Consider the following 121126-nt stretch of genomic DNA (forward strand, 5'->3'; position numbering starts at 1 on the left):
ACCTTTGTCCCTTTGGCAGGATGGTTGGGGCATTTCTGCTCTAGAAAAGCCCTTCCGTCAGCATCCTGCCATGGGCACCAGCATCCATCCTCCAGAGAGCAGCCTGCAGTGGGCACCAGCACCCATCTCCATTAGCTCCCCTTGCAGATTCCCAGTGCAAGGTGATGGGGCTGGGCTGACTGCCCAGTGCTGGGAAGAGTAGACTTGCCCTTGCCTCACTCACCGGCCATCTTCAGGCAGAAATATGTCCCCATGAAGCACCTCGGGAAGCTGTGGGACAGGCAGAGGTCATGGACCCTCAAACCTGGAAGGCTGGAGAGTGATGGGGAGATGCTACTGCTTCATGCTGGGAGGCACTGGAGGGGTGTCCTGCTCACCCAGGGGAAGCCACGCGGGAGAAGAAGGGTGCTGGGTAGTGCCGCCCTCTCCTCCCGGCGGGGCCGGTGGGCTGTGGGCACCGTCGCTTTCATTTCTCTTCTCTTGCTCAGGCGGTAAATCTCGCCTGACGGGGCAGGAAGAGGCACCGGGAGGGGGAGGAGGCACCGAGGCGGCGGCGCTGCCGGTTGGTAACCTCAGCGCTTCCTCCCGGCAGGGTGCCTTTCCCGCGGCGCCCAAGGATGCTGCCCTGACACCCGCATACCCGGGCAGGTGACCCCGTGGTACCAATCATGGCTGCGTCCCCGGGAGGGATCCCTGCTGAGCTGCAAGGTAAGCATCGCCCGCCGCCGCGCTGCCGGGGCATCGCTGCCACATGGAAAGCACCCGTACGGGGCCTGCTTGGCCCCAATTTGCCTCGCTGGGGTTGGCAGAGCTGCTTTTGGCTCCCTCAGCAGCAGCAGCTGAGGTTCAGGGGGGTCCAAGCAGTGTCTGGGGTTTCTTCTTGTCCACAAAATTCATTTGCCTGAGGATGGAGCTTGGACCAAGAGCATCCCCAGACAACCTGGCTCCTCAAGGATGGGATTCTGCACAGCTCAAGCTGCCAGGTTTGTGGGTGCAGCTTGGTGCTGCTCAGTCCCATGGGCTGGGGTTGCTCTGGCCATCTGGGGGGTCCCCGGCAGCTCCCCTGGAAGGCACAGCCTGCAGCTCAGCATGGGGGGCTGTGAAGTACCACTGCTCATAGCCGCCTCTTGGCTGATTGAAAAAGCAGAAGGCCACAGACATCTCGGGGTCCTTCAGCCTCATCAGCCCCACCGAGGCTTGCAGTGAGGTGGGAAGGAGCTGAGTCGCCGTGTCCCCACAGCCTCAGGTCCTGGCTCTACCAGGATGGGACCCTGGAGACACGTGGCTCAAGCCCCTGGACCCGCAGGGCTCGGTGTCATTGTGAGAGCCTGGTTTGCTCTGCACAGTGATGGACAGTTGTGGTTTTGGTTCTGTTTCTCCCAGTGAGAGGCATGAATCAGGCAGGCAGGGAGGTGGTGCTCAAGGCAGGAGCAATGCTCACAGTGGCCCAGTGACCGTGGGAGTGACCCGTCTGTGAACTTGGGGAGGTTGGCACATGTGACCACCCTGGCTGCTCTGTGGAGAGGATGGACTTGTGACCAGTTGCTCCCCAGTGGTAAATTTGGACAGGAAGTAAGAGAAATCAGGACTCTCTTGTCACTTAGTGCCACCTCCCAGTGGGTGAGGCAGCACAGGCAGTGTGAACCAGAGACCCTAAAGCCCTGTGCTTGGTTTGAGGCTGTGGCAGAATTTGGGGAGGTGGGTGCATCACCTGAGCATCACCTGAGCAGCAAAGAGGACTCACAGCTGGTGAAGCGTGTGGTTTGTCAGAGAGCAACCAGGGTCTGACTGTCAGGTGTGGAGGGAGAGATGGTTCAGGTGGGGACAGTATCCCCGAGGGCAGCAGGGCATGTGGGAGAGGACCAAGGTGACTTCAGCCACCTCATTTGATGCGGACATTGGTCTTTTCAGAGGGCATCACCGCCTTCCTGGGGACCAAGAAGGTGCTCCTGGTGCTGAGCATCCAGCTGCAGGTGAAATCCAAGTATGACGACTTTATCTTGGTATGTGCAGAGTCCAGCCTGGTTCCCACTTTCCTGGTTTCCCCGGGAAGCTGTTTCACAGCTGCAGTGAGGGACAGGGGTGACTCCCATGTCACCATGGTCCCTTGTCACACCTTGCCTAGGTCCTGACACCCTGGCGAGCCTATGTGCTGCTTGTGATGCTGCCAGTGAGGGTAAGTGTGGGGACCCTGTGCCATGGGGCAGCCCTGTGGTTCCTGGCGGGGCTTGGGGCACCGAGGTGAGTGACCCACGAGTCACCTGGGCCACTGGGTCTGGGAAGCCCTCAAGAGCAGGATGAGGAAAGGAATGGGGGGAAGGGGAGGGGGTCTTGTTTGGAGGGTGGTGGAGGGTGGGGCCAAGGCCAAGCACTATTTGAGGCATGGGGAAGTGTGGGAGTTGATGTTAACCCTTGGGTTTCCTTTCTCCATCAGCACTTGGGCTGATCCTACTCCTCTGACCCACAGGTTCACAGCAGCTTCAGCTTCCTGGAGGTGAGGGAGATGATGGTCCAAGAGCCCAGTGTGGTGAGTGGCACCAGCAACTGGGACAAACACAACCTGGGCATTACCTCACCTTCTTCCCGCTGCCCCATGGCAAACCCTGGTCCGGAGCCCACCACAGGGTCTGGGGGTGTTCTGGTCCCCCACTGCACATTGAGGGTCACCTCAGGGTTGATCCCTGAGAGCTCCACAGGGAACTTGTCCCTGTTCCTCCTCTAAAGAAATCCTCTTACGGCCTCATGAGAGGTTCTGCTCCGGAGCTGGATGTGCAGGGAGGCACCCAGGGGTGCTGGGTGGGTGCCTGCACTTGTTCCCCTCTGGCATCCACAGACAGTGCCTGGGCATGGCACCTCCCACTCCGCAGGGACAAGGTGACAAACGGCTGCAGGCTTACCAAGGTGAAGACAAATTTAGCAGGAGGGTGTTTTAAACCCCGTTAATCCTCTTAGAGAGAGGCAGGCACCTAGGGCAGATGTGGCAGTGGGAACCGTGGAAGAGAGGATCTGGATATCAAGGCTTGGACATATTGACCAAAACAAGGCTGTGGTCCTTGCTAACCTCTTGTCTGGTCCTTGCTAACCCCCTGTCTGGCTTTTTCTTGTTAAAGCATCATCAGCCACCATGGCCTCAGCCTCCACACGGGGTTTCTGCTGCTCAGCAGGCTGCGTGGCTGAGCTCCGGGAGAGAACTGAAGGAGCTGGGCAGAGACAGAAGGGTGCAGGGGGTTGAAACCTCAGGGTGGAGGAGGGCAAGACATCTGACCGCGGTGTGGAAAGCCCAGGGATTGTTAATGTGCAGGCAGTCCCACGCTCTCCTGCCTCCACAGCCCTGGGCACTGGCGGAAGCACCATCCTCGCGCGATGCCAGCAGATAATTGTCATCTTGCTCCCACGCCTCAATCAGTGTGTAATTAAATCAGGGAGCATGTTGCCATGGGATTTTTTTTTTTCCTGGTAGGAACCATAAGCTAAAAAAGCCCCAAACCTCGATTAAAAAAATTTAGGGAGGAAACCTCCATCCTCCAGCTGCAGCAGGCAGAGACAAGGCTGTTCTCACCCCACTGCATTGGGCTGCCTCTGCATCAGCTTAAGCTGAATTTTCAGGAGGTTTATGCCTTATTCTGGCACACAAATGTATTTTATCCTAAATTCCTGGTGCTCACAGCATTCCCTGCACTTATGGTGCTCCAACTGGGTTGGCAGTGAGGAGTTGATGGCTGTCACCATCATGTCTCGGGGCTTGGGGACGCTGTGTGCTGCCAGCTCACTCAGGCATCTCTTGTCCTTTGGACCCTGCAGGTTGTCATAGAAACAGATGCAGCGTCTTATGCCTTCCGGTTCATGTCCTTGGATGATTTGGAGCAAGTTGTTATCCATGTCACCATGTCACTTAAGAAAGTTTTTCCAGACTCATCCCTTGGGTAAGGGTCTTCTGCTCCCCAGGGGTGGTTGTGTAGGTACCAGAGCAACCCCTTTGCCCAGAAAAGCCCCAAATCATAGAATCCTGGAAGGGTTTGGGTTGGAACAAACCGTAAGCATCATCTAGTTCCAACCCACCTGCCATGAACCAGGGCACCTGCAGCTAGAAAATCCCAAATATAAGATGGGTGCACAACAGTGCTTTTAGCAGGAGTAAAACACATGGATGGAGGTGAGACCCTGCTCCCTGATTGAATATTTTTACCCACCCTACACACAAGGGTTGTAGCTGAGCATAAAGTGGTGGGGATGCTCTCCTGGCCCATCCTGACACACCCCTCTGCTCCCTCCCCAGGACGCTGCTCAAGAACTGCCCCCCCAGCCTGTATGAGAGGATCCAGCAGATCACAGACTCACTGGAGGAAATGCTGCAGAGCAACCCTGGGCCTTGTGGTAAGTCCTGCCATAACCTCCCTCAGGCAGGACCAGGAGGGCTGGAGCACCCTGGGGACTATTCCAGCCCTGCATCCATCAACACCAGCTCTGCTGACTGCCCCCACTCTGCTGGCAGGGCACCCGTGGTGGCTTTGGTCAGATGGAGCCCTGCTACTGGGGTCTGCTGTCCACCAGCCCACCCCATCCCACGGGGCAGGAGCAGGTTTGAGGGGAGGTAGCTCCCCAGAAAGGAGCAGGACAGTGGGCAATGATGCTCCATATCTACCTGTGAGAACCTGTAGCTGTAGATGCTTCTACCCACCTCATATGGCACCACTGCAGAGCCAGGAGCTTTTCCTGTGGCCTGGTCTGGAGCAGGATACCTCCATTATCACCACAGCAATGTGCCTGGCCTGGTACCCACACAGATCAAGCAAAGCAAGCCAAAGCCCCCATTTTGGGGCTGACAGTAGATCTCTCTCCCCTTTGAGGAGGGAAGGGGGAGCCCTCAGCATCCCTTCTGAGTCCCTGTCATCCCTCTCCTGTTTCCCACTCTCCCCAAGTTCTCCTCCGTGTTCCCATGGGAAGGTCTGCCCCCAAGACTGCCTTCTCTTCGCAGGGGGGTTTTCAGAGACCTATGCTGCTCTGTGTGACTACAATGGCTTTGCCTTCCGTGAGGAGATCCAGTGGGTAAGCTGGTCCATCCCCTGCGTGCAGGCAGTGGCAGTGTGTCACTTGGTGTGCAGGGAACCAGGATGCTCGTGGGTGCCTCATGGAGCTGCTGTGGCTGGGGCAGCCCAGGTCTGGGAACTGCAGCTTCGCCTGGCTTGAGTGCCCCCTGCTCCTTGGTGGGCTGGAATCAAAGTGCAGGTGGGAGAGGGGTGTCTTGGGCCAGGTTGTTTCCCAGACTGTGACCTAAGGAGAGCCCCTGGAAATCTTGCTGGGTGTCCTAGTAGAGGAGAATCCTGCTGGGACCCAGCCATAGCAGGACCTGCTGTCCCCCCTTCCTCTGGACACTGATCCCAGCCCCCTCTCCCCACACCTCGCTCCCACCAGCCTGGGGTGCGTTGCCTTCTGACCATTCCCTGCAGAAGTTGTCCAAGACCCACCAATCTGTCCCACCAAGCTGGGACATGTCCCCTGCCAGCCAGAGCACTGGGGAAGGTTTTGGACTTGGGGTTTAGGCAAGGGATTCCCCAGAAGGGAGGCCCCATGGGCTCAGCTCCCTCCAGCAGCACCAGGCACCTGAGCCCTCCCCAGGACTCAGTGCTGAGCCTGATCCACATATCCATCCTTCTGGGAAGGATGTGGACAACATTTATCACAGCCAGGACTGCCGGGAGTTCAACCTGCTGGACTTCAGCCACCTGGAGAGCCGGTGAGTCCCCCAGCCATGCTGCCTGCAGTGTCCCATGCCACTCCAGCACTCACCCTCATTCTCCCTGTCCCTACTAGGGGGCCCAACACGCTCTTCTGTCCATGTTGGAAACCTTTATAGCTTACATGCTCCAGGGGTGCCACATCTGCAGCCTGACACTCGCCCACACCAAACATGCTGTGCCCTGTCCCATGGGGCAGCAGCTGAGAGTCCAGGCAGCCTCTCTGTTCATTTTTAACTCTTAGATCAGCCTGGGAGCTGTTTATGGGGCTGAAAACCCAACGTCACGGCCGCTTCTCGCAGCTCGTGGCTGTCAGGTGTTTCCCTATGCAAAGCAGCCGCTGCCGCTCTCCACCCCGAAACTTGCACTGCTCCTCACCAGCCCCCCCAGAGATCTGTTATAGCCTTGTTATCACCTGATTATAATCTGACAGTGGGGCCCTGAGCTCCAGCTGTGCCTGGCATTCTCCCTGTGGGGCTCAGCCATGTCTCCATCCCAAGAAAGATGGAGCAAGGGCTCAGCTGTCAGGGGAGGCAACAGCCAGGCTGGGCTGCAGCAAGTCAAAGTTCTGGGTTGAGTGTTTTGGGGAACAGGGGATCTGTGTTCAGCTGGCCAAAAAGGAGACGGTTTTAGAGATTTCTTTGGATGAGGAAGTAAAAAAGAAACTTGTTTCCATTCAAGCAAAACCTGTGGTGTTGCTCACATGAGAGCCCAGAGTTAAAAAGAGTTTAAAACCCTGAGGTTTAGATAGAAGCATGCAAATATTTTGATTCATTTTATTTTCCCCAAGGGAATAATCTGGGGAAGATGATCGGTACCTGTGGGTTGCTTTAAAGCCACAGTCCCCAGTCCCGTTCTGTTGAACGTTGTGTTGGGGCACATTGAGGGTGGGTGTCTTGGAGCATCCCAGGGTTCGGTCAGTTGGAACACCTCGGGTTTGGATGTGTTGGGCCACCACGGGATGGGTGTGCTCTGGCATCCTGGGTGTCTTGGGGCACTCCAGATATCTTGGGGCACCCTGGGGCTGGATGTCTTGGGATAGCCCCCAGCTGGGTGTTTTGGGTCACCCATTTGGGACCAGCCTTGGCTCATCCTGGCCCTTGACTCTCTCATCCCTCTCATGCTGCAGGGATGTGGCGCTGAGTGTCGCTGCTTTGTCCTTCAACCTGTGGTTCACCAAGCTCTCCTGCAAGGACTTCAGGCTGGTGAGTGCCGGTGCCGTGGCTCTGGGTGCACCGGAGGTGGCCGGGTTCCTAGAAAGGCTTTCTTCTTCCCTGCCAGAATCAGGAGATTTCAGAGCAGCTGCTCTACATGCTCAGCAAATCGGTGACATTGGAGGAGCTGGTGCTGGAGAACAGTGGGTTGAAAGCGTAAGTGAAGGTGTTGTAAGGCAGCAATGAGCTGGGTCTTGGCAGCCTGGTGGCATGGTCTGTAAGGCTACAGGGTTGGTGGCTGTGTTTCCTGGAGGTGTCCAAATCTTGCTCAGATGGGTGACCCTTCTCCCCACAGTGACTTTGTGCAGAGGATGGCCCAGGTGCTCAGCAGCCATCCCGACTCCGTCCTGCACACCATCAACCTTGCTGGCAACCAGCTGGAAGACAGAGGTACTCAAATCCTGGGCTGGGATGAGTTTACACCCACAAAAACTGATGTTCAGATCCCACCAGCAGCTGCCTCCTGTCCTGGAGGCTGCAGCTCAGGGTGGGATGGGCACCCAGCTGTGCCTGCACAGCCATTCAGGGCTCTCTGCTCTCATCAGGGGTCATTGCCTTCAGCCGGCACGTGGAGAAGAGTCCCAAGGGTTTGCAGAGCCTCAGCTTGGCCACGACAATGCTCACAGCCAAAGGTACAGCCCAGGTGCCCTTGCCCCCCTCCACAAAAGGAGTGACTGGAGGGGCTGCAAGGACACCCTGGAAAAGGCATCTTTGTGGATGCGATGTCCTGCTGCCCCAGCTGGAGGGAAGTTCCTTTGCTCTGCTCCACGGCTCTCCCCAGGGCAGGGGGCCTGTAGCCGTCCCTCTCTCCCACTCTCTTCGAGCAGGGATGAGCACGTTATGCAAGGCCCTCACAGATAACAAAGCCATTGGATTCTCCCTCCGGCACTTGGACCTCTCTGGAAACCCTGGCACGCTGGCTGGGGATGACATCAGTGTGAGTTCACGTGCTGTTATGGGGTGACGTCACTCAGACTCCGTCCCCAGTGTGGTTTGGATGGCTTGGGTCTCCTCTGGCCTGTGCCCTGCCCTGCAGCACCCCAGGGATGGGGACATCATGGCTGCAACTCCCCCCTGCCTGCCTGGGAGCAGATGGGGACACCCTGGGGACTTCCCCTTGTGGGAGTGTGGGAGATGCCATCTGGAGCAAGGATGTATCCCATGAGAGAGTGGGTTCCTGTGTGCAGGATTCACCCTGTGCTCAGCAGGAGGGAGGAGACAGGCTGGAGCTGGGATTCCAGGGCTGCAGGGTGCTGGGTGGGATTCAGGGGCAAAGCTGCTGAGCACCCTCTGCTCACAGAACCTGCAGAGCCTCCTCCGCCACTGCCACTCGCTCTCCCACCTCAGCCTGGCTGGCACAGACTGTCCTTTGGATGCTGTGAGTACCATGCAGTGAGCCCTGCCCTCAGTCCCCCTCCATCCTCGGGCTTTGTGAGGGGCTGCAGCACCTCTGGGTCCCCCTCCACATGGCTCACATCCCCACCCTGGCAGCTCTTTGGAGCCCTGCTCCACGGATCCCACACCAGCCTCATCCACCTGGATCTCTCCAAAAACGTGTACTCCCACAAGTAAGCCCTGGGATGGCGTGAGGGGGGTGTGGCACCCAGGGGTGGCTGGTCCTGGGTGGCAGATGATCCATGTTGTGCCCATCCTTCTCAGGAGGGTGAAAACCATCTCCCCTGACATCAAGGAGTTTTTCAGCCAGGCCTGCTCCCTCAGGCACATCTCCCTGGCAGGTACCAAGCTGCCAGCCGATGTCGTAAGGTGAGGTTGGGCTGAGGGGAATGGATTAGGGGTGAGCATAGCCTGGGGAGGCCAGCCCAGGGGAGGATGGATGGAAGGGGCTGTGAGAGGCAGAGCTCTGGGAAGGATACCTTCTCTAGCATCCCACTTCCACTGCCTGGAGCGCTGGGGGTGCCCCATGGCAGGTGCTGGTGCCCTCATTTCTCACACTGATGGGGGGGGCTTTGGTGACTTTTCCAGGGCATTGCTGCAAGGGCTGGCAGACAACAGTCACATCAGTGACCTGCACCTGGATCTTAGCAGCTGTGAGGTGAGGGTCCAGCAGCCATGGGCACCACCCCTCTGGCCATGCCACCACCCCTGGCACTGTGGCAGTGCGGGCAGGTCCATGCCCTGTCTGACCTCCCCAAGAGCAGGATCTCGTTTGCAGGGCTCGCTGCCTCCTCTTGTACTGATGTCTTGCTGTTTCTTCCAAGCTGAGGTCAGCAGGGGCCCAAGTCATCCAGGATCTCATCCCCGATGCCAGCTCCATCAGTGACCTGGACTTGTCTGACAATGGTAGGTTGCTTTTTCCCAGCCTGGAGAAGATCTCCTCCATCTCTTGGACCATCATGTCCACTCACCCAGCACAGGGAGTCAGGTGATTTCTTTATGCCCTCCTGCCTCAGGACTTGCCAAAATCTCTTATTTCACACCTTTGTTGGTACAGTCCTCTTCAGTTCACTGAATCTGAAGTGGTCTCATGTCGCTGGCTCAGGGTTTGAAGCACTGAAAGGGGTTCCCTGGGCAGAAACTCTTCCCACCACTCTGCAGGTGTTTGCAGCCTCTGCTGCCAACCTGGTCCTGCTGTGGCCTCCAAAGCCATGGGCAAGTGATCCTAATCATGACAAACATCACCTCTGCCAGTTGTTAATTTCACCTAGAAATTTCACTTCCCAGGGACCCCAGATCTGCACAGGTCTTCTGTCTCCTTGGGGAAGCCAGGAAGGGAGGAAGATGCTCAGGATCTTCCCTGAGCATCTCCAACATCCCACTGTGGCAGCTTGGTGGCTCTGCAGGTCTCCTGCGAGGGGCCACCTTGGTGCCAGCTCTGTGGATTTGTTGGAGCATCTTGGTGGGAGTCTCCCATCTCCTGCAGGCTTTGACCCCGACATGGTGACACTGGTGCTCTCCATTGGCAGAAGCAAATCCATCAGGCACGTCTCCCTGGGGAAGAACTTCAATATCAAATCCAAGTGAGTGCAAAGCAGCAGCACCCAGGCTGGGAGCCATCCTGGAATGGTGCACCCACCGTGACTCTCTCTCCCCATCAAAAGCCCATGGGCTGGTAGGGATTGCCTGCCCACCCTGGCTGCTCCAACACAACAGGAAGGGGCACCATTGCCAGCACCTGGTGCAGAGTCAGAGACGGGTCATAGCCCAGGCAAGAGTGGGAGGGAGGACAGAGCTCTGCCAGCTGCATCTGTGGCCCCAGGGCATGCACAAGTAACCCCTACACACGCCATCTCTCCCACAGGGAAGGTCTACTGGATGTCCTGCACCGCATTGTCCAGCTCACCCAGGAGGAGGATTGTGTGAGTCCAGCTTGCCGTCGGCCACCCCAACCATCCCATCCGTGCTCCTGGTCACCCTCTGCCACCTCTGTGCAGTCTTCATGCCGGGGTGCCATCCGGATCCCTCTCGCACAGCCTGGGAGCAATCCTCCCTCTCTCCCACTGCCATTCAAGTCCTTCTGCTTTTATTTTCCTCAGTCTGAAGCAGATGCTCAGACAGAGAAGTGGGAGCTGTTCCCATTCATCTGGGAAAACGGGAACCTGTGTCTGGCTAAAGGCATGGAGGAGACACTTGGTGTAACCTGGATTCAGCACAGCTTTCCCAAAAACCTCTCTTTTCTCCTCGCTGCCTGCCAGGCATCTGAGCTAAATCCAGCCTGTTGCCTAAGCACTCATTGCCTTCCTGTTTCTTGGGGTTCAGCATCACTTGGTCTCTCCAAAACCAGCACCATCCCAGAGGCTGCTGGACAGGGATGGAGGCTGTATCTGAAGGGTGACATGTACCTTGACATGTGTCCTGGCCACCTGGCCCCCTCCTTGTCCTTTTTCTAGCCTCTCCAGTCACTGTCTGTGGCTGAATCACGCCTCAAACTGGGAACCAATGTCCTGCTGAGTGCCCTGGGCAGTAACACCAGCCTCATCTCCCTGGACATCAGCGGCAACGCCATGGGGGACACGGGGGCCAAGATGCTCGCCAAGGCCCTGCAGATCAACACCAAGCTCAGGTAGCAGCAGCTCTGTAATATGCTGTGGGTGACCCTGTGCCAGGTGGCCCTGATATGATGGTTGTGATGCTGGTGCCATCAAAGGAGGCTTGTCAAGGCTCCTGGCAGCCATGGATGTGCTCCTGGACCACTCCTCGTACATGGTTGGATGCTATGACTGTATTGTGCACCCATGGCAGTCATCTGGCAGTGCTGGCAGGGGACACGTGAAGGGCAAGAGAGCAGTTCAATGCCTGCCCTGGTGCTTACCAGCTCTTTTCCAGGCTCATGCACAGCCCAGCATGCTGCAGACAGACCTTTGCAGTCACTGCCCTTGCCTCATGCTCTGCCATCAGTTCCTAAAATGCCATTTTGGACCACACTGTGTACACAAAGCCAAAGCAGTGGTGTCTGCAGAGGACAGGGAATGGTGTTCAGCCAGGGCTGTTCCTCTGGGAGACATCTGTCCCTGCCTGCAGAATGGTGCCTGAATGTCCTTCCAGTCCTTCACTCCCTCCAGGCACCCACCTAATTTACAGCTCCCTGCAAAGTCCAAGTTTAGATTTTGGATACTGAAAATCATAATTTTTAACCCCATTTTTAGGCTCTCTGGTGCCTGGGGTCAGCCTTGGGCTGACTCTTGCCAGCACCCACCTCAGGGCAGTGTGGGTGTGGGCAGGGCTCACCCACGTCCTTCTTTTTGCAGAACCGTGGTTTGGGACAGGAACAACACAACTGCTCACGGGCTGCTGGAGGTGGCTCAAGCTTTGGAGAGGTAAGGAAGGAGCCTCTTGATCCTCCTGGCTTGCTACTGCCATGCAAAAGAGCCTCTGTCATCAGCTTGTCACTGTCCCCAGGACCTTTTTTACCCTTGAACAGCAAGGCCATCACACAGTTTCATGCATGTCCCAAGGGAGTTGGTCCACAACTCTGGTCTTGCAGCCAGCAAAGCAACCTGACACCCATCTGGTGATGGCACCTCCATTACCAACCTCAGGGACTCCCCTGGGCTCTGCATCCCAACCAGCACGGCCTCATGTCACCCAAGGAGCCCCCAGTGAGCACAGGGGGAGCTGCTGGTGGCAGTGATGTGATGTTCCTCTCCTCCCTGCCCATGACAGATGGGTAGAGGCTGTTCACCTGCTGAGCACACCCACCTCCAGGTCTGGTGTTTGGTTGTGCAGATCTCCGGAGGTCTGAAGAAGGAGGGACACATGGAAAGCCTGGGCAGGTGGTCACTGCCATCCCATCAGGGTTTGCTATGCCCAGAGTTTGGCCATCCCTATCTCCAGGGCTGGACCTCGGGACAATGTCCAGGCTGCCGTTGGGTGGGCTCTGAACCTGTGTCATGTCTGCAGGGACATGAAGAGGGGGGATGAACCCTGGGTGCAGCAGCACCTGCTCACCCCACTGTGCCTCACAGGAATTACACGCTCAAGTCGATGCCGCTGCCGATGAGCGACGTGGCACAGGCCTATCGCAGCAACCCCGAGAGGACGGAGGAGGCCGTGCACAAGGTGGGGAGATGTGGGTTGGGGGATGCAGGGCCAGGTGCCACCATCACTGCTCATGGCCTCTTGCCTTTGCAGCTCCAATCCTGTCTGACAAGAAACCAGCTGCGGCAGACGCTGCCGGCGCAGACCTTCCGGCTGCAGCAGGGCATCCTCACCACCTCTTCCGAACAGGTTTGATGGACAAATTACTGCATGGGGCTGCTCCTCCCCTGCCCCAAACGACCCTGGCGTGCTCATGTGAGCTCTTCCAAGCAGCAAAACACCCTTTTAACCTTTCCTGAGTAGGCAGAGCAGATTGGAGGGATGGAACAGGTTGCTCAGAGAAATTGTAGACGCCAAATCTCTGAAAGTTCAAGTGTTCAAGGTTGAGCTTGGAGCAACCTGGTCTAGTGGAAGGTGTCCCTGACCATGGCAGGGGGGTTGGAATGGGAGGATGTTTAAGATCCCTTCCAACCCACACCATTTCATGGTTCTGTGGTGAGGGTGGGGGCGGATGGAAAGCAGATCTCCTGGAATCCTGCTAACTGCATCCATGCATTTCATGCATATGCACTGCTGAGATAACTTGCTGCTATGCTAACCTATACAGTGTGTTCCTACCCCCTGTGCACTCTTGCCAGCAAATCCCAGCCATGTGGCATCCCTGATTATTAGGCAGGGATGCTCTGGGAGGCTGGAACCTGCCTGTTCCCCCTCTGAGCACACTCTTCTCTGGGAAAGTCACAGCAAGGAGGGGAACTGGCAGTGCTGCTCCAGCGTCGGCACATGACGCAGCCTCTCTGTGCTCCAGATGGTGAATGAGATCTGCCTGAGTGTGCAGAAGCACGTCGACATCCTGAGCACCTGCACGGGGAGGGAGGTGGAGACCGACATCCTCTGCGCTGAGGAGGCCATCAGGAATGCCAACCTCTCTGTCAGCGTGAGTCCACTTCGTGGGAAACCCCCTCAGCTCACCCGGAGTCCATTCGGGATCGAAGCGGGGCATTGATTAGTTAATGACATCATTAACCAGCAGCCAGGGAATTCCAGAATGTCGATGCAACGGATGCACACCACTGAGCACTTGCAAATGTTAAAGAACAGCTGAGAATTTCTGAATTCCCTTCTAGAACAAAGATCAAAGTGTTCTTAGTCCCCTTGTCCCAGAGACACACAGCTGTGCACACCCCCCACAGGGGTTACAACCCCCTTTTCCTCTGGCATCCCATGCTCACACGTCCCTCCTTGGGAGAGATGGGTGCTCCAGCTGTGAGCACACCCTGCAACCCACAGATGCCCACACTGGTGAGAAACCTCCCTGAATCCCTGAGGGTCCCTCCCTGCAGCACCTTCATCCTGCCCCAGCAATGAGAATGCTCCATCAGCCCATGACAAAATCCACTGTGTTGGCTTGGCAGCTCCTGGCTCTGTCAGACCTGGTTTGATCTTCTTGGCCTTGGTTCTCTCTCCCCACTGCACTTTTTCCACCTCCTCCTCTACTTATCTTCAAACCATCTCCTTTCCCCTTTTCCCCAACTCTCTGGCACCCGCCTGGTTACTTAATCTGGCAGAGACAGGATTTAAGAAGACAGTACTAACGTTGGAAAGGTGGTGAAAGGGTTGGGTAAGGATCTCCCCGATGCAGGTAGCAACGTAGTGGGGTGCAAGAGGGGAAGGAGAGTCAGTGGGTGGTGGGGAGAAATTGAGGGGACACAGGGATTCTGAGGGATGAGGATGCCCAAACCTGGCCCAGCAAAGCCAAAAGATGGCCAAACCTGGCCCAGCTGATGCAGGTGATGCTCTTCCATGGGGCAGCCATGGGCGCAGGGTGTGCATGGAAGTATGGGAAGGGAAGATGAGGTGACATGGGATGATCCACACCGTCTCTCTTCCAGATCCTGCCGCTCTTGTATGAGGCAGGAAACACCCCGTACCAGAACGGCAAGCTGCAGCACAAGCTGGAGTGTCTCATGGAGGAAGCATCACAGACCTGCAGCCGGGAAATCCAGGTGGGCACCCATGGACAGCACGGGGTGTTCATCAGCCTTGCCCATAAGGATAAGGGGGATGGTGTCTACTGAAAATCATGTGAATCCTGATAGAAAAGACACTGAAACTTCCACTTTCCTCCCCAAACCTCAGGCAATCATGCAGGCGGTGCTGGACACAGCGCACGGCCTGTGCCCAGCTGTGGTGCAGAAGAGCGGGGTCAGGGACCAGCTGGTCAATGCCATGTCGGAGAGGATCTGCCTCCAGGACCACCTCAGCCTCAGCGCTGTCCTGGACCAGATGGTCACTGATGTCTTCAGCAAGCTGAAGTGGGTGATGTGCTGTTCTTCCTTCTCACTCAGCCACTGGCACTGACCCATGAGGCCAGAGGAGCATTCTGGGGGCTCCCTACCAACTTCTCCTCTCCCCACACTGTGGTGATAGTGGTGTGCTGGGCCCTGCTGCTGTGTTTTTCCAGCTGTGGCTTTGCTTCCTGCACGAGCTTGGATCCAGTTTGGATCTGTCCCTGGGGTGCTAGGGAGACCCATGGGGTGATGTTCCTGTGGGCACATCCCTTTGGCTGGCAGAGGGAGTGCTGACCATCAGCAAGGGGATGCATTTGGCGTTCTCCATCCCAGCCAGTGCCTATCCCATTCCTGCTCCGGCAGCACAGACCCAGCGAGCTGCAGCACATGGGCATGTCCCAGGTGCCTCTCTGGGTGCCACAGCCAAGCATCCACCTCCTCAGCAAGGCTCTCCCTTGGGAGGTGGCCCCATGGCTTGCAGGGCTGGTGGGTGCTGGCCCTGAGAGCCGTCTTTCTGCTCCCAGTGAAATCAAGCTGTCCGTCACAGCCGCTGTGGCTGATTGCATTGTGGATGCCGTGCTGGGAGACCTGACCATCGCCCAGTACAAACTGGTGAGTGCTGGGGGCTGCCAGCACCTGTGGGAGGGGGATGTGGGGCTGGGATGCAGAATGGGGAGTCTGGGTACCCCAGCATTTTCCAGGTACCTGGGTGCCTATGCTGTGACCATGGATTTGCAGTCTGGGAAGCAGGGCAATTCCCACGCAGGCTGGTTTTCCTCCCAGGCAATCCTCTTCCCGTGCGGTCACAGCAACATCTGAGCAAAGTCCCAGTGCTGCTGCCGTGTGGTGGGGGCTGCTGGGGTGACGCCAGGCACCGGCCACTCCTGCAACAGGGCAGCTGCGCTGGGCTGGACGCAGGCTAATCAGGCCTAAATCCGCTCACAAATCCCAGCCGTGGGTAGGGAGCAGAGCAGCACAGAGCACAGAGGGCAGCCAAGCACGCTTCAGCCCCTGGGATAATTTAAGTGCTTCCTAATGGTTTTAGGCAGAGAGCCTCTCCAAGCAGGGGCTCGACCTCCTGGTGCTGCTGCCGGAGTCGGCTGAGGACGATGCCACCGCGCTGGCGAGGGGCAGGAATCCTCCGGACCTTGCTGCAGAGGAGGTAGGGTCCAGACCCACTGCGGCCGCGTGATGCCTGCGGTATAACTGCCCTTTATCCGCCTTACCGGATGATGCCGGGCTTAACGCCGCGGCCTCTCCAGTGCACGCACCCCCCCGCACCCCCCAGAGCAGTGCTAAGGCAATTAGCGCTGGGAAATGGGACCATTAGCCTGCCAGGGACGCTGCTGGCACCGGGAGCGTGTCCTTCTGGCGGCCCAGCTGCTTGTACCTTGTCCTACTGTTGCTGCTTTGGGACCTGGGATCCAGTGCCATGCATGGTCCTGGATGGGGAACTATCCAATCCAGCACCATGGGTAGTTTTGGAGCTGGGACAAGATGAGGAGGTGCAGCCCTGGGAGCCTAGGGGTGAAGGAGGGATTGCACCCATCACTGGGCAAAGCCTGCTGCCGTGGGATACCTCTTGGCACAGCCAGCTTGTCCATGCTGGAGCTGCCACCGTGCCTCTCTCCCTGCAGTACAAGATGGCCCTGCGGAGGAGAAACAAGCATTTCAGGAGCATTCGGCCCACAGCAACTGTGAGAAGTAAGGTCACCGTGGAACTGTCCCTCTGCTGCGGCTCACTGTGGGCTGCGCTGCCTCCACGGGGCATGGCAGGGGCGGGGGGCTCGCAGCAGCCAGCTGGGGACCTCGCGGTCAGAGCCCCCCATGTTGATGCCACGGGCTGAGGGCAGCAGGATCTGGACTCTTCAGAGAGCCTCTCCCAGTGCTGTGATTGGGGTCTGTGGGGGATGCTCACCTTGACCTTGCTCTTGTGCTGGTTTTGGGTCTCAGCTGGCTCAGTGCCCTCGGGCAGAAGGGTAAATGCCCTGAACTCCCTCCCCACACAGCCAGGCAGGGGTGGGAGGTTTGTCTGTGACTGTGGGTGCCGTGACATCTCCCACAGCCATCCCAGGGTTCACCCTGGGCATAGACATCACCCACTCACCCACCAGCCTCGGGGAGAAGATGTTGCCCGTGGGTTTCCCTTGCTGCTGGTGCTGCCCCCAGAGCCCTGCATGCCTGGGAGGGGGGTGAATCTCGGTGGGGGGCACAGACAATGAGCTGCTGATGGGTGGCTGTGCTTTGGCTAAAGCAGAGCTCGTGCAGACCAGCACCCAGCACCCCTGTGTCCCCAGGGGACCCCGATGTCCCTGAGCCCCGCAGCACCCTGCCGCCCATCCAGAGGGTACGTGGCGGGGTGAGGAGCTGCCTGCAGAGCAAAACGAGTGTGTTTGTGAGTGCTGCTGGCCGGGCCAGCGCTGGCAGGGCTCCTGCCGTACCACTGCTGCCTGCTGCAGGTCTCGGGGCTGGCTGCGGGGCTCGGTTCGGCCCCCGCCTGAGCATCCCCCCGCAATCCCCCCACAGCATCCCCTGCACGCAACCCTCCGGCGGCGGTGGCAGGATCCATCCCGGGCTGCGCCGCAAAGCCGCCACGCACGCTCCTGGCGGGCACGGCCGCGCTCTCCTCCCCGCGGCGGAGCCAGCGCCCCGCTGACCCTCCACGCGTGGGCGAAGGTGACGGCGTCGGTGATGATGATGGTGATGATGATGATGATGATGATGGGGAGGCCTGGCGAGGCCGGGTGTCAACAGGGACACTCTCGCCTCTCGTAGGTGTCTCGGAGCTGGAGCCGGCAGCGGGTCGAGACGCCAGCGGGCTCCGAGCTCACCGGGCGCCGCCGTCACTCAGCCCCGCCGCGCCGCCGGCACGCCCTGCCTCCACAAAGGATGCTGAGCCTGCGAGCGGCTCGCTCCCCGCCACGCAGCCTGCCACCGCCACCGGATTCCTTATGGACCTGCCGACCGCCGGCGAGAAGCTGGAGCATTGCACCAAAGCCAGGCCCCGGCCCAACCGCCGGCACAAGCAGCCGCCCAGCAAGCCGAATGTAAGGGGGGCACGGCTGCCGGGGGAGGTGGGGTGTATTCGGTGTGGTTTTCCCTTTTTTTTTCCCACTTGGGTGAATTATTGCGGTCAGTATTTGTTGCGAGGCAGGAAAATGAGATGCGCAAAGACGCGGCGGGTTTATTATTCTGCATTTCAGCTGCTGCCGGAGCCTCCTCCTCGGAGGGGGGCAGCCTGAAAGGATGGGCAAGGGGGCTGGGGGGGGGGGGGGACGAGGGGAATCATCCATCCTCTTTTCTGCTCCCCACTGGGAGATGCTGAGCGGTGGGAGCCAGGGGAGGAATGAAAAAACCTGCAGAGTTTGGGTGCAGAGGACCAGCGATGTGTTCGGCAATGGCTCCAGCTGCCTCCCTCCTCCTGAGCTCCATTTGCTCCCCTGTATCCAAAATCCATCATCCCTGAAGCACTGGCGGCCACCACAGCTCCCGGTGATGCTGGTGGGGCTCTGCCAGCCGTGATGAGGTGGGTCGTGCTCCCCCCATCCAACAGGCGACTGGATGGGGATCCTGCCTTTGCAACCCCCTTCCCAAAGGAAAAGTAACTTTTGGGTGCAGTCAGTGGCGAGTCCAGCTCCGTCACTGTCCCTGGGGCTGGATCCTGCTGGCATCACCTCATCCCCATGCCACCGTGATGCAGCTGGATCCTCTCACTTGCTGGAAAGCCCTGTCTTGAACGGCTGTGGTGATGCTTGCTTGGATCATGGTGGGATCAGGGCTGGCATGGGGCCGGAGGGGAGGCAGGAGCTGTGTCCCATGGGCAGGGTGGGTGCTGGAGGTTGGCAGGGCCAGGGGACCATCACCCTGCAGTGGGACAGGCACTCCTGGCACCCAGGGTGGGCCAAGGCTTGAGCAAGGACAGGCTTTGATGGATATGATGTGACAGGGAGAGCAGATCTCAGCTGGCTGGAACGGCTCCTGAGCAGCATCAATCCAGCCGTAATGAAAAGTCATTATGGATTGAAATGCCACCGATGGGGAAGCGCCTCCCTCTCATCGATAGGAAGCCACTGATGCGGTGCCACATGCCAGGGAGAGGAAGGTGCCATGGAGGAAGGCTTGGCTGTGGCATGGGCCACTTTGTTATGGGGATAGAGCAGGTGGCTCTCATTCAGGCCGTGCTGGCACTCCAAGGTTGGACTTGAAGCATCTGAAGGATGCAGATGTGGGTCCCTGCAGGTCACCTGCTCCATCACCACCAGCAGCACAGGGGTCTGTTTCTTGGAGCTCAGGTGGAGGAAGCATCCCTGCCAAAGGCTTCTCCCACAGTTTGAGTGCCATACCTCAGCCACTGTGCTGGGCAAGGGGTTGGAAGGAGCCTGGGGCTGCCTGGAGCTCCCAGTGCTCAAGGGAGGGAGCAGGATCAGAGCTGGGATGCAGCTGATAGCACCATGGTTTGGCTTTAATGCTGGGAATGAGATGGAAGGTGCCAGCACCCATCCTGCAGGAGCACCCATCCTGCAGGGGCACCCACTTGTTCATGCCCAGGGGTGGGTGACACATCTTCGTGCCTGGGGGCACCTTTGCCCCGTGCTGGGCTGACAGCAACTGCCACTCACAGGTGCAGCCCGTGGCCTGCGAGAACAGCGAGGACAGGAGCATCACCCGCGTGGACGAGGGGCTGGAGGACTTCTTTGCCAAGAGGCTCATCACAGAAACACTGCCGTAAGCCTGGGGGAGCTCAGGGCCCCTCACCTGCCCAGCACACACCTGTCCCCAGGGTTTCAGCAGCCTCCCTGCAAACGCTGCTGGTCCCAGTGTGAAAGGGATGCTGGGGAAAGCAGCACACCCAGGGATATCACCAAGGGCAAAGCTGGGGGAAGAGGAATGGGATGGCAGCCATGGTGTGCAGGATGTGGCCATGTAGTCTGTTCTGCAGCAGGGAGGCAATGATGCAGCACCCATGGGAGCCATGCTGGGAATGGGTGCCCTGGCCAGGACACTGCCATCTCAGGTGGTGTGTCCAGGGTCTGGATTCATCCCTTTCAGGTGGGCAGGGAGAAAAAACTGATCCCTTACCTCTTGGCAACCTGGAGCTCACCTTTTCCAATGCTTCATCTCTCCCCAGCCCCACGACTCCAGAGATCTGCCCGGGATCAGCCCCTATGGCTCCCTCTGGCTCCCGCACCCTCAAGAAGAAAATCGGGAATTTTTTTGCCTTCAAGAAACCCAAATCCAGCCGGGGCTCGAGGTGTGAGAAGGAGCCCGAGGGTGGTCCCACCGCTCCCAGGAGCAGGCGCTCGATGCTCAGTGACATTTTACGAGCCCCCAGCAAGGCGGGCGAGTCAGGGAAGCCCCTGAGTAAATCGGAGGAGGGGGGGCTCTCTGCTGAGCCCCACACAGAGCCTGAGCACTGCCAGACCCCTGACTCTGCCCGAAGGATCCGCCCCAAGTACTCTCGGGAGGGCAAATCCCAGTCGCTCATCTTGCTGTCTGGGGAGGACGAGGATGCGCTGGGGGTCAGGCACGACAAGGTAAGCACTGTCACAGTCACCAAGCCACCTCTGCTGTTCAGCTCGCCTGGTGGGTGCTGTTCCTACCCTGGATGCTGGTGGGGTTACCAGGGGGTGCAGGGACACTGGAGTGATGTCTGGGGATATCCCCACTGGGTCGTGTCCATGTCACCATCTCCTGGCAGCATGCCTGGGGTTGGGAATGTGGGTGCCCTGCAGGCAGGAGTGTGGGTGCCCTAGGTGCTGTGGTGGGTCCATGTTCCTGGCAGGGCTGTGTCTCTCCTGCAGAAGAGGCACCTGGAGAAGAGCGAGGGGGAGTTGTCCAGCTCCTTCGAGCAGCGCGTGCAGGTCATGCTCCATCGCATCGGCGTCACCAAGGGCCCGGCCGCTGAGAGCAAGAAGCAGCAGGTGGGGACTGGCTCCATTTTTGGGATGGACCCCGCACCTCCAGGGTGGTAGGAGATGGTGGTCCAAAGAGTGGGGGACATCTCCCTGCTGTGACTGGCAGCACCCGGCTCTGTGCTGCCACTGCCCATGGCCTCTGCCCTGTCACCTAACCCTCTGCAAGGGGTGGATTCCTGTGCACTGCACGGTGTCTGTCAGTCTGTCCCTCCTTTCCTCGCATGCACCCATCCCCTGCAGCCACCTCAGAGCCTGGCAGAAGCACTCTGCCCTCTGCACCCATCATCTCTGTGGGCACTGCCTCCCTGACACCCCCTCACCAGTTTTTTTTCCCCTTGCAGAGCAAAGACAGCGAGATCAAGAAAGCCGGCTCAGATGGTGAGGGGCTGCGCCCTCCCCACCGTGACCCCTGCCCAGCTGGGCACCCATGGGTGGCCATGGGCAGGCCCCCATGGACTCCCAGCTGTGGGTCCCACTACATCTTCTCCCTGCTGGGTGCTGGTGGCACTGGGCAGACCCCAGCTCACTGATGCTGACCAGTGGCTTGTGCTTGCAGGAGACATCGTGGACAGCTCTGCAGACTCGCCTCCCTCCCTGAAGGCCCGCACACACTCTGTGTCCACAGGTAGGTCAGCAGTGCATGCTGGGGGTCACAGCAGCCCCTGGGACAGAGGGCTTTATCCCCTCTCCTAGCACCAAGCATGTGGAATGGAGCTAACAGGGACTGGTGGGCGCACGCACATGGGCAGAATTCCACCCTCAAGAGGGTGCCCATCCCTGGTGATGGCGGATGGACACCCAGCCCATTGCCCAGTCCCTGGACTGGCTGCAGGCTGGTTCCCAGCACCAAGAACCATTCCCTGGGGCTGTCACTTCTGGACACCCACAGCTCCATCCTGCCTGCCCCACAGACGCACCCTTCCGCAGCCTGGCCGCCACGATGGAGCCCAGCACTGAGTCCCGGCCAGCCTGGAAAGCCCTGGGAAGGCCGCTGCCCACTGAGCCACCGGCCACCAGCTCCGACCAGCCCCGGCGCTCCTTCACCCTAGCAGAGCCCAGTGGGCTGCCGGAGCCCGGGGGCCGGGAGGGCTGGAGCAGCAGCCTGCCACGGCTGGGCAGGAACGTGCCGGCGGCGCTGCCGCAGAGGGTCAGCCATGGTGGGGAGGTGGGTGCTGGCACCCTGCCCACACCACCCAATAATGAAGGTAGGGATGCTGCCCATGGGTGCCTCATTCCACTGCTGGCCTGTTCTTGGAGCCCTTGGGAATGGAGGGCAGCAAGGAGCCAAGCATACGGTGCCGGGTGCTGATGGGGCCTGCCAAGGGGGGTGCTGTGGGCTCCCCTCCAATGGCACCTCCCCATTGCTTTTCCAGACAACCGGCCGATGGCACGGCTGACAGCGCCACGGGGGACCGGCCGCCGAGCGTTGTCCGTCCATGAGGAGCAGCTCAGGGAGCCCGAGTGCCCGGCAGAGCTGGGAAGTAAGTTGGGTCTGAAGTGGGACCCCACCCCCTCCTTGCACCCAACACCAGCAGAGGTGGGTGGTGGCGTTCCATGTGCGTGGTGATGGTCCCTGTCCCAGCTGGTGGGTGATAGACAATGGCACTGCTGCACTGAGAAGTTCCCAAAGGGAATTTGGCATTGGGATCAGTTCCAGCAGGAGCCAGGCCACTATGCCCCACCCTAACATGGAGCTGGGCTGTGTTTCCCCCAGTGGGCACTGTTCCCCTGCGCCTGCGGCGTTCGCCTGTGCTCAGGCACAGGACCAAGCACGAGTCCCTCTCAGAGATGGAGGGTGAGCCCGGACCAACCTCGGATGCTAAAGGTGAGATGGTCCCCTCCCTGCTAAAGCAGGTATTGGGGTACCAAGGGTCCCCCCATGTTTACACCAGCACCTGTGACCTCTGTAGGTGCCACGCCGCAGGACTGGCCCCGTGCCGGGCTGGAGGAGCCGCAGGCTGGCACAGGCACTGAGGGTGAGCAGCCACAAGCCCTGGCACAAACTGTTGCGAATGCACAAGACTCAGCTGCCCTAGACCAAAGACGCCCAGTGCCGGGCCGGGAGGAGCCAGCCCTGGGACAGTGAAGCCCCTGCATGTCACCACGCTGTTCCCAATAAAACCCTGCAAGCAAGTGCACCGTGCCGGGGTGCTTGGCAGCTGGGGTGCGGAGAGGGTACACGGGGCACCGGGCTGGCGTGGATGTGCCAATGATGGCATCGCCCAATTCTCGCCATGGAGACAGCCGGGCCACCAGCATCGCCCAGGATGCCCAGGGACTGTCAGAGCCTGCAGGATGCATCCAGTGGTGTTGTGGTCCCCAATGCCCTCTGTCGCTGTGGGCTGCAGCGGGGGAGCCGGTGATTTTAGGCAGCCAGCTATTTTTAGGAAGCGTTCCCAAGGCATTTTCACCACTCCAGCTCCTGACCCCATGGGGTATCGCTCTCTCCAGCCCCCGCCAGACGCAGGCTTCCATCAGCGGGACCACGACCCACCGCCTTCCAGCACGCAGCTCCATCCCCGCAGCTCCCTGACAGCACCAGCGTGATCCTGACACCCCAGTGGCTTTCTCCTGTGCTGCCCTCTGCTCCGGACCAAACGCATTCCTTACACGGATGTTTACGACAAACCAAGATGCTTGTTTTGTTTTGTTTTTTTTTTTTTTCTTTTTTTTTTTTTAATACAAGAGCTGTGTATTTAAAAAATATACAACTTTTATTTTTAATTTCTACAGCATAACCCTGCAGGATTATTTTTTGTAACAAACAGTGCAGGACCCTACCTAAACTATTCAATAAACCATCCAAGCTCCTGGGGTACCTTTGGAGCAGGATCAGATCATGGGGCCTCTGCCATCGCTACTATGGTGGCACTGGATCACCTCTTGTCCCCACCTGCTGGGCCAAGGCATTTGGAAAGGATGAAGAGGTGGGAGAGGGATGCTGGCTCACATACAGGCATTCCTGAATGAATGCTTTTCTCCCCTCTTGGCACTGAGGGTATTGGCTTTCAACAGGTTATGTGCCACCACCCCTGGAACCAGGGTTTCTGCAGCCAGGCCAGCCCACTCAGCAGTCCCCTGGGGCACAGAGGTTCTGGTATCTCCACATCCCTCCCCCAACCACTCTTCCCAGTGTTTTGACAGACCCATTGAAGAAACAAAGGAATGAAAGATGAGCTGGGCTCAGGAATCCTCCTCCTCAGTCAGTATCCAGCATGCCCACTTCAGCATTGCCTCTGAGATCCTGAGAAACCAGACAGGAGGAGCCAGGGTGAGAAGAGACCCAGCTGTGGACACACCACTGGGGCAGCTGGTGACAAGGGGTAAGGCAGAGGTTGGGGACTCACTGTAGGGATGTGAGTTCCACTGCAGGGACAAGGGACAGCCAGAGTGCATGGCTGATATGGCACTGACCTGATAGATTGTATCTGCTGGCAGAGCTCAGGGCTCGGTGCCTCATATTGGTACTGAGGTGGTCTCTCCACGTACTGCAAAAGCAAAGGGGTGAGACGGGTCTGCCCCAGCCACAGCACCCAGAGTGCTGCCCCACATAGCCTGAGAGCCCAACAACCCCAGGAAAATCCCTAGGATTGACGTGTCTCTCCCCCTGTTCTTTTGATCTTCCTTTACCCAGATAGCTTGGAAGATGCTCCCGCAATTGTTTGCTCCCACCCAGCTCAGGCTAAACCACATCTTCACCATCCCTGGAGGGATTTAATGGCGCGTGGATGTGGCAGTTCGGGCTACGGTTCAGTGGTGGGCTTGGCAGTGCTGGGGAATGGTTGGACTTCCATCTCATGAGGTCTTTTCCAGCCTAAGTGATTACATGATTGCCTCATGACTCCCTCAGTGCTCCCAGATCCTCCACCATCTACACTGACACCTGCATTCAACTTCCCATCCCCACCAGCTTGGTGAGGAAAGATCCTGAGGATGGACACCAGCAGTGTGGGCACAGAGAGCCTCCCCAGGCACCCCCCAGCCCTCAGGGGACCTCACCAGCTGCTTCACATTTACCGGCTCTGGAGCTCTGTGCTGCTCCAGCCTGGAGCTGGGCCCAGCTCTCGCAGGGGATGCTTGCTCTTCCTCCTCCTCCTCCGCTTCCTCCTCCTCCTCAAGCTCCTTTCTACGTCTCTGCGGCCCGGTCTCCTTTCTGCTCTTCTTTGCACCCTGCGGGCTCGTGAGCTCCGATCTGCTGCCTGTGCCTCTCCCCCTGCCCTTAGAGGTGCTTGGGCGATGCTGCTGCCCACTGGAGGCCTGCTCATCTTCCTCCATCAGCTTCCTCTTGGCACCCACAGACTCTCCTCCTTTTGTCCTGGCGTGAGCCAGTCCAGGCTTCAACGCATGTGGAGAGGAAGCTGTGCCACTGGAGCAGGCCTGCTCCCTGCGAGGCATCCTGTCAGGTGGGGACTGCAGGCTGCTGCTGGGCAAGACTGGGAAAACTGGAGAAAGAGTGGGCAGGGTGGCCTGAGAGCCCCTCGATCCTTGCACGCCTTGGTCAGTGCACAGGGTATCCCAGGCTGCCTCTGCAGCTGGTACCGCCTCACTGGTGCTGATCTCCACCAGACTGGGATTGCTGTAGGGGCAGAGCAGGGAGGGAGAGGAGGTCTGCACTGGCTCTCCCTGAGGCAAGTGCTCAGGAGAGCCCTGGCTACACACTTCCAACAGGTCAGTGGTGTTGCTGTCAGCAGCCACATCTTTCTGGGTCTTCATGGGAGGGTCAGATTGAAAGGTCTTGTCTAGTAAGAGGAAAAGCACTGTTAGTTTGAGCAGGCAGCTGGTGGTGGGACCTGCCCTGGCACACAGGAAGAGTGTCAGGAATGTAATGATGCAGGTACAGGGCAATGGGAACACCACAGCACTGCTTTATGGCCAGGGAAAATCAAGCCAGCATCCAGGATGAGCTACACCCAATGAGAAGAGAGGAGCTGTCTCCTGCCAGGAAGACAGGCTGGATGCCCTGAGACATGGGGACTCACCATCTGAAGAGCTTGGGGTCAAAGACAATGAGGGCATCCTGTTCCAGGGGTTGTCCAGGGATCCCTCCAAGCTATCCGACAAGGTTGGTGATGCTGCACCTGCAGTGAAGAAGCCCGAGGGTTGATTTTGGCAAAGAAAGTAGCTGCCCATTCTCTGTGGCTCCTCTGTACACAAGGTCTCAGAGGAAGACAGCTCCTGAGGGGAGCTCTGCAGCCCTTTCCAGCCCAAAATGTGGTGTGTTCCAGTCAGACCCTTTCCAAGATCTCATTCAGCAGGCCATGGACAGGCAGACACTGCCCAGAGAGGGCATACCAGGCAGGTATGAAGGCGGCCTTCTCCTGCACCCTGCACTATCCAGGACAGCTCCTCCCTTCAGCTCCTCCTCTACACGGAGCTTCTGCAGGTACTTCTGCAGCAAAGCTTGGTGACACCAAGCCCTGTAAGGAGACACAAACCCATCCTGGTGCTGAGCCAGAGCCAGTGAGGAGCCCACGCTAGGGCAGGAGACTGATGCTCAGTGATGGCATCAAAATGACTTCTTGTGCTCCCAGCACAACGAACCAGAGCCTAAGGAAGCTGCAGGAATGGGATCATTCCCTGCCTGCTCTAGGTCTCCCAAAGACCTGGCCATGCCAGTACCTCCTCCACTCAATCCAAGGAGATGGGCTGAGCCAACTGTAGAGGAAACTAAAGGCTGGATGGGATCTGGAGCATTCATAGGAGGCCATGAGGACGATCCAAGGGCTGGAGTACCTCTGCTATGGAGACAGGCTGAGAGAGTTGGGGTTATTAATCTTGGAGAATAGAAAGCTCCAGAGAGACCTTACAGAACCTTCCATCTAAAGAGGCTCCAAGAGGGCTGGAGAAGGACTTTGGAAATGGGCATGGAGTGCCGGGACAAAGGGGAATGGCTCCACACTGCCAGAGAGCAGGGTTAGATTAGATATTTGGAGGAAATTCTTCCCTCTGAGGGTGGGGAGGCCTCAGGTTGACCAGTGAAGCTGTGGCTGCCCCAGCCCTGGAAATGTTCCAGGCTAAGTTGGACAGGGCTTGGAGCAACCTGATCTAGTGGAAGGTGTCCCTGCTCATGGCAGGGATTAGAGCTAGATAGTCTTTAAGGTCCCTGCCAACACAAATTATTCTAGGATCTGGAGGTCCCACTACTCACAGCTGGTTTGGGATACAACACTTGGGTCTCCTGGCACTGTCCTGTCATCCCTGTTCTTTCCAGGAGCTGTTTGGCTTGTATCTGCAATGAAAAGGGCACTGTTGGTCATAGCCCCAGCATGAGGCACACCCAGAGCAAAGGAAATATTCTCCCCACCCTAGGGAGCCCCTCATTTCACATGCCTGGGTGCTGCACTGCCCACCTGTGTACCCTGCAGATGCTGCCTCAGAAGAATCACAAACAACTGCCTCCTCCTCAGGAGGGATCACCAGGGCTCTGACTGGGACCATGAAAACATCTTCACCGCGCTGAAATGAGACACGGGACAGGGCTTTGCTGCGCAGTCCCTCTCCAGACGCAGGAGCCCACCTGTACCTGCCAGCCCAGCACCATCTCCCTCCCCAGCAAACCTCCAGCTCTGCCCACCGTCCTTCCCCTTTCTTCTCCCATCCCCCCAGAGCACCCCAAGCTGTCACAGCCCCGGCTCAGCTGGTCCCAGCAGACAGAACTGACCTCCTTCCTGCGCTCTGCCTCCCACTGGGTGATGGGAACCTCATCCTCCACTGTCACTGGCTTCTCCTTGGATTTCCATAAATCCAAGCATTCCTCGGCATTTTCCTTTAAAATCTCCAGCTGGTTCTGTCCTATGGCATCAATCAGCTGAGAGACGGAGGGCTCTGGAGCAAGAACACACAGACATCAGTGGAGGAGACAGGTGAACTCAGGCAAGCCTCACTTGCAAACACTTTTACTCTGCTGCATGACTTGGTGACTGTCGTGACACTGAAACCTGTGGGAATACCCGAAGTTCTGCATTTCCTTTGCTTCTAGAAACTATCTTTCCTTTCTCCACACCCTAACACGGACCAGGCTGAGGAAACCCAGGGCCCCCCCCCCCACGCTGCCAGACCATGGCATGCCCCCCCACAACCCTTTACCTGAGCTGGGAGCATTCCTCACAGCGAGATTCCTCCTGTAATGACCAAAGAGAAGACAAAGCCAGGTTAGGGCTGGGGCATACGCAGCTCTTGGTTGCGGATCAAGCACCCTGGCTTGGAAGAAGCAGCTTGTGAAAGGAGTGGACCCCCCACTGGGTGCTGATCTGGCCACTGGCCTATGCTCAGTATCCCACGAATAGCCATCAGGGAGCCTCACTCCTGGAGATGGACTGATGAAAGGCCCTGAGGATCTCCAAACCTGGATCTCCAAGGGTGAAGAATGAGCTGTGCAGGTCTCACCCATGCAGCCGTGCTGCCCACCGCTGGCAGCAACAAGCTCCTCACAGGTGTTTCCTCCTAGCTCAGAGGAAGAGACTGCGGATGTGTCACCACAATCTCATTTTTCATGGTCTACTCAACTCTGTCATGTTCTGGGGCAGGGAGTCACACAGGTTAACCAGGAGCTGCTATAACCTGTGCCAACCCTTGCCAGCCTGCTCTAATTCCAGTCTGAGGTTGCACACTCTCATCAGGATGTCTGGATACATCCCTCAGCCCCACACTTACAGCCAGAGCTCCTTTATCTTCTTCACCACAGCGGGGTCCTGGTTCCTGCAGCAAGAGAGAAGCCAGTTACTGATTCCCTCCAAATCCCCACCTTCCTTCTCCCTTGCCATGGAGACAATCCCTCTTTCAAAAGGTCCCCGCCACAAGCAGGTCACATCAGGACTCCCAGGGTCAGCGCTGCTGTGGGAAGATGAGGAAGCGCCCTGAGCAGAGCCCCCACCCACCCATCCCAGGGGCCATACCCGTCAGATGACTCCATCCTCTGCCTCTGCATGGGCAGCACGATGAACTGCTGGGCCGTGAGGTAAAACTCGCAGTCTTCCTGTGGGGAGGACAGAGCCCGTAAGGCACCTCTGAGTCCCACCTCTGCCCCACCTTCCCTGGGGCCAGCCAGCACTCCCACACTCACCCCAGCTCTGCCACCAACCCTCCAGTCTAAGAGAAGGTCCCCTCAAAAAGGAAAACCCCCCTTCAAAGGGGAGTTTGTATCTTCCTGTGTCAGCTGATGGCTCTGCCAGGGTGGGGCAGCCCAGGGGAGTCTGTGGGGACACCTCTTGACCCCTGCAAGGGGACAGTGGGCAGCTCTGCCACCAGCCCAAGCAAGCCTTCTGCAGCTGCCCAACACGCAGTGGTGACAGCCAGGTGACCCTGGAGATGCACCCCATCCCCAGCAAGGGCTCACCCTTGCCCAGGTCAGCTGCCACAGACCCCACAGGAGCTGCAGATGAAGATGAAAGGCCACCCATTACCTCCCTTCAGCTCCTGGCAGCAGCTGGAAGCAGGCAAGAGTGCAGGAAGCACAGCAAGGTGAAGAAACAGGCTGCTTCCACTCCTCAGAGCACTTACCAGCCTGGCCTCGTCCTGAAAACACACCGTGTACTTCTGCAGGACGATAATTCTGCAATTAAGGCTGGAAAGCCTGAGCTGCAGGTGGGCGCTGGAAAAGGAGCAGAGCAGGAATGCCTTGAAGAGCGGAGCCGGACCCCTCCCAACACACAGTGGGGCTCCCACAACAGCTCTGCCAACCACACCAGGCCATTCTGGAACATGTCTCAGCCTGAGCAGCGGGGGCCAAGGGCTCCTTATTCCTCAGTAATTCCTGCCTAAGAGCAGCTTCTTCCTGCTGCTGCTACCAGCACCCCACCAGTTTAAGGGTGTCCAAATGGGGAAATGGAGGAGAGCACTGAAGGAGCAGCCCAGGCTCCCATGGTTAATGCTCTGGCTCCTTTCACAAAACCCAAGGGCTCTACAGTCCTTTTTAATGGCATCACAGCTTCTGCCATGGATCCCTGCCCATCCCAACCAGCGGACACCAGAACAAGGGCATTCCAGCTTTCCTCTCTTAGCAGCTCTTTCCCACCAACTTCCCACCCTGAGGTTGCTTTAGCTTAACACAACCTGAAACAAGACCAGGCAGGAGCCCCAGCTCCTCACAGCAGCTGTGGAGAACTGCTGTCCCAGCCATGCCAAGCCACGGTGGAACCCACTTTTCCTCTGCCTGCAGAGCTTCAGGTGTAATGACCACACGGATGTAGCAGGATCCATCAGAGACCTGCACGACAGCATCCTGGAGGACCCCAGGCTGGTCAGGAGCAGTTGTGTCACTCAAGACCTGTCAAGAGATTGGAGAGGGGAAAAAAAGAACTCTTATTTGTAGACCTGGAACAAGCCTCACCGAAAAAGTGGTCAAGACACCAAGCTCTTCCTTCTCAAAAAAAAATTAGAAGCAGAGACATTGAGGAGGAAGAGTTGCACATCCACAGCCACCGAACTGTGGATTCCCAGAATTTAGATTTCAAAGGCTGCCAGAGCACTTTGGGACAGTCCCTCTGGGTACCTACCCGCACCACCTGCCCAGCCAGGAAATTCTCACGCTCATCCAGTTGCTCGTAATTCACCAAGAGGTCAGCAATCCACGGCTCCAGGACGTAGAGTTTGGGAGAAGCCACATTCTTGTCCACACACACAAGACTACATGAGAAGAGACAAGACACCAAGCCATAAGCAGTGCTCCACTATCCTGGGGAGGGTTTTGCACCCCAAGCACAGCCACAAACCCAGGAGATTGCTCAAATCCACCCAAAGCACCCACTTCTCTGCAAGGACCCATCCTAAGGGCATTGTGTTGAGGAAGCCACGCTGCTGGGGGCACACAGGTCCTGCTGCATCCTGCTCGGACAGTGGAGGGGGACACTCGCAGCTCTGGAGTGTGTTCGGCCTTCTGCAAGTCTCCCACACAGGACAGGACATTTATTTCTACCTCTTTCCATATGGTTTATTATCACCCAATAACTATTTTCCTGGGACCAAATCTTAACTATAAGTCTCTAAACTGTGAAAGGAGGAAGAACTGGGGGCAGGCAGGGGCTGGAACAGGTTGGGGATGGGGACAGACGGGGGATGAGGACAGGCAGGGGATGGGGACAGGCAGGGGATGGGGACAGGCAGAGGCGGGGCCAGGCGGGGGATGAGGACAGGCGGGCCTGGGCCAGGCGGGGGCTGAGAGCAGGCAGGGCTGACCCCCCTCCCGGCCCCCCTCACCGCTCCCCCGCCGCCAGCCCCGGGCTCGCCCCGCCGGGCGGAGCGGCCGCCGCCGCCATGGCCGCGGGGCCCGGAACAGGAAGCGGGGCCCGGCAGCGCCACTTCCGGGGCGGGGCGGGCTGAGGGCCCCGCCGGGCCCGGCACCGCCGGCGCGGGGCTCGGTCCCAGCTCCCGACGCTCCCCATCCCCATCCCCATCCTTACGCCCCGCCCTATCCGTGTGCCCAACCCCGGCATAGGCGCTTTTCCTGAGCGTACACGTGCCCTTCTAGAAGAGAAGGATCCGGGGAGTCCTTGGAGCTATTTCCGGTACCTAAGGGGCCTACAGGAGAGCTGGAGAGGGACTTGGGACAGCGGCGCGGAGTGGTAGCATGAGGGGGAATGGCTTCAAACTGAAAAAAGGCAGGTTTAGATTAGATATGAGGAGGAAATTCTTCCCTGATAGTGGGGTGAGGCACTGGCACAGGTTGCCCGGAGAAGCTGAGGCTGCCCGATCCCTGGAAATGTTCAAGGCCAGCTTGGATGGGGCTCTGAGCCTAGGGGAAGGTGACCCTCCCCATGGCGCGGTGTTGGAACAACAGGTACCTTCCAACCCCAGTCATTCCAGGGTTCCCCATATTTTGGCCGACTCTCTAGTGCATTTTCCCATTCAGTGGTTCACACGTGATGCCAAACCATCCCTGGAACTCTACCTTGTTTTTACATTCTTTCCTTTAGTTTTGGCCCCAATAAATCTAGGTAGTCCCAGGGTCTCCCCAGATGGTTGCCCATGGGAAGAAACATCCTGCCACAACAGCCTTGCCCATCCTTTGTCTCATCTTAAGGTATTAAAGCCACTCAGTCAAATCTGTCAAGCAATCTGGGAAGTGTTCTGGCTGAAGGGATGGCAAATTGCTCCTCTCACCCGGTTCAGTTGTGACTCAGGGCGGTCAGTGCCTTTGCATCCCTGCGCCAGAGGCTGTGGTTCCGTCAGTGGACTGGTGTTGAGGGCAGCGAAATGGCACAACCAGACGGATATAAGGATATAAGTGTCACACTGTATTGGGTTTGCATGGCCAGGTTTTGGGGGGGGGGGGGGGGGGCAGGCTTCAGGGGTGGCTTCTGTGGGAAGCTGCCAGAAGCTTCCTCCATGTCCAGCAGAGTCAGTGCCAGCCAGCTTCAGGATGGATGTGTTGCTGGCCAAGGCCAAATCCTTCAGCCGCGGTGGTAACGCTTCTGTGATAACATAATTAAGAACAAAACAAAAAAGTTACTGTGTAGATGTAATTGCAGCCAGAGAAGAGTGGAGTGAGAACATGTGAGAGGAATAGCTCTGCAGACACCAAGGTCAGTCAGAAGGAGGGGGAGGAGATGCTCCAGGCGCTGGGATTCTCTTGCAGCCCATGGTGCAGACCATGGTGAGGCAGCTGTGCCCCTGAAGCCTGCGGAGGGCACAGGGATGCAGAGATCCACCTGAGGCCCTGGAGGACCCATGTTGGAGCAGGCTGTGCCTGAAGGACTGCACCCTATGGAAGAGTGATCCATGTTGCAGCAGGCTGTGCCTGAAGGACTGCACCCTATGGAAGAGTGATCCATGTTGCAGCAGGCTGTGCCTGAAGGACTGCACCCTATGGAAGAGTGATCCATGTTGCAGCAGTCTGTGGAGAACAGTTGCCCATGGGATGGACTCACGTTGGAGAAGTTCATGGAGAACTGTCTCCTGTGGGAGGGACCCCATCCTGGAGCAGGGGAAGGACTCCAATTCTTCTCCCTGAGTAGCAGCAGGGAACACATGTGATGAACTGAGCATAACCCCCATTCCCTGCCTCCCTGCACTGCTGAGGGGGAGGAGGTAGAGCTGGGGGGGAGGGAGTGGTGGAGGGAAGGTGTTTTTTAAGATTTATCTTACTTCTCATTATCCTGCTCTGATTTTGTTAGTAACAAATTCAGTTAATATCCCAAATTTGAGTCTGTTTTGCCTGTGACGGTATTTGGTGAGTGATCTCTCCTGGACCTTATCTCTACTCATGAACCTTTGTTATACTTTTTCTCTCCCCTGTCCAGTTGCAGAGGGAAGTGATAGAGCGGCTTTGGTGGATGCCAGGCATCCAGCCAGGGTCAACTCACCACGCACACAGAAGCAGGGTTTGCTCTTACAGACAAAAGCTGATTTATTTGGAATGGTTGCATTGGGATGGAGGATCAGATCTTCTGAGCATGACAGCTCATCATTGTCAGTTGCAAAAGTCCTTGGACCAGCATCTCCAGCTGGAGCAGGAGAGGTTCCACAAGCTTATGCCCCCTAATCCTGCCCAATCACATCCTGGATAAGTGGTTATTAATTACCTTAAGCTACCTACTTAACATCTCTAAACTGTATTAAATATATACATTCCACTGTTGCAAATGGTCTGTGTAGTTTGGGTGATGCTGCAGAAGGAACCAACTGGGGAGGCCATGGGATCATAGAACCAGAGAATCATTTAGATTGGAAAAGACCCCTAAGATCACCAAGTTCATCCATCATCCATCGGATGCCCAGACCCTCCCTGCAAGGTGGGGACACATGGAAACATGCAGGTCATGGTTCTCCATTGACTTTAGATGCAGCAGGAACTCCTGGGGGATGATTGTGTGATTCGGTGATCCTCAGGCCTGTCCCAAAGCTCCTGAATCCACTAGTCAGATGCTTCCCTGAGAGTTCAGTCCATCAGTTGGTTCAGTCTCTGCCGCAGGAAAGAGTTGGGGAGTACCTGGGCCACCCTGGGGCTGGATGTCCACCTGCAGTGCGTGTGCCTGGGCACAGCCCTGGCTTCCAGCCACAGCAAAGTCACACCCGGGGGCAAAACTGAATTTTATCGTAGGATCACAGAGCCATAGTTTGGGCTGGAAGGGATGTTAAAGACCATCTAGTTCCAACCCCCCTGCACAAGTAGGGACACCTTACACTAGACCAGGTTGCTCAGAAGCCCGTGCAGCCTGTCCTTGAACACTTCCAGGGATGGGGCAGGGATTATCCTTCTATCACACTTAAATATTGTAGGTGCTGTTAGAGTAGACTCTGAGGAAAGGGATCACTCTGGTCGGCCCTGGAGGGTTTTTCCCAGCGGTCCTGGAGGGTTTCTAGGTTTCTCAGTCTGTTCTTGTGGCCAAGGAACACTTGCTTGTCCTGGCTGCTCCATCCTCAAGGACCTTCACCTGTTCTGACAGCTCCATCCCCAACCCTGGCTTTGGCATTGTACAAACTAAGGCCAACAAACTGCACTGTGCAGTCAGCAAGTCCAGCCTCGCCTGCCTGACCTTGGGTGAGGGGAGGGACAGGCCTGGGATCCCAAGAGGGAGGGAGGTGGTGGGAGAGAGTGTCTTGGTGCAAGGACAGGGATAGTGCTGGCCCTGAAAACCAAACGGCTCAGGTTTGGTAGAGCAGGGAAGGCACACAAAGCAGCACTCCAGACACCTAGCTCAGGGCATTCCCTGCCTGGGCAGGACACTCGGCTCCCTTTACGTCATTCCACAGCCACCGGGAAAAGTGGATCATGGATATGGACCAGAGCCAAGAGATTAAAGTGCAGGCAGAGAATTTCCGAGAACCACGAGCTGGTGCAAGTCCTCATGGGAACATGCGAGATAACCAAGTAGCAAAAGGCACCGGCAGAGTCCAGGCGAGAGCAGTGCAACCACAGCTGGGGCAGCATGGCAGGGCTCCACGTCCGCTCCCTTCTGGTGACTGGGGCCAACCGGGGCATCGGCCTGGGGCTCGTCCAGCATTTCCTGAGGATGCCAAATCCTCCACAGTGGATCTTTGCAGGCTGTCGGAGCCCCAAGGGACAGAGAGCGCAGGTGAGCCTGGGCAGGGGGAGATTGGATCAGGGATGTTGTTTGCAAGGGGCTGGAGCTGCAGTCAGGCACCTGCAGCACAGGTCAGCTGGGCTGGGACACCACAGGACCAGTGGGGCATGGGATTTGTGGAGGGAAGAATGGCACATGGCATGTATAGAAGGCACAGAGCCCTATGTGATGTGGCAGCTGGAGCAGGGTGTTGGGCACAAAGTGGTGCAGGGACAGAGATGGAGTGGTATGGGCTTTGACTGGGAAAGGCTGAGCCTTTGCACGGCCCCTCCAGCCTCTCCGTGCCTACACAGTGCCCTCTGTTACAGGAGTTACAGAATTTGGCCTCCAAGCACCCCAACGTCATCATCATCCCGCTCGGTAGGTGCCTCGAGGTGGGGATCCTTTGCCCCAGTTCCTCTGGCGGGTGCCCAAGCTGGGCACACCCTGCGAGTCCTGTGCTGGGAGGGAGCTGTGCCAACGGGCTGCTGCCTGTGGGGCCATCGGGCACTGCTGCCTCTGGGGAACAGAGGGGACTCCACCATGGGGACGCGGGCTCTGACCTCCCCTGTGTCGGCTCTGCAGAAGTCACCAACCCCGCCAGCATCAAGGCGGCTGCAGCCAAGGTTGGGGAGCACCTGGGGGGCTCTGGGCTGAACCTCCTCATCAACAACGCTGGAATAATCAAGCCTAAGACACTTGATTCTGAAACATTGGAGGACATGACCGAGATTTACACCACCAACACGGCTGGACCCCTGCTGATGGGCCAGGTGAGTCCCCAGCACTACAGCACAGCTCCAGAAGGATCCCTTCCCACGTCCACAAGCTGGACATCATAGAGGGTGTGAAGGGCCAGTGGGAGGGGCTCCTGTCACTGCTCTGGAGCCCGATGGACTCTCAGTTGATGAGAAGCTCATGGAGCCAAGGGCTGGAGCTCAGGAGCTGGAGCTTGGCAGGCTGGGACAGTGGGAAGAGGAGGGAGGGTGACCCAGTCCTGGTGTCAGTGTTGCCCGCTGTGGAAGGAGCTGCTCCCCTGCCCTGTGCCATGTCCGTGTGTGCTCCTGTCCCCTCTGTCTCCTTGCAGGCGTTCCTGCCCTTGCTGAAGAAGGCTGCCCAGGGGAGCCCGGGCTCAGGGCTGAGCTGCAGCAAGGCTGCCATCATCAACATTTCCAGCATTGGTGGCTCCTTTTCTTCTTTCTTTACTTGGGACGTGATACAAGCCACCTCATACCGCTGCAGCAAGGTACTGTCACACCTTTGCTTCCCCTGCCCTCCCCAGCTGTGGGTCCCCTGGCAGCTCCTCTTCCTCTCCCACCACCGTCCCCTCCCTGTCTCCCCACAGGCTGCTCTGAACATGCTGAGCAAGTGCCAGTCCCTGGCGTACCGGGAGCACGGCGTCCTCTGCGTCGCTCTCCACCCCGGCTGGGTGCAAACCGACATGGGCAGCTCTGCTGGACACACGGTAGGAACTCCCCCAGGGCAGGTCCATCAGAGCTCCTGCACTGACTTTCCATGGGTGGGAATTGCTGTCCTGAGCCCCTGGCCATGACTTACCTGCTACTGGGGCAGCTCCTCCTATCCTGGTCCTGGGTGCTGGGTGCCCCCAATCCCTCGGTTCTCTGTTCAGCCCCTCTCCCTGGGGTTGTCAGCTTTCCCTTTGCCCTGGAGCAGCTCTTTCCCCTGGCTGCAGCTGCTCCAGGGACCTCAGCCAGGCCGTGGGCATGGGCTGCATCTCCCCCTCTGCCCCACAGCCCCCTGTGACAGTGGATGACAGCGTGCAAGGGATGCTGAAGGTCCTCTCCTCCCTCTCTGAGAAGGAGACCGGCACCTTCCTGGACTGGGAAGGGAATGTCATACCCTGGTGAGACACCAGTTCAGGATCCTGGCAGCAGGACTCTGTGCCACTGCTCCCCCCGTCCCACATCCTCAATAAACTCCTGCTGAGAACCACCAGCTCTGTTGTGCATTGCCAACTCCTGGGATGGCCCCTTCCCAGATATCCCACTCCTCATCCTGGGATGCAGTGGTGCCCACAGCTGCCCTCGAGCCACGGCTGTCACTGGCATCCCCATGAGTGACAACCTGCAGGTCCCATGGCACCGTGGCTGCCCTCTGGAGACCTCCCCTCCAGGAGGCAGAGGAGAAGCTGGAGCAGGGCTCCTCTGCTGAGAGGAGAGGGATCTTCCGAGCCCCTGCAGGACTGGCTTTCCCCTGCCCAGGCTGGGCTGTCCGAGGGGCTGGGGGTCACAGGGATCAGCTGCCCTCTCCCCTCAGCTGGGGGATGGCTGGTCACAGGTGGGACAGAGGGACACACAGCACTCAGGCAGAGCACAGTGATCCTGCCCCAGGCTTGGATGGGAGGTTTGAGACTGGGTGTGGAGATGGAGCAGAGAGGCATCAGCTGCCAGAGTTTACAGAGATGGGGGGCACAGGGGGACCACAGGGGCACATGTGGGGTAGGGAAGGAGAGAGAGGCTATTTCCCAAGGCAATTCCCTCTCTCCGGCAGTGTGGGAAGGGCTGAGGGTGAGTGGGGTGACCATGCAGAGTGGTGAGCCAACGAGCAGAGGCTGCAGCATGGGCAAGAGGCGCCGTCCATCTGTCCATCACCAGGGCACGCTGTTCCCGTCCCAGTCGAGGAAGGCTCCAGAGGCGTCCTGTGAGAGGCTGGCCAGCACGGTCAGGATGCCCCTCACGCTGTGCTCCACTGTCAGCGGTGCCTGCAGAAAAGGACAATGGGCTGTCACAGAGAGCAGCTCTTGGGGAGGTGCATGCCCAGGAGCAGCACCCACAGTGCTCATGGAGATATTTTTCCTTACTGCCACACCTCTGTTCTCCAGGCTGGGTTGGGGAGACAGGGCTGGCTATCTCATGTACTCAGAATGTTGCAGCTTGCTGCCTGCTCCCTGCCTGCTCTGCCTCAGGAGATGGTCCTGGCAGCCCACAGCATCACACAACATCCCCCAAGTGCCCCTGCCCTCCCCAAGACATGGGGATACAGTGGGGGTCCTGCCGACCCTCCCCTGCATAGCCCAGTACCTTCTCTGTGCCCATGTCAGTCTTCACCCAGCCAGGATGGATGGCCACACACAAGATCCCCTTGTCCTGAAGCTCCACAGCCAAGCACCTCGTCACCATGTTCTGGGCAGCCTGGAAGAGGCACAGCCCTGCCAGCACAACCCGGGGAGTGGGTGGGCAGGAGAGGGGACACTTCCCAGCCAAAAAATGGCTGTGGAGGTGGGAAATGGGACTTGGTCCTGGGACAAACCATCAGTATGACCTGCCAGAAGGGCTCAGTCCCGGCTGCTGCTGTCCTGGTCTCTGTGCTTCTGCCTGGGAGAACCAGGCAGGGGTGGGTGGCTGGGGCAGGGGGTGTCCCATGGGCTCCCTCCCCTCCATGGGCACCATGCCTGGCACAGCATCCTCAACACCTCCCCTGGCACCTCACCTTGCTGGCCCGGTACGGGTACATGGGGGCCTCTGGCAGCCCGAGGCACAGCCCAATGGAGCCCAGTTTGCTGGAGACATTGATGACAGCGGCCCTGCTGCAGCTCAGACCCTCCTTCCCCACGCCCTTCGCTGCCTGCTCCAGGAGTGGCAGAAATTCCTGATGCAAAGACACCAACACTCCATTAACATGTGACAGACCCACTACTTGAGGACCATCCTGGAGGGCTCTGTTACAGACTGTCGACAAGCAGCTGGACAGACACCCCTGGCAGAAGCTCAGGGGATGGGGAAGATGCCCCAAGGAGGGGCCTTTCCCCTCCCTGGGGAAGAAGTGAGCCAGTACAGCAAGCCTGGTGCAGCCTGGTGCAGGCAGGAGCTCCAGGTGGGGAAGACAAAGCACGGGGGATGCTGGGCTGGGCTAAACTGCTGAGCTCCTCTGGGTGGGCACGGGAGATCCATGGAGGTGACATTATTCCCATTGGGAAATATCTTCCCAAGCAGGAGAAACCCAAAAGGTCCAGAAATACCTTGACAACCTGGAGTGGCCCAACCACGTTGGTGGCAAACACGTCGAGCATCTCCTGCGAGTCCAGGGAGTGCAGTGTGGCGTGGGAGCTGATGCCTGCATTGTTGATGAGCAGGTTCAAGCCCTGGTCCTTCAGATGAGACCCCACAGCCTGCATGGCCCCTTGGATGCTGGGCAAATTCACTGTGTCTGCCAGAGAAAAAGCAAAGTGGAGGATAGCTCTGATTGGTCACACAGCACCCACTGGAAATTGTCCTGTGGCTGGAATCAGCATTTCTTATCCAGAAAGGATGCAGCAGGTTTAGCAGATTAAGCACATTGGAATGAGCAGCAGTTTGTCCTCACCTCTTGGTTTTGCAGCCTCAGCCAAATTAAACCTTAATTCGACTCAGTTTGGGTCATGTGGGAGCTCCTGGTAGGAAAAACTTGTCTGTATTTGCTTTCTGTATTCAAGAAATTTATGATCGTACAAGGGATGCTTGGTCCTTGCACACTGAGAGTCCCAGGTTTATTTCCACAGGGAGCCAACACAGATGGGCACATTTTAAGGACAGATACTGTCTTTGGGGAAAAAAATCAAACTCTGTCAAGCCCTCCTGTACTGCACAGCAGCTACAGGGGCTGTTAACATAGAGGAGGGACATTTATTTTATTAGATTACACAAAGATCCTTTCTGGTTTATACTGTTCTGACTGAAAATTTCAAGTTATCTTTGCCTCTTTAAACACTTTGTGCTTAAATTAATCTTCCACAGCACAACTTTCCATAGTTTTGCAGTCATTTGTATGCAAAAATTTGTCCCTTTTCCTTCTGTTTAGATTTTTTTTCTTCATGCTGTTACCCACAAGGTTTTGGAGCTGACAGATGAGCTGACGTGAGTACAAGTAATCACAGATTTGGGGTGTAACCTGCAGCATTTCGTTGCAGGCTCTGAGTCTGAACTTCCCCATCCCTACTGTCCAAGTTGTGGGGACAACCCCTCTCAATCAACAAGACACAACTGAAATTGGGCTAACAGGGATAAGCATCCCCAGTGCCTTCCTCTTCGCTTAAATATTGGTATAGCTTTTGAAATTCTGCCATGCTTTAGCTGCAGGATTTTTCTGACTTAGGCAATAAAAGTGGTATTTTTTTAAGTTTGTGTCCAGCTGTCAGGGTTGCTTGTTAGGATTTACATCCTCTATTGGATGCTCACCAACTGAAGTGGCCATAGTTTGTTTAAAAGGGTCATCTAAATACCTTCAGGATATGAAATGGGCTGTTTAGGCCAATATTAAACTTCATATATTGCCTTTTAATACCTCAGGTATACCACAGAGCCCTTAAAACCATGAATATTCACGTGTATGGACAGTTTGGAGTGTGCCCTTGTTCCCATGCACATTTCTGTGCCTGTTTTTTGCAGATGCCAATGTGATGAGCCTGCTGGGAGTGGGGGACTGCAGGGCTAGATTCCTTTTCTGCAACACTTTGGCCCCTGAGCTGGGTTTCTGTTCTCATGCTTAGGCAAGAGTGACTTAGCAAAGGTTTCCAAGGCTGAAGATTTCTTTCTTGGAATACTCTGTACACTGATGGGCAGCAGAAAAATCCTTTTTCCTGGCATTTTTAACTAGCCTGATGTCTTTATGGTGGTAAGCAAGTATGTGAGTGGCATTGGACTTGTTGCTACCTTGCGCTGTGCAGCGCAGACCTTTGTAGAGTTGTCCTGAAAATATTTGAGGGGAATACCATGGGATAATCTGCTGTGGGGCTGCTGTGAAGGGAAGGAGCCTTGGGATTCGAGAGGATCTTGCATGTCCAGCTGCAGGACAAATGACAGAGTACTTTGGAGTTACTTCTCTTTGGATAATGATGGATGAAGTTCAAGGTTCTGTCACACGTGACGGATCTTTTGGTCGCCTGGTGAATGATTAACTGCTCTTTTTGGGTTAGCTAAGTCATTGCTCCAAGGCATGTGGGACCAACACATTTTTAGTTCTTAGCCCCTAAATTTGCTGAAATAACAAACTCTTGTCTCCCTGGAAGAAATAAGGGTGGGAAAGAAAGAGAATGAAAAGAAGTGACAGATCTGACATATTTTTGAGGGGTTTTTAAAGCTTTCCTTTCTGAAAAATCCATGCCTGTTACTTGTTTGAAGACAACCCTTCCCTAAAATAGAGCAAGAGCGCTTGAAGCAGCTTCTTTTTTTAAAAAATGCCTTCTTGCTGTTGATATTTCAGAACTTTTAAGCTTACTTTGGGACTTTATTGATCGTCTGGGGCTTGGAGTGTATGTTTTTAGTAAGGATTGTTAATGTAGTGGCCAGACCCTTGAGATGTCCCTTTTATGTTGGCCATGCTCTTCCCATCAGGTACTGCCAGTTGGGACTCACAGCTCACTTACTTTTTATTACAGATAAAGTGTTTTACTTTAATAATCTACTTAATAGCAAAAGAGAGATTGCTGCCTCTTTGTAGTAAAGCCTGAATTCAAGAATGTCTTATTTTCTAAGAAATATTAAAAAAACTGAATTTGAACTGAAGTTACTTGAACTTTTCAGGTGTTTTTAAACAAATAAATAGGTAGGTAGGTACTGATATGGCATAGCCTTGATTCAATTTTCTTATTATTGGCTCCAATGAAATAAAAGTATTTAGAAGCTCTGGCTGTTTCCCACCTCACTTATTAGCGCCATGGCAATTCTGATGCAGGCACTTTCCCAAAACATTTCTTTTGGATTTGGATGTTCTTTTAACTCTTCATTAACAAAAGCAGCTGTGAGCAGCCCCCACTCTCTCAGACACAGGGGAACACAGGAAACCTCTGTCTCCTTGAGACATATCCTCAGCCTGGTGCTCCTTATCTCCCCACTCTTCACCCAACACTCTCCTCCCCAGCGAGACCCTGTCCCTGTCCAGCACTCTGGAAGCTTCTTTCCTGTAGATACCCCAACGTTGCCAACTCCAAATGCCAGCCTGGCTGTTCTCCCTTTTTTCCCCCAAGTTCCTATGCTCTCTAGGTCCATTTGCTGCCTCGTGCTTCCTCCAAATGCTGCTGGAAAAGGTCACTGAGTTTGGCCCACCTCCATGGAAGCAGGGAATGGACAAGAGGACATCACCCCAGTCCAGGCTGTGGACATCCCGTGCCTCTGGGTCAGAGTATCAGCTTGGGATACCAGGCTGGTCAGATTTCCCACGTGTGTTATTTTTAGCTATCTTTTTTCTCTCTCCCTTTTTTACCTGAAAGAAATGCTGACCGTGGCCACCTCCAAGCAGATCCCAAACCAACCCTCCGACTTAGGAACCATTCAGGAGGTTACTGTGCTCTGCCTTGCTTGACTTTGTGAACCCATATGTCCCAGCCCAAAACCTGGGAACTATATTTGGCATCTTTGGGAAGAGATGTCATGCCTTTTCTATGAAACATGCTCAGCTGAGGTGTCCGGACCCACCTCTGCCTCCTCTGAAGCCAGTTTGACTGCTCCAGCCAGAGCACAGCTTAATTTGGGGGGGAGAAGCTTGCTCAGGTGTGCATGGATCCCTCCCCACGGATCCCTCCCCACCTGGCAGGGCTAGAGCTTCCTGGAAAAGCTGCCCTTGGTCCCACCTGTGAAGTCAGCAGAGAGCTGGAAGCAATGTTACGTGCTAGGAGAAAGGTTGCTCCATACCTAGCTGGACCAGTTTGATGCTGGCGTGCTGGGCAGCTAATTCTTGCAGGGCCTGGAAATAAAGTGATGGAGCAAGGGAGGAGGTTAGAAGCCACCAGCAGCACGGCCAGGTGTCCCCCTCCTGCTCCCAGGTCACCGAGCCAGGGTGGCTTTGCTTTCTTTGGGGAAAGTGCACAGGCCTCTTCCCAGCAGATGGGGTAGGGCAGCAACCCCACAGCCGGCAGGAGAATGATGCTGCTGGGCTTAGGAACTGCCCCCCATCCTGAGTGATCCCAGCATAGAAAAGGGGTTGGCTGGCCATTGGCACAGCCAGGAGTGAGTGCTGAAGACATGTCTGCCTCTCCAGCCACATCCCACCCGGCCACATTGGGTGCTGCCCTATCTAGGGGGCTGGGGAGGTCATGAGACCCCCCAAAGCACTCCTGCCTCCACTACTGGGCTATCCAGCCAGGGCAGCAAAGCTAGCAGGGCTGCGGGGACTGCAGACCCCCACTGCCCACCTGGCTCAGCACCATCCCATTCCCTCTGCCCACACTGACCTTCCCTCTTGGACCCTTGGGGTCGCGGCAGGTGGCAAAAATATGCTGGGGGGGCTGGGGGCTGGCGGCGAGCTGCCGCACAAGCTCCAGTCCGATGCCGCGGCTGGACCCTGTCACCAGGACGCTCCGAGCCAGCGCAGCCATGTCCGCAGCCTCCGCGCCGGGCGGTGACACATGGCAGGATTACCGCCTGCTTGGCGTGAAGAGGAGCAGGCACAGCCCAGGGTGTGGCTCTGGGCACCTACGGGGATGGGGACTGTGCCAGTACCTGGCCCCTCGCCTGCCCCAAAGAGAGCCAGGGTCCCAGGAGGACCAAGGACTCCTTGACATTTGGCACATGGGGCTGCGTGTCATCTGCACTGCCCAGATTCCCACCACTGTGCTCCTCTAAAGCTCCAGCTCCCAGAGTCTCTGTAACAGCAGAAGGGTCCACCTCTTCCACAGGCTTGGAAGAGCACTACCAAGAAAAAGAAAGCAGGTTGAAATCTGGCTGTGGCTGGCAATCTCCCAGTTTTGGGGGTGAGTTTGGGATGGTTGAATTTGGGGATGCTAATCCAAAGCCCAGACTGGGAATCACAGGGAGTGCAGCTTGTATGCTGCAAGTTCCACTCCTGCCAACACTTTCCCCCAGAGCATCCAGGAGCCAGCAGAAAAGGACCCCCCACTCCCTTGTAGCCTCGACCACCCACTGCTGAGGCTTCAAGCTCACATCCATCACCTTCCTCCTTGCTGGTGGACAATGCTGGCTTATAAACCCAAGAAGTGCCTGTAAAGCCAAAGCTCCTGCAACTCAGGCCAGCCTGGGGCCATGGATTTTTAGGATGCAGAAGTGTTAAAAGAAGCAAAGAGCTGCCATGTAAAAAGCCTCAGCTGAAACAGAAGAACTGGGGCGACAGGGAAGGAAGAAAGAAGAGGGAAGTAGTGGGGGTGGGTCCATCCCATCTGGATGTGCCCAGTGGGACATACCTGTTGCTCAGTCTGGCAAGGGGGAGAGAAGTCTCTATTCCCCAAGTAGCTGAGTGGTTCCACGTTTGGCAATCATCAAAGAAACACTCGGGAGATGGTGAAGGGCGACCATGTTCAGAAGATGAGCTTTCAGGTGACACAGAGCATGACGGGGAGGAAGCAGTGATGTTTCCTTCCATGGTGGTGGACAGACTATGGCCCCCATGAGACGTAAGCGTGCTGGGCGTGGATTTGGATGGTGTTGGAGTCGGACCTGCTTGACGTTCTTGCAGGTGTAATCACCTGCACAAACAATTGCACTGCACAGACTTGCCTGCTCTGCCAGCAGCATCCAGAGCAGAGCTCCCATTAGGAACCCATAAGACTGGAGTTTCCTCTTTTCCTTCCAGGCTCCTCGGGAAGGAAACAACAGAAACAAGCAAAGAGGGCAGCAGGACCAGGAATGGCCACAGGCCAGTGCCAAGCAAGGGATTGACCTTTGGAAAGGGCTGACTGATGTCAGCCAAGGACAGCAGCACAGGCATGCTCATGGCTCTGGAATCACAGCCCAGGGCCAGAAAGGGTGCACCAGGGAAGAGATGAGACCAGGCTACGAGATCCCAGTGCTATAGAGGCACCTGCGAACCATCCAGGTTAGAGAGGAACTGAGAGGACTCTACTCCAAGTCCCATCAGGAGGAGCAGGGTCAGCAATGACTTCGGAGCAGCTTGCCCAGGGTTTGAAAATGACCTCAAAACCCTCCAGGGACCCCGCAGACTTCCCAGGCCCTGTTTCAATGCTCGACTGTGCTCAGAGTGATTTGTTTTTTGTCAGCGTGGCGCCTCCCCTGCGTACATGCTGTACCCCTTGGCCTGGGTCCACAAGGCCCTCTCTGCAAGCTCCATGACCAGAGCCATGCAGTGACCCCTCCTGCATCTCATAGCCTTGACCTTGACCCCTTTGCAGACTCCTGCAAAGACCCTGTAGCCATTACATCCCCCAGCAGGGCTTTGTTCACCACTCCAGCACCCAGAGCCCAGAACACCCCAGCCAGCTCCTGCTCCGCCACAGCCCTTTCCTGCCTGAGCCCCACAGCTCCCTGCTCCCTCCGTGGGAGCAGGCAGCATCATTGTTGCAAAATGGAGAATGTGTCAGTCAGTATTATCTTAAGTCAGGCTGTTCTTTGATGGGAGACCTTTGTATACTTTCAAGCCTAATCAGCAGGAAAGGAGACCTAATCACTGGAAGAGGCAGCAGCCAGCATCCCTCACTCAAGGACACTCTGGAACTAACAAGATTCGGGGATGACATTGCTAACTTGGCAAAATTAACTCCTGGTCCATGTATCTTAGAGCTAAACTATCTTCATTGTAACACTAAAAATCACATCTACAGAACAAAAAGACCCTGCCCAGGTGAAGACCCTTCCCCTGAGCATGAGTAGAAGTTAGCTGGGGTTACATGATTTGTATGGAAAGTACCCATCAATTCTAACAGAAGGGCTGTGCTTGGGAAGTTACTAACTCTGAATTCCTGTGACATAACAGCATGGAAAGTCCGGTGTGGTGCGCTGAATTTGTGGAATACCACTAAGCACCCAGGCTGGGGAGTTCTGAAATAAACTATGTCTCACTCGAGTGTGTCATTATCGGCTCGTTGCACACCAGGGGAACGAATCCGATTTTTTGGGACAACATCCCAGCGCCTGCAGGGCGGGCACCCCTAAAATGGCGGCGCCCAGTGAGGCCTCAGCCCGCCCGCGTCACGTGCCCGCCGTGTCCCGCCATTGCATCAGCCGGGGGCGGGGCGCCCCGGGGAGAGGCGGGGCTGACGGAAGAGCGACAGCGCCCTCAACCAATGGGAGGTGGCGGCCGCCGGAGGGGCGGGGCGGAGTGGGCGCTGCGGCGCGGCCGGAGGAGCAGAGCGAGGGGCGGCGGCGGCCGCGCAGGTACGGCCCGAGGGGCCTGGGAGGGTCTGGCCGCTGGGTTTGGCTGTCATGGCCCGGCTGGGACCCGCGGCCACAGGGGAGAGGGGCACGGAGAAGGCGGGGTTGGAGGGTGACGGTGGTGGTGCGCTGGTCGCGCCCCATGTGGGCCCGCGGGGGGATGCCGGGCGGCCGGCGGCGCTGCCGGACGCCGCTGTGCCCTCACCCCTTCTCGGGCAGTGGAGAGCGGGTGTGTCGGGGCAGAGGCTCTGATAGGCCCTGGGGCCGCCGCTATGCCTGGTTCTTCCCACTTCGGGTCCTTCCCTCCTCCAGCATCGAGGTTGGACTCGATGATCTCAGAGGACTTTTCCAACCTCATTGATTCTGTGCTGTGAATATTCCCAGGCTTTGCTCCTACGGGGAATTCGCGTCTCTCCGTGCCGCAGCAGGCTGCTGGGATCTCGCCCCACTCCGTGGATGCGCATTGCGCTCCGCTGTCAGGGACAGCCCTGTGTGCCCGTAGGACACGGGCGGTGGTGCCCTCCGGGCTGTCAGCCTGCCTCTGATGTTCGTCTCCTCAAGGAAGGGGATGTGGGTCCCCTCAAGGAAGGCTTCCAGGCATCCCTGGAGCTGGCTCTGCTTTGAGCAGGGTGGGTGGACAAGGTGATATTTGGGGTCATTTCCAAACTTGGCTGTTCTATGATTTAGTCATTGAATTATAAAATGGTTCGAATTGGAAGAGACCTTAAAGCCCATCTGGTTCTAACACCCTTGCCATAGGACACCTTCCACTAGACCATGCTGCTCCAAGGACCATCCAACCTGGCCTTGAGCACTTCCAGGGATGGGGAAGCCACAGCTTGTCTTGGCAGCCTGTGCCAGGGCCTCCCCAGCCTCACAGGGAAGAATTTCTTCCTAATATCTAACCTAAATCTCTCCTTATCCAGTTTAAAACTGTTCTGCCTTGTTGTATCATTATTTGCCTATGTAAAAAGTTGCTCTCCCTTGTTTTTATAAGCCCCCTTAAATACTGGAAGGCCATAATGATGTCTCCTCACTCTCTGCATTTAATCACCTTGAATGCTTTGATGACTTGGCAGTTCCTTTGTCACCAGCAAGACCAGCACAACCCACTGAATCCATGTGAATTTGTTATTTTAAAACCATGTGTTTTCAAAGAAAAAGTAACTTGATGTAGAGCCCCTGAAGTCAGGGAGGTTGGGGGACAGGAAATTTTGGGTTGGGCCACCACTATTTGGGGCAGACCGATGGTTGAACTGAGGTGTCAGTGGGTATTTAACAATGTAGGGAGACCCTTTCAGGAATTGGAGACGGCGATCCTGATGTTCACCTTGAACTGACAGCACATCAGAGCATTGTTTGTTGTTGTTTGTTCAGACTACACCGAGGTTTTGCTGCTTTCCTGCCACTTGCTTTAGACAGTGGCAACTTCCACCTTCCAGATGGAGACCTCGCTCACCGCCAGCCAGATCCGGCAACGGTTCATTGACTTCTTCAAGGAAAACAAGCACACCTATGTGCACTCATCTTCTACAATCCCCCTGGATGACCCCACACTGCTCTTTGCCAATGCTGGTATGAATCAGGTAGGATTCCCACCCTGGCACTGCGGTCCTAGGAACATATCCTGTTGGAACCTGTGACACTGTTTGCAGAGCTGTTGGGAAAATTATTGTTTTCTCCATCTTCCTTCTGGTCACAGAGAGATGGTTGGTGTGTCCACTGGAGTCCTCTGTGCTCTCACAAAATGGGCAAGAGCACTGGAAGAGGTTCCTGTGGTGGGAGCTCTGCCAGTCTCCCTTCCTTGACTCCTGGTACCACAGCAATCCTGGCAGAAATGACTAATGGTGTGTTTGAAGAGCAGATGAGACTGGTCTGCTGCAAGGGCTCTGCTGCAGATCAGCAGCCAATTTTTATTTTTTGGCAGCTGGGAATCTGACAGCTTTCAGTCCCTTTGGAAGCCCTGGGCTTTGGTGGGCTCTAGGAACACTTTCTGTGTGTGAGTGCTGAGTTCTAGGCATGGACAGCAGCAGCAGATTTGTTTCTGAAAGGTGTTTTGGGTATGTCCAGACTAGTGATATCATGACATAGATGACACTTACTGCCTTGCTGTTGCTTGCAACATTTGAAAGCAGGTTCTGAGTCCGTTTCCCAATTGCCCTTTTTTCTCTTCTCTCAGTTCAAACCCATCTTCCTCAATACCATCGACCCCTCACACCCGCTCGCTAAACTGAGCAGAGCCACCAACACTCAGAAGTGCATCCGAGCAGGGGGCAAGCACAACGACCTGGATGATGTGGGGAAAGATGTGTACCACCACACCTTCTTTGAGATGTTGGGATCCTGGTCCTTTGGGGATTATTTCAAGGTAAAACAGTCCGGGTGCAGCTCTGAATCTCTTGCGCAGATTTATCCATCTCTGTAAACTCAGCAGAGTGGTTGCCAAGAGGAAAGAGAATATGTTGGCACAAAGGTGCATGTAGCTGCTTTGGAATATATGAGCTTGGAAGCTGCCCCAACCCTGCAGAATGATTTGAGATTAATTACTTAAGGTTACAAAACTGATTAAATTAACTCTGCTAGTTTGGAGTCTTCAAGTAGAGGTTTTAGTGGCTGTCCTGGAGATGTGGGGACTTAAATGTGCTATGCAGCTATGACTGACCTTCAAACAGGAGCGATCATACAATAATGATTTCCTTTCCCAAGCTTCTTGCTAGTGTAGTATTCAAAGTCAGAATTAAAAGGCTTTTTGGAGGCAGTGAACATGCTAGAAGTTAACTTGGCTGCATGAAGACAGTCATGTGAGATGTTTCTTGTGCCCTCTTCACTGCATGTATCAATCTACCTCTTTTTTATGTCAAAAGTCAGAAAGTTTTTGGCTGCTGATACCTACAGTAGCCAGTTTTGCATGTTGAAGAGGAGCTGTCTTTGCATTCACTTGCTGACCTTATGTTTCCTTCTGCAGGAACTTGCTTGTAAACTGGCACTGGAACTTCTCACCAAGGAGTTTGGCATCCCTGCTGAAAGACTCTACGTCACTTACTTTGGTGGAAATGAGGCTGCAGGACTGCAACCAGACCTGGAGTGCAAGCAGATCTGGTTGGATTTGGGGTAAGGCCTTTCACTGAGGAAGGTGCATGTTTTGATTAGCGATAGTAATTTATTTGGGTTGGATATTAGGAAAAAAATCTTCACAGAAGCAGAACAGAACAGGCTGCTCAGAGCAGTGGTGGAGTCACCATTTCTGGAGGGATTTTAAAGCTGTGTAGCAGTGGCACTTTGTGGCATGGTTTAGTGGTGAGTTTGGCAGTATTGGAGTAATGGTTGGACTTGATGATCTGAAAGGTCTTTTCCAACCTAAATGTTTCTATGACTCTATGACGGCCTGTGTTATGTGGCAGAACACATATAACAGGAGACTTTTAACAAAATTGAAGTGTCACAAATAACATTTGCAGGGTGGTGGAACTTCCAAACCAAAGGGAAGTACTGATATTAGGTAGAAGATACTGAGAGCTCTGGTTTCCAAATCTCTTGTGTAAGCTTAAGGATCCTGCTTGGTCAGATGGATGGGATGTTCTGCCCAGTGTGCTGCCACTGACAGCACTTGAGAAGATCATGGAGTCATAGAACTGTGGAATGGTTTGGGTTGGAAGGGACCTTACAGCTCATCTTGTTCCAAGCCCTGTCTAACCTGGCCTTGAATACTTCCAGGGATGGGGCAGACACAGCTTCCCTGGGCAGCCTATTCCAGTGCCTCACCACGCTCACAGGGAAGAATTGATTCATAATATGTAATAAGCATCTGCCCTCTGTTAGTTTAAAGCCCTTTTCCTATCACTCCATGCCCTTCTAAACAGTTCCTCTCCAGATTTCTTGTAGGCCCCTTTAGGTACTGAAAGGCCACAACAAGGTGATTCCAGAGCCTTCTCTTCTCCAGGCTGAACAATCCAAATTCTCTCAGTCTTTTCTCATAGAAGAGGTTCTTCATCCCATCAGTGTTTTCTTGCTGGTGGCTTTACTGAGGTGTTGCATAAGTCTTTGTCTCCAGCTGGGATGAGTGCCAGGCGCTAGTGTTCACCTGATCCCCTCAGCAGGGATCCTGAGTGTTACGCTCTTGGTTGGTCTCTTAAGAATTCATCAGCACATCTAGGGAATTAGTGAGCTGTGGGTTCTCTGGCATAGCCTTTAGGTTGGGGAATTCTTTTAGTTAGTCTCTGTTGTTCAATAAATTTCTTCTTACAGGCTGTCTGAAGGCAGGATTCTGCCTGGCAATATGAAAGATAATTTCTGGGAAATGGGAGACACCGGCCCCTGTGGTCCTTGCAGCGAGATCCACTATGACCGAATCGGGGACAGAGATGCCTCACACCTGGTCAATCAGGATGACCCCAACGTCCTGGAGATCTGGAACCTGGTGTTCATACAGTTCAATAGGTGAGCCAGACCTGCTTCCAGCTTCCAGGTGAGCCAGGTTGCTCCAGCTCAGTTTGGGAGGCTGCTTAGGCTGCATTCTCTTTTAACTGCCCGTGGCTTACTCGCCATTCCTAGCAGCCAAACACTTTGTGATGCTCTGTCCCCTTACCCACCAGTACAGAAGGGGTTGGTCATGCTGCTTTTGGGACAAACTGAGAGTATTTTCTCTATCTGCCAGGAGTTCAGTATGGAATAAGTTGTTGTCTGCTTTGGGTCTAAGTTGTTGCTGAGGGTCTTGTTAACTGTATTTTATCAAAGTTGTCCTTTGTGTGGCTTGTGTATGGGCCTGTGTCACAAATCTGATGGAACTAAATCTCATGGAGATTGAGGGAGAGATGGGGTTCCCCTTGCAGAGCCTCCATCCATAACATCTCACCTTTCTTTGGCAGGGAAGCTGATGGGACACTGAAGCCCCTTCCTAAGAAAAGTATTGATACTGGGATGGGCCTGGAGAGGCTGGTCTCTGTGCTGCAGAACAAGATGTCCAACTATGACACTGACCTTTTCCTTCCTTACTTTGAAGCCATCCAAAAGGTATGAACTGGAGCCTTACCCAGTTATATCCATTCCCTGAATCCCTGGGGAGATGCGTGGGGCTGGTTGGACAGGGTGGTCTCTGCTTTCCCAGCTGCTGTGAGCCTCACACGTTTGCACTTTGCTGAGGGTAGGACCCAGGCTGGCACAGTGATTGCTGCCCTGGGACATGTTTCCAGAGGAAAACAGGACAGAGAGTGGTGCAGCTTACCCAGCTTCTGTGGACTGTCCTGATGAACACTCCTTGGTCCTCTCCCAGTGGGAGAGGCTCCGCAGTCCCTCATGGCCAAGTGCTATTTTTTTGCCATATGGTAGAGAGATACCCAGAATCAATTTGTCCTTCAGTCTCACACCTGGAACATGCTGATCTGTAGAAAATTCCCTTAGACAGGAGGCCTTTGTCATATAAACCACAACAGCCACTTGCAGAACCTGTGTGCTGCTGCTGCATTGTCTCAGGTGGGGATCACGTTACCCATGCTGGGAGTTCTGTGTGCAAGTCCGAGCCTTTTTTTTTCCTCCATGGAGGGGGCAGATCTTCCTGGCTGTACATCATGCTGGATAAAAAGCAGGGAGAAGAGCCTAAGCTCCTGCTACCTCTAAGGAATGAGGTGCTGAGCTCCAGAGTTGGAACTGGAGAGCTGCCCTTCTTCAGTGCTAAGTCCACTGGTGACACAGCCGCTGTGTCCTTGTCTGCCTTCCAGCCATGTGCTGGGAGCCCAGCTGGAGGGACTGTGCCCGTGGGGGGAGGTTTGCACCATGTGCAAGCACTGCATGGTTACAGCAGTATCTTTCCCTAGAGTATGGATAAAAACATCCTAAAAGAGGAAAGCTGGGACCATCTCCTGTGTGACAGAATTTGAAAGGTTTCTTGGCTGGGCAGGTTATGCCAGGTTGGAGTCCTTGAGCCAATGTGCAAAACAGATGATTTCCCTGTACTCTTTCTCTCTCCCTCTCTCGTGGGTTCTTAATGATGGGATAAATTGGATTTTCTTCCCTCTGGTCTGGAGAGCTTTTGGCCATTGAAATGTGGGCCATGGCACCATGCAGAGCCCACAGCTCTATGCCTCCCCTGGGTTCACTGAGTCTCCTCTTTCCAAGAGGAATGTTCTCTGTGGCTGTGGGTGGTGGGCTTGGCTTCTGAGGCCCTTCCCTGTAATTCTGCCACGGTGCCACTGTCAATAATTGTCCCTTCTGCCCACTGCCTTCTCCTCTGCACAGGGCACCGGTGCCAGGCCGTACCTGGGGCAGGTCGGGGCCGAGGATGCTGATGGAATAGACATGGCCTACCGTGTGCTGGCCGACCATGCACGGACCATCACCCTGGCCCTCTCGGACGGGGGCAGGCCTGACAACACTGGCAGAGGGTAAGAAGGAGCTGCTGCATTGTCACCGCTCGCATCCTGTTCAGCATGGTTTCCATCAGGGCTCTGGGATCTCCTCTGTGTCTGGGATCTCTTTGATCCCAGTGGGTAGCAGAGTGTTTGCTCGGGATATTTGACGCTTGAATCGCTGTAGTAAGGTTCACCCAAAAGGCCATGATGTACAAGTCTGAAGGTTCTTGTGAGCACCATTGCTGCTGTGCCAGCCCCCGGATAGGATCATTGTGGGCAGACAGGCACAAAGCCCTGCTTGGAGCAGTGCTGCTATTGAAAAAGCAAGGAATTTTGGGCTGGGAGAGGCTGTGCTGCAGGTGCCACTGGGCTCAGTAAGCACACAGTGAATGTTGGTCATGGAGCTGGGGACTGGCACCTCACCTGTGCCTTACTGCTGCTGTGAGCAGCCGCTCGAGGGAAAACGTGGGGAGAAAACCCTGTGCTCTTGGTCCTGGGAGGAGCTGCTGGTAGGTGGTACTGATGGAGCCCCTGAGAACAACTCAGATGTGTAATGTTTGCACGGGGCGCTCTGCTATTCCCTAGGTATGTGCTGAGGCGGATTCTCCGACGGGCCGTGCGCTACTCCCATGAGAAGCTCAATGCCCCCAAGGGTTTCTTTGCTACTCTGGTTGATGTGGTGGTGCAGTCACTGGTAAGTTCTCCTACTCCACTGTATCTGCTGAGGACTTCCTCTGCTGAGATGTGCACGTCTCCGTGCTGAAGGGCTCATCCTCTTGGGTCTGCAGGGAGATGCCTTTCCTGAGCTGAAGAAGGACCCAGATATGGTAAAGGACATTATCAATGAAGAAGAGGATCAGTTCCTGAAAACACTGAGCAGAGGCCGTCGCATCTTGGACAGGAAGATCCAGAGCCTTGGGGACAGTAAAATCATTCCTGGTAAGGCTGTGACTTCTGTCTGGATGCAGCAAAAGGCATTTATTATCTAGGATCACATCAGGGCTCAGCTGGGCAGGGAAATTAGAGGTGTGGAAGGTGGTGGGGGGACAATGTCGGAGTCAGAAGACATCTCTTAGAGCCGAACCACCTGTCTCTCCTCTGGCTTGTGTTCACTTGCTCAGTTTTCTAAGCTGCCCAGACACAGATCTCTGTGCTGGCAGGGAGGAACCTTTTGGATGTTCACATTCTCCAGGCCTGTTCACTGTCCTGCTGTAGCTCAGAGCCAGTGGGAGAGGAGAGAAGGGAGCAGTGTCTCATGGAACATGAGAGGTGACTGCTTTGCACTTTCTCTGCAGGTGACACTGCCTGGTTGCTGTATGACACCTACGGTTTCCCTGCGGATCTCACTGGGCTGATTGCAGAGGAGAAGGGCCTTGTTGTAGACATGGAGGGCTTTGAAGAAGAGCGTAAAAATGCTCAGGTAGGTAACAGCTCCAGGGGAAGCTGGTTTATGGGTGCGCAGGGAGAATTCCCTTCCTTGCAGTTTGCAGTCGTAAGTTGCTTCTTTCTCACCGAGTCTGCTCACACCCCCTATGCCCCATGGTTTGTCCCATGGGAAAATCCAGGACAACTGCAGTTGCTGTGGGATGTGTCTTTTCTGTACAGCTGGGGTTGGTTTTGCTCGCTAGCAAAGCCTGGAACCTTGAGCTCAGCCTTCAGACAGAGATAGCAGAGTGCTGGGAGCACCTCTGCCGTCCTGTTCTGGTTAGGGAAGTTAACTCCCTGTCCAAGGATCAGTATCTAGGCAAGCCTGCACCTTGGGTGCCTCTCCCATCATGTTTGCTGCAGCAGTAGGGAGTGGTGTTGACCAGCTGGGTACTTGCTTGTCCTTACTGGGCTCAGGCCCACTTGGTCTGCATGCTGGAACTGGCTGCTCTGAAGCCAGAGAAATGGGTGCCCTCCAGATGCTGGCACACAGCTTCCCAGGGCAGAGCTCTCAGTCAGGGAGTGCTGAGGGATGTGAGTGACATGTGCAACTAGGCTGGCATGCATTGGTGTTTCTTAAACCTTGGTATTTGACAGCTCATTTCTCAAATCTTGCTCATTGGCAGCTCAAATCCCAGGGCAAGGGTGCTGGAGGGGAGGATCTCCTCATGCTGGACATCTATGCCATTGAAGAGCTGAGAGCCCGAGGGCTGGAGGTGACAGATGACTCACCAAAATACAACTATGCTTCAGATCCGAGTGGTACCTATGGTATGAGAAAACCTTCTCACAATCATGTTCTGCTACTAAACCTTCCCTGGCATGTACCTCTGGGCTCCCCTTTCCTGGGACATGGAGTTGGGAGTGGAAGGCTGTGCAGGTGAATAGCCTGCTTGTTACTAATGGAGCAGAGAAAGAGGACAGACTGTTCAGGGGCTACTGTACTGCTGTTGCCATGTTAAGGGAATTCCTGTTCCCTGCAGCTTTGTGTCTCCACAGTGTTATGTTGGTGTTTCTCCGCTGCTCCTTTGCCAGTGCTGCAGGAGACTGCAGTTCTGCTTGGCCTGTTGGAGGGTCTTTGGCTTGCTTGCTCTGGCTGTTCCTGCTAGTTTTTTGATTTGATGGAAATTCAGGAGGCTGCAGGCTCATAGCCATGTTTGTGCTGACTTTTGCTGCATAGGTGTGGAAGGCAGTGACAGTCCCTGCCTTGGAGGGCACTGAATTAAATTCCCAGCTAACTGTTGCCTTGCTCCTCTCTCCTTATCCCCTGCAAATGTGGTAGCTGCCATGAGCTCCTGCAATAACTGGGAGGTGTTGCTATCACATTCTGCTCCCATGTGGTGTCTATAAGGTTTTCCTGTTTTACTGACACTGCCTGTCATCCTGGTGGCAGATTTCGGGAGCCTCGTGGCCACGGTGAAGGCCATCCGCAGGGAGAAGAAGTTTGTGGAGGAGGTATCCACTGGCCAGGAATGTGGGATAGTGCTGGACCAGACCTGCTTCTACGCCGAGCAGGGTGGGCAGATCTATGACCAGGGCTACATGGTCAAGGATGACGACAGCAGGGAGGATGTGAGTGGGCCTGAGAGCCTTTTGCTAGACTCTGTCTGACCCGGGGCCTGGGCAGAGGGGGAGAAGGGGCCAAACAAGCTCCAGCAATTTTCCATCCATGTTAGGTGTCAGGCATTGCACAGGGTTCCTTTCTGGGGGTGCAGCAGGGCATGGATGGGCTGGAGTTTAGTTCCCTTGCTTCTTGAGGAATTCAACTCTGTGCTGCTGTCACCAGAATGTGGATGCCTGTGGTGGTGGTGCTGGGATTGCCAAGCCCAAGGGCAGTGCTCTCGAGCTGTGATGGGGAGCTCTTTTTGTGCCCCATAACTGTGCCCCACCTTCATTCACTTCTCCGCTTTGCTGCGTGCTGTGCCTGGGGACACTCAGCTTTCTCCAGCACACATACCACTCTGGCTCTCAGCTGGGACCTTTCCAGTTGCAGCTCAGACCTCTGGCTGGATGATTTCTCCCCTTGGCCTCTCACCCTGCTCACATGGGGCGTTTTCTTCTTTGTACAGAAAACAGAATTCACTGTGAAGAATGTGCAGGTCCGAGGAGGTTACGTGCTCCACATAGGAACTCTCTATGGGAGTTTGAAAGTAGGAGATCAGGTCCACCTGACTATTGATGAGGTGAGTTAAGACATGGTATAACACATGGGCTTTGTCTGTTTTCTCTGGATTTTGTCTTGTTTCTTTTCATTGGTTCCACTTTGGGGGCCTTATGTTTGGGTCCTGCTCTCCCTGCAGCACATGATCAAGCAGTGTCTGGCTGACTCCAAGTCTCTCCTGCTTGGCACCTGGCTTTCTCCTACCACAAGGCAGCTAAGGCCCAGCTGGCTCAGAGCCACACTTGCTGGGTTTGCTGATCACAGGCAGAAACACTTTTTGGGTCATGACTTGCAGGGAGAACATGTGTGGTGCATGGGGACAACAGCAGAGAGCCTGGGCTGCCTGCCCCACTCCAGACATTGCTCCTGTGGGCTCAGCTTGCTGAGTGAGTGCTGGATGGAGCACAGTCAGCCTTGATGCATTTCCCTTCCCTACAGAGGCAGCACCTTTAGATGAAGAGGGAAGGCTTCCATCTTGGAGTGCTTTTCCCTGCTGAGGAACAGAGATTAGTATCTCTGTCCTAGTCTGTCCTTGGCCTCACTCCACACAGGCCCAACAAGGGCACTGCCAGGACATAGCCATGCACAGATTGGTGGAGAACACGTGCTCCTGTAGCTGAAGCTCCAAGGCAGCAAGTGTGATCAGTTGTTTGCTGGGCTAGTTTGGGATTCTGTTGGATCAGGGCATTAACCTCCCCTTCAGCTGCTGGAGGTGGTCGTGGCTCTGGGGTATGGGACCCCATCTGACAGTGGCTTCCTCCCTCAGGCCAGGCGGAGGCCGGTCATGAGCAACCACACGGCCACCCACATCCTCAACTTCGCCCTGCGCTCCGTGCTGGGGGAGGCTGACCAGAGGGGCTCCCTGGTGGCACCGGACAGGCTGCGCTTCGACTTCACAGCCAAGGGAGCCCTGTCCACCCAGGAAATCAAGACAGTTGAAGGGATTGCCAACCAGATGATTGAGGAATCAAAGGTGGGTATGGCTGACACGTTGTATACATTGAGTCCAGGTTTTGGATGATCTGGGATGCTGGGAGTTTGGCATGCAGGAGGATTCTGAGCTGCTGGTGCAGTACTGTGCCCAGATTGCCATCAGTTGAGAGGGTTTTGAGTGGGAAAACCCCATATGGATTGTTCTGTTCATTGGTTTCAAGCCCTCTCTAGGGCTGGAGTGTTCCCATGCCTGCAGTAGTGTCACACCAGCTACAAGAGCCAGGAAGTTTGGCAGAGTGTTTTGCAGGCCTGGCTGGATTTACACTGTGCACCCAGACACCCAGTGATGTGTCCTCAATGGCAGGAGAGTTGCTCTGTCTGGTGCCAAGTGTCAGAGCAGACCCTGGATGACCCTGGAATCTGTGCTTGGAACCATTTGCATGTGCAGTAGCACACAGGGAGTCCGAGCAGGTGGTATTGGGAATTTTGAAGATGAGACATCTGCCAATAGCTTTGTGATTCTTGCAGCTCAACAAACCCCAGCTCAGGTGTGAGGCACAAGATTTCACTTCTAGGATTTATCAGAGGAAGAAATTTCCTGGGAACGTGGGCTGTCAGTCACAGCTGACAGGACTGGCTCTTACCCTCCTCTCTTTGCTGTCCTCTGCAGACTGTGTATGCCAAGGACTGCCCTCTCGCAGCAGCCAAAGCTATCCAAGGACTTCGGGCAGTTTTTGACGAGACCTACCCTGATCCCGTCCGTGTGGTTTCCATTGGCATTCCCGTGGAGGAGCTGCTGGCTGACCCCTCTGGCCCTGGGGGCTCCATCACCTCTATTGAGTTCTGCGGAGGGACGTGAGTACCTGGAGAGGTCAGGGAAGGTGGTAGGGTGGCTGAAAAGGAGTTCCTATGTAGCCTGAGCTCCTGGGAGTGCCATGAGCATACAGTGGGCAGAGCCAGGGCAGAGCTGGAGGTGGTGGTGATGATGTGCCTTTGCATTCCCAGTCCTGAGCTAATCAGTCTTCAGAATTACCTTTTGCAGGCAGGAAACTGTCTGTATTGCCCCTGCCCTCTCTCAGGGTCTCTGGCAGTGCTGGGAGCACAGCCCTTGCCACCCTTTCCTCACTCATTTGCACAAGTGGTTTTTTGTGCCTGTCCCCACATTGCTGCATTTCTCTGGCAGGATGGTTGTCTTATTTCTGTGCTGATTGTTGCTGAAAGGAGAGGTGGATTTCTAACTCCCTCTTGTGGGTCTGTCTGGGTTCTTTCCAAAGGCACTTGCAGAACTCCAGCCATGCTGGCCCCTTTGTGATTGTTTCAGAAGAAGCAATTGCTAAAGGCATTCGGAGGATAGTTGCAGTCACCGGGGCTGAAGCTCGGAAGGTAAGCGTAGGCAGGAGGGATCCTCTGTGAGATTCCACCTATTAACCCTGTGCTCAAGTTCCTTTTGTTCAAATTTGCACAATATCCTCTGAGGACTCACGGAAAAGGGTGCTGCTGTTGGCAAAGGCTGTGCTGGAAGCCCTGGCTGCACTACAGTCAGAACAGGGAAGAGAGGGGGAAGCCTCAGATGTGGGTGTTATGGCAGAGAAACCTGGGTGGGTGTGTGGGGTGGCTCCAGGGTCAGCTCAGGTTGCTTTTCAGAATGGCTGCAGATAGAGAGCTCTTGGCAGCTGGCTAGGCCAGCAGGAGAGTGGTGAAGTCTGCGAACCCAGTCCTCTGCTGCAGGAGGCAGTGACTTTGGATGCGGGCTGGCACTCCCTGAAGTGGGAACAAGGGGTTTCATGGGGGGGATGACTTCTCTTTTGGGGGGATCTTGGCAGTCCTGGCAAAGAAAAGAGACCTGAGGCTCATGTGCCAGCATCACACCCTGGTTCTGGTCAGGTGCTGTCTGCTTTGGCCCTGTGGCTTCCCAAGAGTTACTAAGCTCCATCCTGGGGCATTCCAGCATTCCTCACCTCTTCGTACTCTGGGGTGACCAAGAGCCTTGCCTGCTCAATCTTCCTGCTTGATTTAACTCAGATTGTATTCTCCTAGGCCCTCAGGAAAGTCGACAGCCTCAGGAAACTGCTGTCAGCCCTGGAGGCCAAGGTGAAGGTCCAGACAGCTCCCAACAAGGATGTGCAGAAGGAGATCACGGATCTCGGTGAGGTGAGTATGGTAGCAGTGCTCTGCCTCCCCAGAGTGAATGGGACCTTGATTGCCAGCACTGGGTGGTATTAATGAGGCATGAGTTCACCTTCTTGCTCCTTTCCAGCAGCCCTGCATCCCATGGGTGCTGCAGCCAGCACCTGCTGCCTGGGGTCATTGGCACTGGGAGAGGAGTAGAGCTTACGGGGCTCTGCCACTTGAGGCAGAGTTCATGAGGTGCTGCATCTCCTGCCATGGTCACTGGCACCTTTAACCTTCTCCACCTGCTTCTCTTTTTGCAGACACTGGCCACTGCTGTTATCCCACAGTGGCAGAAAGATGAACTGAGAGAGGCTGTTAAAGCACTGAAGAAAGTCATGGATGACCTGGACCGAGCAAGCAAAGCTGACATCCAGAAAAGAGTGAGCCCTGGGCTGGAATAAAGGACAGTGTGGGAGAGCTGTGGGGTGCTCCCCTGGGAGCTCTGTTAGTGTCCAGGATGGAAGAGAATTGATGTGTGGGAATGCCCCTCACACTGTTCAGCCCTCCAGCTTCTGCTGCCTCCTGAAAGAGAATTAGCTCCATACCTGTTCCCTGGGTTGAAGCATGGCAGCGTTTTCCTGCCCTAACAGTGCCCCTGGGTGCAGGCTTCCTCCTGGATCCCACTAGAGTTTTCTGGAGGAGGAATCATGCACGACATGCTGTCTTGCAGGCCACATACCTGCCTGTCAGAATATATTCCTCCTTGCTTCACAGTGCAAGGCTGCTCCAGGCTGGGCTGTGGGTGTGTTTGGCATCTTGGGGGCTTCTGTCCCTGCTCTACCCAGGTGGTTCTTGTGTCCATGCAGTGTGGGTGGTCTAGTGGCTGACCACTGTTGTCCTCAGGTGCTGGAGAAGACCAAGCAAGTTATCGAGAGTCACCCTAACCAGCCGTGGGTCATCATGGAAATGGAAAATGGAGCCTCAGCAAAGGTATGGGAAAGGCTGATCTCTCCTCAACAGCCTTCCTTCTGCCTGAGGAGCAGCTGGGTGGTCTCTTGTCACTTGGGGAGGCGGTTCAGTGCTACAGAGCTGTCCCTCTTGCCACATGCTGTCCATGAGAAGGGGGAGGGACCACTGGGGTATTGTCTTGTGTCCCACCTCCTGGACTAGCACATGGGCTTGCAGAGCCGGTGGGTTCTTGACCACTTGCTGAGCTTCCAGACCTGGTGGTGGATAGGGAGCCCAGCAGAAATCCCGTTGTGTCCCAGGTAAGACTCATCCTGCAGCAGTCATGATGCTGAAATGCACTTAAAGGACTGAGAACAGCAGCTCTGCCGAGCTATGGAAGTCACAATGCTTGTGGCCTCTGCAGATCAGCTCTGGGAGTGGTGTCCTGGGCTGAGTGTGTGGACAGGACCAGGCAGAGAGCTGCCCCCAGCTATGTCTGCTCAGCTGGGTTCAAGTTCTTCCCTGGCCGGGGCTGAATCTGCTCCTTCCTTCCTCCACACACAAGTTTTTTTCCAAGTAATTTCTTTTGGAATGAACGCTCCGTTGTGTGTGCTGTGTCACAGTGCCAGGCAGTGGGGGCTGGTTGTGCCTGGGCTTAGACCGCTCTGGGCTTAACACCCTGTTAAATTTCCTCTCCAGCAGTCTTGGAGCTGATCCTGCTCACTCTCTGTGGCCACCAGCATCACGATGCCCACGTTTCTGCTCCCAGTGTGTGCTGTTGCAGTGTTTTCCCTGGCAGAAGGGTGCATCCCATGGGATGGCAGTGCTGGCAGCCCAGGGAGCTGCATGTTCCCAATCCACCCAGAGCAGCACTGCTTTGCTTGCCAGAGGACCCACTCCTGGGGCTCTGTGCTGCATTGTGCTGTCTGTGCAAGTGAGGGATGGTGGTCTCCTTGGGAATAATGGAATGTGTGGCAGTCTCTCTGGTTCTTCCCTGCCTGCTGTGTCTGATAACGCTTGCAGCCTCTTCATGCTGCCTTTGAGTCCTGATTCCCTTTGGAACAGCTGTTCCCTTCTGCTGGGAGGAGCTTTTTCTCCTCCAGCCAGTACACTCAGGCAAAGGTTCATTCTGGGGCTGATTCTGCCAGTTCCTGGATACCTCATGGTGGGGAAATAAAAGCATTTTCTCCTTCCTCCCTTGGGGTACACAGGCAGGGTTTATGTCCCCTGCCAAGGCTTCTACACTGCCAGGAATGTGAAGATGGCTCATGTTTGGGAAGAGGAGCATTGCACAGTGCTGCTGGCTGGTTTAGTGCAATTCCTGAGGTCTTTGTGGGTGCTGTTGGGGCTGGAGCTGGGCTGGGGGCAAGCGCAGGGAGGCAGTCAGGCAAGGATTTTGTTCTCTTCCAGGCCCTGAATGAATCTCTGAAGCTTTTCAAGACTAACTCCCCCCAGACCGCTGCTATGCTCTTTGCTGTGGATAACGAAGCTGGCAGGATCACCTGCCTGTGTCAAGTACCCCAGGTACTGCTGAGGCTGCATGGCTGCCTCTTCCTGAGCCTCCGTGGAGGAGCTGCCGCCTTCAGGCAGGAGCTATCTAACGTTACACAGCCAGAACTGATTGGCAAGAGCCACAGCCCTCATGCTTGGGCTTATTGTCAGGCTGCAGAAGTGAGGGAAGAGGGGTTGTGCTCTGCAAACAGGGAAGGGGAAGAGTCAGGACTTAACCGGCCTGGTAGGCATGGGGTGGGGAGATTGCTGTTCTTCCCTCAGTGGGGAGATTGCTGTTCTTCCCTCAGTGCTGACCGCTGGGTTTCTTTTCCTGCCCAGGAGACTGCAAATAAGGGCCTGAAGGCCAGCCAGTGGGTGCAGGAAGTGTCTGGCTTGATGGACGGCAAAGGTGGTGGAAAGGACATCTCTGCACAGGCAACAGGCAAGAACGTGGGCTGCCTGCAGGAAGCCCTGAAACTGGCCACGGACTTTGCCAGGCTCCGGCTGGGGGAGCTGAAGAACTGACTGAGGGGGGAACCCCGGCCCCTTTGTCTCCCTGTCTGTCCCCTGCGCGGTTTTCCGGTCAATAAAGGCTCCTTTCCCCGCGCTCTGCGCTCCGGCTCTGCTGGGCTGGCAGGACGGGACGGGACGGGACGGGACGGGACGGGACGGGATGGGGTGGGATCCCCCTGCCAGTCACAGCTTGTGCCCGCCTCCCGCTTGGGCCCGCCCCGTCCCCGCCCGCTCACGGTGTCCCGCCGAACATGCCGCTGGATCACCGCCGCCTGCGCGGCCCGGAGGAGTCGCAGCCGCCGGCGCTGTGGGCAGCGACCGCGGCCGAGGATGAAGAGGACGGGGAAGGCGCGGGAGCGGCGCCGCGGGACCCCTGCGCCCTGCGGCCGCTGTTCGCGCGGGCCGGACTGCTGAGCCAGGCGCAGGGCTCGGCCTACGTGGAGCTGGGCAGCGGCACCAAGGTGCTCTGCGCCGCCTGGGGCCCGCGGGAGGCGGCCGAGCCCGGCCCGGGCCGGCTGCTCTGCGAGTTCCGCCGGGCGCCCTTCGCGGGGCGCGGGGCGCGGGGCCGGCCGGGCGCGGCGGCGGAGCGGGAGGCGGAGCGGGAGGCGGCGGCGGCGCTGCGGGAGGCGCTGGAGCCGGCGGTGCGGCTGGGCCGCTACCCGCGGGCCCGCCTGGCCGTCAGCGCGCTGCTGCTGCAGGACGGGGGCTCGGCGCTGGCCGCCGCCGTCAGCGCCGCCGCCCTGGCGCTGGCGGACGCGGGCGTGGAGATGTACGACCTGGCCGTGGGCTGCGCGCTGTGCCGGCCGCCCGCGCCCGCCGCCTCATGGATGCTGCAGCCCGCCGAGCCCGAGGAGCGCCGCGCCGCCGCCCGCCTCACGCTGGCCCTGCTGCCCGCCCTCAACCAGGTGTCGGCCGTGCTGGGCGGCGGCCGGGGCGGCCCGCCCGAGGACTGGGCGCAGGCCCTGCGGCTCGGCCTCGATGGCTGCCACCGGCAGTACCCGGTGCTGCGGCAGAGCCTGCTGCGGGCCGCCCAGCGCCGCGATGCCGCCGCCGCTGCCACCGCTGCCACCGCTGCCACCAGTGCCTGAGAGCCCCTGAGACCTGCGTCCCTCAGTCTGAAGATGGGGCATCTCCCAGAGCCCGCCCAAGCTGCCTTCAGTGCTGCTGGAGACCCCTGGAGCCTGCCTGATCTACACCTCACTGTTGGGGACTAAAATAAGCTTACTTTTAGAATATTAGAAGTTTTTTACGTTTAAGCTTAAGTTTAATTGTAACTGCTGGAGAGCCCCCAGGCCCAGCCTGATCCATGTGTCATGCTGCTGGAGACTGGATGAGCCAACCTTTGCACTGCTGGAGACCCAAGAACTGTGCTCAAGGACACTGGAATCTGCACCCCCCCCTACCACCAGAGAGCCCCCAAAGCAGCCCTCACACTGCCCAAGCACCCCAGAGTGCACCTGAGAAGCCCCCGTCTTGCAGGAGACCATTCCCAACTGGCACCTCAGGACCCAAACAGCTTTGCATGCTGCTGAAGCCCCTCAAGAACAGCCTCCATACTGCTTCAGCAGCCGGAGCCTGCCTGAGACCTCCCTCCTAGCAATTGCTGGCACTGCAGGACCCCACATCTCCCTCTGGGTTGGTCACAGCACCAGGCTGAAACCCTCACTCCAAGCTCCCCACCATAACCATCCACGCAGGCAGCATCCAGGCAGGAACCACGTCATGGCATGGACTGTGCACGCCTTGGACTTCCTGCCCAGGCAGTGCTTCAGAGTGGCAGAGTTGTGTTTTGTTAGTTTTTTCATAATAATAAATCATATTTTTTCTGGTGAGTCTTCTGCCTGCATGACCCTCCTGGGGCCTCTGCCAGCTATGGGCAGAGGTGGAAGGATGCACTTACATAGTCAGGGTCACCCCCTCTGCTCCCACTGTCCTTGAGGAGTTCAGGGGGAGCTGGGTGCTTCCTTGGAATATGGTTGTTCCTGGAGATGGAGTGGAGGAGGTGGCCCTGTCTGCCAAGCTGCACCATGGTGGGTTGGTAGGGAATATTCTGGGTATTTTCCACTGGGAAACAGGGCAGAGCTGCACTCGTGCCTCTGGGTTGAGCTGTAGGAAAGGCAGCATCCAAGAAAGCCCTCAGAGCTGGGGGTTGTGTCTGACAGCACATAAAATGGGGTACAAAAATTAAATGTGCACTTCAGACGGTTAAAAACTGCATTGGAGTCGAATAACCAGAGAAAAGAAATACAAATTATTTTTCTTTCCAACACAATACACTCTTTTACCAGAGCAAACTAGAAAAACTGAATAAGTTCCTACCAGTGAGAGAAGGACGACTGAGAAATTAGGGGCACAGAACCAAAATGTGACACTGGGGAGCCCAGGGGGGACCAGGACTCCTTGGGTGCAGGCCAGGGGCCCTTGTAAAGCTCTTACTGGAGTCCTGCTGGCCACAGACATGATGCCTGGCTGAGAACAGCCCATGGAAAACCAGTAAGGAAAACACATTTGGGAGCAGGGGCAAATGGGAGTGATTCAGTTGGCATTGCCCCACTGCTGGTCCTGCAGCTCACATCAGAGCTAGGCTTGGCACCATCCCAAAATCCTGCAAAAGCCTCTTAGAGCTGGCTTAGGGTGGTTCCTTCTTTCTATGATGGGATGCTGAGCAGCTCTGAAAGCCATCCTGGGCTGTACCCATGCCTGCTGCACCAGTACCCAGGGTCTGAAGGTCGGGATGCCACGTGTGCCATAGGGGTGGGAGCCCTGGGCTGCTTTCTCTGTGCTCCACAGCATCTTGTGGGTGAGGTGACACTGGCAGCAAGGCAGATGGATTTTGGGACACTCCTTTGGGATATGGTCCTTTCTGGTTTTTTACTGCTCCCCTCCCTCCCCAGGCCACCTCTGCTTATCCATAGGTCTGAAAACAGGAGGAAAAAGAAAAGCACACTGGAACACAAAAACTTCTCTCGCCAGAGCTGGCTGGCAACTCCCAAGGTGGGACACTGGGCTGCCAGTGGTAGGGGACGGCCGTGCCAAGGGCAGGCACCTCATGTCATATGTGGCACTACCTGGAAGCCTCAAAAGAAATAAAGAACAGAAGCTGGGAAGGGCTGGCCACACGGGAAGGCCACAGCATTCCAGTCTGGCTACTGGCTGCCCTCAGGGTCCGACATGTGGGTTTTCACCTGTGAGGAGAAACACACACAGGATCAAACTCAGCACCCTGCCCAGCACGGCGGTACCTGGGTTCCCACACGCAGGTGGGGAGTGCAAGTGTGGGAGCAGCACCTTTGATAACACATATTTCTGCTCTGAGGGGTTTTTTGTAGCCTTGGTGCTGGAGTGATGCACACCCAGGGGGTTGCTGCAGGGTACTTGAGGATGTTCTGGATGTGCCAAAAGTTTTAGCCCTGGCACTCAGCTGGAACGGCTTGAGGAACCCCGATGGAGCATTTCATCTGCTCCAGGCATCCCTCACCAGCAAGCAGGGGTGGATTTTAGGGAAGCAGAGAGCCTGGCAGAGGATCTGGCCCTCCTCTTACCGTCTCCTCTGTGTCTGTGCTCTCCTCGGCACTGTCAATGTTGCGCAGGTCGCTGTGCCTGTCAGCCCCAGTCCTCTCCTTCCCCCGCGACTCCTGTGACCCCTCTCCTACTGGGGATGGTGACTCTGTCCCCAGCTCTGCCCTCTTTTTCTCACTCTCTTTAGACCCTGAAAAGGCAGAGACAGAAGAAATTTGGGGTACCTGTGCAAGCACCAGCTCTGTTCTCACCAGCTTCCCTTGTCCTCGCCAGCTTTCTGGCCAAAAGGCCAGGCTCTTCCCTGCCAGCCCAGAGAAGGGAAAGGACATGGGGAATCTGCCCAGACAGTTCTGGATGTCCTGGGCTCATGGGAAGGTTCCCCTTACACCCAGCTCAGTACTCAGGCTCGTGTGTGCCCGTGAGCTGCCCAGCACAGACACACAAGTGTTGGAGGGTCTGTGGCCGGTCCCCTCACCTGTGAGATGCTCTCTCCGCTGGTCCATGCGGTCCAGGCTCTCCAGCAGACTGTCCACCTGTGCCTTGATCTGGCTCAGCTCCCCCTTGATGGAGTGCAGCTCTTCAGCTCGCACTATGGGAAGAGGAGCCGTGAGGATCCCACCCAAAGCCAGGAAGACATGCCATCCTGGGCAGCCATCTCCAGAGCACCCCCCTCTCTGGAGCATTCTCCTCCACAAAACATTCTCCTCTATGAAACATCCTCCCCACTGGGCATCCTTGGGGAACAGGAATGGATCCAGGGGACAGCCAGCACACCAGTGTAGGCCAGGCTGTGTCTGCTGGAGCTGGGGACTCACAGCAACAGGGTCAGCACCAAGTGGGACCTCTGGACTCTGGCACTGCTCTAATGCACCGAGACACAATAGCTCAGCCTTCTCTTCCTCCCAGCCCTGTCGCACTTACACTTTGTCCGTCCTGTTGTGGCGCTGGTGCTGCTCCTTGTCCTGGGCTGGGGACTCAGGCTGCTCTTGCTTCCTGCTCCCAAGTGAGTCCGTCTGGTCTTGACTGGCATACGGTTAATGAGTGGGGGGATCTTCTGGTACTCGTACACCCTGCAAGGGCACAAGAGCAGGGTGGCGTGAGCACAACCTCAGAGATGCAGCAGCAGCAGCCAAGAGAGCATCTCCTGGGATCCCTGCACAGTAAAGGACCCCCAGCCTGGGCACTGCCCTGCCCACATGTTGTCTCTTCCCCAAGTACCCCTCCCCAAGGCCCCCCAAGCCTGGGGAAGATGCAGCTCCTCCAAGTGGGGAAATACCACTGAGCCTCTGTCAAAGGCAAGGGGCCGGATGCCCAGGACACCCCACTTTTCCACGATCAGAGATACAGTCGCATGCCAAACCCACACATGCTCAGCTCATCTCGCTCCTGGGATGCTGCGCTCACCGGTATGGGAAGTCGTCCCTGTAGAGATCATAGTCCAGGTCACAGTTACTGCTGCAGGAGGGGGAGAGAGAACATGTCAGCTGCTCTGTGGGTCCACAGACACCGTGGAGCAGTCACTGCTGGGCACAGCACCTACCCAACCTTCATCCCTGGGGAGCAGGAGGCATCCTGGAGGATCCCATGCAAGCTGCAGCATGGTCCAGGAAGTGGCTGTGCCCTGGAAGGGATCTTCCTCAGAGGCAAAGAAGGGTGTTGAGTGGGATGGTGAGAGTCCCTGGGGCAGCATCAGCAGGGTCTGCCCTCAGGAAGCTGCATTTAGAGTACCCTGATGTTAAATTTCATGGTTGTGCCAACTCGCTTGGCTCCAAATTAAGAAGTGTTCTGTCAACAGATCCCTTCTACTACGAGCAGTGACATTCCCGTAATAATTCATGCACTCTGGACCAGGAGCAGGGAGTGAGGGAAGGAGAAGGAAGAAGAGGAGGAAGAGGAAAGACGCTGAAGCTCATTTTGCTGCTTCAGTTCTTGCAGAGTCAGGGAGCATAAGATTGAGCCTAACCCGAGGGGAGTCAGTCTTGATCTGAGCATCACTTGGAGCAGGGAGCCTTCATGCTGCCAGGAATGGGGGGACCAGGACAAGGTCCCCCAGGGTTCCAGATTTGGCTGCAGATGAACTCGTCGCTGCAGGATCAGTGCGGGAGCTCAGGGAGAGCTGGAGGTCTGCTGGGGGGCTCGCAGGCAAGCTGGGCTGCCCTGCCTGGGGCACCAAACCTAGGCCAGGCTTGCCCAGCCCAGAGGGCAGCTTGGAGCCCATCATGGGGCAGTGGCATCCCCTGTCCCACTGCCACCCTGCCTTCTTCAAGAATCATCTGCACAGCCCACAGCCCACAAGCACCAGCCTTTCTGGTAAGGGTGAGCTGGCAGCCCTGGGGAACCAGGACCCACCTGCTCCTGTGCTTTACTCTTGGGGTATAATTATTGGGGTGTATTTTGGGAGGTTTTGGTCCAAGCTCACTGCCTTCCCAGTTTCCATCACTGTGATGGGGACAGCAAGTCCTTCACATCCCCAGCTCCTGCCTATCAGGGAGGAAGGTTGCAACCTGCCCCGGGGACGAGGGGAATGGGCAGTGGGAAAGGTGTCCTAACCCACACACAGGGCACAGGGGAGGTGCCCCCTGCAACGGCTGCTGATGCTGTATGGAGCCCATGCCAAAAGGGGTGGGCATGCCACAGGCCACTTGTGCTGTGGGAGAACTGGTGGCACTGCAGGACAGTTAGTCTTGGGGTCTAGCACCCAGCTGGGGACACAGCAAGGGGTTTCCTGGCTCAGCTCTTTGCTCAGAGCATCCCCTGGCAAGAGAAAAAGCAGTGGCTACCACGCTCCAGCACCCAAGGGGGCCGGCAGTCCCCGCCCTCCAGTGCTGCATCCCTTCAGCTCCATGGCAACGGGCAGAGCAATTAGTTCAGTCAGGGCGTTCACAATAAAGCTCTAACAAGACAGGAGCCCAGCTCTGATCCCCTCCTCACCACACATCCACTGAGACATGGAGCCAAGAGTGCACAGGGATGGGGACAGGCTCTTCATCTACCACTTTTGCCACCATTACCATCACCTACTGCCCTCCTCAGGGCCATTGCCATTCCTCTGTGCCTCTGCAGGGATGTCTGTCCCTGAGGAACAGCATTTAAGGGGCACAATTGCAACTGACATTGACATAGAATCATAGAATCCTGGAATGGTTTCAGTTGGAAGAGTTCTTAAAGTTCATCTCCTTTCAAACCCCCTGCCATGGGCAGGGACACCTTCCACTAGACCAGGTTGCTCCAAGCCCCATCCAGCCTGGCCTTGAACACCTCCCAGGATGGGACATCCACAGCTTCTCTGGGCAGCCTGTGCCAGTGCTTCACCACCCTCACAGGGAAGAATTCATTCCTTATGCCCAACCTAAACTTGCCCCCTGGCAGTGTGAAGCCATTACTGGGGGGCAATACTTTAGCAGGCATGGAGATCACAGGGCTCTGCTTGTTCTCCCACCGCCTTCAGATGGGGAAGGGGACTCCCCACACCCATTAATGACACACACCAGGAGGAGCCTGGCAAGGATTGCAGATGGCACCAGTGCACCAGGAGATGCTCCAAGAGCCCTGGGATGAGGCAGGGATGTCCCTACCTATGCCTCCCAGCTGGAATAGCCAGAGGTGAGAGTGAGGGAGAGCAGGGGAGGAAGAGGAGCCAGGTGTGGGACAGTCCCCAGTCCCCAGGGCAGCCCCCGCCCCGCACACAGGCACTCACTGGTACAGGCTGCTGCTGTGCTGCCGCTTCTGGCCCAGCCTGGCCCGGCTCGGCTTGGGCTCTCTGGCCATGTCCAGATCTGAAGGGAGAGGAGGGGAATGAGCAGTGGAAAGAAAGGGGATGATAATATCCTACCCCACACAGATACGTCTCTGGCACCAGCTTCCCAGCCATTTTTCTCTCCCGGCTGGAGAGCACCCACAGGATGAGCAGGGGGCTGGCAGATCTCTCTAGATTTAAGTTTTTGGAATGGACAGGAGCAACCCAAGGTTGTTCCAGAAATGTAATGGCTCCAGCTGTCCTTTCCCATGGGCGCCCTGTCCCAAGGACCCAAAGCTGGGCAGGCTCCAATTAGGGTGGCAGAAAGCACCTCTGATGATGGAGGTAATTAACCTGCAGAGGCATTTCCCACCACTGTGATGAATCCACCTTTGCTATCACTCCTGCTGGGTGGTTGGACTATTTTTCAGGGATATCCAGGTCAGCAGGATGCCTGTGAGTACAGCTGGGTGCCAGGGATGGGGGAAGCCCTGTGTCCAGCTGCTTCACCCTCCCAAAGGCTGCTGAGACACGTGTGATGATGTGTGGGGTGGAGATGCCTCTTGGGATGCCACATCACACCTCCCTGGCAATGCTCTTCATTCCTTCTTTAGGATTTCACAGCCAACATCCATAGAAAAGCCAACTTGGATCAATTTTCTACATATACATTTGAGAGGCACCGATGCTGTGGTTTGTGAATATCTCCATATATTTAATTTTGTAATTTTGGGACACTCCAAAACCTCTCTGGCCACTGGGGTGAGGAGACAGTTGAGGGCTCCCTCTTGCACACTCACCCTTGGCCATAGTAAGTGTGACCAACTGTTCCATGGGTGACATTGTGGATGCTACTGCACCAGGGAACACCATGTTGAAGCTTCTCAAGTCATCTGGGAACACACCAGCCCATCAGAGCAGTCTAGACCTCCCAGGAGCCTGGACACTGGCCATAGGCCTCTCAAGCCCCACAGCTGTCAGAGCAAGGTCCTGCTATTCCTACAGAGAAGAGGGTTTCTGAGCAGAAGGAAACTGGAACTTGTTTGCTTTCCAGGCTGCCACCTTGTGTGGCAAAGTTTGTAGGCTGGCTCTGACCTTAGGATGAGCTGGGGAAGGTGCTCAGTGTGCACCAGGAAACGCTGGCGCCCATTTTCCGTGGGTGCAGCAGCATCCCTAGGGATGGCCACGCTCACTGCTCAGGGCCAGAGCCTGCTGTTGACACCCCTCTCTCCAGCCCATCACATCCACCCAGCAGAGACACCCACTCTCCTCCCTGACAGCAGGACCCCAGCCAGGGACCCCAGCCATGGCTAGACACCCTGTCACAGGCCACCAGCATCATGGGGACTGTCCTGCTGGGGCAGGAGTCCACCCCAGGTTGATTGGCCCTGTGTCTGGGCTCCCTTCCCTCCCCAGTAACAGAAGTGTCCTGGGAGAATATTCCTGTCCTAGTGGAGTAATGGTATGGGGGAATAATGCAAGGAGGGCCATCCCAGTACTTGGAGGATATTCCTATCCTGGGGGGGGGGGGGGGGGGGGGGGGGGGGCAGTATTAGCAGGGGGGCATCCCAGTATTGAGAGGACATCCCTGACCTGGGGTTAATGGCATGGGGACATCCCAGAACTAGAAGAAATACCTGTCCTAGGAGGGAATGGCATGGGGACATCCCAGTGCTGGGAGGAATCTCTGTCCTAGGAGAGAATGGCATGGGGCATTCCAGTACTGAGAAGATATTCCCGACCTGGAGCTAATGGTCTGGAGGGATAATGGCATGGAGACATCCCTGTACCGGGAGGACATCCTTGTTCCAGGTGCGATGCCATGGGGAGAACCAGGCATCCCGGCTATTGGGAGGCCATCCAGCCCTGGGGAGGGACTGGTACCGCTGTGGTGGGCACCCCGGAGGGTGCCGTGTCCGGGGTGAAGAGTCTTAGAGGCACCAGAAGGCTGCAGGGGGACAACCCCGCCTCGGTCAGAGCTGCCGGTGCCGGTCGAGCATCCCAGTGCCGGGCGAGCATCCCGGTGCCGGGCGAGCATCTCCCGGGGAAGGGGTGCGGAAGGACAGCTGATCCCGCGGGGGAAGGGGTACTCGGGGAGGGTAGGATCCGGCCGGTACTCACATCTCCAGCCCGCGTCCCCGCTGCCGAAGAGCGTCATGGCCCCGCTCCGGCCCCGCTCCGGCCCCGCTCCGGCCCCGCGCCCGACCGACCGCGCTGCCACCGGGCGCTACCACCGCCGGGCGGGGGGGCCGCGGGCCGCACCATCGCGGCGCGGCAGGGGACACCACGCCCCGCACGGGGGTCTGTGGCAGCCCCGCTGCCCGTCCCTGCCCGCACCACTGCCGGCACCGCGGGGACCGGGCTCACCCTGCCCCGGGGAGCTCCAGCCTCACTCTCATCTTCCCTGGGCTCCTTCCAGCTCCATCCTCCCGCCCCTTCCCACCTGCCGGACCCCGCCCTCGGGATCTCCATCCTCATCCTCTCTGGGCTGCTTTCCACCTCAATCCTCCTGGCACCTTCCACCTGCCAGATCCTGCCCTCCTGGCTGCCAGCTCACTTACACCCTGGGTTTACCCAGTTTGCCCGGAGCCCCGAGCCCAGGCCAGCAATGTGGATGGTGCCTTCCCTTGGCTGAGGCAGGGCACAACCAGCATGCCACGGAATGTCCTGGCTGAGGACGTTTTAATTCCCAGCCCCGCACTGGAGTGGGCTGTTATGAAAGGAGGAGGGCAGTGGCATGTCCCCTTCAAAGCACCCACTGACACCCATGAGTGCTGGGGCTACAAGCTTGCATTCAGCACACGGGGTGCTGTGACTTGGGGCCACACTGGGGCTGGAAGAAGCAGCTCTTGGCTAACACCACTCCTCCAAAACAACCCCATGTGCTGAAGATGAGTTCAGCCAAGGCTGGCCTTGGCTCCTGCAACCCCAGAACCCACTCCAGAGATGAACCTGGAGGTTCCACCCAGTGCAGGCAGGATGTGGGCTGTGGCTAGGGAGAGTCTGGTGCGCTTAGGGGATGAAAAAGAGACAAACTGCTCTTCCCAAAGGAGAGAGGGTCTTTATTAATGACCGGGCAGATGATGATGAAGGACCAGGTGATGGTGAGGAACCCACCAGGCTGGAGCGTTCTCGCCCAGGTCAGGATGATGGCTCAGAGCTGAGCCTGATCCTCGCCCTGAGCTGTGCCAAGATCTGCACCCCCAAAGAGCCCCCTTGGCCCCTCGTCACACTGAGACCATAGTCCAGACACAGCCCAGCTGCTGGTTTGGGAGGAGGATGCTGTTGTACTTTGCTGTTGAAAGGGCATCTCCTGCCCAGGGTGTTGCAGGGTGATAGTGACAGAAGAAGGTGAGAGGCAGAAGAAGATGCTGTTTCAGGGATGCTGACGTACAGCACACCCCTTCTTGCCAGGTCCCAGCGCCATGGGTCCCCTCAGCCCCTCATTCCCTGCACAAGTGAGCTGTGGGGAGATCCTCCTGAGCCATGGTCCAGGCTTGGCACAGCACCAGGGTCCTCCTGAGCCACAGGTTCAGCACAGCAGCCAGCGCTGGCCAGTTCCCAGGGCTACCAGCTCAGGGGTACCTCTGCCACAGGGCGATGTGTTCCTGGGCTGCAATGGCATGTGTAGAGTCAGTGCCTCCCACCCCAGGAAAGACACAGAGGTCTGGGCAGGGCTGGCAACAAGGGACAGACCCATCAGAGCTGGGGATTGGCACCTCCAGGGCCCAGCACACCCAGGAAGGCACGGGAGGGTTCCCAGCCGCTCACTCACCGAACTGGCAGATGTACCGGTTTCGGGTCTTACAGCGCTGGTCGTTCCAGTTGAAGGCGGCTGATGCTTGCATCTCCACACAGTTCCCAAACCTGTGTCCCACCAGGAGGGTGGTGAAGCCAGTCAGCAGGCACACCATGCAGAGTTCGGTGTCCTCTAGATCCACTTACCCCTGGTTGTCTGGCTGCCCGAAAGCGAAGCTGGTGAACGAGGATGGCTCACCCACATCCCAGCGGAAGGAAGCCTTGGATGTCTTGTAGGTGAGACCTGGGGGAGCAGGAGGTGGGTTGGCATGTCTGCCAGCACCCTGGGCACCCTGCCCCCTGCCCACTGCTCTCTCTCACCGATCCAGAAGTTTCCAGTCTCAAAATCAGTGTCTGTCACCCTGTTACCCATCTCCAAGCGGCTGAGGTAGAAAGCCAGGATGTCCTGAACCTTCTGGTTTCTTATCTGGGCCAGCATCGCTCCTTTCTCCTGTGGGGGAGGGAGTCAGTCTGCCTCACCTGCATGGCCCAGCCCCATGCCAGGCAGAGGAGAGATGCCCAGGGGAGCTGGAAGCTTGGGTGGCACTTTTCAGCTGCACAGGGACGCTTGGAGCACCCCAGGAGTTCACCTGGCATTTAATTTTGGCTCCATAGTAGGTGTCGGCTTCAGGGGACACCATGAAGCAGTCGCTGTCTATCCGCACGTCACAGGCATGGAAGGGGAAATGGATCTTTGCTGGGGGCACAGGCAGGAGCAGGTGGATCCTTGTGCTGGCAGAGCTGGGCCCACAGAGGACCCTTTGCCCCACTTTGGGGTCCCCTGCCTGTGGATCCCTGATGCCACCCCACAGCAGGTGGCATCAGACTCACTGCCGCACTCGGCTCCACCATAGCCCGTGTCGCAGAGGCAGGAGCACTCCTCCTTCCTGAACCTTCCGTGGAGGCACTGCCCGCTGCACCTCACTGTGGGCACAGCACGGCATTAGCTGTCAGGGGGCTCAGCAGCCCCTGCCGCCCCGCGCTGCTCCCCCTGTGCTGGCTGTGCTGCCCACCCTGCACCGGCCCTGCCCATGAATGCCTGCACCGGCCCTGCACCTGCATGCACCATGCCCACCCTGCACACACGTGCCCTGCGAACGAAGCCTCTGGAGGCTGCACGGTGCCCTCTCACCTTGGCAGTACCTGCCCGTGTAGCCGCGGGGACAGGCGCACTGGCAGCTGCTCATGTCGAGGCGCCCGCTGTTCCTGCAGCTCATGCGACAGGGGTTCCTGGGCACCTCTGGAAATGCCAGAGCGGCAGTGAGGGCGTCAGGGGTGGAGACAGCATCACCAGGGCCATGCAGGGACCATGGTGACAGGGGCGACTCACCGCAGAGCCCGCCACTGTGGTCCCAGGACTTGAAGCAGCCAGAGAGGCCGGCGGTGCAGAGGGAGCACCAGGGTCCCTGCTTGTAGGGCACGATGGGTGTCCCAGCCACCTCCCAGTTGCCCCTGGCCCCACAGGCAGCTGGAGGAGCATGCCCTGCCCACCCGGGCAAGCCACACTCCTTTCCGGGGCAAGCCCGCACCCACATTGCAAAGCCGCGCCCATTTCTAAATCACAGCCCTGCCTACATTGCCCATCCCCACCCACTTCCGACACTCGGTCCTGTCCACGCCACTCAGCCCTGCCCACTTCAGCACACAACCCCGCCCTCAACATCCAGGCCCGCCCACTCCCAAAACATCGCCCTATTTACATTTCCAAGCCCCACCCACGCCACCCAGCCCCACCCCCTTCCAGTGCACAGCCCCACCCACCACCGGGACAAGCTCCGCTCCCCCTCCTGCCACACATCCCATAGGTCAACCCCTGCCCTACCTGGACACACCCGGTTGAGACCCCACCCACACCGCTAAGCCCTGCCCACCCACGCCAAGCTCTGCCCCTCTCAGCCGCACCCACCATGCCGCGGCCCCACCGCGCAGCCCCTTACCCCGGGGAGTAGGCGCAGGCGAAAGCCTCGCTGGGACCGTGGGGGCCGGGGCAGCGATGCCGGCCGCAGCCCAGCTGCCCCGCCGTGGCCCACACCAGCTGTGGGAGAGCGTTTGTCACTGGGGCCCTGACCCCAGCGGCCCCCCCATGCCCCTCATGCCCACCTGGGTGTAGTGGCGGCAGGTGGCATTGCCGGCGCAATGCCCTGTCCCATAGTCATAGCGTTGTCCCTCAGCGAACCAGAGCTCCAGCACAGCCCCAAAGCCTCCGGCGCCCGCCGGCAGCAGGACCTCGCTCCAGCCCAGCTGTGGGGCTGGTGGTGGAGCGGGGCCCTCCAGGCAGCTCGCTGCCCGTGCCCCCGCCAGCCGCCCCAGCTCCTCGCTCCACTCCTGTGGGGATGGGCATGAGCCACCCAGGGAACAGCCCGAGAGGGTTTGGGGACCACCCAGGCCGTCAGTCCAGGGGGTGACTGGGGGGCACAGAGGGCCGACATGCGGGGTGCTGCAAGGGATCCCTAGGGCCCAGTGCTGCCTTTGATGTGTGCAGCTGTGGGGTGATCAGGAGACATCAGAGGGATATGGGGGACCCCAAAAGGCACCTCAAGGGACCAGCCCTGCTTTTGGTGTGCCTTGGATATGGCAGTGCCGGTGGCATGCTCTTCCCCAGGGGCCCCACACCAGCCAGCTCTTCTGCTTCATTAGCATGTTAGCAAACTACTGTGTATCACCCATGGGCTGCCCACCTCCCTGGGCACGGAGTGGGAGGTGGATGTGACATCGAAGGTGGGAGACAGGACCGGCAAGGGGGCTCACCAGCTTCTGCATGTTGGCAGCGGGGGGCTGCACTTTGCTCCTCAATTTGTTGTGCAGTGAGAGCACCAGGAAGGTCTCCTTCATGCTGAGAGCTAGAGTGGGACAGGAGGGGGTACAGAATGGGCCAAGGGGGCTGAGGGGTACAAGTGCCTTCCCCCCATCCCTGCCCTTCGGGGGGCCGTGGGAATTCCCCCTGAAGGGTCCAACCGCAGCCAGGGATACCGGGAAGGCACCCGGGTCTCCATGGAGACTTGAGGGGAGAGAAGAAAGAGCTTTTGGGCTGAGAGCACAAAGGGGGCAAGGGGCCGGGGGGGGGGGGACGGGACAGCCCGCTGGGCCCCTGTCTCGCACGGGTGGGCTGAGACTGCCAGGAATGTACCCCCTCTGCCCCCCCACCTCTGTCCTGCCAGGGGTCCAGACCCCACTGGGCTAGACCCATCACTAGCCCCCATCACCAGCTGCAGGACCCCCAGCCCCCTTCCATCATTAGCTCCATCCCATTACCAGCCCCAGAGCCCCCTGGTTCCACTGCAACCTCAGCCCCAGAGCCCCCCAGCTCCATCCCATCACCAAGCCCATGCCCTCTCTCCCAGCCCCATTCCATCCTCAGCCCCCCTCACCCACCAAGCCCCCCAGTGCCATCCCTGGGTGCCTATCACCCATCCAGTCCCCCACACATCTGGTCTGGCCCAGGGGGATGGTGCTCAGGGTGCACTCATGCCCCCAAACCAGCTGCCTCCCAGCCCTGCTGCCGGGGAGGCAGCCCCTCTCCCAGTTACCTCCCGGAGCCAGCGGGGACAACTTTTCTGGAGCATCCGACCTCGTCTCACCCACCCTCCATACCAGGAGGTTGCAAACCAGCAGGACCAAAAGCTTCATTTAAGCCCCGGGATGGGGGGACCAGACCCCCAAGCTCCGGAGGGAGGACTGGGGAGAGCCGAGCCGCCCCGCAGCAGCGCTGGCTTTGGGGCGAGCTCGGCCGCGCGCTCCTGCGTGCGTGTGTGTGTCTGGTTGCCGGATTTGATCCTATTCAGGACTCCAGACAGGCACCGCTGGGCAGCGGGAACAAAAGCTTGACGGGTGAGTAATAGCTCTGTCAAAACAGTTGCTCGCTGGAGCGAATGTGGCAGACAACTCCCGGGGCCCCGGACTGCAGCCCCGCCGGGATGTCCCGCAGCGGGGTCAGCCCTCCGTGCTCTGCCCCAGCCCCGCTGCCGAGCCGGGGTCGGGGTGTGAAGGCAGCCGGAGCCGGGGTCGCAAGCGGCACCCACTTTGGGACAATGGGAGACTGGAAGCCAAGGGGCTGGGGCAGCAAGGGGGCCCCTGCTGCCAGCCTTCCTCCTGCTCCATGAATTAAACATGCCGAGGAGGTAACACACACCGCTGCAGGCATGAAGCCAAATACCCGCTCCGGAGAGCTGGGCAGCGTGGTTACAAGGTGGGAGGATGTGAGAGCCGGGGGCCGGCGGCGGGAGAGATGCTGGGCCCAAGGGGGCCTTGTCTCTGTAGGCACCCGGGGTCGGGCAAGGGTCTTAGAGCCCGGGCTGCTCAGGGAGCTCAACAGCACCTTGAGAGCTCTGCCCCAGCACAGGGCTCCCAGAACCCATGCCAGGTGCTCTCCTGGCACAGGTCAGAGATGTGGGCTCCAGACATCCCTACTCAGGATTCTGAAATGCCACAGGCAGGAGGGACTGGAAGCATCCTACCCAGAAGCTGTCAGGGTTGAGCTGGGTGTCAGCATAAACCCAGCTCTAAAATGCTTCAGTTCCCTCCGCCTGAGTCTAGCCCTGACCCTGGCCTGAACCCTGGCACTAATGCTAATGCCAACCCCAACTCTCATGCAAACCCTCCTGCTTATATGGATCTGAACCCTTGGCACTGGGAGGCAGTGTCCTAACACTAACATTAACCCTAACAAAAAACCTGACTTTAGCCCTAACAATTACTTCAATGCTAATCAAAACATTAAACTTAATGCTAACTCCAAACCTAATGCTAATGTTAAACCTAATGCTAATGTTAAACCCAACTCTAATCCTAACCCCAATCCTAACACCAACTCTAATCCTAACCCTAATCCTAACCTCATCCCTAGCCCTAATGCTGACTCTAACATTAAGCCTGACCCTTATGTTAATGCAGACCATAACATCAGCTGCACCTCAGCTCCAGGCTGCAGTAGAGCCCTGGGGTTCCCCTCTGAACTCCAGCCAGGGTTGAGCTCACCCCAGCAAAGCTGTGCAAGTCCAGTGACCCCTCAGCATTCCTGGGCTACCATTCCCAGCAGCCCCAGCCCCACTGGTGAGCAGAACCCCCACAAAGACCTCAGAGTCATCTTTTCTCCCAGGAGACTTTCCCAGGCTTAGCTAGTGCATGGGATTAGCCTCATCCTGCATCTCTGCATGCCGGGGACCCCCAGAGCCGGGACTGGCTGTGTGGTGAGCCTGGCACCGCCAGTACCACCGTAAGTGCCGTGACAGCCACCGCCTGGCCCCGATATCTGCTGGCCCTGGGACATGAAAGGCCCCCAAGCCTCTGATGTGCAGAGAGGGGAAGGAACGGAAGGGAAGGGAAGGGAGAGGCTAGAGCCAGTGCCAAAGGGAAACTTTCCTACAGCTCGGCCTCAGGCAAGGGAAAAACCAACAAACACATGGGCACAGGGTGCGGATAAATCCCAGTGAGTGCAGGAACACGGCTGTGAGCAGAAACAGACCGTCAGCGTCTTGCCCCTGTGATCAGCCCCGGCGTGATGCTCCTCATCCCACTGCCAGCCTGGCTGGCCCTGGGCATCCTGCAGCTGCCCCTTGGCAGCTCCCAGGTAAGGACCCACATTCCCTCCCCTCCAGCCCCACAGCAGACCTCCCTCTGTGGGCTGCTCAGCACCCACCTCTCACACCCCAGCACCCCGACACCAGCTCAGAGTGGGGGGCACAGCACAGCCACAGCACCTGTGGAGCTGCCAGGGCCAGGGGGATGGACATGGGGCTTTTCCCCTGCAGCAGTGAAATGATGCTACATGCACTGAGGGCATGAAGCTTCTCCACACCATCCAGGTGCCAGGGCAGGACCGGGAGGTGGGGGCTGAGGCTGGAGCAGACACGGAGCCAGGGTCAGACCCCAGCCAGGATGGGAAGGGGCTCTGTCCAGGGCAGGACATCCAAACCAACCCCAAAGATGCTGCCTGCTTGGAAGGCTCCTCCCAGGTTGTGGCAGGGTGGCAGGGTAACCCAGCTGGTGGTTGGGATGTCCCCGTGTTCCCCCAGGAATGCCTGAACCGGCAGCAGGCGCTCAGCGTGGTGCGGCAGATGCAGAAGCTGCTGGTGGCACAGGAGGCTGCCCACCTGCGGGGCACGCGTGGGCTCCGGCACCAGCTTTCCATCCTCCAGAGCCGCCTCCAGAGACCACCCACCAAACGCAATGGTAACCCTGGCTGGTCACCACCATGGGTGACATCCCCCCCCCGGCCGGCTCTGGACCCACAAAAACAGTCTGGGCAAGGGACCCCCACCTGCCTGTCAGGCTGGGGTTGGCTCCAGGCTGGCAATGTCTATCCCCACCCATGTCTGTCTGTCCACAGAGACCTGTCCGCAGCTGGCAGTGCCCCTGAATGGACGGATGCTGGGCCGGAGCCTGCGGGTGGGCCACGAGGTTCACTTCGTCTGTGACGCCGGCTTCCGGCTGGTGGGCTCAGAGACCCGCGCCTGCCGGCACAACTGCACGTGGAGCGGCACCCAGCCCTTCTGCAGAAGTGAAGTGGAGCAGGGTTGGGGTGCCATGGGCTCCACCCTTCCGATGGGCTCCTCTGTCACCCTGAGCCGTGGGGTTCCATTGCTCTGCCCAGAGGCTGCAGCAATGGGCACCGGGGGTGGGCAAGGATGCGCTTCTCCAGTTGATGCTCACGAGCTCCTTCTCCCTAGGTATTGATGACTGCTCCAGCAACCCGTGTGCCAACAGTGGGACCTGTGTGGATGGCAACCAGAGCTACACATGCCTCTGCCCCCCAGGCTGGTCAGGCCCCAGCTGCCAGAGCCCCATCTACTCCTGTAGGTGCCTGGGTTTGGGCTGCAGAGGACAGGGATTCTCATGGGGACACTACCTGGCCATGCTGTGCCTGTCTTCCCCTTCCTTGGCAGCCCCCCAGAACCTTGGCCCCCACCATCTCCCCATGCCCCAGCATGTGACACCTGCTGTCCCCTGCAGACTGGGTGACACTGAGCAACACCTCCTTCAGCCACCAGCCCCGCTGTGCCGAGGGCCGCTCGGGCTCCCGGCGCTGCAGCTGTGACACCGGCTTCCAGCTGCGACCTGGTGGCGTGTGCCAAGGTAAAAGGGGTGTGAAGATGATGGAGGGTGGGGAACCAGGGCTTGGTGGCAATGGGATCTCTGGCCATTCCCCACTTTGTTCACTCTAGATGTGGATGAATGCCAGCTCTACCAGTCCAGCCCCCAGATGCAGATTTGCCTCCATGACTGCCTCAACCTCCCTGGCTCCTATCGCTGCCTCTGCCCCCCTGGGTACCTGCTCCATGCTGACCGCAACGCCTGTGAGGGTAAGAACCCAAGGTGCAGGGCAGGGAGCCTCCCATGGGAAGAGGGGTGCAGTGGGGACAGCCCCACTCACCCTGTGTCACCACCACAGACGTGAATGAGTGCACTGGGAAGCAGCACAACTGCACCCAGGGTGACCTCTGCATCAACACCTTCGGGGGCCACCGCTGCGTGCGCCCCAAGTGCCCCCCGCCACGCCACAACACCAGCTATGTCAAGACCTCTGCCTTGTGAGTACCACACTGTGCATGTCCCCAGGTGATGGGTCCTATTGTGCTCTGGGGACTGTATTGTGTCACCCAGGGCAGCAGGGAGAGTGCCAGCCAGCACTGGTAGCAAATTGCCACATGGGGTGCTCGGGTGTGCTTGGCATGCTCCCTGATGGTCTTGGGATGCTGGGGGTGTAGGTGGGAGCACCCCAATACATGGTGGCTTTATCCAAGATCCTGGCCCCTCTCAGACCTCCAGCCTGGGGGGAATGATGCTGGTTTTCCTCTGCTGCACATCCATGTGGTGCCATCAGCTACCTTCCATCAATCCCAGCCATCCCACTCTTGAGATTAAACCGCTTTGTGCCCCCTAAACAGAGGAGCATCCCTGATCCTGACAGGTTTCTCTTCAGGAGGCACATCTGGCTCCATCCCTGGCCTTCAGCTGGGACTGTGGCACCCACCCAGTCTCACCCAGAGCTGTGTCCCTGCAAGCCATGGCATATGCCTGGCAGAAGCAGGGATGAGGCAGAGATCTGCTGCCAGGCACACTCGGATGTGGCTGTCTTGGGTTGCTCTGCCACAGGACCGACAGCAGGGCTGGAGATGCTGCACGGGCTGGGCTTGTGTGCAAGGATGAGGGCAGCTCCCTGAGAGCCAAACCATGGCAACTGAGCGGTGGCATCCCTTCTCTCCTGGCAGCCAGTGCGAGAGGAACCCCTGCCCCATGGACAGCCGAGCCTGCCACCAGGCTGCCAGCTCCATCTCCTTCCACTACCTGCCGCTCCAGGCCATCCGCACGGTGCCCCGTGTCCTCTTCAAGATGTCCACCACCCGCTTTGTGGGTGACAGCCTGCGCTTCACCATCACGGGCGGACGGGGCCAGGGCGTCTTCGCCGTGCGGCGCTCGGACCAGCAGACGGGAGAGCTGCTGCTCGCCAGCCCTGTGGCGGGGCCAGCCACGCTGGAGGTGGAGCTGGAGATGAGCGAGTTCTCCCACAAAGTTCTCCTGGGCAAGCACATCTTCAAGGTCACAGCCTTTGTGTCCCCATATGTGTTTTGATTCCCTTTGGAGGCAGGGGTGGGGCCATGCCAGGGTCTCTCCTGGGGAATAATGGAGCAGGTTCAGCTCAGTGGTCCCAGTTTTTGTCCCATTGGAGATACCCCTCTCCCATCATGCTTTCTCATAGCCACCACAGCAAAGACTGTGTCCCATAGGAAAACCCGCACGGGCAATGGAAGGAGCAGCCTGGGGGTGCCTGCCTCTGCCAGTCCCCCTCCTCTCTGCCTGCATGGCACAAAGAGGGGAAAGACAGAGTGAGCCAACAGCACTTGGCATGCAGATTCAGCTTCTTGTACAAGATGTAATCTCTAATAAAAGAAAAGTGGCTGTAGGAAAGATGTCCTTCTTGCTCTATGTTTTGTGCTCCTGGGGCAAGGCTCCTGGGGACAGCTGGTGTCTGTGCTGATGGCAGGGTCACCTTGCAGAGCTTGGGATGCCAATAGAGCTACCAAGCCCATCCAGGGTCATGCAGTGTCCATGTCTCTTCCAGCAGTACTGTTCCTGGGGCTGTGCTGAAGAGTCCTCAGCATAAAAATGGGAGATGGGCTGAACAGAGAGTCACAGAATGATTTGGGTTGGAAGGGATCATCTTGTGCCAACTCCACTGCCATGGGCAGGGACAACTTCCAACATGCTGCCCTGAACATCCTGCACAGCCAAGACTCTCTGCAGCTGCCTTGGCAGTGCCTGGAAAGCACAGCAGGGCTCCCTGGCACTGGTGAGCAGGGGATGGTGACAGGGGCCGTGCTTCCTTGTGCCCAGGAGACTTCCCGCTGCAACAGCTGTAACAGGAGCCAAGCCCGTGGCTGGTCAAAACTGCAGCTCCACAGCTCGCCAAGCACTCGAGCTGTTCCCCTGCACCCGTCTCGAGGAGGGTGGGCTGTGAGAACAAGTGGGTTGCAGCGCCGCACACTCCTTGGGCACCGCCAGCCACCGCCAGCATGGCCAGACCCCTGCGCAGGGAGAGCAGCTGGGGGTTGAAAAGGCGACGAGGGCCTTTGGGGACAGCGAGGGAAGGACACGCCGCCGCCGGGACGCCCTTCCCTCTGCACACAGAACCCTTCTTAGGTGAGTGTCCGGCCGCTGCCCCTCGCACAAAGCTCTGCTGTGCGCAGAGCGCGGGCGGCTCATAAAGAGCTCCTTGTGCATCGCCGCCAGCACGGCCACCGGGACCGGGCTCCGCACGGCTGCTCCGCTGGACGGGGCGGAGAAACCTCCCCAGGGGCAGCGGAGGTGCGGACTGGGCTGGGGGGGCCGGCAGGGCTGCGTCACCAAAATCCGCGGCTGGCCCGTGCCGACTGCGGCGACGGGCTGGGATGCAAAGTAGGGAATTACGGGGTAAATATTTATCCCTGTACATGAGGTGTCTCAGCCAAAACGGACACCACAAACGGGGTTTTGCGCAGGTTTTCTTCTACCCTTCAAACCTTCAGGTACAACTGGAGTAGTCACTAACACCCACGTCACTGACTGCTAACGACAGTAAAAGTTTGCAAAGTTCACTACAAGAAGGACATGGAGGTGTTGGAGCGAGTCCAGAGAAGGGCAGTGGAGCTGAGGAAAGGTCTGGAGCACATATCTGATGAGGAGCAGCTGAGGGAGCTGGGAGGGCTCGGCCTGGAGAAAAGGAGGCTCAGGGGAGACCTTATCACTCTGTACAACTCCCTCACAGGAGGATGGAGCCAGGTGGGCTCCGGATCTTCTCCCAGGTAACAAGTGATAGGACAAGAGTTGTGCCAGGAGAGGTTTAAATTGGATATTAGGGAAAATTTCTTCATGGAAAGGGTGGTCAGGCACTGGAACAGACTGTCCAGGGCAGTGGTGAAATCATCAGTCCTGGAAGTGTTCATAAGGTGTGTGGATGTGGCACATGGGGACATGGTTTAGTGGTGAACATGGCAGTGCTGGGTTAGTAGTTGGACTCGATGATCTTAGAGGTCTTTTCCAACCTTACTGTTTCTCTGATTCTGTTTTCCCAGTGTTCTTGCTGCTTTTCCGGTGATTGCAGAAGTGGTTGCAGCACCAAACCTGCCAGGCTTCAGGAAGCGTTTGGACAACACTCTCAGACATATGGTATGATTTTTGGGGTAGTCCTGTGTAGGGTCAGGAGTTGGCCTTGATGATCCTTGTGAATCCCTTCCAACTCAAGATAATCTATGATTCCATGATCCAGGCATCCCTGGAATCCATCTTGCTGGAATTACTGATACCAAATGATGCTAGGAGGATTTCAAATCCGTCAAATGCTGTGTTATCCTGGTTGCCCAGGGGTGTCCTTAATCCTTCATTGATAAAGCAATCCTTATTTCTGTGTCCTTTACTTTGTTTTACTTAAGCACAAACCACTGCAAAGCCTCCAGTAAAATTCCAAACTCCCCAGTAAAATTCTGCAACCTCATTACGTCACAGTGTAAATCTGAATAGATATATTAACAAAAATACTACATTTTCATACCATAAAGACTGGTTGATATAACAGGGAATGGAGTTTTCCAGGAGTGGGATGGCTTTAGCACACAACCAGCCTCCACCGCTGGCTCACTGGGCATGTCCAGCCCCATCTGTATGGAATGTGACCCCTTGGAAGGCTGGGGAGTGTGGTAGGCGGGATTTCCCCGGGTGTGAGAGGACCCCACACCGGGGCTGGTGTAGGACGAAGCCTCGCTCCTTCCTCCCGGATCCCCGCGGAACGATCGCTCCCGCCACGTTTTGCCCCCTGCGCGCCGCCGTAGCCGTTGCCATGGCGACCGGCCCAGCGGCCAGAGGCCCGCGGAGGCGCCGGGAGCTGCCGTGGAGGCCTCAGCCGGGGCCCCCGCGCCCTGCCTGGGCATGAGGCAGGGCCGGGGCCGCTGTCAGCCGCTTCTGCGGGGAGAAGGTGAGGGGTGGGAGGTGGTGGAGTGCGGGAGGGGTCTACGCGGCTCTCACCAGAATGGCTGCCCGGGAACGCGCTCACCCGACCCCGGCCCCTGGTGCTTGCCCGTGCGTCCCGGTGCCTCTCTCTCTGTCTACCCTGACAGTGACTTCATGCCTTGTTTTTTATACTCCGTGTTTTTTTGGAGCTGGATAGAAAGGCGTTACGGGCATACTCTCTGTGGGTTTTGTGACAGGTAGCTCAAAGTGATGCACGAGCAAGTTTTCAACAGCCTAACGAGAAAAGGATTACATGGTTGGTAATGATTTCTCATCAGTGATGAGCCAGTTGCCATGTAACAATTTAAATGATGAATGCAGGCAGATACTGCTAATTGCTTCGAAGGGTGAAGTTAGGAATTTTTTATTCCAGCCTGCCTGTTGATAAGACTGTGCTGATGAGCATAAATTACATTCTCGGCTATTCTTACCCACTCTTCTACCAGTTGACTGAAAAAGACATTTCCAGCCCTTCGCCTGGGTCTGAAGGGCTGTTGGCATACCAAGCTTGGAATTGTCCTGCTCACTCTTTCAGCATGTTGCCATGCTTGCTCTCTTCCACCCCTGTGGCATTGTTCTGGCACTGGAACCATTATCAAAAATACCACAAGTGAGCCAGAGACCTCCTCCTTTTCTTTCATCACTCTCCTGTGCATGTTAGTCAGACTAATTGAAGTTGTTTATCATGTTAGACGTCAATTTCGCATCCTCTTTAGTTACTAAGGAAGGCTCAGAGTGCTGCAGAGGTACTTTGAGTCAGCTCAGGTCCAGCAGAGCTCCTTTGTGCCGGTTTTGGATGCTGCCCCTGATCTACTGCCTGGTTTGCTCTCCTTGGTATCTCAAGTTTTCCATGAAGCAGAGCAGCCCAACTCTCTGTTATTAGAAACTCTCCTGGCTTTGTGGCAGGTGAAAAGCAGCATCTAATAATCCACCACTAAGTGAAAAAAGGAGAACTTGCTTCTGAGCTTAGAGCTGTTTCTCCTCGCATGTGCCATCATTTTAGTCTCTCTAACTTTGTCCACCTTGGAGCATATCTCCAGCACCAGGGCTCAGTCACAGTACTTTTGTATCATGTCATTTCATTTTCCATTTTTGATTTCTGTAGATGAATATCTGCAATAAACCTCATAATAAGATAGCTCCAGAGGATTTGGGCGAAGCTGTCCCTGAGGTGAAGGTCCAACGCGCTCGAAGAAATGGCTGGAGCTGGCCCCTGCACCTGTTCCAGATCTTTGCCTGGCTGCTGTTCCTCTTCTATGCGCTAGTTGGCTTTGGAATCCTGGTTCCTCTCCTGCCCCGCCACTGGCTGCCCGCTGGTTATATCGTATCCTTGGATCTAGAGGAGAACGTGGGCTGGTACAAACTATCACTGGGGGGTTTTGACAGTACTTGTTAGGTAGCACAGAAAGCATAGGAGAAAAGCACCTGAGCCAGATATATTCTTCTGAACTGTAACCATCATCCTGATCTTCTTCTGACTATTAAAAACAGTTGCTTTGAGATCCTCACTTTAGGTCACTGATGTTCTGCTTGTCTGCTTCATCACTCTCTATTAAGGTCACTACCCTTGCCTCCGATGCTCTTCTGCTCCCTGCTTCTGCCTATGTGTCTCCTTTGCTTTATATTATTCTTCTACAAGTCTGCTGCAGGGTTTGAAGAAATTCATACTAAAAAAGCCCCTCCTGAAACATCCTTGTTGTGAAGGCAGCCCCACCTCTCCGTGCTGACTGGATGAGTCGTGAAAGGCAGCTTTACATGCTCGTGGTTGTATGGTGGGTTGCTTGTGATGGCTCACAGTGGATGTTCTCCCTGGGCCCTCTCCTGTATTCAGTAGAAAATCTGGGAGTGACAGTCAAGGTGGTGTGGTGTGAACCTCAGAGGAGAGGTCTCCTATGCGACAGTCTTGAGCAGCAGTTAATACACATATGATGAAGAGAGTGAAGGGTCTAGAGGAGAGGACACATGGCTTGTTCAGCCTGGAGCAGCTGGGGAGCAATCCCAGTGCTCCCAATACTCCCAGTGCCACCTGTACTATCGCCCAGGGAAGGAACTTCCTCAAGACCAGGCCTTGTTCTGAAGAGATGGGATGTGCACTTATCTGTAAGTCAGATATATAAATGATATGCCTCTAAGTCTTTGATGTGTTTGGGATGATTTTGCTTATGATTTAGTTTTTACACTTGCATGATTTAGACATGAATGTAATTAGCTCAGTGGTCTTGCATCTACTTAGCTTGCTCAAATCCTTGATATTATCACAGTTCAAACCTCGTGAATTTGCCTACCAAATATCTTCATAATGCAATCTGAAGTTACTCTTAATTCAACAGATTAATATTTCCTCAAGTTTTACTTCCAGTTAATAAAGCACTAATGTCTCTTTTGTGTCAAAGGCAAATCCCTTCCTGTTCTGCTCCACCAGCCATCAGAGCTCCAGTGAGCTGGACCTCTCAAAGGCCTCCTTTTTTAACTTACTGCATTGATCTATTTTCCATGGGTCTTAGTATGATCAACGATGTGCACATCTGGGTGTATAGAAACAGTGACAAATCCTGAGTCCTGTCTGTAAATTGTGTAGGAGCCTACTTTAAAGGTGTGCTCCTCTTCCTTGGAATTCTGGCTAAGGAAAAGGAAAGCAAGGTAATCAATACTACTTCCGTGATGTGACTTTTTTTTCTTGGAAGTCTGATCTTGTGAAAGGGCATATGCACAGCCTTAACCACTCTCCTTTCCAAGGAGTCTGTATGGACTAAGAAACTTGGACCTATGTCAGCAGTCTGCACTTGGGGTCAGATTCTGGTAAGTAAAGGTAACTTTTAAAAACACCCTGTGCTAGGAAGGACACTTCTGCAAGGCAGAGTGGTACATAATGAGGAGGGATGGTCCTGTAGATTTTGTTGTCTTTTTCCAGAGGACATTTATTACAAGTCAAACACCTCTATCAATAAAGCTCAGATTAATATGCTGCAATCTGTTACAAAGGAATTCTACATCATAAATTTCTCATCTGTGTGGGATTTGTGTGTTAAGGATTAAAAGACACGTGTTAAGTCCTTAACTGTGTACTTCAGTGTCCAGGAGTGTGTTTTATCTACCATTTAGTTGTTCATCTTACTGCAGTCTCCATTGACCCTGCGGATGCAAACGTGAGAGAAAAAAACTATCTGGGGCCTCTGGCCACCTTCAACCGTAACCAACACGCACATGTCATTGAGAACCATCACTGCCATGTCTGTGATGTAGATGTGTAAGTATCTTCTCTTTTCTTTCTACTGCTCTGTCTTCTTCACCATTGCACTTCACCACTAGTCCTTAATGTCAGACTGTAAGATTTGAAATTGAGCCCTGGACTGCTACAGTGCAAGTTAAACTTTATCTTGTGGCAGGGTTCAGGTAATTGGGTAGGGGCCTTCTGTCAAATGTGCACAGGATTTTGTGTTTTATTTCATTGCTCATGTGTGGAGAGGGCTGTAGTGTTCCATGTTCCCTGGGTGTTGGTGTTTTACCTAAAAGTGTGTAACTTGTGTGTGTGTGTGCTTGTCTGGCTGGATGCTGACCAGTAGCAGGAAATGCTTGGAGGGCAGGCATTAAGATCAAGCTCTGTAGAACTGCTGAAGGGATTCAAATAAGAATTCAAAAATCTCCAAATTAAAAATCGTGCAGTGCCTTGAAAGGTGAATTTTGTAGTGTTTGGGATTGTGGTCCAACAGTGGCAGATGAGTTTGGGAGATAAAGTACTCCTGATGTAGAAGGTTTACTCACTATTACCAGGATCTCTGCTGCTATATCCCCCTGTGTTTGAGTCACTGAAAAGTCACAGTAGTGAACTGATGCTGCCACACTAATGCCACCCTTCCTTTGGCAGGAGTGCCAAGTCAAAGCACTGTGGAACTTGCAACAAGTGTGTGTGTGGCTTTGATCATCACTGCAAATGGCTCAACAACTGTGTGGGAGAAAGGAATTACTGGTAAGAGCTTGGGATTGTGACAGAAGCATAACACTGCATTAATGATGTGGCTCCTTCTCTTTCCAAGGTTCTCCTGTAGCTCAGTCCAGTCGGTATTTAGCCATGCAGAACCACTTTTCTTTTATCCCCTGGCTGAATAGAATCAGTCATGAGAAAATTAGGCAGAAAATACAAGCATAATCATGACATTCAAATAACCAGGGATAAAATTCCTAAACTTAGAATGTTGTAGCTGAACATCTGTAAATTAAAACAGAGAACATAGAGTTATTATGTGGTATTAGGAAAAGCTTACAGGATGTTAAGTGGGTGTCCTTAGTGCTTCTGAGAGCTGGAGTAGAAATGGAACCATGATGGTGCTGTTCCGATCTGAAACAACCTGCATCCAGATCACATGCTTTCCCTATGAGACCTGCCAGTTGGCAGCATATAGGGACCTCTAATCCATGCCAGGTTTCAGATAAGAGTAAGGAGACTATCACTGATGCTTCTCAGTTTACTTTCCTGCACTAAAACTCCATGGAAAGCAAAGTGGTGGTGTTGCTGGGTGCCATGTTACACTGCCTTCTGATTTTGTGCAGGGAGCTCTTTGTCTGTCCTAGATATACTTGACTGTTTTGTAACCGTGGTTGCAGTAAAGGGTCACAGTTTAGTCCCTCAGGGTAACAAAAAATAAGTAAAGCTGTTCACCAGTGTCTATCAAAAGTGTAAGAAAGCGTGACAGTAATTTGAGATAGCTGTCTCTATCTTTTATTAGAGGCTGGGATATTGAATTGTATGTGTGATGTTATTGAAGCCACTGAGACCTCTCTCCTTCCTGGCAGGCTCTTTTTGAACAGTGTGCTGTCTGCCATTCTGGGCCTGGGGCTTCTGCTGCTCGTTGCTTTCTACGTCTTTGTGGAGTTCTTCGTCGACCCCACGGTGCTTCGCTCTGACCAGCACTTTGATGGTACAGCAGTGCTTCACATGAGCATCCTGGGAATCAGCCAGCATGTCTTGATGAGGGTTTGGATTCTGTGAGCTCTTCCACTGAGGAGGAGCTCCATTCTTTACTGCTTCAATGATATATTTCTGTTAGAGTATCTCTGCTCAGCTGGATGGAATGTCTTTCCTTACAGATCTAATTGCTCTTCCTAAAAGCCCTGCAGGCACCAGATTTCTTAGGCCTCCAGGGCACAATGGGTCTGCAGCTACTTTTGAGTTAACAAGATTTCCATAAAGTAAAGTTTATTTAGAGATAATTCATACCTGGACAATCTACTTACCTCCAGCTCTGTTTGTTTTGCAGCTCTGAGGAACCACATGGACCGCTGGTTTGTGTTTCTTCCTGCATCTCCTGTTGAGACTCGGGCACCTGCCATTTTGGTCACAGCTGGGATTTTTATTCTTCTGAGCCTAGTGACCATGATCCTGCTGGGCCACCTCTTGACCTTTCACATCTATCTCTGTAGGTGTTTTGTTCCTGTCATCTACACCCCCATTTCATTTTTGCTTAGCTTCTACTCATCCTGCATTCACTGTGTGTTCACCCGTGTCACTAATATACACTGATTGTGCAAGATTGCCGTTGAAAAGGTACAAAATTGGGATTTAACATTATATTTCTGAGTTTCCCCCACTCTCAGGTAGGCTTATCAGTGCATGTGTAATGTGGAACTTGTGTTGGGCCTCTGCAGCCATGTTTAAGCTATGTTATCCTGAAACTGAAAGCACAAGGGAGAGTATTGGAGAGGCCAGCTGGGATGAACTGGTCAATCCCAGCTTGGTGCCGGTGATGGCAGATTCAGATTGATTTTGCATATGGCCTTTGTGAGTCTCCTCACTGTGCTCCCCAGGACTTCTGTTGTGTGAGAGAGCATGTATTTCCCTTACCCCAGAGAAATGGAGATGTACTGAGTTAAATTTCTGACTGGAGCACTGCCATCCAGGTTAAGGTCCCTTTATGGAAATTCTACCATATTGATACAAGAAGACTTGTGTAATTTAGAGGAAGAGGCTTTCAGAAAGCCTCCTCTTTAGATCTACTGCTTGTTTCACTGTCAAGAAAGGATATTTATGTTTGTTTATGTACAGATGGGCATCAAAAACCTTTTTTCAGCCATCGTCTAAAATTAAGCCAATGCTTTTTGGCTGCTGATGAAAGTAACGATAGGGAAAGATCTTACATTTGCAGTAGTTGGTGGTGCCAGAACTAGGGAAGAAGGGATGTGGTGGAAGAGAAGTGAGGACAGCGGTTACAGAGGATCCTTGGATGGATTTTCAGGTTCTCAGTTAACAGACCTACAGATGCCAACACAAACTAGGTCAGCACAAACCAGCACAGCTCCAGAAGCAAAACAGTTGCATTGCTGAAGTGTAGTGTTCGATAGGTGAGTGTTCCTCAGCTGGCATGGACAGTGCACTCAGTGAGGACACTGACAGTCGTTTTCCTTCTAGAGCCTCTTTGAGCTTGACTGAAATTTGGGCACACTGCAATTTTACTTCCTTGGCAGAATTGACAGTTGGCCTTTCTGGGTCAATGTCACTGCCTGGAGATGTAAAAGGTTGATCTAGCACCGTGGAAAGACAAAAGCATAACAAAGCCGGGGTCACTACAGGTAGGTATCTTCTGGATGGAAAAGGAATATTCAGTTTAGTCCTGAGTGATATTTATCCTGTCCTTGTGTACAGCTTCCACAAGAGGGTGCTCCCTGCCTGAGACAGTGACCTGCTTTATCTGCCAGACAGAAACCTCCGTTGTGTACCACTAGTTCTGCTCTGGGCTTGGGGAAGATTTTGCTGCTCTTGTCTTGGGGTGATTCTTTCTCCTTTTTCAGAATAAATTTAGAGCCAAATTAACTTCTACTTTTGGTCTAATTCTAAATCTTTATTACTTACATAGAAACAGAATTATTGCTTCTTTTTTTTAAGAATTAATTACATTATAATCTGCTGCCCTAATGAAACTGTTCCCAGCTGTGCAGAATGTAGTGTGTAAGCCCTTGCTTTAAAGAGGGATGTTACCACCCTGAAGCCTATATGGTGTGCTTCATATGCGTCTGCATTGCACTTAACCACTGCATTTGCACTTACAGCTGGGTTTCAGGGAGATAGACAAAGTATGTCTGAACTTAAACTCCTCTTATTTCGTACCTGTAATTGTTAATAGTCTCCTCTGAATGCTTTAAGGTAGACAGTGTTGTAATGAACTGTCTACCCTCTTTTGGGACTAGAAATACACTTTACCAATTCAAATGTAATTACTGTTGGTCACTGTTTTTCCAGTAATTAAATTACAGAAATTAAATAGCACCCATGTGAGTGGTACTGCCCTTAGGCTTCCCATAAAAAATGGCTTAAGTCAGGTACAACTGAAAATTTAGTATCTAGTTTTGTTACAAGCACAGTGAAAATTTCAGAGTTACTCTCCTGGGTTTAATTACTACTCACTGTGATCACTCAAAGGAAGTAGGTTATTCTCAAAATAGTAGGTCCGTGTATTCAAAATTACTAGTCCTGATTCAGACTCAGTTCTAGAGGCATTTGGTGAAGCAGGGCACTTCAATACTGTGAGGCTGATAGCAGAATAAAAAAAAAATAGTAGGGAATAGGAAGGGAATATAGGAAAGCATATAGGGTTATTCACAGACTGTGATCGTATTTTGCACGTTATGTGCTGCAGTGTTATGTGGCCAAAAAATGAAGTATTTTAACTAAATAGCTCTATTAAAATATTTAAAAAGTTACACTGTAAGTATTCAGAAACCGACAAAATCTAAATTAAAAATGGTTGATAAGCCTTTCCTTATGAAGCAATATTCTGTTTTTCAAAGAAAGCAAAGGGTGCCATTCTAGGAGCACTTGCCAGCAGCCTGCACTGTCCCTGTTAAGTAATCACTTGGCTGCAGACTCACATTCATCTCTATGTTCTCTCTTCCTGGCCAAAAAGATCCTGAATTTTTATTTCTTCATAAGGTGATTGCTTTAGCAGAGGGGCACCTCTCCTCTGCTCTCCCCCACTTCTCTGTGAAGCAGTCCTGTGTTCAGGGCATGGTTTTGAGAGGTAAGATATCACTGATGAAAACATCTTCAGGTAGAGGGAGGATTTTAGTCCAGATGATCCTAGGCATCTTCTTTAACTGCTGTGCTTCTGTAAAAAAAGGAGGAGTAACTACCAGGCTGTGCACTAAAACCCTTCAACATCTGTTTCTGGGGTTTGTTCTCTAAAACTACTTAAGGTCATTATGGGAAGAATGTCTGCGTTTTAGACTCTCATAAGATTTTGGGTCTCATGAAGAAACCAAGTTGCTCAGAAATGTCACATGCTTTTGGTCATTCATGGGAGCAGATGTGTTTGCATGGGGACCTGGAGGGCTCATAAAGTCAGGGACATGTGAACTCTGGGCACATCTGTTTGGCACGAAGCAAGCTGTGCATTTGGTGCTCTCTGGTTTGCACATTAAGTGTCTCAGTCACTACAGGACACACTAACCTGCTCAATTTCTTCTCTCCATTTAGCACCACATACCTTCCGATTGCTCACTGAGCTTTTTGTACAGTACAGATCTTACCCCTGTTGGACATGAATAATGGATTTGCTCTGAAATGAACTGAACAAATTGCTATAGAAGGCTGTACCATTCTAGGAGACTTTAGAATAGCAGGACTTTAAGAAAGCATTGTGATGGTGACAATAAAGAATATAGTAGGATGTACAGTGCACAGGTACTTTTGGCTTAGATTATCAGTTTTTCATGTTTATAGTTACTATTTGATTGTACAGTCATCCAGCCTGCTTGTGTAAGTGCAGTCAGGGAGGGGCCTTTCCTGTGCTGACAGGTCTCTTTTGTCCCTTTCAGTGTGGCACAAGCTGTCTACGTACGAGTACATCCTGCAGCAGCGTCCCCAGCAGCAGCCAGACAAGGTGGACAAGAAACAGGAGTCTTGTTCCTCCCAAGTGAGACCCAGTCAGGTACTCATCCTACTTTCAGTCCATTTCTCAAAAACAGTCTTGCTTGTTTGCAGTGTAAACTTTACTTCACTTTCTTCAGCTCCATATTTTAAAGGCAGTTGCTAGAGATAAGACTTCAGACATACTTTGATGGAGTTGAGTAGGATGTGAGAGAGCGCAAGGCCTGTAATTCCATGAACACTTTAGGTGTAAGCAAGTACTGCTTTCAAAGGAATCAATCCCACCCACTCTCTTCCTCCACCACTTGTTTTGGGCCCTGCACTATCTTGTCTCTTCTGCCAGCACAGCTGTTCGTTAGGACAGGGTGGGGGAACTCATCTGAGTAACAATAAACTTTATTAAAAAAATAGTTGAGCTGGCCCAGCTCCCTCCCATTTGGTTCACCAAGCAGTCACATAAATGCCTGGCTTAGCACAAATGAGGGTGACTGAAGAGTGGGAAGAATCCTGTCCCTAAGAAGGACAGGACCATCTGTTTGGGTGGCACTGCACATCTTGGGGGCTTGTGTCATGACTTCAAGTGAGACAGGCTCTAAGGCTGGAGAAACTGGGGCTAATAATTGAGCAGCTAATAATACCAATAATTTAACCATCTTGAAAGTGAAAAGGACACCAGTTTTTAAGAAATGACCCAGATATGTGCTTTTCTTTGGAATGAGTCTATACAGTGATAAGGGTCCTTGTTATTACCATGATGTTATTACCATGTTGATCTATATCTCTGTAAAAAGAGTTCTACAAGCTCTTAAATGCTGCTAGACTCTGCAGAGGCAGATATATCAGGCTCTGAATTGAGAGGTTCAGTGTAATTTATTTTGCTACAAGGCAAAATAAATTATTGGATTAACTCAAATTTTGACTGAACATGTTCCGTACTGACTTTAGCAGGGGATTGAACTAAAAACTTCCAGAAATTATTCCTAGTCTAAATTATTCTGTGATTCTCAGTCATGTGTAACTTTTCATTTTATGCAAGTAAATTATCTACTATACAAACAGTTCTATATTTCATAAGAAATTAATTAAATAAAAGCTTCATCCAAGTATTCTGTGTAGAGATACTGGGATCTCTCTGGGTTCATCCATAGTTCTTCCCTATCAAAGCAAAGGGGAAAGTGAGCTCATTCAGTTTTGTATAATATGAAGCTTTTCATATATATTTTTTACTGTTTTGGAAAAGTTGAACTTCCAGTTTAAACAGAGGTTTCCATAACAACAAAAATATTTGGCACTTTGTTTCACAGAGCTTTGCTTACTATGAAAATTAAAGCAATAATAAAGCATTAGCTCTAATCATCTCATTACTGAATTTTAATTAATACTTAAAATGTATTTGAACAGGGGTGGACTTCATGTATGTGTGCACATTTGGGGATTGGCATTCAATGATGGTCTCCTGTCTGCACTGGTTCTTATGTAGAAATGTGTGAATATGGTTAATTTGAAGCAGCAAGCCTGGAAGGAGCAGGGTGAAAAGGAGTTTGATGTTTCAGGACTGCAGTTAGTACCTTGGGGAACAAGAAAGACTGGATGATGCCCAGTAACATTGTTAAGAAAAATGTTAACCCACCAGATTTTCCTTGTTTCTTACATAGCAACCAGAGATAAACACAAACAAATAGATTGGAGTAGGAGGACACCAAGTGACTTGCCTTTTGTGAGCTGTGTTGAATACAGCCTTCTTTAGCTTAAACACTGCAACCCTTTGTAATTGATCCAACATGTTGTAAGCATAAAATGGAAATCATCCTCTTCCCACTTTTGTCTGAACTGTTCATTCATTTTAGGGACTAAGAAGAAACATGCATTTCCCCTTTAATGCTTGTTTTTGAGCCTTATTCAAGCTTGGGTGTTGATTTTGGCTTCAGTTTTCCGTGTAGGTCTGTGGTTAAGTCTTCAGCTATGTTCAGGTTAAAGGATTCTTGTTCAGGATAAAGGATTCTTATGTACCTTTAGGACCCACAAAGTAAAAGCCCTAATTTTGCACATTTAAGTGGTTCAGATGTCACAAAAAATGCAAAACAGTTGGCCACATTGAGCCTTTGCCTCTATTACCATACCTAAAGCAGGATGTGCAAGTAACCATTTTTTCTGTAGTCATTTGCAGTCCAAAGAAATATAAACTAAACCAAATCCTATGCTTTAATGCATAATTGCATTCATTCCAGGGAGCTGGCTTTCATATGAGGCCAGCTGGGATGTGATTCTTCTCACATTCCTAAAGCTTTGAACTTGCTTTGGAAACTGATTCAGGTTGGTGAGGTTTGATTTTAAATACTAAACACAGATTTTATTCAGCTTCCCTTACATTTTCAGTATTGTTTCTTTCTTCCAGTGTCAATGTAAGATGAACTTAGTCTTCACTCTCAGCCTCAACACTTGCAACAGACCCACTTTCCTTGGAACAAGAACATTTTTCCTGTTCAATTCTGCATCCCCTCCAGCCAGCCAGCACTTCAGGGCACTTCCTGTCACTGAAGAGGTTGATAAGGGCAGCTGCAGTGGGCAAGGGAGCTGAATCCAACCTGGCCTTGTAAACCATGGACCTTGGGGTGGTCACAGCTGGAATTTGGTGAATGGGGCCAGGATTTGCACAGGGGCACAACTTGGGCAGTCTGTCAATCCAGCAGTCTGCTTTCAGCAGGAGCAGCAGCTGAATCCTGACAACCCAGCTGCAAAGGGTGGCTTGTCTTGATGCTGCAGTGGGAGGATGTTGATTCTCCTGTTACATGCCTGGTAGCAGAGGGAGGCTTGGAGTCTGTGCTGTGGTTGTAGTTTGTGTCACACTGTGAGAGAACATTGTATTTTCTACTGATTGAGTCTCATTTGTTTTCATAGTCAGCTCTAACGCTTTACTTTCATTTATGTGGCTGCTTTGGTTCTACATTATTTATAGAAGGCTGAAATGAACAAAATGGATTTAAAAAGGCTCTTTCATTCCCTGCTTGGAAAGAAATTGTCCATGTTATTCTCAAGATGAATCATTTATTAAGCTCCCTTGAAATGCCAGTCCTGCAGTCCTGTTTGTGTGCTGTGGACATTGAATCCTGATTGTTTTCAGTTATTCTGTGCAGTGGGATGTCTCCTGCTGCAGCTCATTTCAGCCATGACGTGCTTTCCTCTGAAAAGACCTGCATCTCCTGGCTGTACACTCACTTGTGACTCAGGTGCATGAGGCCTGAATGTAAATCTTGATTGTAAGTGTCCCCAAGGAGCTTTGAGGAGACATTTGTGCACACTTTGTGTTCAATTGGTGATGAGTGATGATCTGACTTGAGTTACAAATTCTAATTGAATGCATGTAGTAAATTTCTGCAGATTATTAACCTTGCACTTGGATAAATTTTTAAATCAGAAAGTCATGTTTTTGATTCCTAAACCAATCCCCTTCAAATGTTGTGTTACCATCTATAAAACAGCTGAAATTACTTTTTATTTTCTTTTTTTATTTGCCTTTCATTTTTATTCCTAATATCTGAAATTATTTCTTAGCTGCCACTGAATGTGCAGCTCCATGGATTCTTTTCTAGTTCAGAGACTGTTGCTTTGTATATAACATTTACACTACTTTTCCCACATGCTTCACTTTCCATCTTTACCTCTAGCAATATTGATTTTTTGGTGCCATTTTACTACCCTGTAATTCAATACTGCAAAGATCTTCTGCAGCTCTTTGCGGCTGGCTTTCATTTTTAATGCCTTACATCAGGGACTGTCATCACCAGGCTTCTCACTGCTCTGCTCTTTTGTTGATTGTTTATGAATTTGTTGAAGTGCAGAGGCCCTGGATCTCTCAGGAGCCCATTTGTGGCATGTCCAGCTTTGACTTCATTTTCTCAAATTTGCTGATCAGGCTGTTCAGAAAAATAGGTCTTCATGAGCTTGTTTTAGCTATTTTTGAAGCTAATGCCTATCACGTTTTAAACCCCTCCATCTTAACCTGAAAGTTACTTTAAAATATCTTTATAGTTACTGCACACTGAAATACTTGCAAATAAGTTATCTTGATGATTATTCAAGTTTAAGAGCAGCTGATAAGTGGTGTCAAGGTTCTTCTGAGCATGGTTTATCCTTTTTTGATAGCAGGGCTTCATACCCTTCATCCCTTGGTACTCTGACCATCTTAACTGGGTGCTTTTGAGGGAGAACTGGGGTCCTTTCCTGTAACACAGCACTTGGATTTTGGAGGCTTATTCTTGTAAGGTTTCTGAAAATACACAGTTTTCAAGTTCAGCTGTCATTACTCTGAACTCATCTATACCTGAGGCAAATAAGCAATATATCACACTCATTTTTAAAAATCAGCAGGTCTTAGCCATACAGGATCACACCAGAAGCAGAAAACACTTAATGTTTTTCCTGTATGTTGCATGCTTCCATCTTCCTCACCTCCATTTTGCATTTAAAAGACATATTATGCATTCACTGCATAGCTCCTCAGATTGAACTGTGTAACTAATGGAAGCTTTAAGTGGTATTTTGAATGTGGTCCCAAGAAATGACTAAGTTGACCTCTGTAAGTGTGATTTGGTTTTGAGTCACATGAAATCCTGGCTGGACTAAATAAATGAATAGAAGACTTCTAATTTTGCCAGTCTTGGCTTTCCATCTTCTTAAGCAGCAGATTCCTGCTGTGCTACCTGTAAGGACAAAAAAAAAGTCTGCCATGAGGAAAAAGAATACATCTGTAATGAAAATCCCTCTTCTCCCCTCTGTGTTCGTATTAGTCTGAAAATGTTTGGGTTTGGGTTTTTTTTCCAGGAAGCAGACTTATTGTCAGGTAATCCTGGCTATACAGACCCTGGAATTCAAGTAGAGGAATTCTCAACAGTAACTTCAGGAAAAAGGTGAGAAAAGTTGAGGATAAGATCCTCCCAGCAGCATGTGTGGTGAATGGGAAATTGTTATCAAGGTCACTGGTAGGGCCTAAGACAAAAGTACTTAGGAGGATAGGGAACACCAGTATTTTGACCAAGGCATGGTGAAATCTTTGAGTTTCAGGAGGGTAAATACTTGCAGGAATACTTTCCTTCCCTCCTCTGGGAAAATACAGTTCCTAGAATACTCTCTTTAGGCCGTTTTATATTAAATATTTTATATGAAACAGATTTCTATTAATTGTTTTATATTAAAATGATTTTAAGGCTGCCTGATTTGTTCTGTAACTCCTATATTGAGCTCATTATAGTTACATGATTTCAGGTTGTCCAGAGATGCATCACAACAGTTACAAGTTTATAACACAGGCAAGCACTCAGGGGAAAACAGGATCCTTGCCTCTTAATGAATCCTTTCCTGTTAACTTGTGTCCCTGGAGATTTCCTTCTTATTTTGCACAGTTGTGCAGGAAAAGTTCCCCTGCAGTTTTGCTGGGAATGTTGGGTAAGGCGGGGGAGGCTGTGGTCAGGCTGGTGTTTTTGTGCAAGCAAAGAGGGCATCAGACTTAAGTCCTGTCTTAGGGAATCACTTTGTGTGTCTGCTGTGTTTTTAGCTTTCCAAAGCTCTATGTACACAAGCAAGAAGGTGACCCCAAGCAGAGCTCATCCCCTGAGCCCCCATCTCTTCACTCTGTGGCCCCTTCCCAGGTAAGGAGGATTTGCCACACACCCAACCTGCTGCTGACAACTCACCCAGGCCATGCTCACTCTAGAGCAGGCTGTGCTTACCCCCTGCTCACCCCCTGCCTCCCCTCAGTGTGTGTCTGCAGTTGTGGCTGTGCCCTGCAGTCACCAAATCCAGGTGATGTTCTCCTGTCTCTGCTTAAAGGCCTGATCAGAGCTATCCTACAGTTCCCTCATAAGCTCACAGCTGTAACACAGCTGTAATCCAATGCCTTGCTGCCCCAGTGCAGCTCAGTGACTCTGTCTGTACTGTTTGTTGATGGAAGAAGCTCTGCATGTTACTGTAGAGCAAAATCCAACAGTTTAAATGTTCAGATAAAGCACCTGCCCAGGGAAAGATGGTGTGTGTGGATGTGGAGCTTGAGTGTATGGAACAGCTCTCCAAAGTCTTGGACTGGGCTCCTGAGATTCATGTATCTGCATCCACATGTTCTCTCCTCTTGCTCAAATGGCAGGTGGTGGTGCTTTTCCTCTTTCCTCCAAGCTTATTAATCAGTCTTGCCATCTAGATGGTAAGAAAAAATCCTTTTCAGCTATACTGTATTTGGGACAAGGACTGTCCCTTTCTTGGGACATCCTGTGCTTTGTGAGTTTTGGTCCCCTCTTCCAGTTTGGCTTTACAAATGCAAGTGACCAGCGTCTCGTACAACCCCCAGCTTAATGAGGCAACAGCTTAATGAGGCAACTGCTTAAAGGTACCTACACACAGAGGGGCACTGTAGGCAGATAATGTGTGGGTGTGTGTTCATTAAATGCCTGTTCTCTATGACTGCTTCATAGTAGCTCAGTCTTGAACGATAAAATATTCTTGGACTTTGGTTATACCTAGAGCTTGTTATTCAAAGTAGGAAGAATTAAAAAGAGGTAACAAGTAAAAAAATTCTCGTTACTTTGGGCTGGTGAAGTGACTTCCCTTCTCTTGGGCCACTTGCTTTCACAGCAACAGAAGAAAAGAAGAAAGAAAATGCAGAAAGCTTCTTCCTCAGCAACGGACAGCAGATGGAAAGCACATGGTACACCTCAGCCCTCCTTCCCAGATCCCCAGTCAGGTGAGAGTGCACCAGTCAGCTTCTCTGCTGAATTTGGCATAAATATATGTATGATTTGCTTTAACTCTAGTGGATCAGGCATAGCAGAGTTCCTGAGCTTGTTGATGTGTTTGTGGGGCTGAGAGATCTCTCTCCCCTTAAGCTTTCTTCTCCCTTTATTTCCATCTGCAGAGTTCCCAGCCATGGCTGCTGCCACCTCACCTTCCCACAGCCTTCACCTCTTAGTGCCAGCTTTTCCTCTGAGAGCTCCTGTGTCCCCCAGTAGCATGGGCCTCATCCAGGCAGCAGGACTCCCTGCTGACTATCACTCAGAGTCTGCTGAGTCCATGGATGAGATTCCTGTGGCTCAGACTCACCTTGGGGACACAGTCCTTCAAGGGTCTCCTAAGAATAACTCAAGCAACTCTCAACATTATCCCTTGTCCACAGACAATCCCAGAGGAGTCAGGAGGAAGAATCTGTACTCTGAGCACAAGAGCAAAAGGAGAAGCTGCCAACAGGACAGACATGTGGAACGAGACCTGGAACTTTTTTCTAAGATGCCTGCTGTCTTTGTAAGTAAGAGCAGTGGAGAACCTCTTGTCCCTCAGCCCCAGCCCAGTGAGAGCACGTCCGAGCCTGACCACAGAAAATGCACCAGCAAGCAGCGTGTGGGCACATATGATCCATGCTCAAAGGACATAAGGACAAGCACCACAGCGGCCTAGGGATCATCCTTCCAAAGCCATGGCCTTTGGGAACGGCATTAGTGCTGTGTAGAGGCCTACAGGACTCGCCCCTCACTGTGCACGTGCTGTCAGGCTGCAGTGGGACATTTCTCATCCTCAACCAAAGGCAAGAGGCAGCAAGGTGGCAAACCTGAGGTAGACTTGTTGCTCAAGAGAGCTCAAGTGCTTTCCCTGGGAAAGGGCCCACCCCTCTGGGCCCTCTGCACACTGGTACTGCAGTAACTTCACAGCAGAGTATATGGGGAAGAACAAGGCTGCACCTCTGCCGTTCCCTGCACCCTGAAAGCTGTATTTCCCATCTGCCTACACCCTGTCAGTCTTTGGATCATGCTCAGGGGCTTCAGCAGGTGGTCAGGGAGTAACCTCAGGATTGCCCCATCCCTATACCGCTCTCCACTGTGCACCTTCAAGCCAAGTCCACCGCCAGCATGTTCTCTGTAAGGCAGCATAGTTTGGCCTGCTCCCCCCTCCCAGCAGTCTGGGGTGCCCCATGCTGCAGCATTCTCTTCAGAAGTTTTGGGATACAGCAGGCCCTGAAACCTTTCCAGTTCCTGAGCTGCCAGATCTGTGTTAGTCCACAGCCAAGCCTGAGGTATGTGTAGTGCAGAAAGATCCCACAGCAGACGGGGGCACATGGCCAGTGCCTTGAGCCACAGCACCCTGTGCTGGGGGTGAGCTGCAGAGAGCTGTCTGGGTTACCATCCTAGAGCTCCTGGGCTCTCCCTGCCCTTGTGGCTTCCCCAGGCAGCATGCCCCGTTCCAGATTCCTGGCTGAGTGCTGAGGCTGGTCTTCCAGCAAGCCCAGATCTGCCTAGCAGCCATCTAATCTCAGAGCCCAGATAGCAGCTACACACACGTCTCCATGGGCTTTACCACTGGCATGGCCATGTCTAACAGGATTTGGCACAGCCCTGAGCAGCAGCACTGGCGTTTCTGGATGCACATTTCCAGATATCCCCAGCACATCACCCTGCTGATTCTGTGAACAAACAGGTGCACCAGCAAAGAAAAGGAAGCCAGGGGAGTCTTCATCACTCTTCCAAATGTTTTGATGCATGGAAGGCACAACTGACCTTTCTCCAGGCTATGGTAGGTGCCAGTTAGGGAAGGACAGGACAAAGCAGGGTGCTGTGAGAGTCAAGCTAAGCTGTTCTCCCCTTGTCTAGCTCAGTCTGAGACCATTCCTTAGAACTGGGTCAGAGCAGGACAGGGGATCGGGGGACAAGGGCTCTTTGGGCACAGCCAGCACTGGACAGGCAGGCTGGACTCCCAGCCTTGGTGGGAGAGACTAGCCTGGGAGAAAGACTTGCAGGTGTTTTAAAGGGCTGCCTTAACACTGTTCTCTGTTGTCTGATTTTTGTCTCCTGAAAGAACTGGGATGAGGAGCTTTGACTCTTCATCAAATTACATGATCTGTTGATCAGAAAAAGTGAAGTCTCATGTAGCTGTTGAAGTAATTTTGTCTCAGTTTGCAGGAAGGGCTGGCCTGTGGTCACACTCCTTGCAGCTTCCCTGGCTGCTGTGGCCAGTGGTACCTGCTGGCCGTGTGACCCTTTAGAAAAGCAGGTGAGTGTGGGCCAGCAGCCATGGCACTGGGTGTCTGCAGAGACCAGAGCATTGCTCACCCATGGGTCCCAGTTAGACAAAGTCCTTCCTGTTGTTTCTCCTCATGTCCACTGTCATCCAAGGAAACTACATCCTGCAGCAATGCTGGGCTCATGGTTTTCCAAGGCCAACTGTCCCTCCACCACAAAGCATTAGTAATTTCTCTGCAGCAGGTGCCCCTGAGCAGAGCTTGTGTGTTTTCTTACTCTGTCCTTGCAGAATCAGTCCCAAAATCATGTATGGAGCTCTTCAGTAGCTCTGGCCACAATAAAATTTTCTATACTCTTTGCTAAATAGTTTCCTCTTTTCTTTTGCAGCCATTCCTGGCTCTGCCCAGCTGATGATCCCCAGGCTGTTTGGTTCGCTTCTCCCCAAGCCTCTGGAGTCCCAGAAGGGCTCAGCACTGTAACTGGTGTGGGGGTGACAGCAGTCCCCTCTCCACAGGGCCTTTTGGGTGTTAGATGAGAGTGTCTTCCCTGAGGAGTAGGGATCAGACCACCTTCTCCCTGAGCTGTGTAACCCAGCCTGGTTTTTGTGCTGGAGCAGGGTGAGCACCAGAGGGAGGAGGCCCAGCCAGCTCTGCACTGTGCTGCAGAAAGGCTGCTGTGCTCTTTGGGCTGAGGGGAACTGGGTTTCCTGGGCTGTCAGATGTCCAGGGAAAGAAAGGTCACACATGTCCTGAGGTGCCACATTTCGGGCTCAAGATGGGAGGGAAGGGGATGTCCTACAGTTTTCTGGGACATGACCCTCTCTCCAGGAGCCTGGGGCTCACCCCGAGGTTCAGTGTTTAGTCCTCCTCCCTTCCCAGGCTGTGCTCACCTGCCCCCTGTCCTACTAAGAACAGCCTGCAAGCCTCAGATTCCCCTGTCACACACAGAGATGCCCAGCTGAGAATGGTCTCTGCCCCCAGAGCCCCCAACAACCAGTGCAGAGCCCCATAAGCTGCTGGGATGTACTGGTTCTTCCCAGCCCTGCAGGATTCTCTGCAAGGTGTGGGAGCCTACCCTTTTTGTTGGAGGCCAACAGGATGCCCTGGGGACCCTGGGCAGGGACATCCTTCTGCTGCCTTCAGCTGGAACATTTGCTCCACTCTGCTGAATAACTCAAGGCTGCCAAACATGCTAACCTGTGTCCGTGCGTTGGAGCAGCTGGGTGCTGAGCCAAGAGCCAGGCTCTGGCAGGACGGGCTCCCAGCACTGCCAGTGTTGGACTCTGATCTCCAAAAGCTCACGGGCAGCAGGAGGGTTGTGTGTGCCACATGGTGATTGAAATGGGCTGGGCTTTATGTCTTTGCCACAACCACATCAAAGGAACACTGCTGAAGATGCACAGTGGGCACCCAAGAGTGAAAATGGTGAGGTTGAGATGGTTTTAGGTCCTGGACTCTCCTTCCCAACCTTGCTTTTGTCCTCTTGGGCCTTAAATGATGCTACCCTGCAGGCTCAAGTGCAAATGGCATTTCTGCTGCTCTGCCTGAGGAAGGTCCACAGCAGACCTGTGGCAGTAAGCCGAAGGAATGAGTCCCATTAGGGTGCTGCTGCAGAGTCCAGCATGTGGGCAGAGCTGTCCTGGGCTCAGCACCAGAGGGTTGCAGTGACCACAAGCTGCAGCCCAAGACCATAAGAGAGCTGGGTTAAGGTCCTGACAGCAGAAGTCCTGATGCCTTCAGCTCAGCATTGCTGCAGACACATTGAAGTCTGACATCCTCAAGCCCCTTCACCAGCACTAAATAAAAGGTTTTTGCCAGGGTGTGAACTCTCCCATGAGCTGGAGGCAGTGCCCTGGACCAGCTGTTTCCACCACAAGACACTGTGGCTTTCTATTAGAAAGAAGCAATGATTTTCAGGATGACAGCTTTCCACAGTCCTCTGAAATCATGTCATAGTTCCTGGCCACTGTCTGGCAGCTGTGCCAGGCCCCGCAGTGCCTGCTCCAAGCCTCCGCCTTGGCATGGGATGCACGTCGTGCCTACTTTCATCCTTGGGCCTGGCTCAAGTTTCTTTGTTTCCTCTTTGAAGTCAAGGGGACCTTCCTTTGGGAAATGATTTTGTGTGAGTCTGTTCCTGCGCTGCTTTTGACACGTCCTGAGAGCATCTCAGTGAGCTGCCTTGAGTTGCAGGGTGGGGAAAAGGAAGTTCCTGCCAGAGGATGGAGCTTCTCCCCCCTTCCTGTGCCCGGTGCCGTGCATGGCACGACCGCAGCCCGTGCTCGGTGGCACACCCGGCACGGACACAGCACACCCCGGTCCCCGATCGCTCAGCAGCCACAGCTAAGCCCCGCTAATGCCTTGTGGACACGCTGTTGCTGGGGCGACCGTGTACATATTGCACAATCTCCGAAACACTTCCCTCTGTTTGTAGCAACTCGCGCTAGAGAAGCGGCGTTCCCGCATAACCTCATCCCACCCCAGACGCGGCCGAGCCAGCGACTCATTCCTGAAACGGGATGACTCCCGGGAGGCTGCGGTGCCCAGCCTCGGGGGAAGCGAGGGGCGAAGAGGATGAGCGTGAGCACAGAGGGTGCTCTGAAGTTGTGCTTGTGCCCTCCTGCAAGCTCTGAGCTGCACCGTGAGCGGTCACAGCACTCCGGACTCTGTGTGAGGGGCACAGCCCCGGGAGGAACCAGCCCAGCAGCCGAAGCTGCACCTCGGGGATGCAGCTGTGTGTGGGCCTCGGTGTGTCTGGGGTGAGCGCTGGAGTGTTCGGCTCATTTAGGTCCCTGGGGCAGGAGATAGCCTGGGAACATCCTGACCTTGATTAGAAGGGAAAGGTCCCCGGCGAGCTGGGCCATGTGCATGCTCCTCCGCCACATCACAGGACCTGTGCAGCCTCCTTCTCAACTCCTGCCCGTCCCGTGGGCTCCGGACCAAGTCACAGCCCCCTCCCGGGCTTCCTTTTCCGGGCTGCGTGAGGAACAGCGGGAGCCGGCCAAGGACCATGCTCCATCCCAACAGGTCTGTCATGGTGACAACAAACGCACAACAAACCCCAGCCCTTAGGAACCGAAACCTGACCTGCTCAACCCGACCCCGTGGGCAACTCACCAGCCATGGCTCAGCGCTCCCCTTACCTGGCTCTCCCCGTGTGCCATCGCTTGGCTCTTTGGGCTCTGCAGCCCAAGGATCAGCTGGAGCTCCTACAGGAGAGCTGCCGACATGCCCAGCTCCTCCTCCACCTGCTACCGGCTCAGAGGAGCCGGGCTCCCACGCTGCCCACCGCTGCCAAGTTCTGCTGGATGCTCCAGCAGACATTACCTGGCTCCTCTCCGGAGCTGTCAGCTGGAAGCAGAGCCAAAGACACCTGCTTTGGTGGGGAGCTGCAGCGCAAGCTAAGGATAAGGCTTCATCAAGACTTAACCACCTTCCTTTGTGTGGCAACCCCCAGTTACTCCCTCGTCCTTAAACCAGAGAGAAGTTTACAGGTCTTCTCCACCTTCTGCAGGTGGGATGGCACCCCTGGGTCCTTGCTGGCCTGCACAGAGGCTGGTTTAAATTCCCACTTCACAGTCAGGCACTGTCACCTCTGAGCCCTGCACTTTGGGAGCTGCTTTCATACTGTATGAGGAGCAGGAAGAATGTGCGATCAGGAGAGTCCTCCTGGTGGCACCTCTTCCATGCAGCTCCCAGGCTCTCTGGCCATGTGTGAGCTCTACCAGGACAAACTGGAGAGAGGAAAGACACTTCTTGGAGAGATCTGCCTGGACTCTGGCATCAGATGAGCCTCCACACTTGCCCTTCCCACCCTAGACTCTCCCCTCCAGGATATCCTTGCCACCCTGCCTCTGTCTGAGCTGTGAAAGAGCAGCTCCTGTGGAGCTCCCGATGGAGGGGCCACAGGGCTGGTTTGGGGGCATAACAAAGTGGGGTCCTTCATGTGTCTGACCATCTGGGGCTACCCAAAGTGGCCAGGTGCTGTGACACACCTCCGGCCTCTGGCACCAGCCCTGGCACTCACCTCTGAAGTGGGAGGTAAAGTTAATGATCTCAAACACCCAGAACCGGCTGGTGGTTACCTCTGGAGGTCTCCAGACCTTCCTCCAAGAGAGAATCAGTGTGAGTGGGTTGCTCATGGCTTTGTCCAGTCAAGAACTGGCAACAGTGTCCCAGGAGAGAACAGGTGCCCCTCAGCAAAGAGGGGGAGGTTGTTGCTGGGGCTGTGCCCCACAGCAAAAGGCTCTGGGTGCATGAGCAGAACTGATGCCCTGTAACAGCTCAGCCATGGGGACACCTGTGTCTGTCCTTAACCTGCAGCTTCTCTGCACAGGGACCAGGGCAGACAGACCCCAGGCTGCCAAAGACTTTGAGCTACTTCCTGGTTCCCAAAGCTGCTGATTTTCCCGCAGGACCCCCAAGGCAGCAGCAAACCCCACACTGTGTGTCCTGGCTATGCACAGCTCCTGCTGATGCTGCAGCTGATCATCCACAATGCCCAGAGCACTGGGATCAAAGCGGGCTGTGGGCAAACAGCTGAGGTGGGGCAGTGAGTAAAGGATGTGGGTTGCGTTGGAGCTCCATGACAACCACAATATTTGGGTACTGCCTCAGCTCGCAGCACCCACTGGGAGCTCTGCATGTGGTCATGCTCCAGCCTGCCAGGGTGGGCAGTGCTGGTATGTGGCTGCTCCAAGGGTGTCTCACTGGGCCACAGGTGCTCGCCACAGTCCCTGACACACCAGAATGGTTGGCAGTGTCTCCTCAGGCGGGGCAGTGGCCTTGGTCCATGGTGTCACCCACCAAAGGAAGGTTGCTCTATGGAGGGGCACGGTGGCTGTGTGGGGCCGGGGAAGGAGCTGTAGGGCAAAGCACAGCAGCGCTGCCAGGGGCCATCTGTGCTGAGCGGGTGGTGGAGAGACCTCGCGGGTTTATGGTGGGGCCTCGGGGGGTGCTAAAGGGACAACGTGGGACAACGCTGGGGCTTTGTAGGGTGATGAAGAGACCTTGTGAGGTGTAGGAAAGACCTGGTCAGGTGCCCGTAGGGTTTCGTGAGGAAGCAGAGAGGCTTCATGGGGTGGTGGAGGGTGTCCCAGAGGTGGTCCGGGTCCGCTGCCCGGGCTCCGTCTCCCCGCCCCGAGGGCGCTCCCGCCGTGCCGCGGCCCGGGGGAGGCGGGCGGGGGCGGCCCGGCCCCTCCCGTCGCCATGGCGGAGCCTTAAACAGGCGGCGGCGGCCGCCCCCGCCCGCCTCAGAGCGCGGCGCCGGGAGGTGAGCGAGTGACCGGGCGGTAACTGAGTGGCCCGGAGGTGAGTGACCAAGGGACCGGGACGCCCCGCACTCGCGGCCCCTCCGGTGCCCGTCCCGGGGCCACTTCACGGGGAGGGGGGAGCTGGGGGGGAGGGTGAGCGGGGGTCGTCGCTGCCCCGGCATCCCCCAGGCGCCGGCAGGGACCTCCCGGCCGGGCGGGGAGAGCCCTGGCGGGCGCTGCGGGGCCGTGCGGGCCGGGGCGGCGGGAGCCGCGGGAGTGCGAGGCGGGGAGGCGACCGGCGGCATCCCCGCCCCGCCGCGCCTCCTTAGCGACGGTCGCCGGGCAACGCCCATCCTCCCTAGCGACGGACTTAGGGACCACTCCCCGGCCCTCGCCGAGGCTCCGGGGGCCCATCCCGGCCTCTCTCACCCGGGCACCCACCGGGCAAGGTACCCGCCCTGCACCTCGGGGTGCCGGAGACCCCCTTGAGTACTGGAGCTCCGCCGGGTACAGCCTCACCCAGTCCTTCCCGGCCGAGATGCTGTGGGTGCTCGGCGCGTGGTGAGGGATGCTGAGCCGCCAGGGCGAGGCTGGCGAGGCGACGGCAGGAGAGGAGTGGGGATGGGGCGGCAGCAACAGTGCCACCATTGGGTGCAGAGACCTGTTGGCAACTTGCAGGGCATTGCGCTTGGCCCAGCTCTGGGGGCAGGTCACAGGGCTGAGGTGCTGCCAGCTTCACACAGAGGGATGGAGGCAGGGGAGAGGTGGGGCTGAAGGCAGGCGGTGGTGCTGGTTCTCCTGATCTGAGAGCGGGAGGAAGGCGGACGCATTGCGTCATTCCCGGAGAGTACTCCCGAGGGGACAGGCTGATGCACTCACTCCCCGCCAGCCCCGGAGCTGACAGCCTCGCTGCTGACAGCTCTCGACCAGGAGCCTCCGTTCCCCAAGACACGTTCTTGGCTTTCGGCCTTGGGGCTCATCCGACGCTGCCATCAGCCCTCACCGCATGCCCACAGGCACTGCCAACGCCCCGATCCTGCTGCAGAGCCTCCACCCTCGCCGGCCTTCCTTCTCCTCCTCCTTCTCCGCCTCCTCCTCCTCCTCCTCCTCCTCCTGCCCTCGAAGGCCTGCGAGCAGCCTGCTGAGCTCTGCCGTGCAGCCAGCAGGAGCCTGGGTGGTGATAGGCCCATCTGCCCCTGTCCCGCAGCGCCATGGCTGGGAACGCTGAGATGGCATCCCTGGAAGAGAGCTTCCGCAAATTCGCCATCTACGGCGACACCAAAGCGACGGGGCAGGAGATGAATGGGAAGAACTGGGCTAAGCTGTGCAAAGACTGCAAAGTCACCGATGGCAAAAGCGTCACCAGCACCGATGTGGATATTGTCTTCTCCAAGGTGAAGTAAGTGACTTGGATTTTCAGGGCCTCCAGCCTCCTGGAGGGTGGGGATGCCTTTGCAGTATGGGCAGGGTGGCGGTGCCTGGGTGTGGGGGTCCCCACAGAGCTGTGCTACCCCAGCTGTGTCCGCAGGCTGTCCATCCTATTTGTCATAGATCTGTGGGTGCTGTTTGTGGTGTCCCACCTTCAGCTGGGACATGTGGTTGCTTCTGCAAGACCTAATAATAAATTAACCCAAGGTTGGGGGTGGGAGGCTCAGATTTGGTGCAGAGATTTTGCCCCTGCTCCCACTCCAGGCATTGGGGTGGGCCTGGTTGGCTCTGCCAGGTTCCCATCGCTCAAGAAGGTGCCACAGGAAGCAGAGGGTGCTCAGGGTTGTCCCATGTGATGTGCCCCTTCCCTGAGCCTGGCCAACCAATGCCCAAGCTTGAGGAGGACTCTGGTCCATGGAGGTCACAGGGGCAGCTTGAAGGGCTAAAAGGCACCCAGAACTGCTTTTAGGGTCCCTGGGGACACAATGACACTTCATGCTCCACACGAAGGTGCAGGAACAAGGATGGGTGGAGAACCTGCTTCCTACTCATGCTCTATCCAGATATTCCCTTGTTCCTGGGTTGGGTCAGGATGAGCTGAGCACCAGGAGGTTTTTGGGGTGCAGCAGGGCAGGTTGCTGTGCTGCCCCAGAGATGAGGATCAGGAGCTCAGGGGAGAGATGCTCTGTGCACGTCCTTCCAAATTTGACTGGAGGATTGATGCCTGCCAGGGGAGAGAGGGTGCTGGGCAGCCCAGGCAGGCTGGGAGCAGTGGGAATGGGTGCAGTCCCCTCCTGACACCAGGACCAAGTCCTAGATCACTTCCATGCATCCTGGTTTTTGCTAACAGGGACTTCAGCAGCATGTGGCTGAAAAGCTCCTGGAGCTCAGCATCAGCTGCGCCCAGCCAAACCCATTTAGCTGTAGCTGAATTTCAGAAGTGGGTGAGGGGTCCGAGGGTAGTGTAGGACAAAGGCAGGGTCTCTCTGATGCAGCTCATCCCATCTGGGGGCATGACCCAAAGACGTGCTGGTGGCAGCCTGAGTTTTGTGCTTGCAGAGGGAAAACAGCTCGTGTTATCAACTACGAGGAGTTCAAGAAGGCGCTGGAGGAGCTGGCCCCCAAGAGGTTTAAGGACAAGAGCAAAGAGGAGGCGTATGAAGCCATCTGCCAGCTGGTGGCAGGGAAGGAGCCCATTAACGTGGGCGTCACGGTGAGCGAGGAGCCCCTCAGCTGCTGGGAGTAGGAGTGGTGGTCAGGAGGGAGAATGGAGCTCTGCCCACAGTGTAAATGCTTTCTAGGAGACCCCATGGCCCTGGGTGGGTGGGGGGCCCTGGGGGTTGCACGGGGCACGAGGGGCACAGCAGGGTCTCCGGTGGGTGTCAGGAGCTTGTGTGGGAAGGGGATGGAGCATCTTCTTGACTGCCATGTCCTATCTCCCCACTGCAGAAAGCCAAGACCGTGGGAGCCGTGGAGAGGCTGACCGACACCTCCAAGTACACGGGCTCCCACAAGGAGCGCTTCGACGAGAGCGGCAAGGGCAAGGGCAAGAGCGGGCGGGAGAACATCGTGGACACCAGCGGCTACGTCAGTGCCTACAAGAACGCGGGCACCTACGATGCCAAAGTCAAAAAGTAGGGACGGGTGCCCGTGGCGCCACCGCCCCGGTCCCTGCGCGCCGGCCGTGGGCTCGGTGCACTGCCCTGGGACGTGCCCGCGTGAGGTGGGGCCCGGGAGGCTGCGCTGGGGCCAGCCCCAGGCTGGCGGGGTGTCGGCCGCCCAGCGCTGGGGGGACTGCGGGAGTCGCCGGGCCGCGGGCTCTGCCCCAGCGCTGCGTCCGTCCCACCCTGTGCTCTGATCCCCCCGCCCCTCCTGCGTCCCCCGTGCTGTCACCCCCAGCCCCACACCGTACTAACAGCGCTGCTCCTCAGGGCTGCCCCGCCCCGCCGGCACCCAGACCTTCCCTACCTCAGCCCCGGCTTTCGGGGCACCCTCCCTTGTCCCACCGGGGACCGCAGCCTGTCCTCCCCTCACCTCCCGGGGACCTGCCTTAAGCCCGCACCAGTTACACCACAGCCGCCTCCTTCCTTCCCCACCAATGCCCTCACCTCGCGGCTGCCTGCCTTTGCCGCTTGCCCCGCCCCGCGGGAGGCTCAGACCCTGCTGTTTGTGCCGGAGCTGCCGGGATGCTCCTGGCCCAGCCCCACGATGCACCCCAGGAGAACTTGGTCTTGCCTGGCCATCGGCAAAGGTCTCCGACCTGAATCCCCGTGGCCTCCTGCTGCCTCCGTGAAGCCCAAACCAAAGGATGCTGCAGACCCACGCTGTAACCCGGCTCTGCAATAAACCCCGTCCGCACTGACGCTCCGGTCTGGTTGTGTTCATGGACCGAGCAGCCGGAGCCCCTCTGGCCGCTCGCTCGGCCGGACAGAGGGGAGCTCGGCCGGCCACGCTGCCCCAGGGCAGCTGTGCCGGGGACTTGGCCCTGGCCACCGAGGATTTTGGCAGCTCCTGGCTGGCCCCGAGTTGCCTGAGCAACCGCAGGCACACAAACACGAGCGCCTGGCTCCCACTCCTGCTCTGTTTGCAACCAAACACACGAGCTCCTGGTAACGATCCCTGGGAACAGGCTGGGCTCCAGAATGGGACGGCAGCTCCGGGATGGGATGGTCACTCCGGTGGGTGCATGAAACTGGGTGTAGGCGCTGTGACCCCGATCCCAGGCATGGGCTGAGCCTGCTGCAGTGCTGCTGGGGTGGCAGTGCCAGGATTTGCAGCTGCATATCCACCTCCAGGGTCATCCATTCGGAGCCAGGCTCCCTAAATAACCCACAGGGATTATTTCCAGGTGCCTCAGCTGTGGCGCTGACACTGTTCAGGCTGTGAGGGATGTGCCAGGGGCACACACGTGGCTTGGACAGACTCACTCACTGCCAAGGCACAGCACTGCACGTCTGCATCCCAGACACCTGCTTTGGAGGACACAGGAGAAGGAAGAGGTTGTCTTCTTCTGGGCTGGATTGAGCCCCATCCCCAGTGAGGGTCTACCAGTGTATGCTGGAGTGAGGGCTGGTAGAAATTAGCTCTCCTTTCTCCTTTGAACAGGTCAGAGGGAGTTTGTGGCTGTCTACCCCTAAATGCTCTTTCTGAGCATCCAATGTTCCTCCAAAAAATTGTTGCTTATGAAGGGAGAAGGGGGGGACTTTAACCCTTTGCTGACTCCATTGCCCAGCTGCACAAATGCGGTGCAGAATTCCCAGGGCCAGGCTGCCCTGCATGCCTCGAGGTCTGTGAAGGTGACAGCCCTGTTCTTGGAGGCTTGGCAAAGGAAAAATATTTTGGGAAGAGGTGAGCAGGTCAGGCCCCACAGGACTCATCCCCTGGCTGTGTGTGGCCTTGGTCGGGACCTGGTTGTGGAGCACAGGAGCTCCAATGTGGGGACAGCTCTGAAGGGGAGTTTCAGGTGTTGATGAGTTTTTGATATGTGGAAATTAAGACTGGGAATCATAGAATCCTGAAATTATTTGGGTTGGAAGGTACCTTAAAGACAATCTCATTGCAATCTTCATGCCGTGAGCAGGGATACCTTCCACTAGACCAGGTGGCTCCAAGCCCTATCCAACCTGGCTGTGAATATTTCCAAGGAATGGGGTATCCACACCTTCTCTGGCCAGCCTGTGCCAGGGCCTCACCACCCTGCTGCTGAGGTGATGCCACTGCTGCTCCGGTGATGGATCATCCAAGGCAGGGACTGCGGGATCTCCCAGGACAGCCAGCTCTGCTGAGCCTCCCCGTCAGCTGATCTCTCCCTGCTCTGAATCCCGAGCAGAAGCCACTTCTTCACAGCCCGTGAAGCCACAGCACAGATCAGGTAACAGCTCACAGCCCTCACAGCTCCCACGTGCTGCCACCCCCCCATAAAGGTGCTCTCCACCCACTCTTCAAGTCCTTCACTGTGTTCTCCACAGCTTCCATGGAATTTCTCCCCTCCAGCCTTCTTGGTTCTCAAGGAGCCAGCTCCAGTGCTCCGTGTGTTCCCAGCATGGGAAAGGCATCTCAGTCCTGCCAAAGCAGCCCCAGGAGAATTGGTGCCAGTAAAGACTGACTGGATCTGTTGGCTGCAAAATGCCCCAGGATCAGCCTAAAAAAAATCACGTCCTCTGAAGTGATGGGACCAGCTTTCTGGGAAAAGCAAGATACTGATCTGAGTCTTCACCAAAAAGGGGAATCTTACTAAATACCAGTGTAGAAATATTCTGAGAGTTGTTGGCTGTGTGTGCATGTCCAAGGCTCCCCTGTTCATCCTTGCAGGAGGGTCTGAATGCCCTTTAGAAACAGCATCTGCAGTACTGAGGCTGTGACCTGCAGTACAGATACATCACACAGTCAAATCCACAGGTAAGTGCAAGGAACATGGCCTTTAAACACCAGTCTTTCTGAGCAGTGTGGGCAGGAAAGCAGAGGTTCCTGGAGTGGTTGGCAGTGGAGCACAGGACGGATGAGGAGAGGCTGAGTTGGAGTTCTCAGCCCTTGAGAAGACCAAAACCTGAAGGAACTTCCACAGGACCAGCAGCTCCAGCTCTTTCCCCAGTGAAGCCTGAAGAGGTGCCACAGGCTGCTGAGGCAGCGGAGACCTGGAGGCATCAATTGCAGATCTACTCTGTGTGACGAGAAGCGACACTGCCCAAACCAGAGGGCCTGCAGCCATTTCCCTGTGCTAATGACCTTCCTCTAGCCAAGAATCTGCTCTGAGCCTGGCTCCACGCCAGCCCAAGACAGACACTCTGCAGCCAGCCTGCAATTCCCTGGAAGCAGAGGAGCCAGCAGGAGGAAGGTGTGAAGGTGTCTCAGCCAGTGTTTGTGTTGTGTGCATTGATCCAAGCTCCAGACATGAAGAGTTTTTTCTCCTTCCCACCTGTTCCTTCCCCTTGGCCACTCTCTGGCCACGCTCCCACAGTGGAGAGACACACCAGACCTTGCCCCCTGTGGTGTCCTACCACCACAAACTGCTGCCTACTCTGCATTTTAGACAACCAGACTCTCTTGCTGATATCCCACCTTGCCACTGAGATGTGCAGCCCAGAAGGATCAGCTGGGTGGTTGCAATTAATCCAGCTGTAAAATGTGTTTTCTGCCCCCAAGGCCCCTTCCCTAGAGAGTTTCTAAAATCATCTGGGGTCATGGCTAATGTGCTTCGTGCTTTGACAGCAAGTTGTGTGCTGGGGATGAGGGAACTGGCTCCTCTGAGAGGACATTTTTCTCTAGAATGAGCAATTTGACCAGAGATGCCGATGAGGATGGATCACTTTGGTCCTCAAGGATATAGATTTGTTCCCAGAAGAGGGAGACAGTGGGTACCAATATGGCCAGGGAGGTTTTACCCTTTCTGTTCCTGTGCAGGGTCACCAGGAAGAGCTCATATGTTGCCCAAACATCTGCTCCCCAGGGAACATCCCTCCTGGTACAGAGCAGGTCCTTGGTCTTGGGCCAGCCAAAACAGCTTCCCTGTGGAGCTGTACCTGCCCTGCTCCCTCAGTACTTTTCCATTTCACTGCTAGCCTGATGGACAGTGTTTTCCAACAGACACAGACAAGGCTGTAAATCGTGTTCAGACAAGATTCAGAGTGCAGCTTCTATCACCTAAGCTTGAATTCAAACTCATCCTGTCAGTGCCCTGAGATTGGCTTGACCACGTGTGTTCCAGGCAATACTTCACTGCCAGCCACGTGCTCCAGCACTGTGCTGGAATATTGATTCAGTACCCTTTTAGATGGAATTAAATTAACTAAATTACCACCTTCCGGCATGGCATGGTTCCAGATAAAATGTTATTATCCAGGACTCAGCCCTGCATTTTGTTAATGTAATAACTGATGCAGAGTTGTAAGAACACAGGGGGAGATGGGAGCAGGAAGATGCAGAGAAAGAAAACAAAAGGCAAGGATTGCATTCACCAGATTTAAATGCAACACGAGATTTAAATGCAAGGTAAAACTGAACATGATCCATATTGAATGTCTGGTTTGTTCCCTGTACAGAGCACGATTGCATAATTGCTCTGAACTCCAGAGCTACCCAGAGCCATGTGCTGGTGCACATCTTCCTAGTGGGGATGATGGTGCATTTCTCATGACTGGTGCATTTCTCAGCTGGAAGAGGTGTTTTGGGAACATTGTGGCTGCTCTCTTTGGTCAGCTGTGGCAGCAGGATGGTTTGTGGATAGTAAGGACCTGGGTGAGATTTTTGCAGAAAAATAATTAACTGGTAAGCAGGCATTTGGGAGAGGGCACCTGCTGCAAGGATATTTTTCCAAAAGTGATCCACTGATTTCAGCATGGAACCACAGAATGTCTGGGACTAGAAGGGACCTTAAAGATCCTTTAATTCCAACCCCCTGCCGTGGGCAGGGACACCTTCCACTATCCCAGGTTGCTACAAGCCCCGTCCAGCTTGGCCTTGAACACTTCCAGGGATGAGGCAGCCACAGCTTCTCTGGACAACCTGTGCCAGGGCCTCACCACCCTCACAGGGAATAATTTCTTCCTAATATTCGATCTAACCCTGCCCTCTGTCAGTGTGAAGCCATTCCCCCTTATCCTGGCACTCCATGCTCTTGTCCAAAGTCCTTCTCCAGCTCTCTTGGAGTGCCTTTAGGTACTGGAAGTTGCTCTAAGGTCTCCTCCTCTCTTCTCTAGGCTGATTTCCATTTATTCAAAATCACACTTTAAAACTTTTGTTTGGAGCTCTAAGTTTAGCCCAGAGCTCTGTATTTCAAGACCTGCAGCTACAGCCAAGATTCATGTTAAGATTTCATGCAGAGCTTGTTGACAGTCATTAATAACTGATAGAAACTGTTCCAAGAGATCAATAGCATGTGCTGAGACAGCTGGAAGCACATCAGTGGAGCTCTGTGATTGCAAAAGGCAAGTCTCCTCTCTCTTGTTTTGACCTAAGATATTTTTCTAGGAAAAAAATGGTTTCATCAGACACAGAATATTCCACCAAACCGGCATTTTCATGACTTGGCTTAGAAGTCTGTGACCAGTTCCAGCCTCATTAAGTGTATAACATGTCAATGGTCACCAAAATAGCTCTCTGTTGTGTCCCAAATCCACCCATTTGCCAGCAGTGGGGGGCATTATAAGAAGCAGACACGACTGGAGGAATTCTGCTGGGATGCAGGTACCACCTCCTGCCGTGACAGGTGAGTGGTCCCCTGCCTGTGGCCAGCCCACACTTCTGCCTGTCCTGCAGAACAGCCCTGGGCTCCTGTAGTTCTGCCAATTGTTTCAATTCCAGTCTTGGAAATAACACCTGGGAACTTGGACATTTTCCAAAACAACTCATCTGAAGGAAATGCAGGGAGAAGGGTGGGTGAACTCACAGGTGCTGCTGTTCTGAGCATCTTTCTAACGGGCTGGGCTCTCCTAAGGGACAAAAGGGACTGTGGGATCCAGCAGCTGGAGGTTACACACAGCAGAAAATCTCCAGGGCTGCCTGTGAGAGGCTGCACATTCTGTTTGTGGGAAAGCTCGTTTTGGTCCTTCAGCAGCCCAGGTATCCATCCTGTGATGCTCTGGCTTCCTTAGAGTGACCCCATTCTTGCTGTACCGTGACTCCAAGCTCCTGGGAAATGCCAATAGGGCACAGCTGGCCCTGGCACCACATGCAAGTTGTTGCTGTGCATCAATTCTTGTGAGCCTTATGAACCACACCAGCCCCCATTTACTCGATACCCAGTGTCTCTGAAGGCTCCCTGCATTTTTCATTACTCTGTGCGGGTGTTTGATTCCTGGAGAGGCAGCAGCTGGAAGCAGCAGCCTGCTCCATCTCCTGTAGCATGGAAGCTGCTACATGGCTCCCCTAAAGCCTTTCATCCAGCTACTGAATCAGATAATCCCTTTGGGATAAGACAAGACATAAGAAAACAAACCCCAGATTCCCAGAATCACAAAGGGTCATAAATGTTACAAGAAATGAATCACTTTTGTACAGTTTTCCCCATGTCTGGTAAGTCCCTTGGAGCTTTCCAATGGTGCTGCTGAGCCCTCGGAAGCGATGAATGTCCAGGAATGTATCATGGTGTGAGTTTAAGCAAACCCTTATGTCACTGCTTTGAAGTATATGTCTCAAACACACTTCTAAAGAAAAAAAAAAAGACATTTTCCAAGCATTCCTGCATAGGTGTGCAAAAAAAATAACCTAAACAAGCAGTAAAATCTGAAACACACCAAGATAATCTGGAGTTTTGGCAGGAAGCTCAGGTGATGTCAGGAAACGATTCTAAACAGAAATGTTTCTATGGATTTTTTTTTTCCTGAGACCTAATAGGAAACAGATTTTTGCTTTGGATTTAAACACTTCCCTGCAGCATCTGCAATGTTATCCCTGCCTTATGCATGTCAGGAACAGGAGGGTATGGAGCAGAGGGGAAAAGCTCAGCATCCTCCTGTTCACATTATTAATACAGGCTTAGTCTGTCTTGGGACAGTCATGCAACATCATTTTCTTGGGATTATTACCCAGTAGACTCCAAGGTAAATCACAAAACCCAACGAGGCTCCTGTCCATTGAGGTCCATCCTTCCACCCTCATAAACCCAGCAAGGATTTCTTGCTCCACTGCGATGGAGCTTTGAGAAGAACAAGGAGCTCAGGCGGGTTGCTGCTGTTTTCCCGGGACTCGGGAGAGGCCGGCTGGCAGCTGAGCAGCTCCTCTGTGCGGCAGCTGCTGGGCCAGCACGGCTGGGACACGGGGGATGTCAAACACTGCGCTGGATGGAAACACAGAAACTCCACAGGCACCGTCTAAACACGGGATCTGTCCAACACCAAAGCTTGGAACTGTCAGTGGGTTCACAGGGCACGGGCTGGAGAGGACAACAGTGACCAGCCATTTGTTTATGCAGTGTTTAATTATCAATGGGATAATAAAAATATTTTTATTTTATGTTTTAATTTTTTTCTGAAAACATTTCCCCCTTATCCTAAACCACCGTGTGGCTGCCCCTCTTCCATCCTCTCTATCAGATCTGCCATCTAAAAGCACCTAACAGAGCTTCTACATCGATGTATTTGCAGTCAAGTCAGCCAGCAGAGAACGTCAGAGACACCAGCGACTCCAAAATCATAAACCCGACACCAAAACCAGCCTCTGAACCACTGCCTGGAAAGCTTATTAATAAAGAAATTAAATAAATTATCTTTATGTCAGCTGCGACTTCCAGTAGCAACACACAGAGATGATAATGGGTAAACCCAAGGGAATGTTCAAGACTTGCAAACCCATCCCTGAGGTGTGACACAGCCCCAGAATTGCAGTTATTATTGTACAGATTTATTTAGATATTAATATTTAATGTATAAATTATTAACAAATATAAAATGCAGATACTAACACCTGGAGTTAGCCTGTGTTCATATTGATGCTCTTTTTTTAAATGCTGACCTTATCTCCTGAGGAAGCTTAAAAATACTATTTCAAAAATAGTTTAAATATTTAAATATTAATAAAATATTAATGTATATTAATAAAATATTAATTAAATACTGATGAGCACTGCTGTATCTTTATCTAAAGCCCTCTTTATTTTTTTTAACTAAAAATCCCAGATGATCAAATTGATTAGTTGATTTATTAGCTGTCATATTCCAGGTTTCTTTGGCGTTTTTTATTGTTTGGGTCTTGCTCCTCACCTGTTTCCTGTTCTAAGAGAAATGACACAAACAGCATCTAATTAAAGAGATCTGTCATGTTAGCACTGTGTTAATTGGCTCTTAAATAAATTGCAGCCCTGCCCCTTCCTCCAGGCCTGAGGGGGTGGGATGAGGAGGCTCAAGCCGTGGCTGGGAGCAGGGTTGAGCCCCCTTTGTGCAGGGGGGAGCTGCTGGCTGGGCACTGACGCCCATCAAACGCAGCCTGAGCTGCCTGAGTTCCCTCAGGAAGGTCTGGGAGTATTTTCCTTACAGCAGTGGTGCCCTGAGGGTGTTTTGGTGGTGCTGTCTTTCTTCCACTGTCCCCTAAAATTGGATGAACCCCAGAAATACCAAGATTTTAGTATCTGGTTGTTTTTCTTAAAATTTTTCATCTTTCTTGCTTGAGCAGTATCAGCAATAAGAAATTGATGAGCTTATCTATGAGAAAGCCTTGTTCACCACATCATCTTTAATTATCAGTGCAGTCTGGAGCTACAAGCTGGCTCTGGAAGCTACTGAGTTTAATTCTTGCATCCATTTACAGAGGTTTTTTCCCCCCATCCTTTTCCAGGCATGCAGCCTGATCCGTCTCCTTTTCTGGGCCATTTGTATGAGAAAAAAACATTCCAGACATCAGGCTGTTCTGGAATTTACAGGTTTGTTCTTGCCCCTCAATATGTTTTCTTTGTGGAGGAAGCATAGAGCACTGTGGGATCTGCAGAAGAAGAGTTAATTAATTTTAATGTCAGTGACTGGTATTTCTCAATTCCCAAAAATAAAGTCACTCTGTTTCCTTAATCTCTGTTGTGGAAAGAAGCTCCTGCACAGGGTAAGTCTGACAGTCATAAGTTATTCATGGACCAACACAGTTTCGTGTTTAGGCACCTTCATTTTCACACACAGACCTTAAAGTTACCTTTTCTTAGCTCTGTTGAATTTATTGTATGAGCATTAATTTTGCAGCTGAAGACTTTCTTGCAGGCAAAGTGGGATTTTCTATGTGGTTTTTCTAGGCTTTTTTTCATTCTTAGCTAATACTGTTTGCAGAAGGATGTCAAAGAGTTTGTGTACATAATTTTATCAAGGCTCCTGATAGGTATCCAAACAAATAATTGTCAACAATTCAAGTCATCTGCCCTGGTTGGTGAGCACAGAAACTGTTCCAAATTTCATGCTTGACCTTTATGTAACAGCTCATTTAATGGTCATCACTGGGGTTTTGTTTTTAATTAACTACAGTTAAAGGAAGCAGCTGTTCTGAGGACAATTTTATACTGCCCCATCTTATTGAATACAAATGTTTTAATCTGGAAAAGGTGGTATTGCCCTTTCTGCTGCTCCCTGAGAAGGTTCAGTTGGCCTGAAAATGAATTCATCCTAATGGGACACCACTGAATTTACTGTCATGAGCAACAGGAAAGTGACAGCTCTTCCTCTTTCCCTACTCTGTATCTGCATAAACGAAAATATTAAATGGGAATCTCTAACAAAGATTTAATTTGTTATATAGCTACAAGTATTTTTTATTTTAATTATAGTGTAATTTAGTCTTGTGCCAGTGAAGGGTGAACCTATATATCCTGGCTGGATGAAATGTCAATTTTCAAACATTAATATTTGCATTTCTTCCAAGTTTTATCTAAACTCTGAGTTTATTCTGATTTCCAATTTCTTTTTTTTTTTTTTTTAACAGAATTGTCTCAAAAATGTTACGCTGCTTGAGATTTCTAACACCAAATATTAACATTTTGCATTTAACATCATATTTGGTTTTTTTTCTTCTTTCTCTTTTTAGGATTGTTTAAAGATGTTCCCTCTCCAAAGGCTGGGAGAGGAAGACCAGCAAAACTCCATAGTCTATTACTGCATTAACAAACTGTGCACCATCACATTTACCATGGACCTGTTGAGGTATGGCCAGGAACACATCCCACTGAATTAGAATTCTTGCATTCCCCATCCCTGGAAGCGTTCAAGGCCAGGCTGGGCAGGGCTTGGAGCAACCTGATCTATTGTAAGGTGTCCCTGTCCATGGCAGGGGGTTGGAACAAGGTGATCTTTAAAGCCCTTTCCAACCCAAACCAGTCTGTGATTTGTGCACTGCCTGCACATCTTTAACAAAAAGGAAAAATGCACCTCTCTTCAGATTTTTGTGAGGTTTTTTTAGGGCAGGACCAGCAAAGTTGGATTTGTCCAGCTGAAAAATACTCCATCTCCCCCTCTGCTGGTGTCCCCGCTCTAAGGCTGAAAACTGTTTTCCAAAACTGCAGTGGTCAGAACTCAGGGAGCTTAGAGGAGACCTCTACAGGCATAGCAATCTGTTAGGTCCATAAAATTTATCAATCATCAGAAAGTGAGATGGCTTAAAACACCAGTGTCCTGTGAATATTCCACCACATTAGAATTCTTGCATTCCCCATCTCTGGAAGTGTCCAAGGCCAGGCTGGATAGGGCTTGGAGCAACCGGTCTAGTGGAAGGTGTAACTGCCCATGGCAGTGGGGTTAAATGAGATGGTCTTTAAGGTTTCTTCCAACCCAATCCATTCCAGGATTTTATAATTCTAACACCTGAATGTCCAAGCTATGCCTGGGAATTGATGGGAGTATAAACGGGGTAGGGGAAAGCACAATGGCCCATAACTTGCTAGCAGAGAATCCTGGGAAGGATTTCCTAACAGTCCATTGAACCCATCTTTAGGGGATTCCCTATGGAAAATGCCTTGATGAGTCGTCCATGTGAGA

The 121126-nt window shown here is 54.5% G+C and overlaps 11 protein-coding genes across 20 annotated transcripts; 7 read left to right on the forward strand and 4 right to left on the reverse strand.

Annotated features, from left to right (window-relative positions):
- The first annotated feature begins 533 nt into the window (after positions 1–533).
- Positions 534–23487, forward strand: CARMIL2 (capping protein regulator and myosin 1 linker 2). 4 transcript variants are annotated; one of them, XM_032121834.1, is made up of 41 exons: positions 535–708; positions 1912–2003; positions 2126–2176; positions 2468–2527; positions 3802–3923; positions 4277–4374; positions 4976–5046; positions 5661–5734; positions 6865–6940; positions 7017–7105; positions 7245–7339; positions 7495–7581; positions 7777–7886; positions 8250–8327; positions 8441–8517; positions 8609–8713; positions 8933–9002; positions 9169–9250; positions 9831–9927; positions 10209–10266; positions 10798–10970; positions 11656–11724; positions 12373–12466; positions 12539–12634; positions 13254–13382; positions 14338–14451; positions 14585–14760; positions 15261–15348; positions 15782–15898; positions 16374–16440; positions 17263–17412; positions 17512–17783; positions 19358–19461; positions 19865–20270; positions 20538–20657; positions 20993–21029; positions 21208–21276; positions 21563–21856; positions 22025–22132; positions 22366–22476; positions 22562–23487. In XM_032121834.1, the coding sequence occupies exons 1-41, from the start codon at positions 669–671 to the stop codon at positions 22735–22737; spliced, it is 4602 nt and encodes a 1533-aa protein (XP_031977725.1). In that variant the 5' UTR covers positions 535–668; the 3' UTR covers positions 22738–23487. The 4 variants fall into 4 exon arrangements, with proteins under 4 accessions (XP_031977724.1, XP_031977727.1, XP_031977725.1 ...); XM_032121833.1 differs by having other exon boundaries at positions 534–708; positions 17263–17783; XM_032121835.1 differs by lacking the exon at positions 17263–17412.
- LOC116450113 lies at positions 23343–31042 on the reverse strand. Its single transcript, XM_032122173.1, has 15 exons — positions 30846–31042; positions 30146–30275; positions 29792–29916; positions 29151–29241; positions 28547–28626; positions 28305–28349; positions 27738–27772; positions 27313–27476; positions 27002–27107; positions 26800–26880; positions 26271–26402; positions 25631–25729; positions 24669–25390; positions 24066–24139; positions 23343–23895 (listed from the first exon to the last, which is right to left on the reverse strand). The coding sequence occupies exons 1-15, from the start codon at positions 31040–31042 to the stop codon at positions 23835–23837; spliced, it is 2142 nt and encodes a 713-aa protein (XP_031978064.1). The 3' UTR covers positions 23343–23834.
- On the forward strand, positions 30958–41151 carry LOC116449973 (C-factor-like). Of its 4 annotated transcripts, none has more exons than XM_032121977.1 (6): positions 30958–31153; positions 32888–34663; positions 35237–35424; positions 35739–35897; positions 35997–36116; positions 36406–36607. In XM_032121977.1, exons 2-6 carry the CDS (start codon positions 34360–34362, stop codon positions 36517–36519), a joined length of 885 nt encoding a protein of 294 aa, XP_031977868.1. In that variant the 5' UTR covers positions 30958–31153; positions 32888–34359; the 3' UTR covers positions 36520–36607. The 4 variants fall into 4 exon arrangements, with proteins under 4 accessions (XP_031977868.1, XP_031977869.1, XP_031977870.1 ...); XM_032121978.1 differs by having other exon boundaries at positions 34341–34663; XM_032121979.1 differs by lacking the exons at positions 30958–31153; positions 36406–36607 and adding exons at positions 39449–39504; positions 40036–41151 and having other exon boundaries at positions 32431–34663.
- LOC116449974 (C-factor-like) lies at positions 37029–43001 on the reverse strand. Of its 2 annotated transcripts, XM_032121981.1 has the most exons (6): positions 42816–43001; positions 42277–42328; positions 38631–38818; positions 38102–38260; positions 37693–37803; positions 37029–37373 (listed from the first exon to the last, which is right to left on the reverse strand). In XM_032121981.1, exons 1-6 carry the CDS (start codon positions 42957–42959, stop codon positions 37260–37262), a joined length of 768 nt encoding a protein of 255 aa, XP_031977872.1. In that variant the 5' UTR covers positions 42960–43001; the 3' UTR covers positions 37029–37259. The 2 variants fall into 2 exon arrangements, with proteins under 2 accessions (XP_031977872.1, XP_031977874.1); XM_032121983.1 differs by lacking the exon at positions 37693–37803.
- Positions 43002–45642: 2641 nt separating this feature from the next.
- On the forward strand, positions 45643–61726 carry AARS1 (alanyl-tRNA synthetase 1). The gene is made up of 21 exons (XM_032121799.1): positions 45643–45708; positions 47083–47291; positions 47885–48073; positions 48671–48816; positions 49951–50142; positions 50571–50715; positions 51937–52082; positions 52635–52743; positions 52838–52988; positions 53345–53469; positions 54101–54245; positions 54868–55046; positions 55544–55657; positions 56402–56608; positions 57239–57423; positions 57843–57951; positions 58606–58719; positions 59001–59120; positions 59584–59670; positions 61039–61152; positions 61459–61726. Exons 2-21 carry the CDS (start codon positions 47148–47150, stop codon positions 61642–61644), a joined length of 2907 nt encoding a protein of 968 aa, XP_031977690.1. The 5' UTR covers positions 45643–45708; positions 47083–47147; the 3' UTR covers positions 61645–61726.
- Positions 61727–61817: 91 nt separating this feature from the next.
- On the forward strand, positions 61818–63464 carry EXOSC6 (exosome component 6). The gene has a single exon (XM_032121802.1). It carries the CDS (start codon positions 61884–61886, stop codon positions 62718–62720), a length of 837 nt encoding a protein of 278 aa, XP_031977693.1. The 5' UTR covers positions 61818–61883; the 3' UTR covers positions 62721–63464.
- Positions 63465–63832: 368 nt separating this feature from the next.
- On the reverse strand, positions 63833–71125 carry LOC116449871 (RNA-binding Raly-like protein). The gene is made up of 7 exons (XM_032121803.1): positions 71009–71125; positions 68849–68927; positions 66556–66606; positions 66073–66221; positions 65627–65740; positions 65175–65341; positions 63833–64817 (listed from the first exon to the last, which is right to left on the reverse strand). Exons 1-7 carry the CDS (start codon positions 71043–71045, stop codon positions 64779–64781), a joined length of 636 nt encoding a protein of 211 aa, XP_031977694.1. The 5' UTR covers positions 71046–71125; the 3' UTR covers positions 63833–64778.
- An 801-nt stretch (positions 71126–71926) lies between these two features.
- Positions 71927–76499, reverse strand: LOC116449869 (C-type lectin domain family 18 member A-like). The gene is made up of 12 exons (XM_032121800.1): positions 76213–76499; positions 75434–75525; positions 74786–75010; positions 74623–74720; positions 74016–74137; positions 73818–73925; positions 73517–73609; positions 73276–73382; positions 73007–73136; positions 72833–72929; positions 72663–72754; positions 71927–72500 (listed from the first exon to the last, which is right to left on the reverse strand). The coding sequence occupies exons 1-12, from the start codon at positions 76310–76312 to the stop codon at positions 72463–72465; spliced, it is 1302 nt and encodes a 433-aa protein (XP_031977691.1). The 5' UTR covers positions 76313–76499; the 3' UTR covers positions 71927–72462.
- A 1507-nt stretch (positions 76500–78006) lies between these two features.
- On the forward strand, positions 78007–81558 carry LOC116449967 (fibulin-7-like). Its single transcript, XM_032121968.1, has 8 exons — positions 78007–78251; positions 78697–78853; positions 79011–79181; positions 79351–79476; positions 79634–79756; positions 79846–79983; positions 80073–80211; positions 80893–81558. Exons 1-8 carry the CDS (start codon positions 78183–78185, stop codon positions 81251–81253), a joined length of 1284 nt encoding a protein of 427 aa, XP_031977859.1. The 5' UTR covers positions 78007–78182; the 3' UTR covers positions 81254–81558.
- Positions 81559–83857: 2299 nt separating this feature from the next.
- On the forward strand, positions 83858–102377 carry ZDHHC1 (zinc finger DHHC-type containing 1). 3 transcript variants are annotated; one of them, XM_032121989.1, is made up of 11 exons: positions 83858–84128; positions 85269–85487; positions 87235–87410; positions 88029–88130; positions 88955–89079; positions 89419–89577; positions 92969–93081; positions 97842–97927; positions 98572–98665; positions 99642–99750; positions 99922–102377. In XM_032121989.1, exons 2-11 carry the CDS (start codon positions 85269–85271, stop codon positions 100455–100457), a joined length of 1719 nt encoding a protein of 572 aa, XP_031977880.1. In that variant the 5' UTR covers positions 83858–84128; the 3' UTR covers positions 100458–102377. The 3 variants fall into 3 exon arrangements, with proteins under 3 accessions (XP_031977880.1, XP_031977881.1, XP_031977882.1); XM_032121990.1 differs by having other exon boundaries at positions 83866–84128; positions 100180–102377; XM_032121991.1 differs by lacking the exons at positions 83858–84128; positions 85269–85487 and adding an exon at positions 85529–86263 and having other exon boundaries at positions 87284–87410; positions 100180–102377.
- A 4834-nt stretch (positions 102378–107211) lies between these two features.
- On the forward strand, positions 107212–111052 carry TPPP3 (tubulin polymerization promoting protein family member 3). The gene is made up of 4 exons (XM_032122019.1): positions 107212–107319; positions 108469–108660; positions 109749–109902; positions 110139–111052. The coding sequence occupies exons 2-4, from the start codon at positions 108473–108475 to the stop codon at positions 110325–110327; spliced, it is 531 nt and encodes a 176-aa protein (XP_031977910.1). The 5' UTR covers positions 107212–107319; positions 108469–108472; the 3' UTR covers positions 110328–111052.
- The last annotated feature ends 10074 nt before the right edge of the window (positions 111053–121126 follow it).

Source organism: Corvus moneduloides, chromosome 12 (genome assembly GCF_009650955.1).
Source record: "Corvus moneduloides isolate bCorMon1 chromosome 12, bCorMon1.pri, whole genome shotgun sequence".
Taxonomy (NCBI): Eukaryota; Metazoa; Chordata; class Aves; order Passeriformes; family Corvidae; genus Corvus; species Corvus moneduloides.

Excerpts from the sequence above, each read along its gene's own strand:
- LOC116449871 (XM_032121803.1), bottom strand. The coding sequence starts at position 71,045 with ATGACGCTCTTCGGCAGCGGGGACGCGGGCTGGAGAT. Across the intron at positions 68,928-71,008 it reads CGGGGACGCGGGCTGGAGAT|ATCTGGACATGGCCAGAGAG; the intron begins GTGAGTACCGGC and ends CTCTCCCTTCAG. Across the intron at positions 64,818-65,174 it reads GCACAGACACAGAGGAGACG|GTGAAAACCCACATGTCGGA; the intron begins GTAAGAGGAGGG and ends TTCTCCTCACAG.
- LOC116449869 (XM_032121800.1), bottom strand. The coding sequence starts at position 76,312 with ATGAAGCTTTTGGTCCTGCTGGTTTGCAACCTCCTGGTATGGAGGGTG. Across the intron at positions 75,011-75,433 it reads CTGCCAACATGCAGAAGCTG|GAGTGGAGCGAGGAGCTGGG; the intron begins GTGAGCCCCCTT and ends CCATCCCCACAG. Across the intron at positions 72,755-72,832 it reads GGGCAGCCAGACAACCAGGG|GTTTGGGAACTGTGTGGAGA; the intron begins GTAAGTGGATCT and ends GGTGGGACACAG.
- TPPP3 (XM_032122019.1), top strand. The coding sequence starts at position 108,473 with ATGGCTGGGAACGCTGAGATGGCATCCCTGGAAGAGAGCTTCCGCAAA. Across the intron at positions 108,661-109,748 it reads ATTGTCTTCTCCAAGGTGAA|AGGGAAAACAGCTCGTGTTA; the intron begins GTAAGTGACTTG and ends TTGTGCTTGCAG. Across the intron at positions 109,903-110,138 it reads CCATTAACGTGGGCGTCACG|AAAGCCAAGACCGTGGGAGC; the intron begins GTGAGCGAGGAG and ends TCCCCACTGCAG.
- LOC116450113 (XM_032122173.1), bottom strand. The coding sequence starts at position 31,042 with ATGGGGATGGGGATGGGGAGCGTCGGGAGCTGGGACCGAGCCCCGCGC. Across the intron at positions 28,350-28,546 it reads AGGATGGAGTCATCTGACGG|GAACCAGGACCCCGCTGTGG; the intron begins GTATGGCCCCTG and ends CTCTTGCTGCAG. Across the intron at positions 27,477-27,737 it reads GAGGAATGCTCCCAGCTCAG|AGCCCTCCGTCTCTCAGCTG; the intron begins GTAAAGGGTTGT and ends TTCTTGCTCCAG.
- CARMIL2 (XM_032121833.1), top strand. The coding sequence starts at position 669 with ATGGCTGCGTCCCCGGGAGGGATCCCTGCTGAGCTGCAAG. Across the intron at positions 9,251-9,830 it reads CCTGGACTTGTCTGACAATG|GCTTTGACCCCGACATGGTG; the intron begins GTAGGTTGCTTT and ends CATCTCCTGCAG. Across the intron at positions 22,133-22,365 it reads GTGCCCGGCAGAGCTGGGAA|TGGGCACTGTTCCCCTGCGC; the intron begins GTAAGTTGGGTC and ends TGTTTCCCCCAG.
- EXOSC6 (XM_032121802.1), top strand. The coding sequence starts at position 61,884 with ATGCCGCTGGATCACCGCCGCCTGCGCGGCCCGGAGGAGTCGCAGCCG.
- LOC116449973 (XM_032121977.1), top strand. The coding sequence starts at position 34,360 with ATGGATATGGACCAGAGCCAAGAGATTAAAGTGCAGGCAGAGAATTTC. Across the intron at positions 35,425-35,738 it reads GACCCCTGCTGATGGGCCAG|GCGTTCCTGCCCTTGCTGAA; the intron begins GTGAGTCCCCAG and ends GTCTCCTTGCAG. Across the intron at positions 35,898-35,996 it reads CCTCATACCGCTGCAGCAAG|GCTGCTCTGAACATGCTGAG; the intron begins GTACTGTCACAC and ends GTCTCCCCACAG.
- LOC116449967 (XM_032121968.1), top strand. The coding sequence starts at position 78,183 with ATGCTCCTCATCCCACTGCCAGCCTGGCTGGCCCTGGGCATCCTGCAG. Across the intron at positions 79,477-79,633 it reads CCAGAGCCCCATCTACTCCT|ACTGGGTGACACTGAGCAAC; the intron begins GTAGGTGCCTGG and ends TGTCCCCTGCAG. Across the intron at positions 79,757-79,845 it reads ACCTGGTGGCGTGTGCCAAG|ATGTGGATGAATGCCAGCTC; the intron begins GTAAAAGGGGTG and ends TGTTCACTCTAG.
- ZDHHC1 (XM_032121989.1), top strand. The coding sequence starts at position 85,269 with ATGAATATCTGCAATAAACCTCATAATAAGATAGCTCCAGAGGATTTG. Across the intron at positions 97,928-98,571 it reads ACAGTAACTTCAGGAAAAAG|CTTTCCAAAGCTCTATGTAC; the intron begins GTGAGAAAAGTT and ends CTGTGTTTTTAG. Across the intron at positions 98,666-99,641 it reads ACTCTGTGGCCCCTTCCCAG|CAACAGAAGAAAAGAAGAAA; the intron begins GTAAGGAGGATT and ends TTGCTTTCACAG.
- LOC116449974 (XM_032121981.1), bottom strand. The coding sequence starts at position 42,959 with ATGGCTGCGCTGGCTCGGAGCGTCCTGGTGACAGGGTCCAGCCGCGGC. Across the intron at positions 38,261-38,630 it reads GGCCACTCCAGGTTGTCAAG|GAATTTCTGCCACTCCTGGA; the intron begins GTATTTCTGGAC and ends TCTTTGCATCAG. Across the intron at positions 37,804-38,101 it reads ACCCGTACCGGGCCAGCAAG|GCTGCCCAGAACATGGTGAC; the intron begins GTGAGGTGCCAG and ends TGCCTCTTCCAG.
- AARS1 (XM_032121799.1), top strand. The coding sequence starts at position 47,148 with ATGGAGACCTCGCTCACCGCCAGCCAGATCCGGCAACGGTTCATTGAC. Across the intron at positions 52,989-53,344 it reads GGACAGTAAAATCATTCCTG|GTGACACTGCCTGGTTGCTG; the intron begins GTAAGGCTGTGA and ends CTTTCTCTGCAG. Across the intron at positions 59,671-61,038 it reads AAAATGGAGCCTCAGCAAAG|GCCCTGAATGAATCTCTGAA; the intron begins GTATGGGAAAGG and ends GTTCTCTTCCAG.